We start from the raw sequence: 142,712 nt of genomic DNA on the forward strand, positions 1-142,712 counted from the left end.
CCTGGGCCACTGCTGGCAACCACAGGCTGTTCCTTTTTAATGCTCTCCTGCTTCCTTGGTGCCCACCAAAGTCTCCTTCCTCCAAAACCACCACTTGTGTTGCCTCTTGGAGTCATCCTGACTCCAGGGAAAAGCCTCCCCTCTCCTCCCCCACCAAAGGATATTGTAGAGTTGGAAAAGGTTTAACAAAGGGCAGCCCATATGATCAAGGGGATGAAAAAAGGTTGTGGCGTTTGGAACTTTTGAAAAGGTAAGAGCTGACATGATAGAAGTTTATAAAACGATGCGGGCTATCATTTAGAGAGAGTGGCTAGAGAAAAGTTTCTCTCTAGAGGTGGTGGACATCCAATGAATATGAATATTCAGGACAGATTTAAAAAAAGAGTCCTTATTCACACAACATATAGTTAACCGAGGAACTCTCTCCATGGATGGCTTTAAAATTGGATTTGCACTTTCGTGGAGAGGGCTTTCAGTGGCTACTAGCCACAATGACTGTGGTGGAATCTACACACATTTTTAAAAACACTGTGAAATGTTTTTTTAAAAAACGTTTTGGGAAAAATATATATACTGTACATTGAATTTGCCATAGTTCACTGTTGCCATCTAGTGTCACATTTGTATATTGCACTTTAAAACACACTTAAAATGCTTTATTTGCAGCTGTATAGCTGAGTCCTGTCTCTGTGGTCAGAGGCAGCAATGCTTCTGAATACCAGCTGATGGAAATCACAGGAGGGGAGAGCACTTGCACCTGAATCTTGCTTGGGGTTTTTCCACAGGCATGTGGTTGTCCACTGTGAAAACAGGATGCTGGACTAAATGGGCCACTGGCTTGATCCAGCAGCCGCCTCTTATGTTCTTAAACCTCTCAGATCACCCCTCTGACTCCCTTTGCACTTTGTAGACCACTCTTCCCTAATCCAGTGCCTCCTGAGGCTGATGCCCCCAAGCAGCCAAAGAGCACCAGGTTGGGGAAATCTGCTGTAGGCTGTATTGAGTCTCCTACAACTCCTTGCACTCCTCTCTCCCCCTCCTCTCCCCACAACCCCACTCAATAGCTACCAGATGTAGGTCCCAGGCGTCTTCCTAATTCGTCTGGCAAGAGCCTCCGTGCAGTTCTCGGCTGCCTGCCTGTCTCTGGGAAGGGCTGGGTTCCTTGTGGGAACCGCAGCAGTGCCCAGAGATGTTTAATTTGGCAAGGAGCTAGCGGGGTACTGCAGCTAGAGTAACACTGATGCCTCTCGCAGGCCTTGTTGAGGTGCTCTTGGCAGGCCTGGGCAGTGGGGGAAATTGGGCGGTGGAGGTTGCAGCAAAGGGCCCGTCAAAACATTTGCCGCCAGTCCAGAGAGCCCCTTCCATTTCCCGTTGTGTTGCGATGTGCAGGCACCAGGAGGCGCACAATTGGGATATGCTGGGGTGAGAGCTGCTCAGGGGCAGGATTAGTTCTGTAAACTGTGGGCCCGATCCATTGGGAAGTTTATCCTGTTGCAGTTTGCCTCAATCCTTTTCTGTTACATCACTTCTCCAGGAGTGTTCGATCCTTTGGCTGGAGGGTTTCCTGTAGGATACATGCTTGCTGAAGCAGCACCCACCATCGCCTGGGGAAATGGCCTCAAAGGAATAACTCCAGTCTTTTATTTCTAGTGCAAATCTGAACTCATGGTTTCCTTGTACGGTAGAGAAGAACGGGGCAGGGAGGTGGTGGTGAGACAATTTGACCTACCAAAATGGGAGAAGCATTTTAGAAAATGTGCTTGGTGCTGCGTCCTTATTTTGAATACCAGTTGCTGCAAACCACAAGGGGACTGGGAGAGTGCTCTTGTGCTGCTTGTAGGCTTTCCCCCCTGCAGGGCCAGCGCTCCAGCAACGCGGGACCTCTTTGCTCCTCAAAGGTTGAACGGAGGCTTGTACTAGCATCTTCCCAGGCCCACTCACTCTGCACCTTTCAAATCTCATAAGGGATCGCTCCTCCTGGCTATGCTCTGTCTCCACGACTGGAGGCAGCGATGCTCCCGAATACCTTGCTGGAAGCCACAGGAAGAGAGAGCATTCTTGAGCTTGGGTCTTGCCAGTTTCCCACAGGCATCTGGTTGGCTGCTGTGACTACAGGATTTCGGACTCAATGGGTCATCGGCCTGATCCAGCAGAGCTCTTTTTATGCTCTTCCAGTGGCTGGCTATGTTGCAGGGGCGATGCTCCACCAGGAAGCAAACAGACATTGCTCCCTCACTCTGGGGGCTCCTGCAGAGAACCAGGTTTATACAACATTCACCTCGATTTGCTTGCACAGAGAATGGAAAGGTGTCGCTGCGCTGCTGCGTCCTCCACAGCACATATTTTGGGTAAGGAGGCCAAGGCATCAGCTGAGGCGGCTCATGTGGGACCTAATGGAAGCCAGACCCTGCCATAGTGATGACATTGGGCTGTGATTTGTGCTCTGCACAGACTAAACAGGCAAAAAAAAAGAGGAACTTGGAACAAGCCACATCTCAGCTCCAAATATAAACCAGGAAGCAGCTGACGGCTGCCCAGTCTCCAGCAAGGGGGTCTGTCCATCTTTTTCCAGTTTCAAATACTCATTGCCTCAGCTGGATTTTGATGGCTACAGAAAAGGGTGTGATCATTGCTCCGAATCTTGCTTATAAACCCAGGAAAGGACACGGAGAGCCTATGAAGGAAGATTGCAGCGTTTGGGTTTTTTTTAATTTAAAGAAAAGGCGAGCAAGAGGTGACTGGGTGGAAGTTCATATGCATGGCATAGATAAAGTGCATAGAGAAGAGTTTTTTCTGTTATAGTGCTGGAGCTTGTGGACCTCCAATGAAGCTGAATGTTGGAAGATTCAGGAAAGGCAGAAGAAAGTAGTACTTCATGCAGTGCATAGCTGACCTACGGAACTCCCTTCCACAGGAGGCAGTGATGGCCACCAACTTGGATGGCTTTAAAGAGGTCTGGGCAAATTCATGGGGTAGAAGCCTGCCAAAAGTCACTAGCTAGCTATGATGGCTATGCTCTGCCTCCATAGACAAAGGCAGAAACACTTCTGAATGCTAGTTGCTTGGTGCATTTGAGGAGAGGTTGCTTGGAGTATTATGTAGCATGTCAGGGGTGTGGTGGGAAAGGTCATTTCTTAAGAGTTTGGTGATATACAGTGGTGTAGTGGTTTGGGGAGTTGAAGCCCTGTTACTATTTCTGCAGCAGGGTCCCCTGTCTCCAGCATCTTAGAGCTGCCCAATCAGCATGAAAGGGAAGCCTTTTAGCCACTGAGAGGAAGCCTCCTCACCCTTTTGTGCTGGCTGGAGCCAATCAGAAGGCGAGTCAGCCTCTGAGGATGGGCTCCTAGGGTCACTCCGAGGGAAGACATGCAGGAAGAACACTGAGTTGTTGTTCGCTCCAGAGCGAAGCATCTAGCAACCCTGAAAACACACGGTGCTTCAGTTGCAAGAGTGCAAGTTCTGCTCCACACAGTAGAGTTTCACGTTAAACACAACTTGGGTCTCTCTGAGAGAAGATAATGGAGCACTAAAAATTATTTGCACAGAAAATAGCAAATCTATCTGAAAGGCAACACATGGAGATCGGCAATGCATACCTAATTATTGGAAGAGTAGCAGGTAATATTGCATGGCTGTGGCTATCATGAAGGTACCCTGCACATCTGAACCTGCAGCTACTGGCAATATAGCCCCGCAGGGCTTTTATAGTTCTGTGAAGCTGAGGATGTGTATATTTGGCCACATACCTGCATTTAGGACCATAGGAAGTCAGAGCATGGGTCCATTTAACCCAGTATCGACATCAGGAGTCGCCAATCAGGGGGCCTCCAGGTTTCTGCAGAATACAATTCCCCATCTTCCCTGGCCATTGGGCTATGCTGACTAGGGCTGAGAGGGCTTGTAGCCCAACACTCATGGTGGTTGTCACTGGCTGTGGTTCTTCAGGATTTCAAAAAGGAGCCTAGTCCCAGCATACCTGGAGACACCATTTGGTTGACGACCATATCCTTCTAATAAAGCTCTTTTTCTCGGGAGGTGGCTCTTGGGTCGATAAAAGTGGGAAAAGTGCATTCTTGTGGGCCTGGACATTGCTTATGCACTCATCTCTGCAGCAGTGGTGGGCTGCTGTAAGGCTCCATTTGGAATGGCCAAACCAACATGGTGATTGCCCCAGGGCACTGCGGGAGATTCAGCACAGCGCCACCCCACCTGCCATGGTTCCTTGAGGGTGCTGATTTCTCTTACCAGATTGCAGGGAAGGGCCCAAACAGTTGGCAGGAGAGTAGACAGCTGCCAGGGAAGGCCAAAGCACAGGGACCAAAACCACACATGGATATAGAAATACACTGTTTCTTTTTAATGAAGGAAGCTTTCAATGGAGACGCTAGACTTGTGTACCAAACTGCCCTTGTCGTAGCCGGACAGGTGGCCTCTTATGGCGGCCAGAACCATTGATGCAAAAAAAAAAGGGGGGGAAGAGGGCGTCCATCGAAGCCAGCTCGAGGCAGCACGGCTGCAAGGGAGGACGGTGCCCATATTGGCATCACAGGGTGAAAAAGCTCCAGCAGAAGGCATGCCCAGTCAGGTCTGGGATGCTATCCCAAGACTGGGTGTGCTGAAGCTCCAAGCCAGTGCGAGGCCTGCACACATGGCCAGCTTGAAAGGAAAGTTGCCTCCCGCATCTATGCCCGCAGAGCAGCCTCCTTTGCCAACCTGATGCCCCCTTGCGCACCTCTGGCCTGCAGCTCCCATCAACTGCTAATGCAATTCTAGGTTGCGGCAACAGAAGTCCAGGGTTGAGATCAAGGGAAATCGTAGCACCACACTATTCTGCCTCGGTCAGACCCCACCCGTAGCCCTGTGTCCACCACAGTTTAAGAGGGATAGTGGCAAGCTGGAATGTGTGTAGAGGTGGGCAGCCAAGATGATTGAGGGTCTGGAAACCAAGCCTTATGAGGAATAGTTAAGGGAGTTGGGCATGTTTAGCCTGGAGGAGACTGAGAGGTGATATGAGAGCCATCTTCAAATATCTAAAGAGTTGTCACATGGAAGATGGGAGGAAGCCTGTTATCTTCTGCTCAAGAGGGAAGGATCTGAACCAACGGATTCAAATGACCAGAAAGGAGATTCCGACTCAGCATTAAGAAGGACTTTCAGACGGTGAGATCTGTTTGACAATAGAATGGACTCCCTCAGAAGGTGGTGGGCTCCCCTTCATTGGAGGTTTTTAAAATACAGGTTGGATGCCCATCTGTCAGGGATTCTTTAGCTGTGATTCCCACAGGGCGTTGAACTGGATGACCCCCTTTGGTCCTTTACAGCTCACCAATTCTATGATTCTACAACCAGCTCTGGTCAGCATGGCCCCATCGCAGCCCCAGCATCAGGCGGATATTTAGCTCGGGGCTTTATGTGAGTGTCGGCCCAGGACGTCGGGAAGCAGGGCAGCAGATTGGCAAAGGTCTCTGCCCTGTGGAGCTTATGCCATGGCCCTTTTGCAACCACCATGCTCAGAACCTGAAAGCCAGCGACTCCATTTATGCAGGCTATAGCAACTTGGAAATCCCTAGGGGAGAGAAGCATGGCATATGCAATTATAATACTGGTACAAATAAAAGCCACCCGACCCACCCTGCTAAGCCCTCCCCCACCCCGAGCCCCAGGCGCCCAGCGCTTGGTCCACAAAATCCCTTTCCCGCTCCACAAAGGGGGGAGCAAAATCAGAAGTGCTTTGGATCTGCTGACGGTGGGGGGCGAGGGAGAAGGCCTTGGTTGTCAATAGGGTCCGCGTCTCACTGTGGGGGGGAGCACACTCAAAAGAGTCTTTGCCAGTCTCCTGGCTTCCCCCGAGACAAGTCCTGTGCTTCCCCCGCAACCCCCAATTCTCACTTCCTTTGTTTTTGTGTGTGTGTGCAGTCCTCTCTTAGTAACGTGGCCTCCTTCTACTGCACGGTTTGAGGTGACGTGGCGGCGGCTTTGGGCTGCTGCTCCATGGCGGCTTCTCTGCTCTTCTTCCTGGGAGGCTTTTTGATGGGTGTTTTCTTGACCACCTGGTCCCCGGCCACAGGCGTCGTTGGCTCTTGGCTGCCACCGGAGCAGGGCTTTTCCGCCTTCCTGGGCTCGCCAGCTGGCGCCTCCGCCACGGGGCTGATCAGTTTCTGCAAGTTCGGGGAGGTCGGCAGCACAGGCTTGCTGGACTTCTGGCTGCCGGCGGCCACGGAGCGCTTGGCCTTCTGCGGCGGGGTGGGCTTCTCTCTCTGGGCTGGCAGGGGGCTTACCCCATTCTGCCGGGCGCCCCCATCGCCCCGGTTTAGGCTCTGAGTCTTTTCCTTCAGCTGTGCCGCCAGCAGCGTGGCCGCCTCCGAAGACAGGTGGGGGTGAATGACTTCAGAGCGCAGCTTGCTGTGGCTGGGGCTTTTTGGGGCATCGCTCCCTTTCCGGTCCGGAGGGTAACTGCTCATCTTCTTGATCACGTTCTGGACAGCCCCGTTGATGTTCTCCATCTGCTCTGCACTGGCCTTGTGCCTCTGCTTGAGCTTGGACGGGGACAGCTGCTCCCCAGAGAGGGAGAGGGCCCTGCCTTCGGGGGAGCTCAGCTCCCTCGGGTGCTTCGGGGCTTTCTCTTTGCCCCTGGTGGCAGGCACCTTGCCATGGACCCCGGCCAATGTCTCACTGGGGCTCCTCTTTCTCTTCGCCAAGCCCTGTTTGTGCTCCGTCAAGTCGGTCATCCCGATGGCAGGCAGGGAGTTGGACTGGTTGGAGCTGTACTTGCTGTGGATCCAAGAGACTTTGGGCTTCGTCGAGGGGTCTGGCGGAGGGGGCTTTGCTCTCTCCGGCGACGGGGGCTTGGCGGCACCTGTGTTGTCATCCTCATCTCTGGACTGCTTGGAGAGGCGAGCGATTCGGGCGTAGAGGGCCCCGCTGACTGAGCCAGACCCGGAAGAGGAGCGCTCGCTGTCAGAGGATTTGAGCAAGGGCGTCTCACTGCTGTCTACTGGGATGGAGGGGCTCTCTTTCAAGACGGTGTACTCTCCGGCTTCCTCCTCGCTGATGGGGGGTGCCACCTTCTCCACTGGGTTGCAGGGAGCGGAAACTCTATCCTTGCTGTCGCTCACACTCTCTGCAGAGGGAAAGCAGGCGGGGGTCATTAGGGGTCAGTGTGGAGCCATGTTTTAAAAATCCCACAAGGATGGAGGACTCTTGTGGCCCTCCAGAAGAAGAAAAGTTTGGATTTAATATCCCACTTTATCACTACCTGAGGGGGTCTCAAAGCGGCTAACATTCTCCTTTCCCTTCCTCCCCCACAGCAAACGCTCTGTGAGGTGAGTGGGGCTGAGAGACTTCAGAGAAGTGTGACTAGCCCAAGCTCCAGGTGTTGTTGGGATGTCAGGGACTGACAAGTGTGCACTGATGAAAGGGGGTCTGGAGTCTGTCTCAGGGGGGGGCAGTGATTTGTGGGGGTCTGTATCAGCCAGCGGGCAAGAATCAGAGGCAGGGGAAGATTCAGAGTTAGAGGAAGAGGAGGAAGTTGCGGGGCTGGCAAATGAAGGGCCGGGTGCTTCCCCACCTTCTCCTGCACCCCTATCTCCCAGAACCAGGAGGGGATTGAAGAGGGAAGAGCAGAGGCAGTTTCCATGCAGGCGTAGTCTCCAGCTGCATGCATGCAGTCCATCAGGAGGAGGTAGTTAACTATCTGCTGTGTCTGGGGTGCGCGTGCGCCTGTGACATGGGACTACAGATGGGATTGCTGCAATGTGCTCTAGGTGGGGCTGCCCTCGAAGACGATTTCAGCCGGTTAAAAACGCAGTAGCCGAGTTACTGGCTGGGTAGTATATAACCCCTGTTTCTAAACAGCTGCAGTGGTTGCCAAGTTTGTTTCCAGAACAAACTTAGGTCCCAAATATCTGAAAGGTAAACTCCTTCCTGACAGAGCCTCTTGCGTTAAGTTCAGCAGAGGGGCCCTGTTGGTAGTTCCAGTAACCTGGAAGCTTGCGGCTATCTGCAATTTGGGAGAGGTTTTTCTCTGGGGCAGCCCCTAAGTTGTGAAACTTCCATTCCACAGAGGTGCAGCTGCCACATTCACGGTACAGTTTTTGTTGAGTGCTGAAGATGCACCTCTTTACCCTGACCTTTGGCACTTGAGACGTATATTTTCAGGACTGAACTTATTCTGGTGATTTAAAACTACAGTATTTTTAATCTTTTATTTTAAATAGTTGTGGCTCATCCTGGGCCCTTGGGGTAAGGGCACGTAATAAATGATACATCATACCCCTGACTATGCTGATTGGGGATGATGGGAACTGGAGTTCAACCACATATGGAGGTCACGGGTTTCCCATCCCTGCCATAAATGAAGCTATGCATGAATTATGGAGAGTGCAAGTTCCTCCCCACCTTCTGCTTGAAGGGGGAGCACTTGATCCACCCCACCCCCCCGTTTTGTAAGATGTGTCAAGGCAGCCTCTCTCAAACCTTGAGGTACTTCTGCTGTTTTGGACTACAACTCCCATCAGCCATAGAGCTGCTTTTGGGCTTTCTAGAAGAGGCATCTGGTCGGCCACTGTGAGAACAGGATGCTGGACTAAATATGAGCCTTTGGCCTAACCTAGCAGCCCCATTCTTTGGCTGGGGCTGGTGGGAGTTGGGTGCCTCATTGACTTTTTCTACCTGTGGAAATAAAGGACTGGGATCCCAGGAGTTAATTTCCACTGGTGGGAAACTCTCTGCCTGGCAATTATGGTTTTCTGTTTTCTTTTTTCTCCCTCTCTTTCGGAGTCACGCATGTGTGGCCTTAGAATTCTTTAGTCATTACAGGGCTATTTCATGAAGGCCTGCTATTTGCTGCAGAAGGGTTGCGGTGGAGCTGGGCTCACGCCAAATTCCTTTGCTCTGTAACGATTGCCAAAATTAAAGGAAGAGGGGAAAGAAAAGAGATCAGCGGCTGGTACAGCAATTTAACCTCCTGGCTACGGTTAGGCTGCAAGATGGAAATGTGGGCTTCGAGCATTATAAGCACCCATGCACCCATCCCAGTTCCAGACAACCCCAGCTCTCTTTTTTTAAGGGTTCTAGTCCTCAGTGCCGCAGATGAAAGCTTAGAGATGACATCAGGGTCTGCTGGCGTCATCTTCAGAAAATATTCATTGCAATGAATGGGATAACTCCTTAGGTACATTATGAGAGTCTTAATCTCAGGGTTGTGGGTTCAAGTCCCATTTTGGGCAAAATATTCCTGAATTGCAGGGGGTTGTGCTGGATGGTCCTCGTGGCCCCTTGCAACTCTACAATTTTATGATTCTATGACTTAAGGTAGGAATGTAGGAAGCAGACAACTGGGCCCATTAAGTTCAGTATTGTCTATACTGACTCGCAGCTTCTTTGCAAGATTTCAGGGGGGTTTCCTCCAGCCCTACCTGGAGATGCCATTCGGGATTGAACCAGAAACCCTGTGCAAGCAAAGCAGAAGCTCTACAAGTGAACCACAGCCCTTCCCAATACTGAATCTTATACTGAGCCAGACCATTGTCTCATCTAGTCCAGCATTGTCTACACTGACAGGTGCCCAGGGTTTTACGCAGGGTTCTCTCCCAGCCCTACCATGATAACCACTGAGGACTGAACCTAGGCCATTCTGAATGCAAAGCAGATGCTGTACCACTGAGGTGCATCCCTTCTCCACAAAGCAGTTGTGTTCATTAATTTAACTACCAGTGGGTCAACGCTGAATATGACATTATTAGCTACAGCTCAAAATGTTTTTCTATACAGTGGTACCTCTACTTACGCGCACCTCTGGTTAAGTATCCTTTGGGATTTGCACACAGCAAACCCGGAAGTATTTTTCCGGGTTTCGCCACGTGCACATGTGCAGAAGCGCTCTACCATGCCGCATGCATGCGCAGAACAGGCACCTCCGGTTGCGAAAACCTAGGGATCGGACCAGAGCTCCGGAACGGATCACGTCCGCGACTGGAGGTACCACTGTATTACAAATGTTCAAAGTATCACTTGACTCATATCACCTCAACACACACAAGGAAAATAGCATATATGGTTATGCTCCAGTTATCTCCTGCTTAGACTACTGCAATTCGCTCTACATGGGGTTACCTTTGAAACTACAACTAATCCAGAATGCAGCAGCTAGACTGGTGACCGGGAGTGGCTGCCGAGACCATATAACACTGGTCCTGAAAGACCTACATTGGCTCCCAGTACGTTTCTGAGCACAATTCAAAGTGTTGGTCCTGACCTAAATGGCTTCAGCCCAGTATACCTGAAGGAGTGCCTCCACCCCTATCGTTCAGCCGGGACACCGGGGTCCAGCTCCAAGGGCCTTCTGGCAGTTCCCTCACTGTGATAAGTGAGTTTACAGGGAACCAGAAAGAGGGCCTTCTTGTTAGTAGTGCCCTCCTTGTGGAACACCCTCCCATCAAATATCAAGGAGATAAATAACTTTTTGAAGACATCTGAAGGCAACCCTGTATCAGGAAGTTTTTTCATGTCTAATGTTTTACAATTTTTATGTGTTGTAAGCTGCCCAGAGTGGCTGGGGAAACCCAGCCAGATGGGTGGGGAATAATAATAATAATAATAATAATAATAATAATAATAAGCCTGGCCTAAAGATCTAGGGTGATGTAGTGGTTGGAGTGTCAGACTAGGACCTGGGAGACCAGAGTTCAAATTCCCACTGGGTGCAACTTTGGACCAGTCCCCATCTCTCAGCCTAACCTACCTCACAGGGTTGTTGTGGGGCTTAAATGAGAAGGGGAAGAAGTGCAATGTGTGCCACCTTCAACTCCTTGGAGAAGAAAGGTGGGATATAAAAGCAATAAATTAATTTCAACTAAGGATTTTACTTTGGGAGAAGCCATGGCAGCAGGGGATGGTGTAAGAAGGTGGCAAGGTTTTATGGCAGATGAGCACCTTGAGGCTCAAAAGTCTGCACTGCCGTTGTACTGGGGTTCCCCAGAACCCTGCCTTTCTGCCCCGCTCACCTTCATGTGGCACGCAGTAGACGGGGCCCTCATCCGTAGTGTCGAAGGACGAGAAGGAGCCCCGGGAGGACCACGAAGGCGACGGCTGCTCCACCACTGATGGGGGCTCAATGAAGCTGCAGTTCATGGTGTTCTCCAGGTCATGATGAGCCACTGCAACAAACAGAGAAGGTTGAGAAAGAGGTTCTTGGTCTGCATCTGAAAAAAGGCAGGGCCGGATTTAGGTTTGATGAAGCCCTAAGCTACTTACTGAAGGTAATGGGGCCCTTTCTATGCCCAGCTGTTCCCTTTGTCAACAACAAACTGTTGCTGTTTTTTGTGTTGAACATATGCTATATGGTAATTTATGGACCTAATAGGTATCTAAAGCTATTTGCATATAACAAATAGGAGCCTACACCACACAAAACACTGTTGCTGTATGTAGGTTTTATTTTATTTGTTTTTTTTATCTTATTTTGGAAATGTACATCCAGTTTTTTTTTCTTTGACTTTTTTTGGTGCCCCCAAGAGAGTGGGGCCCTAAGCTATAGCTTGTTTAGCTTATACGTAAATCCAGCACTGGAAAAAAAGCAATGAAAAGAAGAAAAAGAAAGGGGGGGAGGAGTAGTCGTGTTGGCTCAGAAGGAAATGAAATCCAGACCCGAGAGACCAGATTCCCTTGATTATTAGGCCAACTAAAATCTCACCAAAAATTAGTGTGCAAGCTTTTTAGTTTTCCAGAATTCTTCATCAGGCTAGAGCAGGCATAGGTAACCTTGGCTCTCCAGATGTTTTGGAACTACAACTCCCATGATCCCTGACCACTGGCCCTGTTATATATATAGCCCTATATATATGTGTGTGTGTGTGTGTGTGACTGATTTTTTTTGTTCTTTAACTGCTTTGAGATTTTTTCTGTTTTTGTTTTACAATCAAGCAGTGTACACACACACACACACACACACACACACACACACACACACACACACACAATGTATACACCACTTGATTGTAAAAAAAAACCCTCAAAGCAGTTAACAAAGAACAAAAAAAGTAAAAAATATTTAAAGCAGCCAAGTAAATATATATATATATATATATATATATATATATATATATATATATATATAAAATATAAATCAGCAATAAACTAGAAACGGCAAAACATACACCCACATTCCACATGTCTGGTAGGCTTGTTTAAACAACTTTTTTTTTTTTTTTGCTGGTGCCAAAAAGAGTGCAGTCAATAGGCAGGGAGTTCCAGATTGCATGTGCTGCCATGCTAAAAGATTTATGGAACAGGTATTATCTGGCACCTGTGACAGCCACAGTTCCACAGATCGAAACAGTCGAGTGGGCCTATATGGGGGAAAGCGATCTCATAGGTAAACCGGTTCCAAGTTGTTAAGCGCTTTATTTAGTAACACCTTGAACTTGGCCCAGGTAGCAAGTTGGAAACCAATGCAGATCTTTGAGCGCAGGTGTTATATGCTGATGAGGCCTCACTCCCTGACTGCTGGGCAGAGATGATGGGAGCTGTAGACCAAAACATCTGAAGGCCATCAGGTTGAGGGGGAAATGGCCTATGGTGCCTTCAGGCTGATGCTGCCCGCAAACACTGTAGCCTTCAAAGGTGTTTCAACTCTCATTTGATTGCCGCTTTTTGCGCCTCTTCCAACCAGAAGTTTACATTCAGTATTGGCAAAGTAGCCACATTGGACTTTCTTCGTTCCATGAATTCTAAGAACAGCTCTTCAAAACCCCCAGAAAGGGAGGGAACCTTGAATATATCACAAACTCCTGCAAAAGTTACCAGCCCACAACAATTCTTGGGTGGTTCCCCCTCCCTTTTGTACCAGCGTAAGCATTTGGGATGGATGAAGAGCCCCAAAAGGAGGAAATTCATTTGCATCATGCTCACCCAGAGGCAGATTCAGGTAGGTAGCCGTGTTGGTCTCACGCAGTCAAAATAAATAAAAAAATAATTTTTTTAATTTTTTTGTAGGGTTTGGCCTATTTTGCCAAAGGATAAATGGACATAAATCTGACATCAGGAATCACAAGACAGGGGAGCCAGTAGGAGAACACTTCAGTCTCCCAGGACATTCAATACAGGATCTCAAAGCAGAAATAGAATTGAAAGAGAAGTTGCTGAATTGCAACTTATTACTAAACTGAAAACTATGGAGAGACCTGGTCTCAATAGAGATATTGGATTCTTGTCTCATTACATATGCAAAAGCTATTTTTGGTCATCTGCATACTATCCCTTGCTTTTTCCAGTAGGACTAATTGCAGTCGTTAACAGTCGTCAACAGGTTTTTCATACCCATTGAGCCAATCACCCATCTCCTACTACCCTTCTGAGAAAAACCCCCACCCCACCCTCCCAGTCTGGTGACTTCCGTTTCAGTGTATCTGAAGAAGTGTGCATGCACATGAAAGCTTATACCCAGAACAAACTTAGTTGGTCTCTAAGGTGCTACTGGACGATTTTTTATTTTTTATAAAAAATTTCAACCCAGAGGCAGAGGCAAGGATTACAGGCCATAGGCAAGCCTCTATCTGGACCTCGCAGACGCTGGCTTCCAAGAGAGTTGAAAGTGGTTTAAGGGAGTGGTGCAGTTTCTCACGGTGTGGAGACATGCATATACATCTCTTTTGACCCACTGCAACCTGTAGTCAAGGTTTTTGGAATACAGTAATACAAAAACCTGCAGAACTTATTCAGCCAGAAGCAAAAGGGGGGTCAGCGTATGTACCCATAAGTAGCAACCTCTCATTCAAACTGCCTTTGGCTCCCTGGAAGAAGAGGGGGGGGGGAATGGCACTTGTGCTCATGTGCATTGAACATGAAGTAGGAAACTGGGAATTTTCTTTTTCTAAATAAGATATAGCTGATGGGAGTTGCAGTCCTCGGTTGCTAATTCTTAATATTGAACTGCTCGATATTTTATATTAGTATTTTGACAGGAGTTTCATTGACAGCTATTATATTTGTGCTAATTTTTTAGATTGCACTGCTCGGTATTCTTTGAATAATACAGTGGAACCTCGGTTTATGAACACCTTGGTTTACGAATTTTCGGTTTGTGAACGCCGCAGACCCATCTGGAACGGATTAATTCACTTTCCATTACTTTCAATGGGAAAGTTTGCTTCAGTTTATGAACGCTTCAGTTTATGAACAGACTTCCGGAACCAATTACACCCATGCTTCGGGTTAAGTACACTTCAGGTTGAGCACTCCGTGGACCCGTCTGGAACGGATTAATCCACTTCCCATTACTTTCAATGGGAAAGTTTGCTTCAGTTTATGAACGCTTCAGTTTAAGTACTCCGCGGACCGTCTAGAACAGATTAATCCACTTTCCATTACTTTGAATGGGAAAGTTTGCTTCACTTTATGAACGCTTCAGTTTATGAACAGACTTCCGGAACCAATTGTGTTCATAAACTGAGGTACCACTGTAATGATTCTGGATTTTTACCGAGAGCATTTTCATTACTCCCCACAATCAGAATGAATGCTCAGTGAAGACCAGGCACTGCCTAGCAACCAAATCAGGATGAATGCTGAATAAGAAGGCTGGATTCAAGGAGGGTCCGCCGTCCTAAACTGGTTAAGAGAGACCCAGAAGTCCTCAGAAAGAAAATTAAAACTTTTAATTTCTTCTAACAGCAGAGGGTGCCCTCTCACTTTCTGGCTAAGGACTGCCTCAAGAGGGTTATGCCTCCTGCTGAATTTGGTTGTCCTAGGAAATGAGAAGGTGCAGGCAAGGCACTGAAGCTTATCCACAAGAGATAAGAAAATTGGGCTTGGGCTGACAGGGGATGTGAGGTCAGGGGCAGCAATGCTTCTGAATCCCAGTAGCTGGAAACTATAAAGGTAAAGGTAAAGAGACCCTTGACAGTTAAGTCCAATCGCGAACGACTCTGGGGTTGCGGCACTCATCTCGCTTTACAGGCCGAGGGAGCTGGCGTTTGTCCACTCTGCAGGCAGTTTTTCCAGGTCATGTGGCCAGCATGACTGAGCCGCTTCTGGCACAACGGAACACCGACACCAGAGCAGTGCATGGAAACGCCGTTTACTTTCCCGCCGGAGCAGCACCTATTTATCTGCTTGCACTGGCGTGCTTTCGAACTGCTAGGTTGGCAGGAGCTGGGACCGAGTAACAGGAGCTCACCTCGTTGCAGGGATTTGAACCTGCTGACCTTTTGATTGGCAAGCCCAAGGCTCACTGGTATATTGTGCTCCAGTCCTGATTCTGGGTTTCCCATTGAGGCATCTGGTTGGCCACTGTGAGAACAGGATGCTGGGCTAGATAGGCCATTGGCCTGATCCAGCAGGCTCTCCTTGTGTTCTTAACTGATATTCGGGGGGCACACTGCCTGCAACAGTGTAGACAGAGCACAGCCATCGTGGATAGGCTTCTCTGTGAATTTTTCTAGTCCTCTTCTAAAGCCATCCAAGCTGGTGGCCATCCCTGCCTCTTGTGGGAGCAAATGCCATAGTTTAACTCTCTGCTGTGTGTAAAAAACAACACTCTTTTTTCATCTGTCCTGAATCTTCCAGTGTTCAGCTTTATTGGATGGGTCTTGTACGGTTCTGGCATTATAAGAGAGGAAGGAAAACTCTTGGCAGCCGGCATAATGATAGATTATGCCGAAATGGCTAAAATGACCGGAAGAATCAGAAATCAGGAAGATCAAAACTTTAACAAGGAATGGGGAAAATTTATAACTTATCTTAAAGACCATTGTAAACAGTTAAAATTGTTAGTAGGATTGGAATATCACTTGTAGTTTAAGGCTGGATTCTGGACACAACGGCGATGTAAAAGACTTGGATCATCATAAAAGATGCAGGAGGAAATGATTAATAATAGGACCCACAAAGGTGAGGATGGAAGTTCAGGAGGTTCCTTGGAATCTTGCTTTTATGATTTATGTTTGATTATATCTCTGCAGAATTTTAATTTGGAAAAAACCAAATAAATAAATTTAATGGAAAACTCTCGGCAGCCACTTTACAGTGAGAATGAAGATGGCGGGAGAACGAATCGCAGCTCACTTTCACAATAACATGGTCGTTGAGCCTCCCCCATAACACTTTGCAAACGAGACTGGGACCTGCCTGCCTGAACAGCCCCTGGGCCAAAGAGACCCCAAACAGGGCGGCTTCTGTGCAGAGTGAGCCCCCTGAGGGATGCAGAGTTTCCTGTAGCTGCTCAGCACTCAGACATCTGGTTCTGGGTGACTCGTTGCCAAATAAATCATGCCAAGAGTGGCTGCAAAAGTGCCGTGCTGCTTCCTGCAGGCCTCTCGCTTCCAACCAGCGTCCCACCCCCAAGCCACAGCGTTTCTCCCCACAGATCCCCGTTTTCACTGGCCTGCCTCCTGGGCTAGTCAGAGGAGGTCTCAGCCCTTGTTTCCTAAAGTTAGAGAAGAAGGGCAAAGGTGGGCGGCAGGGGGGGGGGAGGATAGCAGCACACCTGCTTTGCAAGCAGAAGGTCCCAGGTTCAAACCCTGGCATCTCCAGGAACCAATGGTCTGACTCAATGTAAGGGAACTTCCTGCCTCCTTATCAACATAGATATCTTGCCATATGGTTAGATTACTGCAGAGCATTATACGTGGGGCTGCGCTTGAAGACAGTTCGGAAACTGGTGCAGAATTCAGCAGCCAGGTTGCTCACTGGGGCAAGATGGTCTGAGCACATCACACCAATTCTGGTCCAACTGCTCTGGTTGCCAATTAGCTTCCAGGACGAATTGAAACTGCCGGTTTTGACTTATAAAACCTTATGTAGCTCAGGACCCCAATACGTCAAGGCTCCTCTTCATCCTGGAGAGAAGTGACTAGTGGGGTGCCACAGGGTTCTGTCTTGGGCCCAGTCTTATTCAATATCTTTATCAATGATTTGGATGATGGGCTTGAGGGCATCCTGAGTAAGTTTGCAGATGACACCAAATTGGGAGGGGTGGCTAATACCCCAGAGGACAGGATCACACTTCAAAATGACCTTAACAGATTAGACAACTGGGCCAAAGCAAACAAGATGAATTTTGACAGGGAGAAATGTAAAGTACTACACTTGGGCAAAAAATAATAATGAAAGGCACAAATACAGGATGGGTGACACCTGGCTTGAGAGCAGTACATGTGAAAAGGATCTAGGAGTCTTGGTAGACCACAAACTTGACACGAGTCAGCAGTATGATGCAGCAGATAAAAAAGCCAATGCAATTCTGGGCTGCATCAATAGGAGTATAGTATCTAGATCAAGGGAAGTAATAGAACCACAGTATTCTGCTCTGGTCAGACCTCACCTGGAATACTGTGTCCAATTCTGGGCACCACAGTTCAAGAAGGATACTGACAAGCTGGAACGTGTCCAGAGGAGGGCAACCAAAATGGTCAAAGGCCTGGAAACGATGCCTTATGAGGAACGGCTTAGGGAGCTGGGTATGTTTAGCCTGGAGAAGAGAAGGTTGAGGGGTGATATGATAGCCATGTTCAAATATATAAAAGGATGTCATATAGAAGAGGGTGAAAGGTTGTTTTCTGCTGCTCCAGAGAAGCGGACACAGAACAATGGATTCAAGCTACAAGAAAGAAGATTCCACCTAAACATTAGGAAGAACTTCCTGACAGTAAGAGCTGTTTGACAGTGGAATTTGCTGCCAAGGAGTGTGCTGGAGTCTCCTTCTTTGGAGGTCTTTAAGCGGAGGCTTGACAGCCATCTGTCAGGAATGCTTTGATGGTGTTTCCTGCTTGGCAGAGGGTTGGACTGGAGGGTCCTTGTGGTCTCTTCCAACTCTATGATTCTATGAATACCTTCCCCCATATGAACTGGCCTGGACATTGTGTTCATCATTTGAGGCCATTCTTTGTCTGTCTCCTCCATGGGAGGTTTGGAGGGCGGCAACACAAGGACGGGCCTTTTGAGGGGTGGCTCCCCACTTGTGGAATGCTCTCCACAAGGAGGCTTGCCTGGTGCCATCATTACAAATCTCCAGGTGCTAGGTTAAAACATTCCCTTTCTGCCAGAGCTTTGGTTTTTAATTTTTCTGCAACCTCCTTCAGTGGGTGGAATGTTTCAATCCTGCCTTTAAAAAAATAAGAGTCTTTTTAGTTTTTCTATGCTTTGTTCTACACCAGTTTTAATGACTATTTTTGTTTGTATGTGTATTGTAAGTTGCTTTTGTCAAAAAAGGGGGCAACTAATTAATTTAATAAATAATCAAAATCTGTAATTTTCAAAATATTCTGTTTTTAATTTTTAAAATATTTCAATTCTGTTTTTAATATTTATACAACAGTAGTCATACACAATACTCATAATGGTTTTGTGCCTTTACTTCCAATGAGGAAAAGTTTAAGCATTTGGGACTTTTAAGTTTTGAGAAAAGCCAAGTACGAGGCGACATGATAGAAGTTTAGAAAAAGATGCTTGGCATGGAGAAAGTAGAGAGAGAACATTTTCCACAATGCTAGAACTGGTAAAAGGTCAAGGACCCCTGGATGGTTAAGTCCAGTCAAAGGTGACTATGGGGTTGCGGCGCTCATTTTGCTTTCACGCCGAAGGAGCCGGCGTTTGTCCAGACAGCTTTCCAGGTCATGTGGCCAGCATGACTAAACCGCTTCTGGCGCAATGGTACACTGTGACAGAAACCAGAGTGCACAGAAATGCCGTTTACCTTCCCGCCACAGGGATACCTATTTATCTACTTGCACTGGTGTGCTTTTGAACTGCTAGGTTGGCAGGAGCAACGGGAGCTCACCCCATCGCAGGGATTCAAACTGCCGACCTTCCGATCGGCAAGCCCAGGAGGCTCAGTGGTTTAGACCACAGCGCCACCCTCTCCTTCCCGCTAGAAGTGGAAGACATCCAATGAAGTTGAATGTTGGAAGATTTAGGACAGACAAGATGGACCAGCTTCTTCACACCTAGCAAAAACTCCCTCCCACTGTAAGCAGTGATGGCTACCAACTTATATGGCTTTAAAAGAGGATTGGATAAATTAATGGAGAATGAGGTTACCAACGCCTACTGGACAGGATGGCTATGGCTCTGTTCTCCACAGCTGGAGGCAGTAATGTTTCTGAAGATCAGTTGCTAGGATCTGCAGGAAGGGAGAGACCTCTTGTGCTTACAGGTTTCCCAAAAGAGCCATCTGGTTGGCCACTGTGTGAACAGGATGCTGGACTAGGTGTGACTAGATGCACTGACTTAAGCCAGCAGCCTCTTCTGATGCTTGCTCATCCTCCATAGTTGCTGCATTCATGTTGCAACCTTGCCGCTGGATATGCTCTTCCAAAGAGAAGGCTGGCACCATCTTCCATTTCCTGCTCGGAGGAGGAGGAGGAGGAGCTGTCGGGCAACCCCCTTCCTCCTTCTCCTCACTTCCCTTCCTCCTCCTGGGGAAACTGAAAGGCTTTCATAGTGAAAGCGCCACCAGATCAAAAGCAGCTTTGAAGGCCACAGGAGAGCTGACCCACTCCGGGCAGAACAAGCAACTTCCTCAGCTACTGCATAAACAGAGACTTCCTTTGCCGTCAAACAGGAAGGTTAGGCCTGTTCAGGAGTCTGCTTCTACGTCACAAAGCCAGGGCAAGTGGGCACAAGAACTGGGAAGGGCACTCCAGGGCAGACCCTGTGTGAGCCTGGAGGTGTTTCTGCATCGAGGGGCTTTTTTTATAGCTCCCAGGTGCTTGCAGCTCGTGCTTCCTACGAGCGATGAGATAATCCCCTCCCCCAAGTGAAACCTCCATGTGCCAGGGCAGTCTATCTTGGAACACCAGGCGCTGGAGACAAACACAGGAGGGCTGTTGCTGCACACAGAGGAGGTCATAGTGTGTGAGAGGGAGGGAGGGAGGGAGAGGCAGGCAAGTTGCTCCCTCTCTGAATAATCTTGCTTGGGCTCTGCTGCTCAGCTCCATCCCAACAAGGGGATTTGGCAGCCCTTTCCGCCATTTTTAAAGAGCACTTTTGGTCAATGTGTTGAGGCTTTAAGAGCGTGCTTTACTGGATGCATCCCATGGCAGGACAAAAGTACAGTAATCTCATTTCAGAAAATGGCCTTGAAGATACCTAATGGTGAAAGACCGGAAACCTAAATCTATTATAAGTGGCTGAATGAACTAATAAAAATAATTCATGTGCTGGTTGCTTGCTCGGAACACTAACACACAGAAAACCCACAACGTGTTGCTCTATCTAGCTTAGTATTGCCTACACTGACTGGCGGCAGGGGTTTCAGGCAGGGAACACTGGAGATGCCACTGGGGGCGGAACCTGGAACCTTCTGCATGCAGAGAGCAGATGCTCAGCTACTGAGCTGCTACGGCCCTTTCTGTAGATCGGGGGCTGGCTTCTTAAAAACTGTGCCAGTTTTGCAGAAAGAAAGGGGCGGGGGAGAAGGGAAGATATGGAAACCTAAAAGGGGTGGGGGGGGGAGAGAGATGGTCCACTTGCCCTGGTCTCCCAGTGGCTCCATCCTGCACCCCCCCCTGCCCTCGACTACAGCTGCGCGGGACCTCAGCCCTCCGCGGTCAGGGATGGATAAAAAGAACATATGGCGAAGCCTGCGTGCCAAGGCAAACAAAGGAGCCTGTGACCAAAGCATTTCATTCCAGTGAAATAACAGCCCCTCTGGCAGTCGAGCGAAGCCGCGGGAAGGAAGGCCAGCCTCCGAGAGGGTGTCCGCAGACAGGAGAGAGCGAGCCGATGCAAATCAACTTCTTCATGTCACAGGGTCTCGGCTGCCAGGGTCGGTTGTCTGGTTTTCAAAGTGGGCGCGTCCCCTGTGGGGTAGTGGGATTCCCTGTGTGTGTGCGTGTGTGTGTGCGCGCGCTAGGAGGCAAGGAGGGGCAAAGGAATGCCGGAGGTGCAAATGACTATCACAGAACCATATAGACTAGAGTGGGAAGGGACCTCCAAGGACCATCAAGTCCAACCCCTTGCCTTTTCCTCTACGCCAGGCATGTCCACTTAAGAAAAGTGATCGCCTGTTTGCTCCTGATCGATCGTGCCATGCCCTGCCCCTGGCTCTATGTCCCACTGCCGCTGCCGCCACTGTGAAAGCTTATCTTCCCAGCGGCGGTGGCATAGTGGGGGAATGAGGGAGGGCGTCGGACTGTTTGGAGATTGATTTAATGCAACCCCCCCCCCAAAAGCTCAACAACAAAAGCTCAACAGCTCTTGTCAATCCTTCCTAAAAGGCTCAACAACTCTGGGCAATGCTCTGCCAAAAAAGCTCTGGTCTGCCCCACCCCCTCTAAAAAAGCTCGGCAACTCTTGGCAATGACAATGGGTAGATCACTGCTAGTTTTATTATAGTTACAGGTAGGTAGCCGTGTTGGTCTGCCGTAGTCGAAACAAAATAAAAAAATTCCTTCCAGTAGCACCTTAGAGACCAGCTAAGTTTGTCATTGGTATGAGCTTTCGTGTGCATGCACACTTCTTCAGATACAGGTATCTTCAGGTATCTGAAGAAGTGTGCATGCACACGAAAGCTCATACCAATGACAAACTTAGCTGGTCTCTAAGGTGCTACTGGAAGGAGTTTTATTATACTGGGAGTAGATCGCAGTCTCTAGAGAGCTGGACGTGCCTGCTCTACGCTAAAAACTCCCAAACTCTGCAACCTTTCCTCACCGGGGAATCGCCCCATCCCCTTGATGGTTTTGGTCGACCTTTCCTGAACCTTTTCCAACTCGACCTCAGCCGTGTAGCCAGGAGGTGAAGTTTCCCACACTTGGTGCTGATGCTGTTTTTACTGCATGCATCTTCATCCTCATCTAGGGGGTCTCATGCTGGGAGGAAGTGTGGCACTGTTCCTATTGCTTTTAGTTTAGTTTAGCAGACAGCAAAAAACAAAGCAGAGAGAGAGAGAGGAAGGGGGAAGGAGCAGAGCTGCTCTGAGCTGGGCTACCCACTTTTGCACAAATGGTCTTTCACCCCCTTTGGGAATAATAATAATAATAATACGGCAATATATTTATAAGCCACTCATCTGACTCATTGCCCCAACCATTCTGGGCAGCTTCCAAGAAATTAAAACACAGTAAGATATCGAAAATAAAAAACTTCCCTATACAGGGCTGCCTTTGGGTGTCTTCTAAACAACCGAATAGTTTTTTAAAAAAATTTCCTTGACATCTGATGGGAGGGCATTCTACAAGGCGGGCTCCATGACGGAGAAGGCCCTCTGCCTGGTTCCCTGTAGCTTTGCTTTCTGCAATGAGGGAACCGCCAGAAGGGCCTTGGAGCTGGACCTCAAGTGTCCAAGATGAACATTGGGGGTGGAGATGCTCCTTCAGGTATACTGGGCCGAGGCCGTTTAGGGCTTTAAAGCTCAGCACCAGCACTTTGAATTGTGCAAGGAAACGTACTGAGAGCCAATGTAGATCCTTTAGGACTGGTGTTATATAGTTCCAGCGGCTGCTCCCAGTTACCGGTCTAGCTGTCACCTTCTGGATTAGTTGTAGTTTCCGAGTTGCTTTCAAAGGTAGCCCCATGTAGAGTGCATTGCAGTAGTCCAAGTGGGAGATAACCAGAGCATGCACCACTCTGGCAAGACTGTGCAGGCACCTAGGGTCTCAGCTGGCATATCAGATGGAGCGGTAGACAGCTGCCCTGGATACAGAATTGATCCAGAAGTGCCTCTGTCCAAACCCGGGGTGCTCTAGGCTGATTCCGGCAGAGGCAGCAGTCAGCAGCTCCAGCCTCCAAAGTCAGTAGAGGCCAGGAGGGGAGCCTCTCACTGCCCCGTTTATACAAAAGCCCCAAGCAGCAGGGAAGTGCCAGGAAATGGGGAAACACAGGCCCATTCAGCCTGGGCCTCTGCTTCACAGAAGGAGCCTCTATTCAGAGAAGAGGGGGGGAAACTCAACCCAGCGGCGCTTCTGTAAACACAGCGCTTGTTATCGTTTCAGTGGGGAAATGGTTGCTGCTGCTCTGAGCCGCAGGCTTTTTAGTGCCAGGGATGTACCACTGTGCTCCCCTGACCGAGATGGGGGGTGGGAGGGAGGCAGCTCTCAGAAAAGCTGAGTGCAGAAGAATCCTGACCAGCTTGAAATTACTTAAAGACAGGACAGGATCATGTTTCTACCAGAGTTGAGCCAAAGGCTTCACAAAGTTTAATCTTTGGAGCAAAGACTGCGGCAGAGAGGTCCATGAGCCCTCCCCTCTCTTTTTTTGCAAATTTCCCATGCCTGTTTGCAAGCCATAGTTTCCCTAGTCTGCTGCTGCTTTGTAGCCATTAAACCTTCCCAATTAAATCTTGAAAGGGCTTCCTCACTGCTAAAATCCCAGCCAATCAGGGATCACATAGTGATCACGTTGAAATCACAGTGCCAAGCCGCCTGTTTGATAGTTGTATTCTCACCCATATTTAAGACACGGCTGCCTCAACTGTGGTTTGTTCAAGCCAACAAACCATGAATTGTCTCGCAGACCAGCCATGGTTTCTTTCTCCAAACCCTTTTGCCTTGCGCCTCTGCAGCTTGATTGAGCATCTTGGTGGAGCAAAAAACAACAACACACAGGCAAGACTGACGATGCGCTGTGACATAACACAAAGCCATAGCTAAGAACAAGCCATGGTTTGTGAGCTAACAGCAAACCATGGCTTCACACTGTGGTTTGCTGCAAGAAAACAAACCCTGATTAATTCTACCAGGCTGGGCTTAGCCATTCAAAGACACAACACAGGGGCACTGACTGAACTGTAAGAATGGATCCTGACACATTTGCAAACCTAGTTTAAGTCTCTGTGCCACCGTGACAAGAATTCTGAATCTCGCACGCCTGTTCATCATTCGTTTGTCTACACTGGGATCGTGATGCCACGCAGTCAGACATGCAAACCGTGGTTAGTTGTGGGGCCCTTAACAGAATGTGGGGAACACATAATGACAGAGCTTGTATGGGAGAGAACAACCGAGGCTGGTCCTTACCGACAACCTTTGGCAGCTTCTGGCGGCGAAGAGGGATGCGTGGAAGTTTCATGCTGATGCGGCTGAATCTCCCACAAAGACGCCTCGGGGATTTCTTGTGGGGTGGGTCTTGGTTTGAGCTGCAAGGGAGGAAGGTGGGCATTTTGGGTTAGACTCCTGGCAGAAGTTAACAGCGTCAATGCAGATGGACTGGGACCAGGGTTGTCCTGGTGGGTAGCATGACGAAGGCCCCCATTACTTCGCTTTACAGTCCTGTTAGGGTTGCCCCCTCTTCCTGCATTACAGAGGGGTGGAGTAGATGCTCCTCCAACTCTGCAATTCTGTGATTCTCCTGGCACTGTGTCGGGTCAACATGGGCAAGCACAATGAGGAAGTAGTAGAGTTTTGAGGTGGCAGAAGGGGCTATACTATTTTCAGCTGCTGGAAAATCCATTATTTGAAGCTCCCACCCCATGTGAAAAAAAGCTCCCTGCAACTAAAAAAGGAGCACAACCTGATGGGGCTGGGACCTCTGCAGTGCTAGTTATTTAGTTGCAGGGATATGGGTTCAAAAAAAAAAAAAACACCTGCACACAAACACCAACAAATAGAGTATTAAAAATGGCCATCCTATTCATTCATTCTCTGCCTATCCGGCTGGGTTTTCCCAGCCACTCTGGGCGGCTCCCAACAGAATATTAAAAATGCGATAAAAATTCAAACATTAAATACTTCCCTAAACAGGGCTGCCTTTAGATGCCTTATAAAAGTCAGCTAGTTGTTTATTTCCTTGACATCTGATTGGGGGGCGTGGGCGTCCCACAGGTTCCACCACTGAGAAGGCCCTCTGCCTGGTTCCCTGTAACCTCACTTCTCGCAGGGAGGGAACCGCCAGAAGACCCTCGGAGCTGGACCTCAGTGTCTGGGCTGAACGATGGGGTGGGGTGGGGACGCTCCTTCAGGTACACTGGGCCGAGACCCTCGGACCTCCCCCCCCCTCATCCATTACACACATTTAAAGCAGCATCATGCCACTATAAATAGGCATGCTTCCTTCAAAGTATCCTGGGGACTGTAGTTTGTAAAGTATGCTGAGAGTTGTTAAGAGAGACCCCTGTCCTCCTTTCACAGAACTACAATTCCCAGAGTCAAATCCTCTTCCCAATCCCAGGGGAAGCCAGGTGTCTTCTTGCACGCAGTCTAGCAAGCTTGGCAGCCTGTCAATGGCCCATCTAGTCCAGCATCCTGTTCTCACAGTGTCCAACCCCTGTTCCGCTCGCTTCCCTCCCTGCTCTCGCGGCGTGGCTGGTGGAGGGAAAAGGGAGGCCGCCGCGAAGCTCCCCCACTTGCTGGGGCACCCCTCAGCGCCCCCTGATCGCCCAGGCGCCGTGGTGCATTGCGCCACTAGAGTCAATGGGCGAGCCGGGCCTGTAGAAACAGACCAGGCCCCCTCAATAACCCTCCCTCCTGCCCACCAAGGAGCTTGGGTAGCTCCCCTGCCAATGGGTTTAGGGTTGATGCTTACTCCCGAGAGTGGTCTTTCTTGCGGCAAACGCAGCAGCAACACAGGAGGGAGAGGAGGAGGAGGAGGAGGAAGGCCAAGAGGGCACCAGCTCCAATGACACCCATCCGCTGGTTAGCCTCTGAAATGGAATCAGGAGAGAAACAAACCCCCCTCTTATTTCATTTTATTCATTTAATGGAAAGTGCACACCACTCCATTGTAAAAAGAACCCCCCAAAAACCCCTCTCAGCAGTTCCCTGAAATAAAACATGCATTTAAATGATTGATCAGTCAGAGTTAGTCAGAGTTAAAAATTAAAGCAAGCAGAAACGACAACCTCGCATTTAAAAAAATATAGACATTATAAAATAAAATTAACCTATTAAAATGCATGTCAACTTTACACATCCGGGTAGGCTTGCTGAAATAAACAAAATAGGTTTTTGGCAGGTGCTGGAAAAAAACACACAGTGGTGGCAGCTACCTGGTTGTAAAGGAGCAGGGAGTTCCAAAGTGTAGGTGCTGCCACACCAAAGGATTATCTCCTTGAAAGTTCAGAACAGACACTGCAGTTCTAACCAGTTCGGCGGGCATATAATTCCAATTGCTTTCGGTTTCTCAATCTTAAATTCAGTTCTCCACATTTCCACATCAGTTTGCATTTTTTTTTAAAATTAAAAAATAAGAAAGTCCTCATGCCAATTCAACAGCATTTTGGCATGTCTTTCTACTTAAACTACATTTTTTGGACGCAAAATGGCCTAATGCGCCTATTTTGTCAAAACAGTTCCCCCTAACATGATGCATTTTCCTACGTCACCTTCACGAACTTATGCATTTGTCCAACTTGGCTGAAGAACTGCATTGCAAAATTTAGAGAAGGGCGAAAATTCGTAGCATAGCTGTGTTTCGACTCGCCTATTTTTAATTTTAAAATAAAGGGTGAATTTAGTTACATTTGCCTTTGGATGCAGATGGAATCAATTGTATCTCTCATCCCTAGTTAGGTAGGAAGGAAACTAGTCCCGAGCTGTTAGCCTGTTAGCTGTTAGCCTTGCCATAGGACTCTGCAGACTCCAAACTTCCCAATGGGAACAGTTTGGAACTAGCAGCCCAGGACTCAACTCAGCCAATAGATGCTGGTGATGTCTGTTCCCCCAAGCCACTTACCCATGTAGCAGGATCCGGTCAGTGGGTCGCAAGAATCTTCGTGGCACTTGCAGGATTCTGAACAGTTCACCCCATAGTGACCAGTTTGGCACGTCACGTTACACCTGTGGGATGTGATACAAAAGCAGCAGTCAAGTACAACATTCCTTGTTTGCCTAGAGTGGACATGCAAAGGGGATGTTTGTTCCAGCCAGTCGAAAACTTCCTGTTTCCTCCTGGGCTAGGACATACTTCCTTTTGCATGTGACTAGAGGTGGGCATGACCTTACCTGTGCAGGTAACAAAAGCACAAGGCACGCAGCACACACTCTCTCTTTGACTTCCTCTCTTCATTGGAGCGGCTTCTTTCAGCCAACAGAGGACAAAGAGACTATCTCCATATGGGATAGACTCACATGTATATGTTGTTGTTGTTTAGTCGTTTAGTCATGTCCGACTCTTCGTGACCCCATGGACCATAGCACGCCAGGCACTCCTGTCTTGCACTGCCTCCCGCAGTTTGGTCAAACTCATGTTCGTAGCTTCGAGAACACTGTCCAACCATCTCGTCCTCTGTCGTCCCCTTCTCCTAGTGCCCTCAATCTTTCCCAACATCAGGGTCTTTTCCAAGGATTCTTCTCTTCTCATGAGGTGGCATGTATATATCTGTAACTAAGTCTGTCTTCAGCAATCCAACTGATAACTGATGATGATGTGAGTAAACTTCTTTTATATACCTTAAATAAGATTGTGGCGTGTTTATTCTTTTAACAGGGAAATAAGGGATCTTACCAGGAATCTATATTGAGAAGCTTAAACAAGCTTACAACCAGCTACCCGCTGCACGTTTAAAGGGGAATGTTGAAACTCTGCTAACTTATAGAACTTGCTAGCATAATAATAATAATAATAATAATAATAATAATATATTTATACCCTGCATATCAGGCTGGGTTCCCCCAGCCACTCTGGGCGGCTTCCAACAAAACATTAAAATACAGAAATCCATCAAACATTAGAAGCTTCCCTAAACAGGGCTGCCTTAAGATGCCTTCTAAAGGTCTGGTAATTGTTGTTCTCTTTGACCTCTGGTGGGAGGGCGTTCCACAGGGTGGGTGCCACTACCGAGAAGGCCCTCTGTCTGGTTCCCTGTAACTTGGCTTCTCGTAGAGAGGGAACCACCAGAAGGCCCTCAGCGCTGGACCTAGCGCAAGTTAGGAATGATATTATTAAACAATATATCCTCTCCTGCCTCCCTGAACATTTACCCACAACAACTGAGGAAGGAATTATCAGGTGAGTGGGGGAAAAGAGAGAGAGGAGGCAGGTAAGTCACCCTTTGCTCTCCCCTCCAGAAGCAGGGGTGGCTATAAAATCACCCAAGAGTGTTCTAATGGAAAGCATATCAGAATGTCGTCGTTTCCAGCTGATGCCAAAAGACAAAATAAGGGTTAGGAGAGACAGAGGGAAATGGAATGATAAGACCATGCCTGGCCATGAGGACTAGAAACATGCTTAATATCAGAAAAGAAAACTGATATACTCAAGGCCACAACTCAGCCTTCAAGGTCTATGATCACCTGTCTAAAGCTGACTGAATCCCCAGAGGTAGCAATTTACGATAGGGTGGAAGGTTCGCAGGCTAGGAAGGACTTGCTCACAAATTTATTGACAGCTGTACGAATTTATGATAGCTAGAAAGTGGAAGGAGCAAGCAGAATATAAAATGGAAGAATGGTATGAAGAGGTGTGGGATATAGCTATTGATGATAAATCAACATGTGCCATTAAGGTAAGATGGGGGGAATAAGCAGAAGAAATTATTTTGAGGAGATATGGAGGGTGTTTGTAGAATTTGTACTGTTAAAAAGGAAAGGGGTCAAACCATTGCAAGAGGTTGGATGGAGTACGACAAGGTTGTATATTGTCTCCCTGCTTATTTAACTTATATGCAGAATTCATCATGCGAAAGGCTGGACTAGATGAATCCCATGCAGGAATTAAGATTGCCGGAAGAAATCAACAACCTCAGATATGCAGATGACACAACCTTGATGGCAGAAAGTGAGGAGGAATTAAAGAACCTTTTAATGAGGGTGAAAGAGGAGAGCGCAAAATATGGTCTGAAGCTCAACATCAAAAAACCCAAGATCATGGCCACTGGTCCCATCACCTCCTGGCAAATAGAAGGGGAAGAAATGGAGGCAGTGAGAGATTTCACCTTCTTGGGCTCCTTGATCACTGCAGATGGTGACAGCAGTCACGAAATTAAAAGACGCCTGCTTCTTGGGAGAAAAGCAATGACAAACCTAGACAGCATCTTAAAAAGCAGAGACATCACCTTGCCTACAAAGGTCCGTATAGTTAAAGCTATGGTTTTCCCAGTAGTGATGTATGGAAGTGAGAGCTGGACCATAAAGAAGGCTGATCGCCGAAGAATTGATGCTTTTGAATTATGGTGCTGGAGGAGACTCTTGAGAGTCCCATGGACTGCAAGAAGATCAAACCTATCCATTCTTAAGGAAATCAGCCCTGAGTGCTCACTGGAAGGACAGATCGTGAAGCTGAGGCTCCAATACTTTGGCCACCTCATGAGAAGAGAAGAATCCTTGGAAAAGACCTTGATGTTGGGAAAGATGGAGGGCACTAGGAGAAGGGGACGACAGAGGACGAGATGGTTGGACAGTGTTCTCGAAGCTACGAACATGAGTCTGACCAAACTGCGGGAGGCAGTGCAAGACAGGAGTGCCTGGCGTGCTATGGTCCATGGGGTCACGAAGAGTCGGACACGACTAAACGACTAAACAACAACAACAAAAAAATAATAGTATACGATCACCTGTCTGTGTGTAGGAATGGGTTACATCCCAATTAATCCCAACTAGGATATGGGTTGCTCCCTTTCTCTACAGCAAAGCTATGCAAAGACAGCTGTCAAAAAATAAAAAAGGCATTCTGGAGAGCTGCTGTCAGTCAGTGCAGACAGTATTGAGCAGGTTGCAGCTGAAGGCCAGCTGCTGGGAATCAGCAGTGGGGAAGGGGCTGCCCTCGTGTTCAGGTCCTGGTTTTGGGTTTCCCATAATGGGCGTCTGGTTGGCCACTGTGAGCAGAGGATGCTGGGCTAGTTGGGCCATCGGTGTGATCCTGCCGGGCTCTACCAATGTTCTCATGGACCGAGCTTCTGACTCAGTATAAAGCAGCTTCCCATCGCTACGATCCCTTTATTGTATTTGGTTGGCACAACACCTCACAAAAAGGTTGGATGGTCACCTGCCAGGGATTCTTCAGTTGCGATTGCTGCATTGTGTGGGGTTGGGCTGTGTGGCCCACGGGTTTCCTTTCAGCTCTACAATTCTGTATTTTCAGCTAAAGGAAGAGCCAGGCTGCAAAGCTGCTGGACGAATGTCAGGCGAAAGCAGCTGCTGCCGTTCCACAGCCTTCAGATTCTCTCCGGGATTTTCATGCCTCTTGAACATCCAAAGCTCTCCTGCTGGCTGGGGTCCCTGCCTCCCTGGTGCCACGTGCCTGTTGGCAAAGAAAAGGGTACGGGGCACTCACTGCCCGCAGAGCAGCTGCAAGCAGGCCTGCTCTAAAGGACTTCGCATAACGTGGAATTTGTTTGCAGAATCTGCTGCCACAAAAGGTGGCGACGGTCAGGAGTCCAGGTGGTTTTCAAAGCAGTATTTGCTGTGGGCTAAAAGGATGCTTTTAGTCCAGGGATGGGAAGAAGGCAAAAAGTCCCTACCAGAGAGGAATGGCAAACTAAATTGCTGGAATATGCAGAAATGACAAAAATGACTGGAAGAATCAGAAATCAAGAGGACGAAAGCTTTAAAAAAAGAATGGGAGGAAATTAACATTTTATCTGAGAGACCACTTGTCACAGTGGCCGGAGTGGACTACTTCAGAGTAACGACGCTACGCAGCTCTGCATTTTTATTCTTTTATTGGTGCTGCGTATTTACAGTGCTGAAGTCATGCTATTTACACGGAGTGATGTGGTCAGTCGGTTTCAGAACCTCCAAGTGACTTTTGGCGCGTCTTTCCCCAGCACAAAAGTCTTGGAAGCCCCATCCTCTTTCCCCTCCTCTTCCGGCGTAATTCTGGAGTTGGGGGGATGGGTCTCCCCCCCTTACTTCCCCCTTCCTGTCCCACCTGGGACCCTGGCTCCGCTACCTTGCCTGAGCCTCGGACCCGACTTCCTGCTTCCCCACTGGAATCGGAGCTCCCTCTGCTTCCCCCTGTGGTCGGTGATGCGCTTGAACTCAGGAGGGGAGGGACTTCGCGATATCCCCTGTCCCTCACATCCACCCCCCTTCCAAGCTCCCCTTCTCCCCTCCCCAGGTCCCCCCCAGGTGTCGGTGACGACTGGAAGCCTAAGAACTCAGTGCTTTCCGAGCCCGTTGGTGTGAACACCTCCCCCCAGTCCTGCGAGGCTCCCCTTTCCGCCTGGGAGGACTGGAATCCCAAAAATTCCGTGGCGTCCGAGCTGGTGGGGGTAAAAATGTGCTGCCAATCTGCTTCTGCCTCTGACTGTGTGGATCTCGGTGACACCCATATCTCGTCTCCCGAGTCCTCAAACTCTGCTTCCCAGCGCCATGGTGAGCTGCTCTCCCGTGCCTCCTCCTCCTCCCCCTCCCTCTCTGGGAAAGATCTGAGGTCGCGCCCGTAATTGGCCTTAAAGGGCGACACCCCTGTGGAGACGTGCACTGCATTGTTGTAGGCAAATTCTGCCAGTGGCAGGCGATCCACCCAGTCCGTTTGCCGCTGGCTGACGTAGCATCTCAGGTACTGCTGCAGAATGGCGTTGACCCTTTCCGCCTGTCCATTGGTCTGCGGGTGTCTAGCCGTCGACAAGCTGACCTCCACCTGCAGGAGGTTCATGAGCCGCCGCCAGAACCTGGAAACAAATTGGCGGCCACGATCCGAAATAACCCTTAAAGGTAATCCATGCAGTCTGAATACGTGATCAACAAACAGTTTGGCTGTCTCTTCTGCAGAGACCGCCCTGGCACACGGTATAAAGTGGCACATTTTGGACATGAGGTCCACCACCACCAACACTGCGGTCTTGCCCCTGGAAGAAGGCAGATCTGTGATGAAGTCCATGGACACCACTTCCCACGGCCTGTGTGGTGTGGCTAAGGGCTCCAGCAATCCTGCTGGCACTGCTCTGACCACCTTTGCCCGCTGGCAGGTGTCACAGCCCCGTACATAGTCTCGAACATCTTCCCTCACCCCTGGCCACCAGAAGTGTCTCATGACTAGGTGAGCGGTTTTGTCCCTTCCAAAATGACCCGCCGTTGGGTTGTCGTGCATCTGCTTGAGGACCGTACGTCTAAGCTGGGTGGTGGGCAGGTACAGTGCACCCTTGTAGAAAAGCAGCCCCCTGCGTTCTGCAAAGTCCTTTGCCTGCTCCCTCCCTCCTCTCAGTTCTCTGAAGATGCGGTTGGCAAATTCATCCGCTGCCGTCAGTGCTGTGAGTTCTGCCTCGCTCACCACTGCTGCTCCGCATGCTGACGGGGGGAAAATGTGCCTTGGTGCTGGTGGCGCCTCCTCCTCCATGTACTCTGGCTTGCGGGAGAGGGCATCCGCCCTGACATTCTGCTCCCCCGGGATGTAGTGTATGGAGAAGTTGAAGTTCGAGAAGAACTCCGCCCACCGTATCTGCCGCTGGTTGAGCACCCTGGCAGTTCTCCAGAACTCCAGGTTCTTGTGGTCTGTGCACACCTGGATGGGGTGCTTGGCGCCCACCAGGAAGTGTCTCCAATGTTTGAACGCAGCGTGGATCGCAAGAAGTTCTTTGTCAAACACCGTGTAGTTGCGCTCGGGCTGTGTCAACTTCCTGGAGAAGAAGGCACAGGGTCTCCACTCCCTGTTGGCGTCCAGTTGCAACAAAATGGCGCCCACAGCTTTCTCAGAAGCATCTGTCTCAATGCGTAGGGGCGCGTCCTGGACCACGTGGAACAGGTTCTGGTCCGAGGCGAACACCCTCTTGAGGCTTTCGAACGCTGCTTGCGCCTCTGGTGTCCACCTGAACTTCTGCTTGCCTCTCAGGCAGTCAGTGATGGGAGCCGTAACGCGAGAGAAGTTCTTGATGAACTTCCTGTAGAAGTTGGCGAAGCCTAGTAGGCGTTGGGCATCTTTGCGCGTCCTGGGGCTGTGCCAGTCCAGGATGGCCTGCACCTTGTCCTTGTCCATCGCCAGCCCCTTGTCTGACAGCTTGTAGCCCAGGAAGTCCACCTCCTTGGTGTGAAACTTGCACTTCTCCAGCTTCACATACAGGTGGTTCTCCTTCAGGCGCTGCAACACTTCCCTGACATCTTTCACATGCTGCACTGGGTCATTGGAATAGATAAGGATGTCATCCAGAAAGACCAGGCAGTTCTTGAAGAGGAGGGACCCCAGGACGTGGTGCATGAAGGCCTGGAAGCAGGCTGAGCCCCCTTGCAACCCGAAGGGCATCACCAGATATTCAAAAGAGCCCAGAGGCGTGAACATCGTGGTCTTCCATTCATCGCCTTCCCGGATCCTGATCAAGTTGTACGCCCCCCTCAGGTCTAGCTTGGTGAAAATCTTGCCCCTGCGTGCCGCTGTCAGGAGATCATCCACTCTGGGCATGGGGAAAGCCACTGGCTCTGTCACCGAATTCAGCCGTCTAAAATCCACCACCAGGCGGCGCTGTTGCGTGTCTTTCTTGTCCACCCAGAAGACCGGGCTGCCCCCTGCTGCCTTGCTTTCTCTGATGAACCCCCGCTTGAGGTTCTTGTCGATGAAAGCGCGCAGATCCTCCAGTTCCTGGTCTGACATGGCGTACAGCTTGGCTGGGGGTATAGTTGCCCCTGGCACCAGGTTGATCTGGCAGTCAAAAGGCCTGTGTGGGGGTAGGTGGTCGGACTCCGCTTCGCTGAAGACCTCCTGCAGGTCCCAGTACGGCTTGGGTATCGCCTCACCCCCTTTGACGTGCATGGTGGCCACCGTGGCTATCGGAGGCCCCTCCCCTGGTTGGTGCTGCATGCAATGTTCCAGGCAAAAGTCCGATCCAAAAGTGATGCATCTCTGGTGCCAACTGATGGAGGGGTCGTGGCGCGCCAGCCAGCTCATGCCCAAGACGATGGGGGGGTCTGAGATGGTGGTGACGTTGAATGCCAGTGTCTCTGAGTGCCTTCCCACCGTCATTCTCATGGGGGGGGTTTGATGAGTGATGGCCCCCCCCAGCAGCTCTCTGCCGTCAATGGTTGCCACGTGAAGGGGAAAATCCAGCTGCAGAAGCTGGATCTGGTGCTCTTCTGCAAAGTTTCTCGAGAAGAAGTTCGCTGAGGCACCACTGTCAATTAAGGCAAGGACTGTCAGGGGATAGCCATTTGGGAGCGTTAGCGTGACTTCTAGAACCACTCCTGCTCTGGGAGGGGTGGGCTGGCTCTGCTCCTCTCTGTGCGGGTGGGTGGGCTGGGGCTTTTGTCTGCTGACTGTGCCTGGCTGCTGCCCCTTGTCTCCTGCAGCCAGGCTTTCCCGTTTCCCTGCTGTGGTGCTGCGTCAGTGGGGGAGGGCACCACCGTTCCCGCCCTTCCTTGCCACTCCCTGCGATGTGGGCAGTCTCTGACGAGATGCTGGGGGGAGTTGCAGAGAAAGCAATTCCCGCCCTTTCCCTCCTTGCGTCTTGGCGCCGCTGGGGTTTGAAAAGCCCGCGCGCGCGCGCTATCAATCTGCATGGGTTCCTGGTCCTGGCTGGCCCCAGGCGTGGCTTGAAAGGGTTGTTGGGGGAGTGGTTTCTCCTGCGACCGTGGGAACCAAGCCCGCTTTGCGCGCGTTGCTTGTTTGTCGCTCCACCGAGATTCCTGTCTCACCCCCACCGCCAGAGCCGCTTTGCTCAGCTGATCCATATCACTGGGCTTTGGACCTCTCGAGAGCTCATCCTTCACGTCCTCATGCAACCCCAAGTAGAACGCCGCTTGCATTGGGGGTGACCCTAATTCCCACCCCAATCTGTGCACCAGCATGGTGAATTTCGCCCAGTACGCGCGAACTGTCATATTTCCTTGGCGTAAATTATGAAGTTCCTCCTTAGTCTGGTCCATATGACTATCGGACGAATACATCGTTCTCAAACCTTCTAGAAATAGTTTGACATCCTTCATGCAAGGATTCTTTGTTGCGATCAACGGTCTTAGCCATTCCCTGGCTGCCCCGGTAAGGTGCTCCACAATAAACGCTACTCTGTGCTCATCATCAGGGAACTCAGCGTGGTGTAGCTCAAGAGCATACACCATCTCAGTCTCAAAGCCCTGATATTCCTTCGGGTCTCCATTGAACTTGCTCACTAGGGTCCCGGCTCTCCTTCCTGGCAGCACTTGGACTTGGGGTGCCCCTCCCGCCTTGTTTTTCTCTGCATCCAGCTTGTTTTGGAGGTCTACCGCCACCGCCCTTAATTCCTGCTCTCTTTCCTGTAGTGCTCTCACCTGTTCCGCCAGTTGTAGCCGGTCGTCCTGGACCTTCTTAGTCTCTTCTTTAGCTGCCTTCAATTCCCCCTGCGCCTGCAGCGACAGCTGCTGCAGTTCTTGCTGGGCTTGCTCCGCGATCTGCCGCCATCTCTCCGCCTCTGACACGCTCATCCCGGCAACTCCAAAGTAGCCCAAAAAAGACTTGGAGGTTGCTGTCACAGTGGCCGGAGTGGACTACTTCAGAGTAACGACGCTACGCAGCTCTGCATTTTTATTCTTTTATTGGTGCTGCGTATTTACAGTGCTGAAGTCATGCTATTTACACGGAGTGATGTGGTCAGTCGGTTTCAGAACCTCCAAGTGACTTTTGGCGCGTCTTTCCCCAGCACAAAAGTCTTGGAAGCCCCATCCTCTTTCCCCTCCTCTTCCGGCGTAATTCTGGAGTTGGGGGGATGGGTCTCCCCCCCTTACTTCCCCCTTCCTGTCCCACCTGGGACCCTGGCTCCGCTACCTTGCCTGAGCCTCGGACCCGACTTCCTGCTTCCCCACTGGAATCGGAGCTCCCTCTGCTTCCCCCTGTGGTCGGTGATGGGCTTGAACTCAGGAGGGGAGGGACTTCGCGATATCCCCTGTCCCTCACACCACTGTAAACAAATGACAACATCAGCAGGTTTTTAACAACACTTGCAACGTTAACAAAATCTTTGGATAATAAATTTAAAATATGGAGGATGAAATAATAAGCAGTTGAAAAGGATAACATAAAGATCCATGGAGGGAATGGGGAGAAGTCTTGAGAGTCAAGAGAATCTTGCATTTTGAGTGTAGTTGTGATATTGTTGGAATTTTGCATTTTAAAAATCAAATAAAATGTTTATACAGTGGTACCTCTGGCTGTGAACAGGATCTGTTCCGGAGGCCCGTTCGCAATGTGAAAAGCCCGCAACCTGAAGCGCCGTATCTGTGCAGGTGCGCGACGCGATTTGGCGCTTGTGCGCATGCGCGAAGTGTGATTTTAGTGCTACTGTGCATGCGCGAGTGGCGAAACCCGGAAGTAACCCTTTCCGGTATTTCCGGGTCGCCGCGGGACGCAACCTGAAAAAACGTAACATGAAGCAAACGTAACATGAGGTATGACTGTATATATAAAAAATAAAGCAATCTTTGCTTACCTGGCGACCACCGCATGTTTTGGACTTTGTCTCCCATCAGCTCCAGCCAGTATGGCTGTATGGTGCTGGGTTGATGGGAACTATGGTACAAAACATGGTGCTGAATGGAGAGCTGCTGCCAGTCAGTGTGGACAAAACTGAGCTGGGTGGACCAATGGTAAGACTTGGCAGATGGCAGGTTCTTATGTTCCCATTTAAACCAGGTTTCTGTTCTGAACCATGAGGACTAGAATCTTGGAGAGGCATCCAGTTAAATAGAGCTACTAGTGCAGTATTTCCCAAACTTGGGTTTCCAGCTGTTTTAGGACTACAACTCCCATCATCCCCAGCTAGCAAGACCGGTGGTCAGGGATGATGGGAATTGTAGTCCGAAAAACAGCTGGAAAACCAAGTTTGGGAAACACTGTACAGTACTAGTGCAAATGTTTTTGCTTGCACAAAAGAAGTTCCTCTCCCTCTCCTCCCTCTTTGCCACCCCAAAACTGCTCCAGAGGGTTGAAGGAACACCCAAAACAAATTTGGAGGGTCATCGGAAGAAGGAAGCTCAGCTAAAATGCAAGCAGGTCTAGATGGATATTGCCTTTGCTTTATTTTAAGAGGAAAGAGCATAAGCCCCAGGGTCTTATGTTATTGTTGTTGTTTGTTCTAGAAAGGGGCAATATAAATATAAATTCTGTTCAATAAATTAAAAAAACATCACTGCCCATTCTCCTTGGTACAAATTCTGTTCAGTGCAATGGCTGCATGGCGGGAGGCAATGAAACCAGCCGCAGGAGGTCTATGAACTATCCTTTAGCTTTTTGTGATGGAAAAACTCAAATTGAAACAAAGATCCCTCTTCAGACAAACGGGACACTTTGCTCTGTGTTCCTTTCCAAGGAAGCTACGCAAAAATCTCTACTTCCAACTTTCATGGTGGAGAGAAAAGAACCGCAAAAGGAAGAGAGGAAGAGCTTTCGCTTGCAAAACAAGCCCGTTTGAACACACAGTCATTCTCGGTAGCCAGCAAGCAAGCTGATGAGTAACTCCTGACCAACTCTTATTTTTAGCATGCTCAGGGCTTTCCATCTGCTGACACAGCTCTGAAGCCACGCAGGTTCCTCCGTTTGCCAGGGCAAGAAGCATCAACATCTAGCCTAGTGGTGTCAGCACTGACTGGCAGCAGCTCTCCAGGCAGGGATTCTCGCCCAACCCTACCCGGAGATGCCAGGGATTGAACCTGGGACCTCCTTTATATAAATCATGTGCTCGGTTGCGACTCTTCCCCTGTCAGTGTATAAGGCAGCCTTATACTCAGTCACATCATTGGTCCTTCTACCTCAGTATTGCCAACTCTGACTGGCAGAGGCTCTCCAGGGTTTCAAGCAGCGGGTGCTCCCAGCCCTCCCTGGAGGTGCCATTGGGGATTGAAGCTGGGACCTCCTACATGCAAAGCGGATGCTCTAACCACTGAGCAATGCTCCTCCTGAACGCTAGAATGCTGGATACGAGGACTCTTAACATCGCACAACAAAAAAATGGAACGGCTCTCATCCGGTGACAGACAGATGACTTTTGGCATATATACTAAGATCTGAGAAAGTGGGAGAGAAGTGCTTGCTGTGCTGAAAATATACCAAGTATTTGTCAAGAAATGGAAAAATGCAAGCAAGGCCCCGCTGCAGATTGGAGCTGACAGAGGAAGTGATGAGTAATGGTCTGAAGGCAAAACTTGCAGAGTGGGCTGTGCTTACAGAGCTAAGGAAGAAGACAGCGAGACGCCCCACTGGAACTACCCCCCCCCCAAAAAAAAACCTGGTATGGTTCACTGAGCCCAAATTGAGCCTTGGAAACAGCCTAAGCAGCCAAATGTAATCAGGCCAGCTCTTGGTAGAACTGCAGCAGCAATAAAAGGCTGGTTTCTCCCTTAATTCCCAGGAGGCAAAATATCCAGATCCGGAGGCAGAGAGGAAGAACATGATGCCGTTTTTGAAAACGTCTTTTAAAAAGACTTATATCATTGGTTTTCCCAGTAGTGATGTATGGAGGTGAGAGCTGGACCATCAAGAAGGCTGATCGTCGAAGAATTGATGCTTTTGAATTATGGTGCTGGAGGAGACTCTTGAGAGTCCCATGGACTGCAAGAAGATCAAACCTATCCATTCTGAAGGAAATCAGCCCTGAGTGCTCACTGGAAGGACAGATCGTGAAGCTGAGGCTCCAATACTTTGGCCACCTCATGAGAAGAGAAGAATCCTTGGAAAAGACCTTGATGTTGGGAAAGATGGAGGGCACAAGGAGAAGGGGATGACAGAGGACGAGATGGTTGGACAGTGTTCTTGAAGCTACGAACATGAGTTTGACCAAACTGCGGGAGGCAGTGCAAGACAGGAGTGCCTGGCGTGCTCTGGTCCATGGGGTCACGAAGAGTTGGACACGACTAAACGACTGAACAACAACATATCATTGGGAAATGACTTGGGATTCAGCGGGGCAACCTTGCAATTTGCTCTTTTTTCCTGCAACTTTGTAATGTTTCCAGCGCATAGTTAAACTGAGGGACTCACTGCTACAGGAGGTAGTGACGCTCATCAACTTGGATGGGTTTCAAAGAGGATTGCAGGATAGGGCTATCAGTGGCTACTAACCATGATGACCATGCTCTGCCTCAGCAGAAATACTTCCAAACTTAAAAAATGTTAAGCGTAATGCTGGTGGTCAGCAAAAGAGGTTCAAAGTCACTTACCAAATTCCTTGGAAGCCTGGCCGGCAGAGGCAGCGCCCCGACTCGAAGTCGCACGTGCCGTTGAAACAGTCGTTGCAGACAAAGGCGCAATTCTCGCCGTAGGTCCCGTTGCGACACTTCGTCTCACACCTGGAGGAAGTTCAAGATGGTGAGCGGGGAGTGGGGGGCAGCAAGAAGGAACAGCTGCTCTCAGAGCAGCTTTCAGCACAGCAGCTCTTGTACGTTTCCAAGCGCAATTCAAAGTGTTGGTGCAAACCTTTAAAGCCCTAAATGGCCTCAGCCCAGTATACCTGAAGGAGCGTCTGCACCCCCATCGTTCTGCCCGGACACTGAGGTCCAGCTCCGAGGGCCTTCTGGCGGTTCCCTCACTGTGAGAAGCGAAGTTACGGGGAACCAGGCAGAGGGTCTTCTCGGTAGTGGCGCCTAGCCTGTGGAATGCCCTCCCATCAGATGTCAAAGAGAAAAACAACTACCAGACTTTTAGAAGACATCTGAAGGCATCTCTGTTTAGGGAAGCTTTTAATGTTCGATGTTTTGTCACATTATTATTATTATTATTATAATCATCATCATCTATAAATAAAAATGTAAGCTGTCCATGTTTGTTATATTCCACTTTTCTCCGAAACTGCTTGACCGATTGCGTTGAAATTTGGACACATCACATACGAATAGGTGCGTGTTTGTATAAACCTAGATTATACAGATGTCACACCTATCACAGGTAAAAACATGGGTTTTTTTTGGGGGGGGGAAACCAGAAAAACAGGAACATGAGAGGTTGCAAAACATCGCTCTCTAGCGGCGACTCCACTGGTACTGCAGCTAGAAAAGCTTCCCTCTCCAAAACAGCTCAGCTCGTGTTTCCAGGGAAGAACGAAACAGCAAACTGGGCTGAATGGAGGTGGGGACTCGCCTGGGTTGGGGGTGGGAGCAGGACGGGTTTGGGATGGGTCATGAGTCACAGGGATGAGCCACAGCAACGCGTGGCTGGGTACAGCTAGTTGTTATTATTATTACTATTATTATTATTAGATTGGGGGCTGCCCAGAGTGGCTGGGGAAACCCAGCCAGATGGGCAGGGTATAAATAAATAATAATTATAATAATTGTTACCTATCCCTCCCCCAACAGCATATAGATCAATATGGCTGACACAACAACTCCCCCCCCCATACAAACAAACAAACAAACCATACTGCAACTAACCAAACACAACCAAGCAAACCCTGGACCCTCCAATCTCTCACAACACCAAAAAGATGACTATATAAATAAAGGACCGACCCACGAGACGCTGACATAAAAACCCTGCACAAACACTATGCTATAGAATGAACAGATAATCATCCCCCAACCCCTCTCTTCTCTTCCCCCCCCCAAAATCTATGACAATAGTGCCCCATTCCAAATGTAAACACTGTAAAAAAGACCCTATGAGCTGAAAGTGGAGGTGCTATATGTACTTTTCCTTGTTTATTTGTTTGTTTTGTATCACAAAAACCTTTAATAAAAACATTTTTTTTAAAGAACAGCTTTCTGCTTCTGCTTCTTAGCTTATTGACACGGCTTTTCACATCACCATCTCCAGCAGTTCATTGCCTTGACCACAAGTGGGTGGAAAACAGATAAGGATCTGCTGTTAGATCTCTGCCTGGTTTGCAGTAGGTTAGTAAGCGTTTCCAACTCTTGATAACAGCAGCAGCAACATTTATACATTTCTAAATCGGGCTGCTGAAATTGAGACCTGGACGCTGGAAGATTCATGATGGATTTCTTAAATTATTATTTTAAAAGCACTTCTCTACGCAGCACGTAGTTAAACTATGGAACTCGCTCCCACAGGAAGCAGTGATGTTGGGTGGCTTTGAAAGAAGAATGGACAGATTCATGGCGAATTTGGATAGCTATTAGCCATGACGGTTATGATCCAACCATGGAGGCAGCAACACTTCTGAAGACCAGTTGCTGGAAACTGCATGCAGAAATAATAATAATAATAATAATAATAATAATAATAATAATAATAATTTATTATTTATACCCCGCCCATCTGTCTGGGTTTCCCCAGCCACTCTGGGTGGCTTCCAACAGAAAAATAAAATAAAATAATCGATTAAACATTAAAAGCCTCCCTAAACAGGGCTGCCTTCAGATGTCTTCAAAAAAATCTGGTAGCTGTTTTTCTCTTTGACATCTGATGGGAGGGCGTTCCACAGGGCGGGCGCCACTACCAAGAAGGCCCTCTACCTGGTTCCCTGCAACTTGGCTTCTCGCAACGAGGGAACTGCCAGAAGGCCCTCGGTACTGGGCCCCAGTGTCCGGGCAGAATGATGGGGGTGGAGACGCTCCTTCAGGTATACTGGACCGAGGCCATTTAGGGCTTTAAAGGTCAGCACCAACACTTTGAATTGTGCTCGGAAACGTACTGGGAGCCAATGTAGATCTTTCAAGACTGGTGTTATGTGGTCTCGGCGGCCGCTCCCAGTCACTAGTCTAGCTGCCGCATTCTGGATTAGTTGTAGATTCCGGGTCACCTTCAAAGATAGCCCCACGTAGAGCGCATTGCAGTAGTCCAAGCGGAAGATAACTAGAGCATGCACCACTCTGGCGAGACAGTCTGCAGGCAGGTAGGGTCTCAGCCTGCGTACCAGATGGAGCTGATAAGACTGCTGCCCTGGACACAAAACTGACCTGCACCTCCATGGATAGCTGTGAGTCCAAAATGACTCCCAGGCTGCACACCTGGTCCTTCAGGGGCACAGTTACCCCATTCAGAACCAGGGAATCCTCCACACCTGCCCGCCTCCTGTCCCCTACAAACATTACTTCTATCTTGTCAGGATTCAACCTCAATCTGTTAGCCGACATCCATCCTCCTACCGCCTGATGGTAAGGAAGGGAGAGTGTTCTTGTGCTCGGGTCCTGCCTGCCTTCTTGGCTACTGTGCAAACAGGATGCTGGACTAGATGGGCCAAGCATCCCCAAACTTCGGCCCTCCAGATGTTTTGGACTACAATCCCCATCTTCCCTGACCACTGGTCCTGTTAGCTAGGGATCATGGGAGTTGTAGGCCAAAACATCTGGAGGGCCGCAGTTTGGGGGTGCCTGTTCTTAACTCTAACTAGGAGTGGACGGTTGTATCTCCACTTCAGGACCCAGTTTTGGTACTGAAAACTAATTGCTGGGCTCAGAATGTGCTCAGAGCCACTCTGCACTTGAATCCTCTCTGTCTTTTAAGGTTATCAGAAGGGCCCTGACCTGATGCTGAATCAGGCCAGCTAGTCCAGTTTCCTGTTCTTACACTGGCCAACCAGATGCTTCAACGGGAAGCCCCAAACCTGCTCTCCCTCCCCGCACCCCAGTTGGCGTTGAGAACCATCCTGCCTCCGACAATATACATTTTGCACCAGGTGTTTCAGAAGTTGGAAATCTAATATAAAACAGAAATCTGACAAGCCTGAAATCTGCCTGCCCTGTAACCATCAGGCAAGCAGGTACAGAGATTATTATTACTGTTGTTATTGCAATAACACTCTACCACTGCACTGTGTAATTAAGATGCAGGTAGGGCAACTAGGGTTGCCAGACTCAATAGAGGATGGGACTTCTGTGCCTTTGATTGCCCTGCTCTCTTTTGAGTCTGGAAACCTTAAAGTGAAACCAGCAGACCCTTTGTTTAATTTCCAGACTCAAAAGAGAGCAGGGCAATTAAAGGCACAGAAGTCCTGTCCACTATTGAGTCTGGCAACCCTAAGGGCAACTCACAGGCTGGTTCTCTCAGGGCCCTTGACAAGCCCAAGCCAAACTCCCTTGCTAAACTCACCTGTCCCCAATCCAGCCAGGATTGCAGTGGGAACACTTGCCGTTGATGTGGTTGCAGGTGTGGCCGTCCTTGCAGGGAGGGCAGGTCTGGTCACAGCCCTCCCCGTAGAAGCCTGCTGAGCAGATCTGGTCGCACTTGGTGCCGTTCCAGCCAGCTTCGCATGCCAGGCAGCGCCCGTCCGCAATGGTGCAGGGCTGAAGCTCCTTGCATTGCCCACACCTGGAAAAGCCACAGAGAGGCAGGTCAGTCAGAAAGGAGATCAACAAAGCCCTGCAAAGCAACTGGTCCTCCCCAAGTGTAGCGGGCTGGGATCACAGGGGGTGGAAGACCTGTTACTATTTCTGCAGCAGGGTCCCACCCTCTAGCATCCTAGAACTGTCCAATGAACATGGAAGGAGAGGGTGTTTTTTTTTAGCCACAGAGAAGAAGCCTCCCCTTTTAGTGCTGATGGGAGCCAATCAGAATTTAAGGCTGTGAGTCAGCCACTGAAGATGGGCTCCTAGGGTGATTCTGGAGAAGATGAACGGGGTGAGCCAAGGAGGACTTGTTCTGGGCACTCCAAAATGCTAAGCATTTAGGAACCTGGCGCTTCAGTTTCCAGAGATTGTTTTGAGATAACAGGAAGCTGGACTAGATAGGCACCTTTTATCATATGTGGTGGTCATGTAAGGTAATAAAAGCATTCTGGGAAATGATATAGAATGAACTGAAAAAAATGTTTAAAATAACTTTTGTACAACAAAACCAAACCCAGAAGCTTTTATATTAGGAATTGTAGATACCAAGATCACAAAAAAAGCAGAAAAGACTTTTTATGTATGCGAAAAAAACAGCACGGATGCTACTAGCCTAGAGGTGGATGTCCCAACCAGGGAGGAATGGCAAATTATGCTGTTGGGGTATGCCGAAATGGCAAAACTGATCGGAAAGCTCAGGAACCAAGAAGACAAAAAGTTTAAGAAAGGATGGGGGAAATTTGCAACTTATTTAGGAGACCACTGTAAGCAGATAAAAACATTAGCAGGATTTTAATAACACTTGTAATGTAACAAATGCTGTGGACAAATATGGAGAGATATTAATATATGGATAGCGAAACAATATGTAGCTGAAGATGGACCCACGGACGGGAAGGGGGGGAAAGTCGGGAGATTCAGAGAAATCTCAATGTATGGTTATCTATTTGGTATTGCTATAACTTTGTGTTTGTAAAATCAAATGGAAATTATTTCAAAAAGAAAAGAGAAAAAAAGATGGGCCCCTTTCGGCTTGAACCAGGTACAGAGCTCTTCTCACATTCTAGTTTACAGGAAAGCTAAAGAAGAAGAAGAAGAAGAAGAAGAAGAAGAAGAAGAAGAAGAAGAAGAAGAAGAAGAAGAAGAAGAAGAAGAAGAAGAAGAAGAAGAAGAAGAAGAAGAAGAAGAGTAGTAGTTGTTGTTTGGACTTGATATCCTGCCTTTCACTCCCCTTAAGGAGTCTCAAAGCGGCTAACATTCTCCTTTCCCTTCCTCTCCCACAACAAGCACTCTGTGAGGTGAGTAAGGCTGAGAGACTTCGGGAGAAGTGTGACTGGCCCAAGGTCACCCAGCAGCTGCATGTGGAGGAGTGGAGACGCGAACCCAGCTCACCAGATTATGAGTCCACCCTCTTAACCACTACACCACGCTTGCTCCCATGGTGGGAAGCTGAGGAGGAGTGACTAAGTGGGAGGAGTCAGGGGCGGGGCTTGGGGATATTATTCTGTGCCCTCCCTCCTCCCCCCCCCAAACCAGAGCACTGATCCCCCTTTCGGAGCGTGAGTTTCCGCTGGGCACAATTTGCAATTCTGCCACACACTTTTCGCAGGGGACTCTTGGCCAAGGGTTGGGAGTCTCCTAAGGTTCTATGATTCTATGACCGCTGCCCCCCCTTCCTTACCTCCTCCGGCAGCCTTGCCCGTAGAATCCAGCCGGGCAGGGCTCCCTGCAGAACTTTCCCCGGTATCCCGGCTCGCAGGCGCAGGTCCCGTCCAGCTGGTTGCATTTGCCCATGTGGCACTGGCAGTAGCGGTCGCAGCGGGGACCGAAGGTGCGCCCCCGGCACTGGCAGCGGCCTGTGAACTGCTCGCAGGGCGAGTTGTTGCAGGAGCACTGGTTGTTGCAGCTGCGGCCCCACCAGCCCGGCTGGCAGATGCAGGTGCCCACCTGCTGGTCGCACTGGGAGTTGAGGCTGCAGTAGCAGGCGCTGGAGCACTGGGGGCCCCACCAGTTGGGCTCGCAGGTGCACTTGCCCGTCTTCTGGTCGCACTTGCCGTGCTTGCACAGGCAGGCATTCTCGCACTTGGGCCCCCAGCGGTTGGCGTTGCAGGTGCACTGGCCCGTCACGTCCTCGCATTGCCCGTTGGGGTGGCAGTGGCACATCTCCTTGCAGTCGGGGCCCCAGAACTGGCGGGGACACTCTGTGGGGGGGAGGAATGGGGGACGATGACGACAGCAAGGTTAGAGCAGGAGCTGGGGGAGTGGGAACCTTTTTTTTAAATAAATAAAAAAATCGAGGCCGAGGGCCGCATTCCCTTCTTCTGAGGGCCGCATGGAGGTGGTGGGCGGAGCCACGGGCCAAAGTAGGCGGAGCAACAGGTGTAAATGTACAGTGCATTGTATATTGGGCATGAGTAAGCAATGCATGTGAATTTCAATGGGTCTACTCTGGGTAAAACGTGGGTGACTACCACCCAGGAGGAGAGTCTTGTTTAAAATATATTTGATGCAGTTGTGCTTTTATGAACAGTATAATAATAATAATAATAATAATAATACCCACCCATCTGGCTGGGTTGCGTAAATCGTCTTATTGAGAAGGCAAATAATAAATCAATGGTAATAATAATAATAATAATAAACATTCAATACAGAGGTTTTAACATAGAGGTTTTGTTGTATATATATATTATGGAATACTGCTTCATATACAGTGGTACCTCTAGTTGTGGACACGATCCGTTCCGAGATGCCGTTCACACCCCAAAAATTCCACAACTAGAGCGCCACTTCTGCGCAAGCGTGGAGTGCGACAGAGCGCTTCTGCGCATGCAGCGAAACCCGGAAGTATACACTTCTGGGTTTGCCGCGTTCGCAACCCGAAAATCCGCAACATGAAGCGAACGCAACAAGAGGTATGACTGACTGTATGTGTCGTTTCAATTTTTTAAATGTTCAATAGATGATATTCAACCTTTAAGAATTGAAACGTCACAGGTCAAATCTGAATAGCCCTTTTATTTCATATTTAACAAAAACGAGACACCATGTACCAGAACAGAAGGCCTCTAAGCTGTTTACAGTGGACCGCTTAGTAAAACCATAAAAGTGCTAAAACTGCTGTCAATGTGTTTAAAAACACACACAAATACAAAAACAAAAATCTGACAGGCGTAAAGCTGTCTGTCAGCTGGGGGGGCAAATTTCAATTATTAAGTTCAAGCCCAATTCAAAAAACAGAGGGTGTGTATGTAAATCTGTCAGTCATGATTTAAAGCACACATTTATTTCGTTATTTGCTGTACAGTGGTGCCTCGCTTAACAAATGCCCTGCTTAACGAAATTTCCGCTTAACGAAAGGTTTTTTCTAGCGGAGGTTGCCTCGCTAGACGAATTCGTTTTACGAAAAATTCATCTAGCGAATTGCGGTTTCCCATAGGAATGCATTGAAATTCAATTAATGCGTTCCTATGGGCAAAAAAAAATTCAAATTTTTTTTCAATGCATTCCTATGGGATTCGCTAGACGAATTTTTCGTTATAAGAAAAGACCCGTGGAACGAATTAAATTTGTCTAGCAAGGCACCACTGTATTTATATACCACCTTTTCTCCCAAGGAGCTCCCCCTCCTCATTTAATCCCCACCAACCCCTCTGTGAGGTAGCTCAGGCTGAGAGGCAGTGTCGGGCCCTCAAGTCTCTCCTGGGTCCTAGTCTGGCGCTGTAACCACTACACGACCCTGTCCTCTGTACTCACTGGTTTCACAGTTGGCACCAAAGTATCCATGGCGGCAGCGGCATTCGTTGGGCCTCACGCAGACCTCGTTGTCCTTGCAGGTGAAGTTTCCCTCGCACGCGGCTACGAGGGGGAAAGAAAGAGAGCGGATAATTGAGAAAACGGGGACATGCGGAACTGACGGTTGGCAGGACACCCATGAAAATATCCCCTACCCTTGCGCACCCAACAGAGGTGTCACTAAGCCAGAGACCCCCTAGCAGGCGTCAGCTGGAGCGTCAGTTCAGAGAGGGGTGCAAGGCGTCTAATTGGAAAAAACACGCCCAACAAACCTGGAAGGAATGCCTACAGAAAAGGATGCCTGTTCGCCAGCTACGACCGTTCCTACACTGGCCTCAGTTGCGCATGCGCTAGTGACCTTCTGCTTGACTACGGCAATGTGTTGAATGTGGGGCTGCCCTTGAAGACGGCCTGCAGGCTGCAGCTAGGGCAGAATGCGGCTGGTAGTGGCGCATGTTCTTGAAGGGAACATGCGTCGCTGATCCTGAAAAGGCTGCACTGGCTGCCGCTGAACTACCAGGCCCGATTCAAGGCCTAGTACGAGCACATCAAGTCCTAACCGAATTGGGGCTCCGAGTCCCTAAACGGGCACTTCCCCCAATATCGACCACCTTGAAACCTACAATTGGTAGGTGAGGACTCAGTGGTAGTGGTGGCGCCACTGGGTGCTACCCAGTTGGCACTGACCCCCCCCTGACAAGACCTTTTCAGTGGTGGCTCCCTGTGTGTGGAACGCCCTCCCTCGTGAGGTACGCCTATCTCCCTCAGGACTGGCATTCAGGAGACGTTTTAAAACATTCCTGCCCACTCAGGCATTGGGTGTCTGCAAGACACTGTTCCTGACAAACCTTGAGAGAATGGCTTTAAACCTTTCGTAATAGCGCTTTAGGTGGCGCTGTGGGCTAAACCACTGAGCCTAGGGCTTGCTGATCAGAAGGTCGGCGGTTCGAATCCCTGCAACGGGGTGAGCTCCCGTTGCTCGGTCCCAGCTCCTGCCAACCTAGCAGTTCGAAAGCACATCAAAATGCAAGTAGATAAATAGGAACCGCTATAGCGGGAAGGTAAACGGCGTTTCCATGTGCTGCTCTGGTTTGCCAGAAGCGGCTTTGTCATGCTGGCCACATGACCTGGAAGCTATACGCCGGCTCCCTCGGCCAATAATGCGAGATGAGCGCGCAACCCCAGAGTCGGTCACGACTGGACCTGATGGTCAGGGGTCCCTTTACCTTTAATAGCGCTTTAAACTGTGTTTAGAATGCTATTAGCAGTGTTTAGGTTTTCAAGAATGTATTAGTGCTGCTGTGTCTGGGTTACTCTGGGCTCCGGAGAGAATTAATAACCAGAAACAGGTTTACTTGGGAGTACAGTGGTACCTCTGGTTACGAACTTAATTAGTTCCGGAGGTCCGTTCTGAACCTGAAACCGTTCTTAACTTGAGGTACCCACTGTATGTCACATTGTGTTAATGGAGGTTTCTCCCAAGTAAGTGTGCACAGGTCTGTCCTCCTGCTGCTGGAGTCTCTGTGGGGAAACTCCAGCAGGTAAAACCATAGTAAAGATGAACTGCAATGAAGAAATGCAGGAGGCCAGACTAACTCTTGGTTAAAAGAAGGTAGCTCACTTTGGGCGGACAATGCAGAGTTTTAAAATGGAAACTAAGAGAGTGACAGGGACAGTTTGGGAGGAAGGTTTTAAATTTGATTCGGTATTCTAACTTGTGTAAGTTTTAAAGTAGGGTTGTAAATTTTTCCTGATGTGACTGTTTTATAAACCGCTTTTGAGGCTTTTTCTTTCTATCTATCAAGCAGCGAATCAATTTCATGAAGCAAGCAAACAAACCAAAAACCCGAACTAAAATAAAATATTTTCCAGGGTGGTAAAATGGCTCCAAATAAAACCAGGCGGGGTGTGTCAGAAGCTAGAGAGTGTTTCGCTTCTCTGGGTTACTTTGAAAACCAAACACAAGACATTTTTATTTTTTGGCCTCAACAGGTTAATAATAGTGGGGTAGGCAAACAAACACCACCCTATTTGTAGAAGTCGGATGGTTTTTTGGGGATGTGTTTCGTTTACAGAACAAAAACCGAAAATGGAAAGTGGTTGAAATTTGGGGGGCGCTCTTTACTATTGCCCAGCCAGGTGACAGGAACCTAAAAAGGTGTTGTTGTAGGGCTAGTTCACTTACAGCATCATCAACCTTCCTTCATGAGGACATGGGTCTTTAGCAGGCTGCACATTGAAGATTTCCAGACTAGGTCACTCGTGGGACAGGGAACCGCAAACAGGGGGGAGGCAACCCTCCCCTGGCCCAATACAAATGGAAAAGGCTGCTGGGTTTCCAGTTCAAGCCTTTGCTTCTTAAGAACCAGACTCATCCCTGAGAAAGGTGCGCCATTCCCCCCCCCCCCCCGGGAACGGACATTGGCAGGTACACTGTCACCACATAGGAAGGAGGCAGGAGGTTCCAGAACGCCCAAAGACAGACACCAGAAAGAAATCTAGAAAAGCACAGAGACATTATTAGGCAGCAGCAGGCTAAGCCGAGAGAAGGAAAGAGTTTTGCATGCAAACAGGAAGATTGTTTTAAAAAAATACCCCCCCCCCCACAGAAACCCAGAGAGCAACCAGTTCCCAACACCTGTGAGATGGCAGGCAAAGCACTTACTTACCCCATGGACGGTGGAGACACTAGTCTGGCCCCAGTGGAAGTGTTTTGGGTAGGATCCGGCCAAGGCGCTACAGACATGCAAAGGAGGAGTTGAGGGAGGGGGGAGTTAGTTAGAAGAACTCTGAGGTATTAGTTGGTTATTCAGCCTTTTAAATACACAGGCAAAATGCAGAGGAGCATCGCTAGTTTTCCCGTGTGGCAACCGTTTCCAGAGGGGGCGGCAAAAAAGAAGAGTCCTGGGGCACATTGAGGACTAAGCAATTTGTGACGGCACAAGCGTTCGGGGACTGCCACTCCTTTTGTCACACAGTTTGTGAAAGCTTAAGCCTTTAAAAAAAAAAAAAAAAACCCAGCCTTCAGCTGTTTTGGACCAGAACTCCCATCTTCCTCATCAGAAGAGCCTCGGGATTGGGCCAATGGCCCACCAAGCCATGGCAGCTGGACTGGTGACTGAGAGTGGCCGCCGAGGCCATATAACACTGGTCCTGAAAGACCTACATTGGCTCCCAGTACATTTCGGAGCACAATTCAAACTGTTGGTGTTGTCCTTTTAAGCCCTAAATGGCCTCGGCCCAGTATACCTGAAGGAGCGTCTCCACCCCCATTGTTCTACCCGGACACTGAGGTCCAGCTCTGAGGGCCTTCTGGCGGTTCCCTCGCTACGAGAAGCCAAGTTACAGGGAACCAGAAAGAGGGCCTTCTCGGTAGTGGCACCCACCCTATGGAACGCCCTCCCACCAGAGGTCAAAGAGAACAACAATTACCAGACCTTTAGAAGGCATCTTAAGGCAGCCCTGTTTAGGGAAGCTTTTAATGTTTGGTGGATTTCTGTATTTTAATGTTTTGTTGGAAGCCGCCCAGAGTGGCTGGGGAACCCAGCTGGATGGGCGGGGTATAAATAATAAATTATTATTATGATTATTATTATTGGTATTCAGAAGCATTGCTGCCTCTAACTGGAGAGGCAGAGCACAGCCATTGTGGCTGGTACCCATCGATAGCCTTTTCCTCCATTAATCGGTCGGATCCTCTTTTAAAGCCATCTAGGTTGGCTTTAAACTTAAGATGCAGGTGGCGCTGTGGGTTAAACCACAGAGCCTAGGGCTTGCCAATCAGAAGGTTGGCGGTTCGAATCCCCGCGACGGGGTGAGCTCCCGTTGCTCGGTCCCTGCTCCTGCCAACCTAGCAGTTCAAAAGCACATCAAAGTGCAAGTAGATAAATAGGTGGTACCGCTACAGCGGGAAGGTAAACGCCGTTTCCGTGTGCTGCTCTGGTTTGCCAGAAGCGGCTTTGTCATGCTGGCCACATGACCTGGAAGCTGTACGCCGGCTCCCTCGGCCAATAACGTGAGATAAGTGCCGCAACCCCAGAGTCGGTCACGACTGGACCTAATGGTCAGGGATCCCTTTACCTTTACCTAGGTTGGTGCCCATCACTGCCTCCTGCGGGAGGGCGTTCCATAGTTTTGCTATGCCCTGAATGAAGGACTTTCTTTTTTCTGCCCCGAAGGAACCATCACCAGAGGAGGCAGAAGCCCCTCGGCTCACAGCAGGTCTGCTGCCGGCCTGGAGATGTGAACACTGATCTGGACAATTGTGTGTGTGCACACACACACACACATCACACACATACACACACACACACACAGAGGCTGGCTGCTCCCGAGGCAAGGAGGCGGCCGCTGTTGATCAGCACCGAGAAATATTACTCCACAGGAAAGGAAGGGGGGGCCCTCAGCCAACTGGAACGGCGGCGGATTTAATAGGCCTCCAAAAATAGCTCCTCCAAGTTTCCCAGCAGCGCCTTGGGACTCCAAGTCCCGAGAACTTGTGCAGCCTCCCTCTCCCCGCTCGGCCGAGTTCTACAAAGGATTCCAGCCGGAACCTCAGGATGCCAAGTTCCAGCGCCGAGGGGGGACCTTCTGGCTACGGACAACAGAGAACAGTGAAGGAACGGTGGAGAAACTGCTGCTTCCTTTCTTCCAGCTTTTTGCCTGGGCAAGCAATAATTCTGCTAAGAGCAAACGGGGGGGGGGAACCCTGCTCCCCGCACCCAGGCTGTTCAGGGGGCGTTTGTTTATTTACTGTACTTCCACCGACCCCTTTTGTCCAAGTAGCTCAAAGTGTTCTGCTCCCCCTTCCTCATTTAATCCCCAAAATGACCCTGAGAGGCAGCAACTAGACCCCAAGATCACAGCCGGTGAGCTTCATAGCCAAGTGGGAGGATTCAAATCCTGGTCTCCCAGGTCTTAGTCCAACACTCAAACCCCTACGCCCACCACTGGCCTTGCCTCGGAGGAGCCTGATTTAAAATAAGCTGTGTTGGGGCATTTGTTTGCTGCATAAATAAATTGCATACAGTATGTGGAATTGTATCTCACCTTCTTTTACTCCCAGGAGCTCAAGGTGGTATACCTGGCTTCCCCCCCCTCATTTAGCCCCCACAATAACCCTGTGAGGTAGGCTAGACCGAGAGGCAGAGTCTGGCACAAAGTTGCCCAGTGAGCTTCATGGCCAAGTGGGGATATGAACTCTGGTGTCGCCCAGGTTCTGGTCTGACACTCTAACCACTACACCACCGCTGCCTCTCACATATGGTGCATCCTCGCTTGTTCCCTCAGGTGGCCAACAGCCAGGGCTGCACGCCACGCACTGGCAAATTCAAATTCTGCCGCATGAAAAGCTAATTCTGCAAACTGCACCAAATCATGTGAAATCCATCCAGTTTCTACCAGCAATCAGGGTAAGAGCAAGGAGCTAGAGAATACAGGGTGGTGAAGCTTCCCCCACCTCACTGTAAACCACTGAAAAGCTTCCTCTGCAACTATCTGTCTCCTGAGACTTCTCCCAGGTCATGCCCTCAAATTTCCAGGCGACTCTGGGCAGTCATGAGGACTAGTAACTTGATTAAACATGGCATGGAGAAAGCAGATAGAGCAGTTTTGTGTGTTCAGTGGACCTGAAGGACTAGGCTATTCCCCTAAATGTCTCCAGTAAGTATTAAAGCATAGCGCCTCCTTTCCAAAAGCCCGGGGAGCTTCTGCCCACATAGGGTGGGAAGTGCGATGCTCATGCGAGCGACATCCCACCGCCATCCCCTCACAAGCTGGTGCCTCTGGCCCTCACTGTTCCTCTGCAAAAAAATTCACTGCATACCACTGAGATAGAGAATAGTTTTCCTCTCTGTCTTGTAACACTGGAACTTATAGGCACCTAGTGAAGCTGGGCGTTCTACCAAAAAGCATATCAGAACGTTGTCATTTTTAGATGGTGGCAAAAAGCAGAACGTGGGTTAGGAGAGAAAGAGGGAAATGGAGCAATAAAGCCATGTCTGGCCATGAGGACTGCAAACATGCTGAGTTTTAGAAATGAAAGCTGACACACCCAGGGTTTTAAGTCAAGTTGCTGGAGTCTGCATTTCAAAGCCCAACCCCAGGGGTCAGCAAGCTTTTTCAGCCGTGGGCCGGTCCACCGTCCCTCAGACCATGTGGTGGGCCGGACTATATTTTGTATATTATGACAATCCAACACAAGGCTACAGGCTGCTCCCCTTATCTATAGCAAAGCTGTGCAAAGACAGAGCCATTGGAAAATTAACAAAGGCATTCTGCAACCCAGGAGAGCTGCTGCCAGCCCGTGCAGACGACACTGAGCAGTAGTACCGGTAAGAGTTGACATGAGAGAAGAGCCTTAAATTTTGCACGGCATGGAGAAAGCCACCAGAGAAAAGCATTTCTCCTTCTCGCATGACTCCAGAAATCATGGGGCAGCCAGTGAAGTTGAGTGTTGGGAGATTCAGGACAGACAAAAGCAAGAAGTTCCTCACACAGGCTCTTCTAAACTCCATAGTTGCCATCAGCCCTGGCAAGCACAATCCAGTAGCCAAGGATGATGGGAGTTGTAGTCCTATCTGGAGGAGCAAAAGTTCCCCACACTTGATATGAACTACATGAAGATGAAACAGGCAAAGTAGATGAATCGAGAGAGAGAGAGAGAGAGAGAGAGAGAGAGAGAGAGAGAGAGAGAGACAAACGGCATGAGGTGGCTTCCAGTAGAGGCCTGGCGAGGACCCTCGAGAAGGAGGGCATTAAACTTCGCATGCCAAGGACCATCACCCTAGGATCTTGGGAGATGGAAGGGAAGGGATTCCCCTCCTCAAGCCGAAAAGGGAAGGGGTTATTCATTTGGGCAGCCTTGAACCTGCGTAGAGACGGAGGAGGAAAGCGGGGGAAGGCTTGCTCTTACCTATCAAACATTCCTCGCCCTGTTGCCTCCATCCTGAGCAGCAGACGAATCCAGAAGAGCTGTAGGCAGAGAAAGAGAGTGGGTTAGAAAAGGCTCGGCATTGGGGGGGGGGAACCACCGCAAGCTTTTTTTTCCCAGTCCAAGGGCCGCACTCCCCCAAGGGTGACTTTATGGGGGCCGCATGCCAGCGGATGAGAAGGGTCAAAGGCCCATGAGCCAGGGGCAGTGTAGTGCTTAAGAGTGTCAAACTAGGACCTGGGAGAAGCCAAGGGTTCAGATCCTCCCACCTGGAGATATAAATGCAGCAAGCAATTAAATATCTTGATTTTAATTTTTAATGATGGGATTCAAGATCTGAGTTGAAGTTCTAATTTATAATTCAGTTTGTTTATTATCTTTATGGTGATATATTATTATTATTATTACTATTTCCTTTTGTATTATTAGTCCTTTTTGTATTTTTGTACTTTTTGTATATTGTATTTTTTCTTTTTATTTCTGTTTTTTTCTTTGTTGTTGTTGTTTTTTGTTTGTCTTTTTTGTCTTTTTGTATTTTTGTATATTTTTGTATTTCTGCTTTTGTATTTCAATCTTAATAAAGTTTTTAAAAAAAATAGCAGGGGCAGAGGAGCAGATGTGGTTCATTTGGTGGTTATTTAGGCTGCATTTGCGGGTTGGAACCCTGGTCTCCCGGGCTGTAGTCCTCGTTTAATCTCCATAACCACCCCGTTCCTTGAATGGGAATAAGAGAAATTCACCTTTAATTGGGAAAGGGATTGAATTTCTGCTGCATCCCGAGTCAGTCACAGGGGCTGTTTCCAGATTTTTTAAAAAAGGTAGTGTGAAACCCCTTTCCCAGATTCTGTCTGGGTGCACACCCCAATAAAGCTCTTACAATGCTGATCTAAAGCACCGTTCCTTTCACATGGCAGCAGAGGAACTGGAATCAAACTGGTTAAGCGACAAGATTCCCACCAGCTAATGCCCACAGTGATGTCACTGGCTCCCTCTTGAATTACGCAGGCTGCATTCCCCCCCCCCCAACCCCCAACATCGAACATATATATTAAAATCACATGGTGAGCCCCACAGCCTGGCCCCATGATGTTTTGCCATCCCAGAAAAAAATATTCTTAGGGGAGCCAGAATAGAAGTGGACGAGCAAGCGATGTGGGCAATTTTTTTTGGGGGGGGGGGAATCCCATGCAAATTAAGATAAGAGTAATTTTCGAATCTGCATTGGAAGATTTCCCGATAGCCTAGAAAAAGATCTCATGCAGCATGCTGAGTTTAGTAAACAGCTGAAAGGTTGCCTAATATGCCATTATTTTAAACCCTTGGTGTTCACAGCTCTCTCTTACGCCAAAAACAGAGGGGGAGGTGAAGGCTTTTGGGGATTAAAAAATAATAATTAAATGAAATGAGGCTGGTACTGTGTTTGTAACTGCCATTTGTTCTGATCAGAAGGTCGGCAGTTCGAATCCCTGCGACGGGGTGAGCTCCCGTTGCTCGGTCCCAGCTCCTGCCAACCTAGCAGTTCGAAAGCACATCAAAATGCAAGTAGATAAATAGGAACCGCTCCAGCGGGAAGGTAAATGGTGTTTCCATGTGCTGCTCTGGTTTGCCAGAAGCAGTTTTGTCATGCTGGCCACATGACCTGGAAGCTGTACACTGGCTCCCTCGGCCAAAAACGCAAGATGAGCGCCGCAACCCAAGAGTCGGTCACGACTGGACCTAATGGTCAGGTAAAGTTACCTTTACTAATGAACTTAAGAAATGGATTTCCCCCACATTTTGGAAAATGATTTTCCCATCCAAAAGGAGCACCCCTGGCCTTCCAGAATTCCCGAGGGGCACATCTGGGAGGATATAGAACCGCAAGATTGACTCCACAACACAGACTGGCAGCAAGCACATCAATGGCGGCTTGGTGTGTACAGTATTAAATACTGTACAAGCAAAACGCAACTTATTTATCTGTTGTATTTATAGCCCACCTCTGTCCCCACTGACCTCAAGGTGGCGTACATGGTTCTTTCCCTCTGCAAAATCCCCAAGTAATAGCTTAGTTAGTTACAGCATGGTGTTGATAATGCCAAGGTTGCAGGTTCGATCCCCCGCATGGGACAGCCGCATACTCCTGCATGGCAGGGGGTTGGACTAGATGATCCTCAGGGTCCCTTCTAATTTACACCCCGCAACAACCCTGTGAGGTAGGCTAGGCTGAGAGGCAGTGGCTGGCTCCCAAGGTCACACCCAGTGAGCTTGGTGGCTGAGTGGGAATTTGAACCCTGGTCTCCCAGGTCCTGGGCAGACACTCTCTAACCACTACAACACACAAAAATAACTTGTCTAGGAAAGAGATCGCGGTGCGCTCCCAAATGACCCGTTTATTAAGCATTCATCCTGATTTTCTTGTACAACATTTGCAAGGAGTTTTGGTGCCTTCAGCTCTTTACCGAGCGTTTGCAGGTACGTTAGATGATGTTGCATCAATTCAAAAGTGTTATACAGTATCACCCTTTTCAGTCCCCATCACTTTCCTATCTGCAAAGAAGTCTGATCTTTTTCAGGGGTGGGTCTGTTGCACAAGGCCTCCTACCCAGTTGCCACTGTACTGCACAACCTGAATGTTCTGCAACACCATTGGATTGTGACGGGTATAGGGCTCCGTTGAGTTGTTTGTGACTCAATTAGGAGCCTCTGATTATCGCCCGGCGCGCTTCCTCTCCGCTTCTCTGCTTCCATAGAACCGGGCTGGCAGTAAAACACACACACAGCAGAGATCTTCTTCTCACACAGCGAAAGCTTGTATAGCCGTTGGATAAAAAACCTCTTAAGAACACACAGAGTCCAAAGTGTTCTAATAACTACTTAAGTTTATTCTAGAGAGAAAATAACAAACAACCTGGTGAGAGCGCAGACATCTTGCGACCGTCTCCCAGGCAGAAACGAAACCAACTGCAACACACAGAAACACTTCTGGTACATTCTGTAACATGATCTTCCTCAGTGGTCAGGTGCTACAGTACACAGTTAACTCTTTAGTTACTTGTTACTCATCACACCCCCTCTCACCTGAACACTGGGGATAGCGGGTATCCAAACTTACCCCAAAACCAACCCTTCACAGAATTCCCCATGCCGTTGGAAACTCAAGGGTTTTGTGAACCCATCTGCTAGGTTCTCTTGGCTTGGACAATACCTCAACTTTACCAAGCCTACCTGTATGCTCTGACATACGTTTCGGAAGCGGATGTCTAAGTGTTTGGTTCTGGCCTTGAACTGTCCAGACTCCGCCAGTCTCAAAGATGGTTGATTGTCGCCCCAAACAGTGATGGGCTGGCTACAATCACCCCAGATTTCCTGGACCAAACATCTGTAGTACTCCAATTCAGTGCATGTCGCAGACAACGCACAGAATTCGGCTTCCGTGGAAGACATTGCTATTAGGCTTTGCCTGCGCGACCGCCAACCAATCAGGGCATTTCCAAACTTGACTACCAAACCAGTCACTGACTTCCTGTCCTCCTGATTGGCCCAATCAGCATCTGCAAAACAAGTGAGTTGTGGCTCACCTTGCGCTGACATCTCCAAACAATACTCTTTGGTCTCCTGCAAATACCTAAGCACTCTCTTAATGCCATTCCAAGCATGCACGCTAGGGTTCGATGCTTCTCTACTGAGCAAATTGACTGCAAAAGCAATATCTGGTCTGCTCCATTGTGACAAATACAACAGACTCCCTAGCGCTGACTGAAACACTTCAGGACTCTCAAACGCTACTTTGTCCTTCACTTGTGACTCTTTCACAAAGTTTGTCTCCATGGGTGTTCTGACCCCTTTACAATCAGACATTCTGAACTTCTCAAGCAAATGTTCAATCTTGCCTTTCTGACTGAGCAAGAAACTTCCATCCTCAGTTCTGTCTATCTGCACACCCAGATAAACATTCACTGCACCTAGATTCTTGAGTTTGAACCTCTTGCCTAGCTCTTTTGCAAACTTCTGCACTTGCATCTGGCTCTTTGCTAAGCAGATCAAGTCATCAACATAGACAAGCAACAGTTCTTGCTGTTCTCCTTCACCTCTGAGATACAGACAACTGTCAGCTAGACTCTTCCTGAAACCTAGGCTCTTCAAAACAGAATCAAGACATGAATTCCAATTTTTAGCGGATTGCTTCAGACCGTAGATCGACTTGTGCAGCTTCCACACCTGACCTGGCACGTCACTCTCAAACCCTGGAGGAGGTAACATGTACAACTCCTCCTGGAGGTCAGAGTTCAAATAAGCGGTGTCCACATCAAAGTGGTTGACCACTAGGCCTCTCTGCTCTGCAGTCGCTAAAAGCATCCTGAAAGATTCCGCTCTCGAAGTCGGACTAAATACATCTGTGTAGTGGATTCCTTTCTTCTGAGTAAAACCTCTAGCCACTAATCTAGCCTTGTACTGAGGCTCTCCAGTCACTGTGGGTTTCAGCCTGTAGACCCACCTACAACTGACTGCTTTCTTACCTTCTGGCAACTGTGTTAGGCTATACACACCAAGAGATTGCATGGAGTTCAACTCTTTCTCCATTGCAACTTTCCACTTACTAGCTTCCTCCACTGACAACTGTTGCACCTCTTCAAAGCTTTCAGGCTCACACACTGCTAGGTTCGCCCATACACTGACAGCTGAAAACCTTTCAGGTGGTTTACCTTTCGTGGTGCGTTTTGAACGCCTTGGTCCCACATCTTCCCCCTCTAAATCCGAACTGCTTGTCTCTGACTGTGGCTCTCTCGGACTAGCAGCACTGTCAAGAGACTTACTACGCTTTGCAGCCCCCTCTGGGCTTGCTTTGGGTGAAGTGGGTGACCTACCACGTTTGCTGTACTTCCCAGGCTTGACCTGGGGTGAAGTTGGTGCGCTTCTGACTACTTGCTTCACTTCCTTAGGAGCTACACCTCTTGGACCAGCTGCCTGACCTGGATCTGGTCCTGCAGCACCTGGAACTCCAGCATCAGCTACCTGAGTTTCCTCTTCCTGGTCAAAACCTGAAGACCAGTCAAGAAGAACTTCGGGGTTAGCATGAATGCGTCTCCAGCCCTCTTGTTCACAGAACGTAGCACTCCTGCTAATGTGAACGCGGGTTTGGTCCCCCTCTGCTGGTACAAACCTCCAAGCCTTTGAGTTTGGTTCGTAACCACAGAAGATCATTTTTCTGGATCTTGATCCTCCCTTTCTGCGCTTCTGCTTTGGAATTAAAACCCAAGCCTCACACCCAAAAGTTCTGAAATAGTGCACCTTCGGAACTTTGCCATACAACATGTAGTAGGGTGTGTTGTCCACAACTGAATTAAAAGCGCGGTTTGAACAATAATTCACAAATTTATAGCATTCCCCCCAAAACTTCTGGGGTAGTCCTGCATCAAACAACGTTGCCTCCACCAGTTCAGACAGCGTTCTAAATTTCCTTTCAGCTAAACCATTCTCCTGTGGACTAAAAGGAGCGGTTTTCCTGTGCCTAATTCCCTTGCTTCGGAAAAACCCTTGTAGTTCTGCACTCAAAAACTCTCCCGCCCTGTCACTCTGAAAACACTGGACAGTGACGGAGAACTGTAGTTCTACCTCGGCTACCCACTCCTGTATCACTCTGGCAGCCTCCCCCTTCTCTTTCAGTGTTATGACCCAGGAAAAATGGCTGAAATCATCCAGAAGACACAAAACATATTTTGAACCACCTAAACTTAACGTTGACATAGGCCCAGAAATATCCAAGTGCACCAACTGAAATGGCTTTGTGCTCTTCCTCTCAGACCTAGGATAAGAGCATCTCTTCGTCTTCGCTTTCGCACATGCGCGGCATTGCAGGTGTTTTTGACATGGCTTGAACCTGCAACCTTTGACAAAATCAGGGGCTTTTTTCACATAAGGAAAAGACATGTGACAATATTTTCTGTGCCAAGCATGAATACAATCCTTATGGATAGCGCCCTCTGTGCCCTTTGGGGTATTGGCACTTTTAGCCTGAGCATCACCAGTGTTACTTCCACCTGCTTGCCCCCTCCCATCTAGGACAAACAGACCATCAGACCCAACAGTAACGCTTACCAGCTCAGCCCCATCTCTGGCAATTTAGCAAACACCATTGGCAAAACCTATTTCAAAGCCCTCACGCAATAAGCAAGACACACTTAAAAGACCATTCTCCATGCCTGGTACAACATAAACATCAAGGTTAGTGTCTAAGCATTGCATATAAAAAACACCCTTGCTTTTAATTGTTCCAGAGGAACCATCAGCAAGATGCAGGCTTTTTTCATCTTCAAGTGGCCTGCAGTTCAGGATCTGTCCTGAAGGCGGTACAAGATGATGGCTGCTGCCTGAGTCGATAATAAAAGCGAAACTGTCCTGTCCTTTGTTTCGAATCGTTGCTAAGGCAGCAGAAAGACGGCTGACAGGCTTATCTGGAGTTTTCCCACGTCCTCTGCCTTGGCGCTGCTGGCTGGTCCCACGACCACGTCCGCTGGGTTGCCTGGCACCTGGCTGAGTGACCTTGGCTGCTTCCGGAGCTGGGCAGAATCTCGCTACGTGCCCAGGCTGCTGGCACCGATAGCAAAGCCTTGTTGCGCACGCACTCACAGTGGATTCCTCAGTGCTTTTTACTGCACCCCCACTGGCTTCTCTGCGCCCACGGCCCCCCTTCTCAGCCAATTCTTTCTGGCGTCTCAGTTCCTCATCCGCCAAACGCCCAGAAACGTAAGCAATCGTGAGTTCAGATTCAGGCATTGACTCAAATGTTAAACACAAATGTTCATAGACGTTTCCCAAACTAGACAGCAAAATATAAACTTTTTCCTTCTCTTTGAACACAAGCTCATGCCGCTGCAGCTTATGGAATGCATCAATCACATTGGCAATGTGCTCCTTAATGGGTTGCCCTGGTCTCAGTCTCAACTCAAAGAGATGCCTCATAGCATGCAGCTTAGCTCCAGCTGTTTTTCTCTGATGGACCCTTTCCAAACTGTCCCAGGCTTCCTTGGCATTTTCAGCATTTTGCACATAGGGCAGTTGTGTAGCATCGCAGCTCATGGCAATGGCACATAGAGCCTTATTGTCTTTCCTGGTTTCTGCTGCAAACCTCTGTGCTTCAGCTGCTGAATTATCAGCGACATGGGTTGGAGGATTTAACACACAAGTCCACAAATCCTTTCCTAGCAACCACATTCTGGCCCTTTCTCTCCACTCTGCATAGTTGTCGCCATTCAACCTCTGGAACGGCACGACAAATGACTCCTGTAGCTGCTCCGCCATCTTGTCCACCCCCGGGCTCCGTGTCTGTGTACTCACTCAGAATAGCTCACGTTGCTCCTCCGGGTAGACTGCGGATCCCAGCCTTCTGGTACAGGGTCTTTCTGCTAGCGAGTGCATCTATTGATTGCCGACTGCAAAACAACAGGTTTCTCCCAGCTAGCTCTTTACACCGGCTTTCTCCAAGGCTTTTACAGCTGCAATCACCTTTTATTGCTTTGGTGATTGATTAGGTTCTATGACCCATAACCTGTGACGGGTATAGGGCTCCGTTGAGTTGTTTATGACTCAATTAGGAGCCTCTGATTATCGCCCGGCGCGCTTCCTCTCCGCTTCTCTGCTTCCATAGAACCGGGCTGGCAGTAAAACACACACACAGCAGAGATCTTCTTCTCACACAGCGAAAGCTTGTATAGCCATTGGATAAAAAACCTCTTAAGAACACACAGAGTCCAAAGTGTTCTAATAACTACTTAAGTTTATTCTAGAGAGAAAATAACAAACAACCTGGTGAGAGCGCAGACATCTTGCGACCGTCTCCCAGGCAGAAACGAAACCAACTGCAACACACAGAAACACTTCTGGTACATTCTGTAACATGATCTTCCTCAGTGGTCAGGTGCTACAGTACACAGTTAACTCTTTAGTTACTTGTTACTCATCACATGGATTCCATTACAAAAGTTAGTGATGGTCAGGAAGCGCCTTTGGTATAGACTCGCAGCTGAGGACAAAGGCAGATCCCACGCCAGAGGGTTAGACAAGCAAGACTGCCGGTATCTGAAATAGTGCATAGTTAAACCGTGGAACTCACTGCCACAGGAGGCAGTGATGGCGGCCAACTTGGATGGCTTTAAAAAGAGGATGTGTTTCTTTACTTTTATTAAAACGTGTAGAGTGCCCATTTCATCAGAAAAAATATCAAAACAGTTTACAAATGGACAGATGCATGGAGGAGAAGACCATCCACGACTACTAGCCATGACGGATGGCTCTGCTTGGCCTCCACGGTGAGAGGAAGCAATGCTTCTAAATACCAATTGCCGGATACTGCAGGAGGGGAGAGAGGCTGTTGTGCTCTGGTCATGCCCAAGGGCTTCCTTTTGGAACACCTACTTGGCCACTGTGAGAACAGGATGCTGGGCTAGGTAGGTCACTGGCCTGATCCTGCAGGTGCTTGCTATGTTCTTATGAATACTCTTATTTAAATATATGACACAGACACACTCCTGCCAGCAATCGTGCGCCAGCATTTTCACTCTAAACACTCATGGCCTCCCCCCAAGAATTGTGGGAAGCGTAGTTTGTTAAGCATGCTGAGACCCTTATTCTGCTCTCGGAGCTACAATTCCTGGGGTTGTTTAACCTTCAGTCGCTCTTCCATGGGATTCCAGGGATTTGACGTTCTTCATGCAGAGCGGATGCTCTGCCGTAGATGACTACGGTGTCCAAAACTTTTCTCGCAGCCTAACCTGCCTCATGGTGTCATTGTAAGGATAAAATTGAGGGGAGAGGATAGAGAAGAGATGCAAGGGCAGTGCCTCGAGGTGCTAGTAGCCAGTGTGGTGTAGTGGTTAAGAGTGGTAGACTCGTAATCTGGGGAACCGGGTTTGCGTCTCCGCTCCTCCACATGCAGCTGCTGGGTGACCTTGGGCTAGTCACACTTCTCTGAAGTCTCTCAGCCCCACTCACCTCACAGGCTGTCTGTTGTGGGGAGGAGGGGAAAGGAGATTGTTAGCCGCTTTGAGACTCCTTCGGGTAGTGATAAAGTGGGATATCAAATCCAAACTCTTCTTCTTCATCATCATCTGTGGAATGCTCTCCCCAGGGAAGTTCACTATACACTTTTAGGCACCAGGCAAAAATGTTCATTTCTAACCAGGCCTTTGCCTGACATGGGTGGCGCTGTGGGTTAAACCACAGAGCCTAGGGCTTGCCGATCAGAAGGTCGGCGGTTCGAATCCCCACAACGGGGTGAGCTCCCGTTGCTCGGTCCCAGCTCCTGCCAACCTATCAGTTCAAAAGCACGTCAAAGTGCAAGTAGATAAATAGGTACCGCTACAGCGGGAAGGTAAACGGCGTTTCCGTGCGCTGCTCTGGTTCGCCAGAAAGTGGCTTAGTCATGCTGGCCACATGACCCAGAAGCTGTACGCTGGCTCCCTTGGCCAGTAAAGCAAGATGAGCGCTGCAACCCCAGAGTCAGTCACGACTGGACCTAATGGTCAAGGGTCCATTTACCTTTTTTAAAATGCCTCTTTTAAGGGTTTTTTTAATTGGGTTGCTGTTTGTATTTTGAATTTATGTATGTGATCTTTTATGTCAGGCATGTCTAACATGCTCGATTTCAGGGTGTCCCTGGTCAATCCTGGTCGATCCCAAAAAAAGCAACACACACACACAGAGAAACAAAAATAAAAAGTTCAACAATTTTTGGTCCCTAAAAAAAGCTCAACAACTCTGGTCAATTCTCCAATGACAATGGCTAGATCACTGCCAGTTTGTTTGTTTTTTACTGTGAATAGATTGCAGTCTCTAAGAAGTTGGATGTGCTTGCTTTTTGTGAAGTGGCCTGAGACCTTCAGGTATAGGGCGGGATAGAAATAATAATAATAATTAATAATAATAATAATAATAATAATAATAATAATAATCTATAACACTCTCTTCCAGGAAGGTTACTGAAAACTGAGAGGAAATTGGAGGGGAGTATGTGGGACCAGCTTCCACAAGACCTCCCTGCCTGCATAGTGCCCCCTCCTCAAACATGTGCTGTAACATGGGGAGGGGGTGTAGCCCAGAGCTCTTTCTCTGAATGGAGCTATTATCCAAAGACCTGCGTGCACACGCACACACACACACACACACACACACACAGAGGGATGGATGACTTGTCAATTTCTGTTCTTTTCTCTTTCTCAAATCTTAACTTCAGCTCTCCATATTTCTTCAGCCATTTATTTGCAATTAAAAATATATATATATCGTGGAAAGCCACCAACTTTTCAGTCCAAATTTCCCCCCTAATAATACGCGTTGACTGCCAACCGTTTCTCCCCTAACATAATGCATTTTTGGAAGTGAACTTCACAAACACGGGCATACTTTAACCAGGATGTAACACATTTTGGGCTGTAGAACTGTACTGCAAAGGGTGACTTTTCAAAGGGTGGTTAGTGTAGGCTTTTGGAGAGTTCAGGAAGATTGCCTTTAAATGGGACCCAAACTGGCACTGTTACAGGCACCAAATAATACCCATGCCACATCTTTTAGTGCTTTAGCACCCAATACATTGGAATTCTGCCTCTTGACAGCAGGCAAGGAGACTTTGCTGTCCTTTTTTTCCCACCGCCAGTTTAAAGCATCTTCATTCAGGAAAGCCTATCCAGGCTCCCCCCCCCCGATGTTCTGGACTACAATTCCCATCAGCCCCAAAATCGCACCGCCATGCTGGCTGGGGCTGATGGGAGTTGTAGTCTTTAAAACATCTGGATGGCTACTCTAAGCACATGAATTTGTCTGGAGGACCGGAATGGAAAGCTTCCAGTTTTCCATACAAAAACCCACTCCCCAAATATTCTGCATTTCGACAGCCTAACCAGGGGGAGAGCTCAGTTGCTGTTACTGCTGAACAACTGGAAGTCCGAACGTTTGGTCACTCTAAAGAAACACGGAAATCTACTAACAGGTTTCAAGCTGAGGCAGTGTGGTGCAGCAGTTAGAGCGTCAGACCTGGGAAAGCAGGGTTCAAATCCTCACCCAGCCACCAAACTCACTGGGTGGGAAGCCAGTCACTGCCTCTCAGCCTATCCTACCTCGCAGGGTTGTTATGGGGATTGAATGAGGGGCAGGGAGAGCCATGTACGCCGCCTTGAGCTCCTTGAAGGAAAAGGCAAGAATTAAACATGATCCAATACTTTGGCCGCCTCATGAGAAGAGAAGAATCCTTGGAAAAGACCCTGATGTTGGGAAAGATGGAGGGCACATGGAGAAGGGGACGACAGAGGACGAGATGGTTGGACAGTGTTCTCGAAGCTACAAACATGAGTTTGACCAAACTGCAGGAGGCAGTGCAAGACAGGAGTGCCTGGCATGCTATGGTCCATGGGGTCACGAAGAGTCGGACACGACTAAATGACTAAACAACAACAAAATGAAATAAGCTCCTTTCTGATCGCCCCTAGAGTTGGAGGCCAATTTTGATACTGGGTTTTGAGGTCTCGGCTGCCATACATTTAAAACAGCCATCTCGCAAGAATCCCAGGAACCGTAGTTTGTTAAATGCGCTGGGAACTGTAGCTCTGTGAGGGGTAAACGATTATTTTGGGTCTGTGTGCTTTAACTGTACGGAAAATCTTTATGTGCCCTTCAGCCTGTGAGCAACTACAGTTAATCCAAGTCTGCACTTGAGCAGTTGGCTTTGTGGATCCCACTGCTTGATGAAGCCCCTTTCGGAGGGCGCCCACCCAAATACCCTAAAAAAGAAGAAGCTACCATAAACCACATTTCTGCCCCTCTCCCCTCCAATTTTGACCAGCTTTTTCCTTCATCACAAAACAGACTTTGTCTCGGTCAGGAAAAACGAGGACCAGAGAGCGCTTCTGGTGTGTGTGTTTGTCTGTGTTGGGGGGGGCGGTTATGGTAAAAGCGCGAGAGAGAAACCTCATCCAGAAATTCCACAGCAGAGCCTGCAAAGCCCTCTCGCCTAAGCGAGCTTGTTTGCAAGAGTTTAAATCGAAAACAGATGTACCGTCTCTTTCCATCGGGTTTTAAGTTACACTTGGAAGGGGGATGGCGGGTGGGTTTCTTTTCCTTTTTTTTTTGGCGTGCGTTTTGTTCTTTGATGGAAAAAAATGGGGGGGGGGGGTTTACCTGTCAAGAAGGGGAGGGGATCCCCTGAAATGTCAAAAATGGTTTTTTGCTCTTATTGCCATACAGTATTTTTTTTGGGGGGGGGGGAGCAGCTCTGGCACGATATGGCTCTCAGTGGGCAATGTGCCCTGTGGAGGAAGGAAGATGGGGGAGGAAGGGGGAACCGAAACCCCACATCTTGAGACCGTTAGGTATAGGATGGGGTTAATCCTCTGGAAAGCGGTTTTTGCTGGAGGGTTAGGGGAAAGCAGAGGCTTCCAATGGAGAGCCTGTTGCTGCTGTTGCTGCTGCTGTTGGCATCATCCACAGCTTAAATACAGGGTTCCAATAGACTGTCTCAATTAACACCCCCCACCCCTAGGGCCCCCTTTAATCCCATGGAGGTGGGGGTGGGCTTTAGGTTAACCTCCCCCCCCCCCGCCCATCCTTGCAAGCAAGCCTAAAAGTGACCATCGTGCATACCTAAAAGAGGGGATTCTCTCAACTCTCGAGGGATGCCCCCTCCCGAGAGGAAATTGGTTCAAGCAGGCATGGGAGGTCTCCAAGCGAGGAGGGAAGGGGTTGGGGAGGAAGCTGTCGAAAACGCCTGAAGGAAATCCACGCGGGGCGACAGAGGGGGGAGCCTGTCCAGCCAGGATGAGGGAGGGAAGGGATAGGGACCCCTTGTTTGCACCCACCCTTTGGAAAGGAGCACACAACCTAGCTGACATGATAGGGAAGGGGGGGGTGTCACCCACCTGTCCCAAAAGCCACTAGCACTGCCCAGCAAGGAGAACCCACCAAACTTTTTTTTTAAAGGGGGACATAATGGTAGTCGGGAGGCCCTCCATCAATCTCCACATCTGGTTCAAGAAGGGACATCTTCTCTGCCCCGTCTCTCCTCCTACACACGTCCCATGCCAAGAGAGACTGGTTGCGGCGGTGGGAGGGGGGAGAAGCTTGCGGGACGGGTGGAAGGAAGAGACCTCTTCTAGGAAGTTTGGGGGGGGGGGCAGGCATCATGTACGGAAGGGATTAGAAGGCATATTCTATCTCCTTAGAAAGGCCGGGGGCCAGATGTGGTGCAGCATCACACTGGTGGACCAGGATTCTATCCATCCAGCCCCAGTAATAAAGGAAAAAGCAATAACCCCGAGCCGTACTGTAGACACCCGCGCCCCAAATGAATGTCTAACACAACACAATAGCGCCCCTGCGCCTCTTCCAAGGGCGCGGGTGCACGAGACGAAACGAAATCCAAGCCTTTGGCTGCTTCAAACGAGCCGGGTTGGGGGAAAGTGGCTTCCCAGAAGCGCCCCAGCGCACCCCATGGAGCGGAGCCCTCTCCGCGCGTCCGCATTCCCCGCGCGTAAAAAACTTGGCGAGGGGGTCTCCTTGGCGCGCCCCGGACCTCTCTCCCCGCGACGGCTCGCTCTTGCTTACCCCGGCGCCGGACACACGTTCCTCCCGCGGGGATTCAGCTCCTGGGCGGCCGCTGCCGCCGCCCCGCAACCCAGCAGGAGAAGGAGAAGCAGCAGTAGCGAGAGGAGGAGCGCGCTGCAGCCGACGGCAGCGTCTCCATCTCCGGCGCGCCGGGCCCTCCGCGGCGGCTTCTCCATGCGCTCTGGGGCCCTCCTCGGGCAGCCTGGCTCCCCAGCGGCGGCTCCGGCTCCTCCTGGCTGCTGCCTGCTGCAAGAGCCCGGCCGGAAGCTGCAGTGCGAGCGCCGCCGCTGCCTCCTGCTCGCCCCTCGCGGCGGCGGCAGGAGGGGCGGCCGGCCAGCCAGGAAATGCCGCATTGGTCAGGCGCTCCGGCGGCGGGGAGAGAGGGAAGGAGATCCAGGGACTGAGGCGGCTGCTGCTGGTCCTGGCTGGAGAGCTGCAGCTCCGAAGGAGTTGGCGGCGGTGGGGGTCCTTATTTGGGGGCCTTCAGCGGGGTGCATAGGAGCCAACTCCTAGCCCCCCCCCAAAAAACTGATAGGCCTTGCCATTCAAATTGTGCGCGCGTGCCACGTCTTGTGATCGATTATACAGGGTGGGGCTAACTCCGTGGTTTAGGATCGCACGGTTTGATTCTCCGCCAGTGGCTCCCAAACACCTTTTCTGGCCACCTCCCAACTCGATTCCATAAACTCATCCCGCTGCCCTATAAAAAGCATTATTCAGTGCCCGCTGCTCTATAAAAAGCATTATTCAGGATAGTAGTTTACACGAAGGAAGAAAATAACGCAATAAAATTCCAAACAGTAGAAATTGGTTAGGTTGAATGAAAATAAAATTATTGTAAAACTGTTCACTTTAACTCATTCAACAAAACTGATGAACTTGATACAGTAATACCAGCTTTTCATAATCATTTACACCTGTGGCATCCTCTTGCATGGAAGAAGTGGTAGGGTGCCTCTGTTCAGAGAGCAGGATTCTTTTTTTAAAAAACCTTAATTTCGTTTAATTATTAAAACATGGAATATATGTTCTAAGCCTTATAGAGTTTAAATTATGACATTGATAAAATTCCCATTCTGTATCTATCTTACTCTATTATTGTGACTTCCCTCCACCACAGCACGACATCCTTTAATATATTTTGAACTTGTCATTATATTATACTGTATATATCAGTTACTTTGGCCCCCAGAACAATCTTACAATAATTTTACCACTCCTTTACGAACTTAGTCAGTGCATATCAATAAATTTGTTTTGGAACGATGTCTTGTCATATATTCTTCTAAGCAGTTCCATTCCTTCTTAAGTTTTTGATTTGACTGAAGTCTAATAGCTGCTGAGAGAGCAGGATTCTTCAGGCACTAAATGCAGCTGGGTAGAGATGAATGCTTTCAGACTCCTCCTAGAATTGTAGAGCTGGAATGGATGCTGAGGGTCATCTAGTCCAGCCCGCTGCAATGCCGGCATCACAGCTAAATAACCCCTGACAGATTGTGCAAATGAAGTGCAAATGAAGTGTCGTGGAGCATTGTGGGGCAGCACTTTCTGTGCTGTGCTCGCTGTGACTTGAAAGAGTGTGGGCTGAAGTTAGCCCAGGTCCAGGTTTCCTTCAATGGAGGCTGCTGCCTCGTTTTAGTCACCGCTGCCATTAAAGGAGCGGGCGAGGCAGGAGTGCAAGCGCGGGTGGCTCTGTGTGCTGCCTTGCAAATGGCCCCCTTTTCTCTGGGGGGTGTGCACGTTGACCATGCCTCCTGGGGGGATCCTGGCCACATCATTGCCAGCTAGCCAATCGGGTGGCTGGGGGCGTGGCTTGGGGCGTGGCTGGTGTGCCCCCCTAGCTTTGTCCTGGGTACACCCATGGTTCTAGGTTGTCAATATCCTCCTTAAATGAGGGTGACAGGACACCGAAAAGTGAATCGGGATGGAGACAGGCGCAGCTCACTAGGGAGGGCATTCCACAACCAGGGAACCACCACCAAAACGACCCTGCCACAAGGCAGTGCCCACTGGGGAGACCACCAACTAAGCCTTGTGTGCCAGTCGTAGGGTGAGCCTTGAACTGGCTCACTGTTGAGTATTGTCTGGTTCCTCTTTCAACACCAGCCAGCTTGCATGCTTCTTTCAGCTCTTTAGATGCCAATGGACTCAAGCTTCCATCAGCCCCAGCCAGCATGACCAGTGGTTAGGGTCAGGTGGCAGTGGATCCAACTTACATGGTAGGTCACCAGGAACGGATAAGGCAAGCAATAGTTCCTACCAACTGCTTTTTATTCAATATTCACAGAGAGGGGCTTGGAAATGCAGCCTCTTGGGGATAATGGCATTGCCCTGAGTGAGTCTCCACTCCCTCCCTCTCTCCATGCGTCATCACTATGGGTGCTGAGAAGTGCCCTTTGTCTCTGCTCTACTTTCAATGCTCACCGGGTTCTGTGGGGGGGGGGTCTGGAATGCTTTCTAAAGACACTGTCCACTGTTCCCCCTCCTCTCCCATTATTTCCCAGCTCCCCCCCCCCCATCTGCCTCTGAGAGCTGTGATCTCCCTCAAACCCCTGTTGTAATTCCAAACTGTCTTCTTCTTCTCTGGAAGGGTCAGGCTGGAGAGGCGGTCTCCACCATTCCTCTGCCCAGTCCCTGACAATTAGGGATGCTGGGGAGCAGCACGTATAGAGCCACAGATTCCCCACTGCTCATGTGATGGGAGAAGAATGTGTGTGTGTATGTATAACAATCAACCTCTGTTACAGGGAGTTGTGCTATGTTGCATAGAGCTCGGTGGTACGTCATCTGGTCCTAGGTTCAATCCCTGGCATCTCTGGGAGAGACCACCTGAAAACCTGGAGAGCTGCTGCCAATCAGTGTAGGCAATACTGAGTGAAATGGACCAAGGGTCTGCAGCAGCATAAGGGAGCTTCCTATGTTCCTAGGACCACTGGTCTAAGGTTACCAGATTTTTCTCAATGAATCTGGGGACACATTTCAGTTTCAATGGATTTTGTATGGGGACTGATTTGTAAATCCGGGGACTGTCCTTGGGAAACAGGGACGCCTGGTAACCTTACACTGGTCCCTATAGCTAAGTACAGTACTGTCTTTGTGATAGATAGCCAACATAGCATCTTCCAGATGTTGTGGAATGCAACGCTCACCAGCCAATAACCAGGTATGATGGGAGTTGTAGTCCCAAACATCTGGAAGGCTCTACATTGGCTGTCCCTGGTCTACACACAGGACTCTTGGTGGCACTGTGAACGGTGCAGGGCTTTTCCAAGTCTTGCTTATGTTGTCAAGCAAACCATTTACCGCATGATCGCTGTACAAGAAAATTGGAAGACGCTTGATCTCCTCTGCCCTCTAGCGGACAAGATTTGTAACTTTGCTTTGAGAGATTTCGTTTTCCCATTAAGCTAAAGGTAAAGGGACCCCTGACCATTAGGTCCAGTTGTGATCGACTCTGGGGTTGCGGCGCTCATCTCGTGTTATTGGCCAAGGGAGCCGGCGTACAGCTTCCAGGTCATGTGGCCAGCATGAAAAAGCCGCTTCTGGCGAACCAGAGCAGCACATGGAAACGTCGTTTACCTTCCCGCTTGTAGCGGTACCTATTTATCTACTTGCATTTTGGCGTGCTTTCGAACTGCTAGGTTGGCAGGAGCTGGGAACGAGCAACAGGAGCTCAGCCCGTCGCAGGGATTTGAACCACTGACCTTCTGATCGGCAAGCCCTAGGCTCTGTGGTTTAGACCACAGCGCCACCCACATCCTATTAAGTTACGCTGCTTTAAATAGGGATCTTCGTTGCATGACACTTTCAATTGTCATGTTTCAATTCCAATACTTTGCAATACTCTGGCTGATGTTTTAAGACCGTGGTACGGTGGAGAGGCCACACCAGCCCCCACCCAACAACCAGACAAACTTAGTTGGTAAGGTGCTACTGAACAATTTTTAAAAATTTTTTATTTATTTATTCAGAGGAGCAGTTTCTGCTTCCAACACTCAATTTCCTCTTCCCTTCACCTCCCCCTTTCCTCTTGCATTACGGTATGTCTCTTTCCATAGTGAGCTTTCAGGCGGGGACTGCCTTCTACGTGCACAAAGCTGTAGAAAATTTTAGACACTTTATATTGAAAATGTTAAAATGAGAACGCTGAGCCATAGCCAACACTCTCTGTCCACTAGTGCAAGAGTTCTTGTATTAAGGAATGGCAGGGTTTAATAGCTGCAGAAGAAAGGAATCCAACACAACAGCTGCAAGAGCGGAAGCTTCTTTTGCATCCATCTTTGGTTATGCCTTTTGGTTTCCCCTTGTGCGACGGCATTCCATCGGCACAACACATATACCATTGAGGGCTGGATCAAATGCAATCCCAAATCCCCGTGCTCCTGTCCCCCCCCCTTCCATCCTACCCTCCCTCTCCCCGATCTGTTCCCCCACCTCTCAAGTCAGCCGTCATCCCATGCTGTTGAGATCTTAGGGAGCTCTTAGCACGGGTCCCCCCATTTTTCTGTACGTTTTTGGTACTTTACATTGTGTATAACGCCGCCACCGCTGCCAGTACCTCTCTAGTGGTTGGTTACTTTTGGTTGCATAAACGGAAGTTCACATTAATATGCAAACAGGCATAGCTTGAAACAAAAGGGTTGCAGCATGGAGTAGTTTCCAGTCACACTGTTCCATCCCATCTTCCCATTCATTCATTCATTCCATTCATATCCTACCTTTTCCTGGAAGGAACTCAAGCTGGTTTAGATAGGCTTCCACCTCCCCATTTTATATGGGACGCGGGTGGCACTGTGGTCTAAACCACTGAGCCTCTTGGGGCTTGCCGATCAGCTCCTGGCAACCTAGCAGTTTGAAAGCACACCAGTGCAAGTAGATAAATAGGTGCCGCTGCGGCAGGAAGGTAAATGTGCTCTGGAACTCGTCACGGTGTCCCATTGTGCCAGAAGCGATTTAATCCTGCTGGCAAACATGACCCGGAAAGCTGTCTGTCTACAAATGGCTGGTTCCCTTGGACTGAAAGCGAGATGAGTGTCGCAATCCCTTTGACTGGACTTAACTGTCAAAGGGGTCCTTTACCTTTACCTTTAACCCCATTTTATGCTCACATCAACCCTGTGTGGTGGGTTTAGGCTGAGAGTGAGCAATCAGCCCAAAGTCACCCATTGAGTTTCATGACCAAGTAGGATTCAAACTCTGGTACCCCAGCTTCTAGCCTGACAATTAACCACTCTGGCTCCTCAATTTCTCAGTAATCTGCTTGTCCTTTGAGTACAGTACTTCTCTCTCCCTATCAGGTGTTGGCTTTGCGTGTACAAATGTTGGCAAATTCCAGCACATTAGACCACTGGATACCAAGGAGAATTCAAGGAAGCTCAACAGTGGAACAGGCAAAACAAAGTACTTCTTCACACACACCACCTAGTGAAACTATGGAACTCACACCCGCAAGATGCAGCCAAGGCACATATACTGGATACAAGGCACAAAAGTTTTTATTTTGCAGCTCCCCCACAATGGCAGTAAAGTGCAAACTGATATTTCAGCATCCCCCCCCCCAAATTCACATTTATCCAGTTTCTGTTGGGCGAAACCCCAACTGTTGCCAATGACTTGTTTGCAATGTTAAGCCCATCTCACCCCCCCTGCAAATCTGGAATCCCTCAGTGTGCCAGAGGCAATGGGTGGGAGAGAGACCTGCCGGAAGGAGGAAGAGGCTCATGCTGCGCCCACCCCCATAAGCGCATCAGAAAAAGCCTTGCTGGATTAGAGCAAAGGAGGTCTGTTCAGTTCAGCATCCTGATCTCAGAGCAGCCAGCCAGAAGCCTATTATTATAGAACTCCTGCAAGCAAAACAGCTGCGAGGCAGCAATGCTTCTGTATATGCCAGTTGCTGGAAACTGCAGGGGGGGGGGAAGAGACGCAGTTGTGCTCCAGCCTTGCTTGTGGGTTTCCCACCGGGATCTGCTTGGCCACCGTGAGAACAGGATGCTGGACTAGATGAGCCATTGGCCTGATCCAGCAGCCTCTTATGATGTTGATAAGTTACAACAGTGCTTTCTTCCACTTGAGATTCCCAGCCAGCCTTTACTGCCCCCGACAGTGCAGGCAGAATATAGTCACACTGACTAGTAGCCACCGATTGCCGTAGCCCTCCTGGGATAAACTTGTCGAGGTTTGTGAGTTTTAGGGATGCAAAACTTTCTCAAAAAATGCTTGCAGCTATTGTTTATCTGCTTAGTCTGTGAGACTCAAGGTCAATGCTCAGAGGCAAGGTAATCAATCTACCACTGAGCAGTTCTGTATTCTTTTCTATGTCTATCGTGTGTTTTCTATGTCTATCATGAGGGTTTGTACCTTACTGGGGAGATCCAGTAAGACCTTTTACACTTTCAAACCCCAGCAAACTATTACTATAGGGATGCAGTGACGCTGTGGTCGAAACCACTGAGCATCTTGGGCTTGCCGATCAGGAGGTCGGTGGTTTGAATCCCCGCGATGGTGTGAGCTCCCGTTGCTCCGTCCCAGCTCCTGCCGACCTAGCAGTTCGAAAGCACACCAGTGCAAGTAGATAAATTGGCACAGCTGCGGCGAAAAGGTAAACTTGTGTTTCCGTGCGCTTTGGTTTCCGTCACGGTGTTCCGTTGCACCAGAAGTGGTTTAGTCCTGCTGGCCACATGACCCAGAAAGCTGTCTGTCAACAAACGCTGGCTCCCTCGGCCTGAAAGCGAGATGAGCGCTGCAACCCCATAGTCACCTTTGAGTGGACTTAACCACCCAGGGGTCCTTTACCTTTTGTACCTAAACCATTACTGATGAATTCTGCCGCTTCCATGTATGTCTCTTTGAACTCAGCACAGGAATTGCAGCCCACACATCCAGCTATTCTGCTGCTTTCTGCCCATGCTCTGGAACTGCTATACAGAGACAGGGGTGTGTGTGTGAGACTGGATTTGCACACCGGCCCTGTCAAAGCCTGGGCTCACAATTCAGGAGGGCTGGGAGTCCTTTCCCCACCAACGCCCATAATGTTAACATTGCAACAGACCAAAGGAACTTTTAGCAGAGTTTATTTTATTGACAGCCATCTCCATCTTGGGTGCTACGGAGCCTACGGTTAACCCAGAAGTGGCAAGTGGGGCTCAGAGGGGATCCTTCCTACCTCCTTACATTCCCACATACATGTAAACACTCGCAATCCATCAAATGGCAAAAGGCCATTGGTGCCGGAACAGAAACTTCAATTCCTGCATGGCAAGGGAGGCAGTGGGGTCTCTTCCCACTCAACAAAGTTCACCCGCTCCTCTCTTATGTACAATCCCAGCATGCAATGCACCAGGACTGCTGTAATGTCCACTGCCAACGGGGGCAGCACAGTCACTTTGTTTTGTTTTTTTAAAGAACGGCAAAATGGCATTGGATGCTTTCAAGCCTTCTTTGCCCCGCCGGGGCACCTTTGCTCCAACAGTTCCACCCTAACCCACCTGCCCAAGGAAGTGGGTCCCGGAAGGCAAGTCTACGACAAAGCCGGGGTGGAGAGAAGGGTTCCCGCAAACAACCGCCTCTTCAGCTCCATCCAGAGCAGGTCCTGCTCCTCCTTGGCTCTTGCCATGAAGCCTTGATTCTCCTGGGCTCTCCGGGAAAGGTAAGGGAGGACTTCGTTGACGGGCCCGTAAGGAACGTACTTGTACACGGGGTACCCTGCCTGACCTGAAGAACAAAAGAGGAGAGTTGGTGCAGGCACGAGTCCTCCATACAGAACCATCTGCAGTGCCAGGTGAACAGATTCAAGGGCAAACAGAGCTTCAGGAACACTGCATTCCATGCTTAAGGCAGGGGTGTGGAACTGGCGTTCTGTGAGCCTCATCAGGCCTGCCAGACCTTTGCCCCACAAGCTGGGTGCCAGGGGTTTGGAAAGTTATGTGCGTAGCTATGTAAACCCCCCCCCCTTTTAAAAGTTGGTATTTTACTCTTTCCCCGCCATTTCTTGGAGTAAAAAAAAGTTTTCACAGTTCAATTCAAAGAAGCAGCTGATCTACCAGATATAACAATCTACAAGTAATACAGTTGCACCTTGGGCTCCCGAACGCCTTGGGAGTCAAACTTTTTTGGGGGCTTCCGATTGGCTGCAAGAGCTTTCTGCAGCCAATCAGAGGCTGTGCTTTGGGGTGTGTGTGTGTGTGTGTGTGTGTGTGTGTGTGTGTGTGTATATATACACACACACAATTTTTACATATATTTTCATTAAACATTTATCATTCATTCAATCTTATACAATATTTTTGGACTTCCATCAACCACATCTCAAGATTCCCAAACTTTTCACTTCTTATATTTCTTCTCTCACAATAATAATAATAATAATAATAATAATAATAATAATAATAATAATAATATATTATTTATACCCCACCCATCTGGCTAGGTTTCCCCAGCCACTCTGGGCAGCTTCCAAAAGATTAAAATACAATAATATATTAAACATTAAAAGCTTCCCTAAACAGGGCTGCCTTTAGATGTCTTCTAAAAGTCTGGTAGTTGTTATTCTCTTTGACATCTGGTGGGAGGGCGTTCCACAGGGCAGGCGCCAATACTGAGAAGGCCCTCTGCCTGGTTCCCTGTAGCTTTGCTTCTCGCAGTGTGGGAACCGCCAGAAGGCCCTCGGCGCTGGACCTCAGTGTCCGGGCAGAACGATGGGGGTGGAGACGCTCCTTCAGGTATACTGGACCGAGGCCGTTTAGGGCTTTAAAGGTCAGCACCAACACTTTGAGTTGTGCTTGGAAACGTACTGGGAGCCAATGTAGGTCTTTCAGGACCGGTGTTATGTTGTCTCGGCGGCCGCTCCCAGTCTAGCTGCCGCATTCTGGATCAGTTGTAGTTTCCGGGTCACCTTCAAAGGTAGCCCCACGTAGAGCGCATTGCACAATTACTTTTAATGATCACTAATCCATTTCCATCTCCTTAAATTTATCTCTGTAATATTTCCTCTACTTCTCCTTAACTGTGCTTTGCTTTTCGAACATCTTGGAAGTCGAACGGACCTCTGGAACGGATTCTGTTTGACTTCCGAGGTATGACTAATTTAGAAATAATGGCAGTGGCCCCCACCTGAAAGGTGCCGGAACTCAGTTCCGGCTGGAAAAAAAGCCTCTGGTTTTGGGGAACCCCTGGTTCACAGCGACAGTTCTCTAACTTGGGGGTGGGGTGGGGGTCCGTGAATACACCCATTGCTCACTTACCAAGAGGGAAGGTGATTTGGTCGCACATGCCCAGGAGCTGGCCAAAGCAGATCTTGTTCTCTGAAGGATGGATGCCAAGATCTGCCATCCTGCACAAGGGAAGGGAAGAGGGGTAATTAAGGTCTATGCAGCAGCCTTTGTATTTCCCCTCCCCAAAATGCTGCCCCTTCAAGAGGCTTTGCTGGCCTGGAGGCTCCCAGCTGCCAAGAGACACAGGGTCTACAATGTGTCCCCCCACCCACCCCCAATCCCCAGTACCTGCGAAGGGTGAACTTCACCGTGTCTTTGTTGTGGGAAGCCACCATCACATTGGCCTTACGGCTGTGCCGGATCTCCTCGAGGATGTAATCCAGGCACCTGCGGGGAATCACAGTATTGTGGAGTTGGAAGGGAACCCCAAGGGTCATCTAGTCCAACACCCCTGCATGAGGGGGATTGGTAATCATGCCATTGCTACTGAGCCTGCCTTTTCCCTCCTGTGGCTCTCAAAAATCTGAAGATGCACGTCAGAGGAACATTATAAGATGCATTTTCACTGATTCAGACCGTCGGGGTACATCTAGTTCAGTACTGCCTGCACTGGCTGGCAGTGGCTCTCCAGAGCTACAGGGAGGAGACATTCCCAGCCCGACCTGGAAGTGCCATTTGAGATTGAACCTAGGGCTGCCTGCATGCAAAGTTGCTGCTCTACCACTGAGCCTCAGCCCTTTCCCTAAAAATAAGATTCTAGTCCGTATGGTTCAAGAAAGAGCTGGATCAAATAGGAAACTGCCTTATACTGACTCAGATCCATCTAGCCCCATACTGTCTACACTGACTGGGCAGCAGCTCTCTGGGGTTTCAGGCAGATGATATGCCCAGCTTCAGCTGGAGATGCCATTGGGGAATGAACCTGGGAATAACAAGCAAAGCATAAAAGGAAAAAGGAATGTGGAGGGAAGAGGAAAGTGAGCGTTGGGACGGCAAATCCTCTGGCACTGAGCAACAGGCCCACCTGTGGTACATCTCGCTGGTCGCTTGGTAAGTCGGGTTGATGGGATCCTCGTAGCCCACTTCGGCCGCCCGGCTGCGCTCCTGCTCCATGTAGGCACCTCTCACCAGCTTGGCACCAAAGTGCCAGGCTTCCCGGCGTGAGAGCTCCACGTCCACCGTCACCGTGTCGTAAGCATCCTGCTCACAGGGAGGCAACACAGAGATGTTGAGTCAGACCAACCACTTTGCCTATGCAGTACACTCAGTATTGCCCACACTGAATGGCAGCACCTCTCCCAAGGTTTCAGGCTGGGGATTGAACCCGGGATCATCTGCATGCAAAGCAGGGGCTCAACCACTGAGCTAAGATTCTGGTCCTCATGGTTCCCAATCAAAGAACAAAGCTCCTTTAAATTGAGTCAGGCCATTGGGCCCCTCTACCCTAGTGTCCCCTACACAGACCGCCAGCGGCTCTCCAGAGTTTCAGGGTCTGCTGCACAGAATCTCTTGCACCAGCAGCAACCTTGCACGGATCCTGAGGATGCCCCCCCCCCCATGTGCAAGAGCAAGCCCTCTTGAACCAGTACTCCCGGCCTGGCGCCTCACCTTCAAGTAGCACTGGTAGGTGTTGAAGACGGCGGCTCTCTCCTGGTTGAACTTCCGCTGCATCTCCAGGGTGAGGCGGCTGATGGCTGGCTGGAAGTAGGTCTGCTCGGCATCTATCATCAGCCTCACGCCCCTCTCTACGGCTTTCTGGAAGCAAACAAGGCGGTGGAGTCAGTCACAGCAGCACAGAGGACATCGCCAGAGGTCGGTTCTGCTATCTAACCTAAGCTACTATCTAGAGGAAACTCTTGAGAGGCCCATGGACTGAAAGAAGATCAAACCTATCCATTCTGAAGGAAATAAGCCCCGAGTGCTCACTGGAAGGACAGGTCCTGAAGCTGAGGCTACAATACTTTGGCCACCTCATGTGAAGAGAAGACTCCCTGGAAAAGACCCTGATGCTGGGAAAGATGGAGGGCACAAGGAGAAGGGAACGACAGAGGATGAGATGGTTGGACAGTGTTCTCGAAGCTACGAACATGAGTTTGACCAAACTGCGGGAGGCAGTGGAAGAAAGGAGTGCCTGGCGTGAGTCGGACACGACTAAACGACTAAACAACAACAACTATCTAGAGCAGAGATGGAGGATTGATAATAATAAATAAATAATAATAATAATAGGCTTCTCACAGCGAGGGAACCACCAGAAGGCCCTTGGCACTGGACCTCAGTGTCCGGGCAGAACAATGAGGGTGGAGACACTCCTTCAGGTATACTGGACTGAGGCAGTTTAGGGCTTTAAAGGTCAGCACCAACACTTTAAACTGTGCTCAGAAACGTACTGGGAGCCAATGCAGATCTTTCAAGACAGGTGTTATGTGGTCTCGGTGGCCGCTCCCAGTCACTAGTCTAGCTGCCGCATTCTGGATTAGTTGTAGTTTCCGGGTCCCCTTCAAAGGTAGCCCCACATAGAGCGCATTGCAGTAGTCCAAGTGGGAGATAACTAGAGCATGCACCACTTTGATAGATGTGTGTGTCGTTGTTGTTTAGTCTTGTCCGACTCTTCGTGACCCCATGGACCATAGCACGCCAGGCACTCCTGTCTTCCACTGCCTCCTGCAGTTTGGTCAAACTCATGTTCGTAGCTTCGAGAACACTGTCCAACCATCTCGTCCTCTGTTGTCCCCTTCTCCTTGTGCCCTCAATCTTTCCCAACATCAGGGTCTTTTACAGGGAGTCTTCTCTTCTCATGAGGTGGCCAAAGTAGTGGAGCCTCAGCTTCAGGATCATTCACATAGGCATTCCAATATATAATATTTTTTTCTTTCCTTTCCTTTCATCGGCTTCCCAACCCATTTTCCATGGTATTTTTTTTATATTCCTCCTGCTTACTGCACCCTATCTTTCCTCTTTTATATCATAACAATAACACAAAAATCTCTCGTTCCTTCTGTCGCTCCTAGTTCAAATCCTGCTCGTAAATTCATCACCCTGTAATATTTAAACAGTCCAAAAAAAGCTTCCATTCTTCCATAAAGCAATCACCGTTAAGTTCTCTTATAATAAATAATAAATAATAATAATAATAATAATAATAATAATAATAATACCTTTATTGTCATTGTACAACCTGTGTACAATGAAATGATTTTATTTTAGCTAGTTACAGGTAGGTAGCTGTGTTGGTCTGATGCAGTCAAAACAAAATAAAAAAATCCTTCCAGTAGCACCTTAGAGACCAACTAAGTTTGTCATAGGTATGAGCTTTCATGTGCATGCACACTTCTTCAGATTTTAGCTGTTAACTTGGCTGATTTCAGCATAGTCCTTTACTTTACCTATCCATTCTTCTTTGGCGGGAACTTCTTCATCTTCCCATTTTTGTGGGCCGCATGCTATTTTTAATGGGCGCATGCTTCTCCACCTCACCCAAACAGCTCACCTTTCTCTCTCTCAAGGGCAGACCCAAGAAGAGAAGAAAAAGATAAGGGGACCCCCCCCCCCAATTATTACCTTGGCGAGAACGTCCATCCTCTGCAACATTCGCTTCATCTGGCGCTCTTCCTCCTCAGTGAAGCGAGAGAGAAGTGGCTCTAACTGCCCTGTCTGGATGAAAGGGAGACACTGAGGATGCGGGGCAGATTTTTTTTTTTTGGGGGGGAGGGCAGGGAACACCCACTGTACCCACATAAAGAGGATTGAGCGTGGCAGCGTCTATGCGCAAAGCAAACCGCTCTTAAGATCCTCAACATTCAGAATAAAGGGATTTTTTTTTAAAAAAAGGTATCAGGATTCAGAATTGTAGCGCTAGAAGGGAAAACACGTATACTCAAAACGTTGGAAAACCCAGCACAAAAGGAGCTTTTAAGCGCTCCCCCTTGTGTGCGATTAATCTGTGCAATTTCAACCGTGCAAGGCTGAAATTGTGCAGGTTAAATGAGTGCAAGATGCAATCATATAGCACAATTTTTTGGATCCAGGGTACCTTACGGAACCCTTGTATATCCCCAGTGCTTTTTTCTGGAGGTACGCAGACCCCTAAACATTTTTCAAATCTTTGTACTACAGTGGTCCCTCGACTTATGAATTACTTGACATCTGAAGTTTTCGACTTACGAACAGGACAAATGGCCGCACGCTTACGAATTTTACTACATCCGAACGGAAACCGTTGGCGGTTTTATTTTTATTTTTTTTATAAATACTTTTTATTAAATTTTCCAATTAAAAAAAAACAATTCAATTATTTCAATTATATCCAATTATACATATACATCAATTAAGCCAAATATTATGCCAAATCCTTGACTGGATAAAATATTATGCCAAATCCTTGACTGGATAAAAAACCCACACAGGAAAAATGGACAGTGTTAAATCTTGTTTGATGCTTATCTCAGAAGCTGCGACGAAAGATAAAAGAGAGAGGAAAACATCTAGAAGGATTATTGAAAAGATTGGGACTATGATGGATAACAGCAAGATTTTGACAATAGGATTAGGATGGCAATGTTAACAGCTGCTTAAAATCCCAGGACTTTGGAGCATGGGGAGTCGAAAAAAAAATTGTTTTAAGGAACCGTTGGCGGTTTTAAATGCGGTTTCCTCGACTTAAGAATTTTTCCGAATATTTTTTTCCCTATGGGAAAACTGCCAGAAGGCCCTCAGCGCTGGACCTCAGTGTCCGGGCTGAACGATGGGGTGGAGATGCTCCTTCAGGTATACTGGTATACCATAGGTAATTGAATACCTATCTGCACTTTTCAGAAGCATTGAATCATAGAATCAAGAGTCCACAAGGGCCATCCAGTCCAACCCCCTGCCAAGCAGGAAACACCATCAAAGCATTCCTGACAGATGGCTGTCAAGCCTCCGCTTAAAGACCTCCAAAGGAGGAGACTCCACCACACTCCTTGGCAGCAAATTCCACTGCCGAACAGCTCTTACTGTCAGGAAGTTCTTCCTAATGTTTAGGTGGAATCTTTTTTCTTGTAGTTTGAATCCATTGCTCCGTGTCCGCTTCTCTGGACAAAAAACAACCTTTCACCCCCTTCTATATGACATCCTTTAATATATTTGAACATGGCTATCATATCACCTCTTAACCTTCTCTTCTCCAGGCTAAACATGCCCATCTCCCTAAGCCATTCCTCATAAGGCATCGTTTCCAGGCCTTTGAGCATTTTGGTTGCCCACCTATGGACACGTTCCAGCAACTGAAGACTTGTTCCAACAGAATTTCCCAGCTGAATAAATGGGTCTACATTAGCATTCAGCTTGTTAGGGTTTTAGTCTTGCTTTCAAATTATTTGCTGTTTTTGTCTTTTAAAAATTGGCTTATGCGTAGATTGCTTTGAGATGGTGGTTCAGAAGGCGATTAATACACCAAAGAAAATAGCAATAATAAAGAGCAAATAAGGGACTGATTATGGGACCCAGGTGGCGCTGTGGGTTAAACCACTGAGCCTAGGGCTTGCTGATCAGAAGGTCGGCGGTTCGAATCCCTGCGACAGGGTGAGCTCCCATTGCTTGGTCCCAGCTCCTGCCAACCTAGCAGTTTGAAAGCACGTCAAAATGCAAATAGATAAATAGGAACCGCTATAGCGGGAAGGTAAACGACGTTTCCGTGCGCTGCTCTGGTTTGCCAGAAGCGGCTTTGTCATGCTGGCCAAATGACCTGGAAGCTGTACGCTGGCTCCCTCGGCCAATAACGCGAGATGAGCGCCGCAACCCCAGAGTCGGTCACGACTGGACCTAATGGTCAGGGGTCCCTTTACCTTTTTAAGGGATTGATTAATGTGTGCTTGCTTTGCAGCCAAAAGAGGGCGCCAGCCACGCACTAGCTCTGGGATCAGCCCTGCTGCAGATACCTGCTACCTCCCAACCTGGTTACTCCCTTGGCTGGAGAGGAGAGATTAAGGCACAGTTGGCGATATAGAAACTGGGTGACTGTTAACATGCATAGGCAGATCTAGTGCAGCCTTGGCCAACCAACTGGTCCTCAGCTGCTTTGGGTTAAGCCTCAGCCACTTATGGCCATATGATGAGGACTGACCGAATCCGGAGACCAAAACAATGATAATTTATATACCGCCCATCTGATTGGGTTACCCCAGCCACTCTGGGCGGCTTCCAACAAATTAAAACAGAGAAAAACCTTTTCTCTATCCAGTTTGTGCCATGCATCATTATATGTTGCCCTCTATCATGTTGCCTCTTCCTTGCCTTTTCTCTAAACCAGCTATTCCCAAACTTGGGTCTCCAGCTGTTTTTGGACTACAACTCCCATCATCCCTAGCTAGCAGGACCAGCTGTCAGGGATGATGGGAACTGTCCAAAAACAGCTGGAGACCCAAGTTTAGGGAAATTCCCAAACACTGCAACCTTTCCTCGGGGCGGGAGATGATCCAACTCTGTCAATCATTTCAGGTGCCCCAAGGATCTCACCGCTTCACTTTTGATAGTGGAAAAGATGACAGGAAGGGTTACTTTTTTCCAGCACCCTCTAAGGCAGGGTTTCCCAACCAGTGTGCCTCCAGATGTTTTGGGACTACAACTCCCATCATCCCTAGCTAGCAAGACCAGTGGTCAGGAATGATGGGAGTTGTAGTCCCAAAACATCTGGAGGCACACTGGTTGGGAAACACTGCTCTAAGGTACCTATGTATGCCTCCCCTGCCCCTCCTTGCAAGCCATTTACCTTAATGTTTGGAGTAAGCAAGAGTTTGGAGATCTCCGTCCGGGAATCAATCAGGCTGTTCCAGTCGAGCAGGTCCACTGTTCTGGGGGTGAAGGGAAGAAAGAGAAGGGAATTGTTGCAGGACCAGGCTTTGGCAAGCAAGCAATTTAATAGTAACAATAATAATTATTATTTATATGCCTCCTATCTGACTGGGTTGCCCCAGTCACTCTGGGAGGCTTCCAACAAATAAAAACACAGCAAGATATCAAACATTAAAACTTCCCTAAACAGGGCTGCCTTCAGATGTCTTCTAAAAGTCAGATAGTTGTTTATTTCCTTGACATTTGATAGGAGGGCATTCCACAGGGAGGGCACCACTACCGAGAAGGCCCTCTGCCTAGTTCCCTGTAACTTCACTTTTCGCAGTGAGGGAGCCACCAGAAGGCCCTCAGAGCCAGACTATTGGTCCTTCTAGCTCAGTGTCGCCCGCACTGACTGGCAGCAGCTCTCCAGATTTCCACACAGGGAGTCTTTGCTAGACCTTCTGCACACAAAACCGATGCTCTACCTCCAAATTATGGTCCTTCTCTGAAGACATAGGAAGCAGGCCCACTGGGGCCACCTAGTTCAGTACTGTCCACTCTGACAGGCAGCAGTGGCTGTGCAAGAGAGATTTCGAGGTGGGAGCCTCTTCCGTCCCTACATGGGGATTGAACCCGGGGTCTTCTGCATGCAAGGCGGCAGCTCTGCTCCTGAGCTACAGCCCACCCCTGCCAGAATGGGGAACAGCAGCCTCACCCAACCTCAAAAAGTTCATGCAGGGATGTGCCTTCTCAAGACACCAAGATGCCTAAATCCACCTTCAGGGGAGGAGGGCTCTGGATTTTTGCAGCTGGAATTCATCATACGTGACATGGCTTTATTTTCATTAGAAAAGCAACGCCTAAAATTCCAGGGTAGGGAATTATAGGGACCCTGAGATGTTGATGGAGTTCAGTTCCTATCAGCACTGCTAGCACACAGATGGGAGTTCGTGTCCAATAGCACCTGTTAGTCCACATGGTGACCATGGCTCTGTGGCAGAGCTTTGCATGCAGAAGGTCCCAGGTTCAATTCCTGGAATCTCCTGGTAGGGCTGGGCGAGACTCCCTGCCTGAAACCCCGGAGAACTGCTGCCTGCCAGTGTCGACAATATTGAGCTGGATGGCCCGCACAATAGAAACTCTGCATGTTCAACATTAGTTCCCTATCCTTGTGCTGACCTTAAGATTCGTTCTAACCCTTTTGTGTTAATGTTCCCAAATGTGCCAGCCATTCCCCACTGCCCCAGAAACAGCCCAGCAGATTCTACAAAGCCAACCCCCACCATAGTATCGTTCCTTGGACTCAGAAGAGAGGGGGCTTACCCTGACACGCCCAGCTTCTCGCCTGTGAACCAGTGCTGACTCTCTGCCTTAGTGGCAACCCCCAGCTTGGCCAGTGCCTCCTGCCAAGAAACCAAAACGAACCCATTTTAATGGTTAATTATGCATATTTAAGACGTTGCTATGGTGTTTATCGCTCCCCCAAAGGGATTCCAGAATAGCTTGACAAGACCCATGATCAGGCTTGCAATGGTTTAAAAAAAGAGGAACATTGGGGGGGGGGGAGACACAACACACAAAAGGAAAAAGGATTGAGAAGGGAGGAGAAAAAACGAAAACCAGGCACCACTTCTGAAACTTACAAGGTTCCGGTTTGCAAACGGTTTTTGGAAGCCGAACGTCCGACACAGCTTCCGCTTGAGTGCAGGAAGCTCCTGCAGCCAATCAGAAGCCACGCCTTGGTTTTCAAATGGTTTCGGGAATCGAACAGACTCCCGGAATGGATTAAGTTCGAGAACCAAGGTACCACTGTACTTACATTTTCCTGCCCACCTCATGCTGCATATGACAGGTGTATGTTGTTTTAGACCAGGCATCCCCAAACTTCGGCCCTCCAGATGTTTTGGACTACAATCCCCATCCTCCCTGACCACTGGTCCTGTTAGCTAGGGATCATGGGAGTTGTAGGCCAAAACATCTGGAGGGCCGCAGTTTGGGGATGCCTGTTCTATCTGATGTCAGCCTTACTCAGAGGATACCCACTGAAGATAATTTCAGTGGGTTGACTGAGCAACCAGCTTTGGTGGAAATAATCCAAGCACCTCCCAAGCCCTGCGTCATAAATTTATCTCCCCGCAAACCTTCTCCCTCGCACATGGTGCTAACAGCGGCCTTGTAGGTGTGGACTTTCGAGCAGGGAACAGACACAGCTTCTCAAAACCAAGTTGGCTTTGAATAGAGAAGAGAGCTGGAAAGGGGGTCTTGCTGCAGCTCTCCTGACCCCCAGAAGAGCTCCCTCCAAGCTCCCTCTTTAATCGGAGACTCACCACAGCTCTGCGTGCCAAGACAGGAATGTGAAACCCAGCGGTGAATTCCAGAAATAGTCTCTCCTGCCTCCCCCCCCCCCGGCTCCTTTTACAGAAGAGGAATGAACCCCCTTCCAAATCACACCCAAGGGTTTACTATAGTTCAGGCTCTTGTTTCTATCTAACAGGCGCCTCCAGGAAAATACTACAGATGGTGCATGACGGCAAGAAACTCCTCACACCCTCCCATAATCAAGTTTTCAGAGATACGCAGGGAGGTATGATTTTGCTACCGGAACTAATAAGGCATCAATAATCCATCTACTCTAGGTAAAGGGACTTCAGCTTGTTTCAGGTTCAGATTTGCTCTTTGTCTGAAGCCAGAGAGCGTGCTTCATCACAGCAAAGGAAGAATGGATACAAAAACTTATGGACTATGCAGAAATGGCAAAGCTTACTGGAAGAATAAGAAGTCAAGGTAACAAACTTTTTTTTTTTATAAAACAATGGAAATGGTTTATTGAATATTTACAGATTAATTGTAAACAGATAAGAACATTGGCAGGATTATGGTAATAACCTGCAGTTTCTTAAGAGTATATATTTAAAGATGAATAAATGAGCAAATTAAGTTAATTTAGATATGCAATTTGGATATAAAAAATAAATATAAGGAGCCTCAGAAAGAGGGGGAAGGAAGTCAAGTTCTGAAATGTCTAAATGATTGTAAAATCAGTGAAATGTATAAACCTGGAGAGAGAGAGAGAGAGAGAGAGAGAGAGAGAGAGAGAGAGAGAGAGAACACACACACACACACACACACACACACACATGCTGGCCCGGCCACGCGTTGCTGTGGCTCATCCCTGTGATGAGCCACAGCCTGTCCTGGCCCATGACCTTTCCCGCCTCCCCCCCACCCCCGGTTCATCCCTGTGATTCCCCCCACCTTGTCCCGACCCATGACCTATTCCGTCCCCTCCTCCCCCCAACACCCACCCATGCAAGTCCCCATCTCCCCATCTCTATTCGGCCTAGTTCAGCCTAGTCTGTAAAGGCGAGCCGAGGTGCTGTGGAGAGGGAAGGTTTTCTAGCTGCAGTACCAGTGTAGCCGCTGCTAGAGGGTGCTGTTTTGCAACCTCTTCTGGCTTCTTTTTCCCAGCATGCACTTTTGGGTGAGCTGTGTTCTGAAACACGGGGTTTTGAGGGTTTAACCTTGCGCAGGTGTGACAACTGTCTACGCAAACAGTTTATGCTTCCTCTCACAGTAGCATGGGACGTTGTGTGCAAATTTGAACGCTATCGGTCAAGCGGTTTCGGAGAAAAGTGGAAACACACCCACATGCCCTTTTATACATATGTAAAAAGGGCAGATATGGCATGCTTTTTCTTAGCGATTTTAACATTTTGGTTTTTAATGCTTTGGCTTTTTTAAAAAATGAATGTTTGTTGTATTTTGCTTGGTGCCCAGTTATTTGCCATGTGGCACTTGCACGCCTCGCCCTGGGATCCTTCCAGTGACTGATCAACCCGGCCAATAGAATCACAGAATTGTAGAGATGGAGGGGACCCTGAGGATAATCTCTGGTCCAACACTCTGCAAGCAGGAATATGCGGCCATCCCATATGGGGATCGAACCTGAAACCTTGGCGTTATCAGCACCGCACTCTAACCAATGGAGCTAAGAAATGAACAAATCAGAGGTTCAAGCGTGAACAAGCCTTTTCTGCAACCTGAGGCCCTCTGGATGTCTTGGACTACAACTCCCAGCTTCACATGGCTGCTGATGGAATAAGCACAGTACCAGCTGGGGGCTGATGGGAGCTGTAGTCCAACAACATCTGCAGGGCCCTAGGGCTGGGGGAAGCCTGGCCTAGCACCTTTGCGGAGGGGCAGTGAAGCCTGGATTACGGAGCCCAATGCTGCCCCTGATCTCAGCCCCCTTTTTAACCACAGAGAAATGAGGCAGGGTCCTCTGGAAGAAACTCCATCAGCCCCTGCTGCCCCCCCCAACCATCCCACCAGGGACCAGAGCATCAAGACTCACCTGCAGCTTCTCAACCTCCAGCTTGGTCTCCAGAGCAGCCAGACCCACCTTGCCCTGCTCGGCGGCCAGCTGGTGGAAAAATCGCCTCCATTTCACCAGCACTTCTGAGAATTGCAGCTGGAAAAAGCAGCAGAAGAGGGAGGGAGGGAGAGAGAGGAGCATGTCAATTATGTGCAGGCATCAGCAATGTGGCCTTTCCAGAAAAAAAAAAAAGAACTGCAAAATTTCACATGCACATTTTTTCGGTTCTGCTTACCAGGAAGTGAGGCCTCCCCAGTGCTGTCAACTTAATGGCAGAAAAGCCATCTTCCGAACTGCCACCTGCCAAAGAAAGGCAAAGCATGTTCACCCTCTCTGCCCCTTCCTCCATGGAGACGGAGGCAGCACCCTGTGGGGGAAGCTTGCATTTCGTCCTCACAACAACCCTAAGAGGTAGGCCAGGCAGAGATTAAAATCCAGAGTCCTGTAGTCCATATCTGTAAGGGTGTTGTTGCGGCTACTCTTGTGTAAAGACGCCCAAGTCTGCTCTGTCTTTAAGAGTTTTATTGTGCATAGTATTTACAGTGCGGAGATAGCAGAAAACATGACCTCTCGGTCACTCGCAGAACCCGGGAGTGGACGTTTCCGGCTACGGGACCAGCATAAGAGTTTGGGCACCCCGAAATGCCTCCTCCTGACCTTACGTTTGGTGGCGCGCCTTAATTCGGGCGCCGGAAGGGGCTGCCTGCTCCCCTCGACCTCTTGGTTCTGGCGGCACAAGGGCTCTCCAACATCGCTGAGCCCTGACACCTCCGTCCCGCTCACTTCCTGATTCCCCTCACCCGACCCACTGCTGCTGCTCTCACTGGGCAAAGTGCTGGTCAGCAAGAGGGGAGGAGGCTCCCTGTAGGAAGGCCCCCTGACAATATCAGCCGCTTTTAGCCACATCACATTGGGCTGCTTTGTGTACCACCATTATGAAGACGCTGGGTTCACTGCAGAGGCGGCTAGCCGTTTTGTGGACAGCGAGCCACATTCAACGTTAGCCAGCCCTCCGGGGGCTCCAAGGCAGCAGCAGCTGGAGCAGCCACAGGCACCCACTCTCAGCTGCTGGGTTTTTGCACGCCTCCTAAACCAGGGCTTGTTTGGCGCTCCTGGTGCAAGGTAGGTGTGATTCAGCTGTGTGTGCTTATACACTGCTCGTTCACTGGGAAGAGCAAACCACGGTTTACTGTGACGTGAAAAAAATCAACCCCCTGCCTCTCATACGGGTACCCAGGCATGGCCTATATGAAGTGGAGTTGACACCACAATATAGCAAGTTTGAGTTCTTTAAAAGGTAAAAGGCGAAAGATTTATACGATCTGAAGAGAAACCAGAGTTTGATTTCTGGCTCATCTCCCCAAGCAACCCGCTGGCTGTCCAACTAGGCTACTGCAAGAGTTGGTGCAGGATTTATTGTGCTATTGTTTCCCAGAGGGCTTATCCCACCTACCAGAGGCCTCAATACACCCCAGGAAGGTTTCCATGTGCCGGTCGCATTTGGCTTCATCCGCGTAGAAGTATGTGCGGGCGCTGATGACCCCGTCCCGCCGGTCGCCAAACTTGCGGTGCACGCTGTAGCGCTTCTCTCTTTGCTCTGGGGTGGGGTGGGGGAAGAGAGAGAGACGAGACAGGAAGTGACTACTGCAATGCACTCTGCGTGGGGCTGCCCTGGAAGACAAACTTGGAAACTTCAGCTGGTCCAAAATGCAGCAGCTGGATTATAGGCTGGGGTTCCATTTGGATCTCATAACTCCCTGTTTGAAAACAGCTGCAGCAGTTCCTTTCTAGGCCTCTTTGACACTTGAGGTATACGTTCCTAACACCCCCCCCCTTAGTCTTAGGGTCGTAAGTTGTTTTAAATAGATGTGGTGATGTGTTTTCTGCAGCAACCTACCCTAGGACCTTAGGGCAAATTCTGGAATGAAGCAGAAATCACTTTGATACTGTTGAACTATGCTGAAATGGCAAAACTGACCAGAAAGGCTCAGGAACCAAGAAGACAAAAATTTCAAGAAAAAAATGGGGGAAAATTTATAATCTTTCAAGGAGACCACTGTAGGCAGATGAAAACATTAGCAGCATTGCAATAACACTTGTAATGTAGCAGGCACTATACAGTTAATAGAGTTATATAAAACATGGACTATTGAAAAAGATGCAGTAGAACAACAACAATAACAACAAAACAATAACAACAACATTTATTATTTATACCCTGAAAAGGTTTACTAATAGGACCCATGGAGGGGAAGGTTGGAAGTCCAAAGAATCAGAGGAATCTTTTAATTGTTGATGTGTATATGGTGGTATTGCTATAATTTTATATTTGTAAAATCAAATAAAAACTATTTCAAAAAAAAGGAGAGGGGGGGGGGGAAGAGAAAACACTTTGATCAGCCCAGCAGCTCGCGTTGGATCACAAAACAAGGGTGTAAGAGACTCGGCACTGGTCAAGGTCCTCAGACCAGGGCTTGCTCTGCTTATCCTAGGGGCACCCGGCATGCAGCCCTCCAGCTTTTTTGGACTACAGCTCTCTCCACCCCCAGCCAGCATGGCCAATGGCAGAGGATGCTGGGAGTTGTAGTCCAAATGGTCAGAAAGGCGCCACACTGGCTTGTGCCTAAGATTGAACCTTGCTGCAAGAGGGGAAATAAATCAGCTGAGAGCTTGTGGGGGGGGGCACTTATGCATCGTAATAGACTGACAGCAGCTCTCCAGTGTTTCAGGGAGGGGGCATTCCTAGCCCTACTTGGAGAAGGGGAAATTGAATCTGGGACTTTGCTCTGCCACTGAACCACGGCTTTTCACTAGACTCAGTCAAGCCACTGGTCCACCTGTGGCCCTTCCCCAAGATTCTAGTCCTCATGTTACTGACTCATTATCAGGCAGCCTCCTAGGACAGGAGATGGGGCTGTGACTCAGTGGTAGGGCATTTATTTAGGACGTATAACATTCCCAGGTTCAATCCCCGACCTCTGCAAGGAGGCCTGGGAAGAAACTCCCTGCTTGAACCCTGGACTGATGCTACCAGTCAGAGGAGACGATGCAGAGCTCCAGAGACCAAAGGCCTTCGTTTGGTGGCGGCATAGCTGCTCCACACGCCAAAAAGTCCAGGAACTGCCCCTGCCAACCAGTGCAGGTACTACCTAGCTAGATGGACCTTTAGTCAATAAAATGGCTGTGTGGTTTTCGTTGGCCTTTGGGTCACCCAATTAAAAGGAGATTCCTCTACCCCAGGTATAGGCAAACTCGGCCCTCCAGGTGTTTTGAGACTACAACTCCCATCATCCCTGACCACTGGTCATGTTAGCTAGGGATGATGGGAGTTGTAGTCCCAAAACATCTGGAGGACCAAGTTTGCCTATGCCTGCTCTACCCCCAAAGGAAATACAAAAACGAGGTTGCTCCATTTCTCTGCCCTGGGAAAATTTCACATTAATGAAGACCCCGGGGGGTGGGTGCGTGGGTGGGGGGGGGAGTGATTTGGAGAATCAAGACCCTTGGCAGGGGGAGGAAGAGAAGGCAAACACTAAGGACTAGAAACATGAAAGCCTCTTTACTTACTGCCAGTCTCCTTCTCAAATGCAGAGGTACAGGAGCTGAAACGAAAAGATGAGCACAAGCCTTATTTCAGCAACCAGAGGCAGGCAAATGGTAGGTCTGTGTGTGGCTTGCAGCCGATTTCTGACACCCAGTTGTTTAAATGCAGCCTCCCTTCTCCCGGCTGATCTGCTGCCTCTTCCAGATGTTGGACTCCAGTTCCCATCAGCCCCAGCCAGCACGGCTGATGGTCAGGGATGATGGGAACTGTAGTCCGACAACACCCAGAGGGAGCTAGGCTGGCGAAAGCCTATTGAACATTAGCAAGAAGGTAGCTTCCTTCACCCCTCCTTTTCTAAGTTAGCCTGCTGAGATTAATCAAGCTTGGTGGGAAATCCAGGAGTGGATTATTGCACGGTGGGATTGAGTGTGGCACAGCTCTGGTGTGGAACACTTCTCCTCCACTTGTGCTTGGAGGACCTTGTGGTTCTAATGAAACAATGACATAACAAATCCTGCAAGCCTGAAGTGTGCTCGCCCCCGTTCTTTGCAGACTCGCCCCAGGCGACTGATGAGTCACTGCAAACAACAAGTCCAGCCAAGCCACAGTATGGGAGGGTGCAGGCAGGCTTTTACACACTCCAGGCTTGCTGTGGGAGCAGCCAGCATGCTGCTGTCAGTGATGAAGCCACAAGTGCCTGGCCGGGGTCATCAGCAACATGCAAATCTATTGTGATCGTATAGCCCAGGTTTCTAAACTTATGTGCAGTTTCTAAACTCTGCTGCCCCACAGTGCAATTTGTGGACAGAGAATGCTGCATACAGCCCGCTAAAATCAAGCACAGGGATGCACTCATCCAGGCTTTGCAAACAAAACCACAACTCTTTGCCATCCCCATTTAACTTTTCTCCTGCTTGCCTAAGCACAAAAGTTCCCAAGCGGCCGGGATTCTATGTGCTCGCAGCCAGCTTTTCCGCTCCGCGGAACGAATTCCAGAAAGGCAGGAAGTGTGGGAGGGGGGGGGCTGCAGTTATGAAACAGCAGGGAAGGGTTAAAAGGAACCATGCGGACAGGGCTAACTCAAGTTCACTGGACGGGAGCCCGCCTTACAGGGAGCTCGCAACCCAAGCACTGGGCAGAAACCTGACCTGTTCCGTTATTGTAAGGCAATAACAAGGATTAGTGAGGCTGGCTGAGCTCATAAAGCTTGTACCTAAGCAGAAGGGAATTTTGGAGGGTGGGAGAAGAGGAAGGGAGGCAGATTTTTAGAGCGAACTTTAGTAAGGCAACATGCAGCAGTTCAGCTGATGCTAAGCAGCCTTATACTGCGAGTTGGTGACAAATCACTGGCCCACCTTAGTATTGCTTATACCAGTGTTTCCCTAACTTGGGCCCACAGCTGGTTTTGGACTACAATTCCCATTATCCCTGACCACTGGTCCTGCTAGCTAGGGATGATGGGAGTTGTAGTCCAAAACAACTGGAGCTCAAAGTTTGGGGAACACTGGTCTATACTGACCAGCAGGAAGGATTTTAGGTGGAGATGAACGGGAAGGGCAGAGGGAGAAAAACTTATCCCTATGCGTTCTCCATGCCATACCCCATAACTGTGCAGCAGCACACAGTAGCCATCAACTGCCTCAGCCTCCCTGAATCTGTCCAATCCTCTTAAAGCCACCAAGCTGGTGGCCGTCACTGCCTCCTGTGGCAGGGAGTTCCACAGTTCAACTATGCAGCGCATTAAGAATTCCTTACTTTTATTTGTCCTGAATCTGGGATAGCTCAGCTGGTAGAGCATGACACTCTTAATCTTAGGGTTGTGGGTTCGAGGCCCAAATTGGGTGAAAGATTCCTGCACTGCAGGGGGTTGGACTAGATGTCCCTCAGGGTCCCTTCCAACTCTACAATTCCAGGATTCACCTTCATTACATGTGTCCAGGTTCTAGAGAGGGAGAAAAAGCTTTTCTCCATCCACTTCCTCCATGGCATGCATGATTTTATAAACGCCTCTCCTGTCGCCTCTTATTTGCCTTTCCTATAAACCAAAATGTCCCAAAAGCTGCAGCCTTTCCCCTCCCCAGCGGGGGCTCTCACACAGCCTCTGCACATGTTACAGCCAGCTGCTCTGTTTGCATAAGGGACCTGCCTTCCCATCAGCAGACCTAACGAAAGGGGAGGCTCGCCCCATCCAATCACGCTGCCCGAGTGTTTGGATTTCCTCCCCTACTTTGGCAAGCCCCAAGTTGCACATTGCGTACCAAGCAGAGAGAGAGAACAATCCACCTTGTGACGCAAAGGCAGCTTCGGTTTCACCACGGCTTCCTGCCAAACAGCTATGGCCACTGGGTTCATAGCCTCATAGAGCTGGTAGTCCCCCAAGCCCAAGCCCTTGCAAGGCAGGAACAGCAGCTAAAGAATCCCTAACAGGTGGTCGTCCGACCTCTCTGTTTATAGGAGAGTCCGAGGTAGTCCTCCAAGTGCCAGAAAGTTATTCCAAATGATAGCTTCCTATCCTGCCGTTTGAATCTACTGGTTTATGTCCTCCCCTCTGGGAGCATCAGAAAACAGGCTTACTCCATCTTCTGTGTGACAGCTCAGAGCTTTCCAAACTGTGCGTCGGCTGCAGCGTGTAGCCGTGTCATGCAAATGCTCCCTGCGCTCCTCCCGGGGCTGGAAAGGGGTTAGTTTAACCTCCGGTTTGCTAGGAAAACTGAATTGCTGTGTTGCAAATGATTCACGCTGAAAAGTACGGAAAGCTCTGCTCTAGAGTTTCAGGCACTGAGTAAACATACCTGAGAATGCCAAGGGTTGAACTTGCACGCTAAGCAAGTGCTCTACCCCCCGCCGCCCCCCACTATACAGTGGTATCTTGGTTCTCGAACGGCTTAGTTGTCGAACAAATCAGCTCTCAAACGCCGCAAACCCAGAAGTGTTCCGGTTTGGTCTTTTGGAAGCTGTGCCTTGGTTTTCGAATGGTTTCAGGAGTCGAACGGACTCGCAGAACGGATTAAGTTTGAGAACCAAGGTACCACTGTACATACTATTCATCCATTGAGCTCTGCACTGCCTACACTGACCGGCAGCCCCTCTCTCAAGGTTTCAGGCAGGAGACATTTCTAGCCTTGTAACCTGGAGGTGCTGGGGAGTGAACCAGAGACTTTTTTTGCGCAGAGCAGATGTCCTACCGCCGAGTTACGGCACACCCGTTTTAAGCTCTCCTGTCAATCATCCCTTTGGCATGGCTTGCGTTACCAAAAACAATCCACGCAAGGCGTAGTCGTTTCCCTCTCCGCCCTGCTTGAAGGCTCGAGATACGCTCGCAAGGAAGATAAGTTTGCCGAGAGAGACAACGCACAGGAAAAGAAGGAGGAGGAAGGAAGGGGTAGACATGAACTTGGCCGTTGCACATTGATGAAATAGTTGACTTGTGGGTCTGCCTTCCTGCACTGTCCCCTGGGCAGCCCCAAACATGCACACCGTCTAGATTCCTTCATCACTCAGCTTGTCTTCGGCTAAACATCCCCCCAAACCGGTCCTCCTTCTTGCTGTGGGGCAGTTTCAACCCGTTGCAGCTGCCTCCAGTTGGGGAAACCACCGGCGAAGACCACTCCTATCTTTCAGCAAAGGTGACGGAGCAAAGCAGCTGACCTATTCCTTGCAAGCAAGTCAACACTTGGAAATTACATAAGCCACATCCTCCCCCCCCCCAACCAAGGGCACACACACCTCTCTCATGCAAAGCCAAGACCTCTCCGCCTGCCTGCCCTCTGCCTCCTTCCTCTCACATTTCCTTCTGATGCAATGCGACACGCCCAAGGAGGAAGCTCCCCTTGCAACATAGCAGTTGGCTTGAGCCCAGCCACACAAAAACACCCTCCGGCTGAGCCGCCACAAAGCACCCTCTCACTCACTCCAGTTCCTTCTTCTCGGCCTCCTCGGTGGTCAGGTCCTCTTCCACGCTGTAGTCCAGCACGGAGCCCACGCCGCAGGCGCTGTGGCGCCGGATGAGAGGCTTGATGGCCTCCTGGTCCTCGCCGGCCACAAACTGCCCGTAGAAGGTCAGTTTCATCAGCTTCTCAAAGAGCCACTGGCCCAACAGCTTCCGGCTAAAGCTCATCACCTGTAGGAAGGAGAGTCAGAGGGGTTAAAATGGAGGAGGAAGCACAAAGGCAACTTTGCTCTAAAAAGGACCCGCTAAACTTCGGCAGGTGTACTAGGAGCCATTGGGGCTGCAGTCACAGCAGGGCTGGCTTCTTCCACGAGCATTTACTTTCACAAAAACAGACATGCAAGCCACCTATGGTAGCTTTTTCACATGCCCATAGGTCAGGAGAAGAGCAGATAGGATTACTTCACAACTGCTCAGGAAGAAAAAATACATTTTCAGGACTTTGTTTTTTTTTTTAAAAATAACATTGTGAAATCAAGTAACTGGCTGGCCCTGTCTGCGTGTGCTCCTCTGTCCTCCTCATCCACTTTTCTTTTTGTGCCATGCCTTTTTAGATCATAAATCCAAGGGAAAGGGATTGCACAGCTTTTATGCATTTGTAAGCCACTCACTGGGGTTTGGTGGGGGCAGTGACTGAAAGGCAGGGTGCAAATGCTTTGAACAAATACATGTATTTTAATATAAACCTGCAACATTCAGGGTTTTTATTGTTCCCCATTCTAACAAGGCAGCTTGGGATATCTCTTATTCATTGCATTTTTCTCCAAGGAGCTCAAGGTGGCAAACATGGTTCTCCCCCGCCTCATTTTATCCTCACAACAACCCTGTGAGGTAGGTTATGCCGACAGGGGCAGGCTGGTTACCGTAAGCTTCATGGCCAAGTGGGGATTTGAACCCTGGTCTCCCACTATAGGCTGCTCTGGTGGGGCAAATGGGGGTGCTGTCCCACCAATCTCAGCTGCCACCACCCCACCTTCCTTTTGACTTACAAGGAGCCCGAGGGGGGCTCTCACCTGCCATTGGCTCTGGCGCCACCTACTGTCGGTCTCCCCACCCTCTGCCCTACCATTCCTGATGGAGCATCAAAGGGCAAGCAGGTTCTCATGGCAACAGCCTTTGTGTGAGCGGCACCAGAGTGCCCAGCAATGGGAAGGAGCGAAAGGAAAGATAGAGAAGGAAGCAGGGGTGACAACTTGAATAAAATATGGGGGGGAGGGGCAAGCAAGGCCCGCCCCTTATAATCGATCACAGGATGCGGCACATGCATACTAGCTACAGGTAAAACTCGGAAAATTAGAATAACGTCGAAAAGTGCATTTATTTCAGTAATGCAACTTATTATTTTTTTTTTTTCTTTTAACTTTTTACAAATGCTTTCTTTTGGAAATTCCACAGTAATAAAACAAATAGTTACAATAATACAAAAATAAACACTGCTATTACATTTCATTAATTACATTCCATTTATAATTGACGCGCCTAACGACAAATACAACAAATATGAAGGCTTGACATATCTTGCTTTGCATGTCATGCATCTATCTCATATATTGGTTTCACCTTTTAAGTTGTGTTACTGAAATAAATGCACTTTTCGACGATACAGTATTCTAATTTTCCGAGTTTCACCTGTAAATGGCAATGCCCACCAACTTTGGGGTTGCCCAGCCCCTTCAGATATTTTATTGGGGTGGGGTGGGGCTGAAGGGATCTCGGCCCCTAGGAGTTGGCACCTATGGAAGGAAAGAAGGAAGGAAAGACAACAAAGGGGAAACAGAAATGGGTGGGAGGAAAAAAGAGATATTAAAAGAAAGGAATTGACGAAAAGAGAGCGGTGAAAGGAATGAATAATAAAGAGATGAAAGGAAAGCGAAAGCAACGCAGCGCGTATCCTGCGCGGCGTCCCCTGCTCGGCCCCCTCCTCACCTTGTCGCCGTGCTCCACCAGCGGCTCGATCGAGCAGAGGCCGAGCACCAGGAGCCCCCGGGCCAGCTCGCCGCTGCTCTTGCTCCGGAAAGCCTCTTGCGCGTCCGCGAAGTCCACCGCGGGGGGCGGAGGCAGCGGCTGTTGGAGGCGCGCACCGGCGGATGAGGCTGGGGGCGGCTGGGCAGGGTCAGCCAAAGGCTGCTCCGGAGGTGCCGGCGCCGGAGCAGCGGCCGTGGCAGAACGCGGACAGCTCCGCAAGGCGAAGGACTGGGCTGCGCGCAGCGCCAACAACGCGCCTTTGGAGTTGCGGCAACGCCCGGCCATAGCTGCTGTAAAAGACGGCGGGTTAAACCCCGGCGAGTTTAAATAGGCTCCGTTGTCCTCTAGCCACGCCCACCGCGCCTCTCCATTGGCTGGAGCGCACGCTTGGGGGGGACACACCGCCCTCCGGTGCCGCGCCCACTCGCTTCTGGTTGCCCAGCGGGCAGCTTCCTTATTGGTCAAAGGAGACTCGCCCCCCCCCGCGAGACCACGCCCACCGCGAGCCTTCTGTAGCGCAACAGACCCGCTTGACGTTTGCAGCGATTCACGTGAATCTGGATTAGAATGCGTAGCTTTAGGACCGGAACTCAAGCAGGCATCTTCCAGGGCGTCGTCACCCACCTGGGAAACTGCACCCCTGCCTCATAGGGAAGGATTGGCAACACTTGCCCTAACTATGGGGCAGGGCAGGAGCTGCTGCTCTGATGTTTACTTTCCTCTTCCCTCCGCAGACCCCTTTCCTTTTGTAACATGTCTACTGAATCGAGAGCCTGCGGGTAGGGACTGTTTTGTCTTCTAATAATAAATGTACTCTGTGTGTGTGTGTAAGTGTAAGCCACCTTTTTTCTTCAATGAGCTCAAGGTGGCCTACATTCCTCTCCCCCTCCACAGCCTCTCTAGTCTAGCCTCCTATTCTCACAGTGGCCAATGAAATTCCTGTGGGAAACCTGGAAGTGGGATTCACAAGAGCACTCTCCCCTCCTGTGTCTTCCAGCACCTGTTATGAAGAAGCACTTCTGCCTCCAGCTGTGGAGACCGAGCATAGCCATGGTGGCTGGTAGCCATCGATAGCCCTCCCCTACATCAATTTGTCTAATCCTCTTTTAAAGCTATCCAGGTTTTTGGCCATCACTGCCTCCTGTGGGAGGGAGTTCCGTAGGTTCTCTCTCCTCTTAGCTCCCCCCCCCCACTGCCATTGCCACCTTCCGCGCCTGCCCCACCGTGTGAGAGCAGCGAAAGGAGTATTTCAGCGGGAGGTTATCTGTGCTCCTGGCTCTGGTATCGCAACACCCTTGGGAGGTGGAGAGGAGATAAGGGGGGAAATCTCTTTGCATTGGCGTAATCTGAAGGTCATTTTGTGAAGCAACGCGGTTAGGTCATCTCAACGGAGAATCAATATGGACCATTTTGAAGTCTGGTCTGGAAAAAAGTGTCATGTCCAGCCTTGACCCTATTAAGCAGACCCTATTAACCACTTCAGACTGGTTGGTTCCAGAGAATGGCGTATATACCGGTAATCATGCCAGATGGGAGATAAGAAAGGTGTTAGTGAACTCTGGTTCATGAGGGCAAATAGAAGCACTGCCCCACCAACTTCAGCCTTGATTCTGCCAAGCCCACCTGCTGCATAGTGGCACATTCATAAGTGTCTTCTTCTTCCTCTTCTTCTTCTTCTTCTTCTTCTTCTTCTTCTTCTTCTTCTTCTTCTTCTTCTTCTTCTTCTTTAAATTTATATACAGCCCTTCATCAAAATATCTCAGGGCAGTTCACAAGATAGAAACACAAGATGAAAGCACAAACAAATAAATAGTCAAAACAGAAGCAACAAAACACTAACCCCTCCCCTCCACAACCCATTTAAAAGACTGTAGAATATTAATCTTTTGAATTATGGTGCTGGAGGAGACTCTTGAGAGTCCCATGGACTGCAAGAAGATCAAACCTATCCATTCTTAAGGAAATCAGCCCTGAGTGCTCCCTGGAAGGACAGATCGTGAAGCTGAGGCTCCAATACTTTGGCCACCTCATGAGAAGAGAAGAATCCTTGGAAAAGACCCTGATGTTGGGAAAGATTGAGGGCACTAGGAGAAGGGGACGTCAGAGGACAAGATGGTTGGACAGTGTTCTCGAAGCTACCAACATGAGTTTGACCAAACTGCGGGAGGCAGTGGAAGACAGGAGTGCCTGGCGTGCTATGGTCCATGGGGTCACGAAGAGTCGGACATGACTAAACGACTAAACAACAAAAGAATATTAATCAGCCAAAGGCCTGGTTGAAGAAGAATGTTTTTCCCTGGGGCCTAAAGATACGTAACGAAGGTGCCCAGTGAGCCTCCCTGGGGAGAGCATGGCACAAACAGGGAGCCACCCCAGAAAAGGCCCGTTCTCATGTTGCCACCCTCTGGACCTCTCATGGAGGAGGTACGTGAAGAAGGGCCTCAGAGGATGATCTCAGCCAGGGTCAGGTAGGTTCATATGGGGAGGGGCGGCCCTTGAGGTATTGCAGTCCTGAGCTGTTTAAGGCTTTATAGGTCAAAATCTATATAATTATAACCAGTGCTTTTTTCTGCGGGTATGCAAGTGTACGCATACCCCTAAACCAGGCATCCCCAAACTTTGGCCCTCCAGATTTTTGGCCTACAACTCCCATGATCCCTAGCTAACAGGACTAGTGGTCGGGGAAGGTGGGAATTGTAGTCCAAAACATCAGGAGGGCCAAAGTTTGGGGATGCTTGCCCTAAACATTTTGTGAATCTAAGTCTGGCCTCATTGAGGGGCAGTATTTCAATATGAGTAGGAAAATGAGAATACCCCTAAACATGTTATTTAGAAAATAAGCATTGATTATAATTAGGGGTGCACTTCAAGGCTCTATGTAACTTTTACATGGGTTTCCATCACCATCACCATCATTAATTTATTAAATTTGTATACCACCCTTCATCCATCGATCTCATGGTGGTTCACAACATAAAAATACAATATAAAACGCCCAAGATGACCAGGAGTACACTTGGAGGCTCCTGATTGTTGATTTGCAAGGCATGATTTCGAACAGCTTGGCTCCCAAACAAATCAGCTCCCGAACACCACAAACCTGGAAGTAAGTATTCCGGTTTGCAAACGGTTTTCGGAAGCCGAACGTCTGACACAGCTTCCGCTTGAGTGCAGGAAGCTCCTGCAGCCAATTGGAAGCCGTGCCTTGGTTTTCGAATGGTTTCGGGAATCGAACAGACTCCCGGAATGGATTAAGTTCGAGAACCAAGGTACCACTGTACCTTACGAATTTAATGCGTTCCGAACACACATTTGTAAGTCGAAAAAATTTGTAAGTCGAATCCCATAGGAATGCATTGGGAGAAAAAATTCGTAAGTTGAAGCAACCCTATCTAAAAATTCGTAAGTAGAAAAAATCCTATCTAAACCGCATCCAAGATGGCGGACGGAACTCCATTTGTAAGTAGAAAAATTCGTAAGTAGAGTTATTTGTAAGTAGAGGTACCACTGTACTTGCATTTTCCTGCCCACCTCAAGCTGCATATGACAGGTGTATATTGTTTTAGACTGTGACCTAAACAGAGTGTGTTTTGCTAGGGAGGAGGTTCAGCCTGGAGAGAGTGTTGGAAGCCAGAAAGAGGGGTCTGGACCATTTTGACTCCCAAGCCTGAGGTTTCCCCACCCCAGTATAAAGGGCTGTGGAGATAATGTGATGCAAAGCACATTGAACTTTCAACAAAACACCGTGATTCATTAACCCACCCTGGGCACTTCAGAAATGTAGTGCTAAATTTCTAAATGTGCATTCCTGTGCTGAGAAGCATGACCTCTCCATCTGCTAGGCTGGCTTCCCGAATCCCCTTGACCCTTACCCTCGCATTTCTAACCTCCTCACCTTTGCTGTGATAAACGCCACGGGCTAAGCTCCTTAATGCCTGCTGTGGAACCCGGAACATACTTGCACATGACCTGATAAGAACATGAGAAGAGTCTGCTGGATCAGGCCAATGGCCCACCTAGTCCAGCATCCTGTTTTCACAGTGGCCAGCCAGATGTCTGTGGGAAAGCCCTCAAGCAAGACTCTGAGGGCATGAGCACAGTCTCCTCCTGCGATTTCCATAGCTGCCAAGTTATCCCTTTTTTAAAGGGATTTTCTTTTATGCTGAATAGGCTTCCTCGCGAGAAAAGGGAAAACTTGGCAGCTATGGATTTCTAGCAAGTGGTACTCAGAAGCATTGCTGCCTCCAACTGTGGAAGTAGAGCATGACCATCAAGGCTTTTAGCCATTGATAGACCCTCTCCTCCATGAATTTGTCCAATCCTCTTTCATAGCCATCCAAGTTGCTTCCTGTGGGAGGGAGTTCCACAGTTCAAGTATGTGCTGCCTGAGTAAATACTTCCTTTTATCTGTCCTGAATCTTCTAACATTCAGCCTCATTGGCTACCAGCCCCCAAGCTTCTTGGAGTCAAAGGGCCCCTTTTTATAAATTGTTTTTATTTATTTTTATCTATGTCATTTTAAATTGTTAATGACATTAATGTTGTATTTTTAGTTTTAGATTTTATGATTTATTTGGAATTTGTTTTCCATTTGGTTGTATACCTTTGGATGTGTTTTAAATATTGTTTATGGCTATTGTTATGTTTGTACCCTCCAGCTACAAACTCCAGGTAGAAAGCCCCCACCCCCGCAACTCCCAAGCCGAGCCTCCAGCCTCCCGGTAAAAAGTCTGCTCGGTGCAGACTCGGTGCTCGGAACCCAGGGTGGGCTGCCCCCATTGCCCCCCCATTGCGACGCCCCTGATCATCCCTCCACCGCTGCCGCCGCCGCCGCCACTACCACTGCTGCCGCCAGCCCCTGCCGCTTGCAAGACACAGGTAAGCAGCCCCTGGGGCTCGTGGGGCTCTTGCATCATTCCCCCCCACAAAGAAATAGTCCGGCCCCCCACAAGGTCTGAGGGACAGTGGACCGGCCCCCTGCTGAAAAAGTTTGCTGACCCCTGCAACTAATGTGTCAGGACGCACAGATTGGAAAGCTCTGCTCTAGTGTCAAGAATCAGCCAAGGTAAGATTAATTTGATTTGGGCGACTTCTAGTGGTCAGAATGTGAACATCAGTAAAGGGGGGGGAAAACCAATTTTCACAAATGAGAGTAGAGAGGGAGTGATATCTTCGCAACACTTTCCACCTGAGAGAGGAAGAACAGGAAGACCTGTCTCCAGCTGAGATATTCACTCTTGATCTGATAAAAGGCTGTTAAGACCAGGGGTACATGGGACTGCCCTTGAAGATGACGCGTATAACAACAACAACAACAACAACAACAACAACAACAACAACAACAACAACAACAACTTATTATTTATACTTGGGCAGCTTACAGCACATAAAGAATGGTAAGACATCAGACATTGAAAACTTCCTGATACAGGGCTGCCTTCAGATGTCTTCTAAAAGTCAGATAGTTGTTTATTTCCTTGACATCTGACGGGCATAGCTGCCAAGTTATCCCTTTTTTACAGGGATTTTCCATTATGCTGAATAGGCTTCCTCGCGAGAAAAGGGAAAACTTGGCAGCTATGCTGACGGGATGGTGTTCCACAGGGCGGGCGCCACTACTGAGAAGGCCCTCTGCCTAGTTCCCTGCAACCTCACTTCTCGCAGTAGGGAACGGCCAGAAGGCCCTTAGAGCTGGACCTCAGTGTCCAATGGGGGTAGAGACGCTCCTCCAGGTATACTGGGCCGAGGCGGAAACGTCATTTGGTCCAAAATGCACCAGCCAGATTACTGGATGGGGTTCCGTTTAGACCTCCTGTTTTAAAACTGCTGGTCTGGTTGGCAGTTTGTTTATGGGCCCAATTCAAGGTGCTCACATTGGTGTTTGAAGCCCGAAACGACTCAACTCCCAAATATCTGAAAGGCCACCAGCTTTCCTACAGACCCCCTTGGGTGCTGAGAATCCTCTTGGTAGTTCCTCCACCCTCAGAGACTCAGGGTGGATGAGGGTAGCAGTCTGAGAGAGGACCTTCTCTGTGGTGGCCCCTAAGCTGTGGAATCCCCCTCCCCACAGAGCTGAATCTAATACCTTCTGGTGAATACCTTTTACCCTGCATTTTGACACTTGAGGCATATATTGTCGGGATCCACCTTTTTATGATTGTAAGCTGTTTAAAATTGTTTTTTAATATTGTGTTGTGTTTTATTGTTGCAAACCACCCTGGTACCTTAGGGGGAAGGAAGGGAAATAAATTAAATAAGAATAAGAGTAATATTCGGGGGGTGGGGGGGTGGATTTCATAGTCTAACTATGTCCTGCATGAATCTTTTCTGAATCTTCCAACATTCAGTCTCATTGGCTGACCCTGAGTTCTGGTGAGAAAAGTTCCCCCCCCCCCCTGTATTTGATTTATCCATGACCATTCTTTGCCATTTTTGCTTACTTACAGCAGCATTTCCTCCTCCCTGGTGTGGAGACCAAGTTGAGGAAGGGATTCTGCAATATTGGGTGGGGTTTCTTTTTGGCAACATTTAGCCATCTGAAGCAGGGACCCAGGTGGCTCTGTGGGTTAAACCACTGAGCCTAGGGCTTGCTGATCAGAAGGTCGGCGGTTCGAATCCCTGCGGCGGGGTGAGCTCCCGTTGCTTGGTCCCAGCTCCTGCCAACCTAGCAGTTCGAAAGCACATCAAAGTGCAAGTAGATAAATAGGAACCGCTACAGCGGGAAGGTAAACGGCATTTCCATGTGCTGCTCTGGTTTGCCAGAAGCGGCTTTGTCATGCTGGCCACATGACCTGGAAGCTGTACGCCAGCTCCCCTGGCCAATAATGCGAGATGAGTGCGCAACCCCAGAGTCGGTCACGACTGGACCTAATGGTCAGGGGTCCCTTTACCTTTAGCCATCTTAAGCAGGGCTGGATTTAGCTTGGATGAGGCCCTAAGCTACTGAAGGTAATGGGGCCCTTTATATGTCCAGCTGCCCTTTGTCAACAACAAATACGGTAGTCATTTTTTGTGTGTGTGTTGAATGTATGCTATATGGTAATTTATGGACCAAAAAGGCATCTAAAGCCCTTTGCACATGTTGCCACCCAACCTGTCCATGCAGAATGTAGGCACCCTATATATAGAAATGAGCCAACCAGTGATATTTTAGGGAGCAGGCTAGCAGGCGGGGCCCATGACTTACATCATAGGAGCCTACACAACACAAAACACTGTTGCTGTATGTAGGTTTTATTTTGTTTGTTTTTTATCTTATATTTTGGAAATGTACATCCAGGTTTTTTTCCTTTAATTTTTTTGGGGGCCCCCCAAGAGAGTGGGGCCCTAAGCTATAGCTTGTTTAGCTTATATGTAAATCCTGCACTGATCTTAAACCAGGGTTGCTTGGGCAGAAGGAGGGTGATTTTGTGCTCCAAGAACTGCGGGCACCAGCTGTGACATCAGCAAGGCATCTGCCAAGCAAAAACCCGATTCCTCTTTCTGCATCCATAGCACCTTCCCCAGAAAACCCCCAGCTAAGTTTCAGACAACAATATTATTGATATCTTTGGAATCAATCACAGTTTCTCCTTCTCCTAAAAAAAGAGAGAAAAGAATAATTTTAATTCTAGACTGATCTGCTGCCGCAAGAGGCTATAAGACTTGAGTAGGAGAAGGTTTGGGAAGGGAGGAGAGGCATCCTTACCATACATATTTCATAGGCTGTTTGCTCTTAGCCTGACGCGGCAGAAACCTGACCCCCCCCCCCAAAAAACAAGCAATGTCTGGCAGATGGTGCGAAGTTCCAGGAATCTCACCTGGGAGAAGATGGATGAGGCAGAAATGCCTCCCTTTGCATTTCAGCAGAAATGTCAAGCATGCCTGGAAAGTACAGTGGTACCTTGGTTCTCAAACGCCTTGGTACTCAATCACCTTTGTCAGGGGTTCTTGCGACTACTCTAGAGTAACGACGTTCCGCATGCCGGTTTTTAAAACAGTTTTTATTAGTGCAGTCTATTTACAGTGAGACAGGTGTGTAAAAGCATGTCTGCTCATTCTGATGCAGAATACGGCACTGAACCGCCCCGTGACTTCCTCCAACATAAGAGTCTTGGGACAGCAAACCTCCTTCCCCTCCTTCTCCTGCGTAATTCCGGAACCGGAGGAAAGGGTCTACGCTCCATGTTTTCCTTCTCCCCCCTTTTCCCCCTCTCTCTTCCTCCCTCCTGTGTAGCAGGGGCTCTCCCGTGCTGCCAGAGCCCTGGCCCTCTCTCCCCACTTCCTGACTGGTCTCCTCAGCGTCCTCACTGCCATCGCTGCTTGGGGAGGAGCTGCTTCTGATGAGAGGGGGAGGTTCTCTATACTCTCTTCCCCTTACATCCTTAGTTCCCAAACCCCAAAAACCTGGAAGTAAGTGTTCTGGTTTCTGAACGTTTTTTAGAAGCCGAACGTCCGATGCGGCTGTCGGCTATTGTTTCCAGGGTGCCTGCACCAATCAGAAGCTGCGCCTTCTGAGGTCAAACGGTCTTCTGGAACGGATTAAGTTTGGTGCTTTTGTTTTTGCTATTTATTTTGTGTGGAACCCAGTTCAGCTACTGATGGATTGATTGTGTGACTGCAGAGATGGATAAAAGCCCCCCATCCAAACAATGACTATCATCAGTGCAGGTAAGAAACATTTTTAATGTTAATTTTTATCATCTACAATACTGTCTTATTTATTTTATAGTACAGTACATTGATTGTTGCTTTTATTTTATGGGTCAACAGCCTCGTTAGATAGTAAAATTCACATTAAATTGCTGTTTTAGGGGTTGCTTTTAAAAGTCTGAAACGGGTTGATCCGTTTTGCATTGCTTTCTATGGGCAAACACGCCTTAGTTTTGGAACGCTTTGGTTTTGGAATGGACCTCCGGAAGGGATTATGTTTGAGAACCAAGGTACCAATGTATGTGTATGCTCCCCCCCCCTATCTTACACACACACACACACACAGACAGTGTGACCGCATGTGGAATGATGTGTGCAGTTCTGGTTGCCTCCCCTCCAAAAGGAGATTGAAGAGTTGGAAAAGGTTGAGAAAAGGGTAACCAGGGCAGAGGTGACAAATCCACTGTCCCACAGTTCAGATCAGGCCTGCAGAGACATTCCTAGCAGCCGATCAGCTCCCATCTTTGAAGCTACTTGCACGCTGCAGCATCACGCCACTTTAAACAGTCGCAGCTTCCCCCAAAGGATCCTGGGAGCTGTAGTTTGTTAAGTGTGCTGAAAGTTGTTAGCGGTACCATTCCCCGGGATCCCTGGGAAGAGGGGTCGATTGTTTTAAACAACTGTGGGAGCGAGACAAATGTCATTTGAGAACGATGCTAAGGATTGGTCATGTCATTCAGGAATATCACCAGCAGGTGGCAGCGTTGGAACAACTATAAAAATTCCATTTTATTTTTAAAAATGGTGAGTGGTGGTGGGCCATCGTATGGTGCGTTTTTTCCCTTAGAAAAAGATCCTATCTTTGTACTTCTCTCTCTCCCTGCCTCTCATGCCTCCGCTTCCAGCTTTACACTGGTCTCTCTGTACGTTGCATATACAGCACGGGTCTGCCCTTGCGGCTCTATGGAAGTAGAAACTGCCTCACATGTGCTTTTACATTGTTGTTTGTATGAAGACATACGTTTGACTTTTATTACACCTGTCTTGCAAAAGTCCATGAAAGAATCCGAACATCATAGTTTAAAACTACTGCTAGAGGACAAGAATCCCAAGACTACATTAAATGTAGCCAAATTTTGTGTGTCTGCAATCAATCGCAGGAAGCAAGTGGTATCCTGTAATGATCCAACCCCTAAATGTTAACTACAGGGGGCTCGTTAATAAGTAATTTTAATTTCATATTTAAATCCTTGTTATATTCACACTGCCCTTTGTATTTTTGTTATGTTTTATGATCTGTGATATTGTGCGTGTTGATGCTGGTCTGCGACCGTATTAATAAATTCATTCATTCATTCATACATTGCATATAGCATGTTCTCTTCTGATGTCCCCAATTTCTAACCACCTTCCCCACCTGCTGCTACTTGTTAGGATACCCGCTAGTCCCCTCCAAGAGCTACAATTCTCATAGTTACCTGTGAAGAGGGATTGACTGTTAAACCACTCTGAAAAGCCTAGCTCCCCTTAACTACACCCAGTTCCCTTAACAAACTACAGCTCCCAGTATTCTTTGAATCATACTCCTTTAAATATATATATATATATATAGTATATAATGTTCATAAATGTACAAGGCAAACACATAAACCACGTGTCTGAAATAGTAAAGGTAAAGGGACCCCGTGACCGACTGGGGTTGCAGCGCTCATCTTGCTTTATTGGTCGAGGGAGCCGGCTTCTGGCTTCCGGCTTCCGGGTCACGTAGCCAGCATGACAAAGCCGCTTCTGGCGAACCAGAGCAGCACACGGAAACGCCGTTTACCTTCCCGCTTGGAGCGGTACCTATTTATCTACTTGCACTTTGATGTGCTTTCAAACTGCTAGGTTGGCAAGAGCTGGGACGGGAGCTCACTCTGTGACGGGGATTCGAACCGCCAACCTTCTGATCGGCAAGCCCTAGGCTCTGTGGTTTAACCCACAGCGCCACCCGCGTCCCTGTCTGAAAGACGGTAGTACAGGAGAGCAATCCTGAAGCCATTTTGACTCTCCCAAATTGACCTCAAATATTTCTCTGCAAGGAGGAAGGAAATGGGAAAAGCTTTCCGATTGTCTTTGGACTGTAGGGGCTTATACCTCCTTGCAAATACAGTCTGGCAAGTATCTGTTAAACTATCAATATGTGTAAGAGATTCAGGAACTAAAGTGTTTATCATCTCAAAGGAATGGCCAGGCAACCCAGAAAATGCAATCAAGTAAGGCATTATCGAGGGACCCAGGTGGCGCTGTGTGTTAAACCACAGAGTAAGGGCTTGCTGATCAGAAGGTTGGCAGTTCGAATCCCTGCAACGGGGTGAGCTCCCGTTGCTCGGTCCCAGCTCCTGCCCACCTAGCAGTTTGAAAGCACATCAAAGTGCAAGTAGATAAATAGGTACTGCTCCAGCGGGAAGGTAAACGGCGTTTCCGTGTGCTGCTCTGGTTCGCCAGAAGCAGCTTTGTCATACTGGCCACATGAGCCAGAAGCTGTCTGTGGACACACGCCGGCTCCCTCAGCCTATAGAGCTAGATGAGCGCTGCAACCCCAGAGTCAGACACAACTGGACTTGATGGTCAGGGGCCCCTTTACCTTTAAGGCATTATCAGGTATCCTGGCAGACGGGGAGAGAAGCAACACACTCAAATTTCTGCTGGGGACCACCTCTTTCTGTGATGTATGTATGATGTTTTGGGGAGTGGTCTTGAGCTACAGGCAATTTCAAATGTCTATATAAAAGCTTGGACACCATTGTTCTGGGTTCCTCTCCTCCCTCCTGCGTGGGGTGAGCGAGGACCCTGTTGCAACAGCTTTAATAAAGATCAGGCTTGCTAGCTGCTTTGCTTCTCAATATTCTCTGGTTGGCCTCTGTTATTTTCTCCTACTGATAGAAAACCTACATAAGGACTCTTGGGTACCCCATAAGGGATAAAGGAGCTGTTTTTTCTTATAAGAGCCTCAGTCTGATATTTCAAGATTACCACAACAGGCAAACCTTTACCAGGGAGAATGGCCAATCGCTGCACTCACTCCCATCCCTCGTAATTGTAGAATTGTAGAACTGGGAGGGTACCCCAAGGGTCATCTAGTCCAACCCTGTGGAGTCACAGCAAAAGAATCCCGGACAGGTGTCCCCCCCCCCAACCTCTGCTTTAAAACTTCCAAGGAAGGAAAAGCCATTAACTTCATAACATGGAACAAGCTCCCTTGGAGGCTCTTCTTCCTTTGGAGGGCTTCCAACAGAGGTCAGATGGCCACCTGTCAGAGATTCTTTAGCTGTGATTCCTTCATTTGGAGGGGTTGGACTAGATGACCCCCGGGGTCCCTTCCAATTTGATGATTCTGTGATTACCAGGGATCTGTGTGCAGACCGCAGGCCTCAAACAACACTGACATTCTCTTTCCATGCCTCCCCTCGTGTAGCAGCATAGCTGCCAAGTTATCCCTTTTTTTAAAGGGAAATTCCCTTATGCTGAATAGGCTTCCTCGTGAGAAAAGGGAAAACTTGGCAGCTATGTGTAGCAGGCGGGCCTGGAGGCTGGTCAGACAACCTGCCCTGCTGCAGCCCAGCAGGAGAGGCTTCCCTGCCTGCCAAAGGAAATGCCTGCAAATCTATAAATAAGCAATTAGCGCTTCTTCTCCCATCAAGAGGGGCATGCGGTGGGGATGCGGGCGCTCTCCCCCCCCCCGCTAAAGATCCTCGCTGGCGGAACAGACAGCTGCATCTGTGCAGCGTTTCGCAGTCGCTTAGTATTCCCCAACAAAACGTCCTTCCACAGCGAAAACTTTAATTGCATTAATCTTCCAATGACTGCACATTTCCAACCCCCTCCCACCCAAATCCACATCTCTGCTTCCCTTCCCCTGACAACCCGTTAAACTGAATCTCCCCGCTAATCACAGCTGCAAAACCACAATAACGATCTCATGCTGGACGTGCGTTTGCTAATTAGACAAGCGTGGAAAAATAGCTGCTGCACCCCCCCCCCAGCCGATGAGAGTGAGGGCCTTTCATCTTGGAAGAGGGCCAGCTGCCAACCTGCGACTGGGTGACGTTGTCCTGCTTCAGGAAGAAACTGCCTTATATGCAGTCAGATCAATGGTTTATCTCGGCTCAGGGCTAATCCACACTTAGCTTCCGGCAATTTCTTGGCACAGATCCACACTTTAAAGCTCTGCATCTGAGCGCTTCCCCTTTCTGCATGAAAACCTGCTCTTTAATGCTGAATTGGAACCAATGGCTGTTTGGGTTTTCTGCAGATTGCTGTTTGCTCCGATTCAGCGGCAAAGAGCGGGATTTGCAGAAAGCAGCAGGGGGAAAGCCCTTGGACACAGTGCTTAAAAAGGGCAAACCTGTGCCTAGAAATGTGGCACAAGGTGGTGGACATGTACACTAGTAAAAGCTTTATGGGAAACGATCTACAATGAAAGAAAGAAAATGTTTAAAAATACATTTGTTAAAAAACCAGAAGTGTTTTTGTTAGGTATACTAGGTGAAGAGATACCAAGAGAAGATAAAAGACTTATTATGTCTGCAATGACGGCAGCGAGAATGCTATTAGCCCAGAGATGGAAGGAAGGAGAAGTACCAACAAAAGAAGAATAGCAGACGAAACTGATGGAGAATGCAGAGATGGCGAAACTGACGGGGAAGATCAGAAACCAGGAAGATCAAGTATTGTTAAAAGACTGGAGTCAATTTTTAATTTATTTAAAAGACCACTGTAAACAGTTAACAGTGGTCTTTTAAATACATTAAAAAGTTAAGGGGCACGGGTGACGCTGTGGGTTAAACCACAGAGCCTAGGGCTTGCCGATCAGAAGGCTGGTGGTTTGAATCCCCGCAACGGGGTGAGCTCCCATTGCTTGGTCCCAGCTCCTGCCCACCTAGCAGTTCGAAAGCACGTCAAAGTGCAAGTAGATAAATAGGCACCGCTACAGTGGAAAGGTAAATGGTGTTTCCGTGTGCTGCTCTGGTTCACCAGAAGCGGCTTTGTCAGGCTGGCCACATGACCCGGAAGCTGTACGCTGGCTCCCTCGGCCAATAATGCGAGATGAGCGCCGCAACCCCAGAGTCGGTCACGACTGGACCTAATGGTCAGGGGTCCCTTTACCTTTTTTAAACAGTTTAAATCATTGGCGGGGATGTAATGACACTTGTAATGTGGAATAACTATGGTAATTACGGATATATAACAGATGGATAATGGTAAAAGATGCAGGAAATGTACAGTAATTATAAATATGGAACCCATTTGGGGGGGGGGGAGGTCCGAAGGTTCAAAAGAACCTTTTATTTTACTGTTTGAAATGGTTAAAGTTAAAATGTATGCATTTCTTTTCTTTTCTTTTCAATAGAAACGTGGCACAAAGAGGAAGTCTGGATGGGCCCTCAGTATTGCCTACAATGACTGGCAGTGGCTCACATGAGAACAGAAGAGGAGCCTGCAGGATCAGGCCAATGGCCCATCTAGTCCAGCATTCTGTTCTCACATGGGCCAAGCAGATGCCCTGGTGGGAAACTTGCAAGCAGGGCCTGAGCCTAAGAGCCTTTTCTCCTCCTGAAGCTTTCAGCAACTGGGATTTGAAAGCATGGCTGCCTCTGATGGTCCTTACCAATCAGTGATGGCGAACCTATGACACGCGTGTCAGACATGACACGCAGAGCCCTCACTGCTGGCACGCGCCCCATCGACCCATTCGTGCTGTTGTTGTTGGTTCCCCCCATTTGTTCTCCCGCTCCTCCTACAGCTTGTCTCCGCCACAGCTTGTCTCCGCTGTTAAACCCCGGATCCTTTTCTGTTGCTGCTGTTGTTGCTGGTAGCCAGAGATTGGTTTTTAACGCATTCTGTGCTGTTTTTCTGTGCTTTGGCAGACTATGTCAGTGCTGCGTGTTAGTTCCAGCGAAGGTATTATTCATCATTTATTTCTGTTCTCTTCCCCCCCCCAAAAGCAAAGCAACTTTTGCACCCCCCCAAAAAAAACCTCCGAAACTTTGGTCAGCAGCTCCCCCCAAAAAGCTCAACAACTCTGGGCACTTTGTGATAAATAAGGGGTTTTTGGTTTGGTTTGGTTAAATAATTAGTTTTTGGTTTATTAAATACAGTTATATATTACAATTATACATTTTTGTTATTTAAACTATAAATATCGCAAAATTATGGGTTTTTTTCTCAAAGTGAAACACCATCCGAGTTATGCTCAGTTTTTTTGCGAATTTTGACACACCAAGCTCAAAAGGTTGCCCAACACTGTTACAAATCCTTTGAATCTGCTCCAAGTCACCACACTTCCACGTTCTCGGCCGGAGAATCAGCTAACAGAATAACCAGCCAACCCCCCCCAGCTGCCACCACACCATTCATTCTTTGCGATATGCATTTACAATGGGAATGCAATACAAATACTAACAGCGTCCGTCCACCAACCTGGACAGCTTCCAAGGAAGATTAGAGAAATTCACGGAGGAGAAAGCGAACAACACAACGGCTCTGCCCTGCCTTCGCAGCCGGAGGCAGCAATGCTTCTGAATACCAGTTGCTGGAAACCACAGGAGGGGGAGAGTTGCTCTCGCACTCAGGACCTGTTTTCCTTTTGCTGCACTAGATGGGTCATTGGCCTGATCCTGCAGGCGCTTGTGATGCTCTTATGTTCTTCGTTGGCAGGCACTGTGTGTACGTTTCAGGAAATGGCTGCAGGGTAAACGGGCGAGGATTAAATTTGTACGATACGTTGTGAGAGGCGTAATTATTAACTTCATTCAAAGGGTGCAATTATGCTGATAAATCTCACCGGGCCACACTGATCAGGAAAACAGATGAGCATATTTGCGTGTCTCCCTCCCTCCCTCCTTCCTTCCCATCCGAAATGGGTTGAAACAGTTAAGTCTTGGGAAGAAAATGATTTGCCTCCTCCCTTAATGGTAATAAATTTTGTCTCTCTCTAATATAATCGCTGTTGTGTTGTTACTGCCTGTGAGAAACCATTTATCGCTTGCAGTTTTCTCCCCTGAAAGAGACAGGTTGTGACCTTCGTGAAGGTTAAAACTAATTAGAGAAGCAATTCAGGTCTGGTCCTGGAAATAAATTCTAACAGGTTGCTGGGTGGTTGTTACAGCAATGATTCAATGGCGGGCTCTGTTTCATTGCATCAGAAGCATTTTTTAAGCGGGGGGGGGGGGGAGTTGGAGGGAGTGGGGCAGGGGGTCTTATATAATAATAATAATAATAATAATAATAATAATAATAATTTATTATTATTTATACCCCGCCCATCTGACTGGGTTCCCCCAGCCACTCTGGGCGGCTTCCAACAAAACATTAAAATACAGAAATCCACCAAACATTAAAAGCTTCCCTAAACAGGGCTGCCTTGAGATGCCTTCTAAAGGTCTGGTAATTGTTGTTCTCTTTGACCTCTAGTGGGAGGGCATTACACAGGCTGGGTGCCACTACCGAGAAGGCCCTCTGCCTGGTTCCCTGTAACTTGGCTTCTCGTAGCGAGGGAACCGCCAGAAGACCCTCAGCGCTGGATCTCAGTGTCCGGGCAGAACGATGGGGGTGGAGACGCTCCTTCAGGTATACAGGACCGAGGCCGTTTAGGGCTCTAAAGGTCAACACCAACACTTTGAATTGTGCTTGGAAACGTACTGGGAGCCAATGTAGGTCTTTCAGGACCGGTGTTATGTGGTCTCGGCGGCATTGGGGGGGGGCACTGGAAGAAAAGGGCTCAACTCCACCTCTGATCTGAGGCAGGGGTGACCGGATCTGTCAATTTTACTTTCTCACAACTTCTCATTTTCCCAGTCTTAATTTTGTGATTCTTCTTTAAAAGCACGTAATGAATATTTGTCAGATTTTTATTATTGCTATTATTATTATTATTATTATTATTATTATTATTATTATTATTATTGGTGTTCATTTATTACCTGCCCTTCGTCCTAAGGTCTCAGGGTGTGCTGTTGTGTGTTCAAATGTTTCCCAAACTCAATTCCTGCTCCCCGACCACCAACATTAACCCCGTGATCTCGGTAGACAACAGAAGAGTGTGCCTTCACAGATAAAGTCAAACCATTGGAGAGTCACAGTGCTCGCTGTGGCTGCTGTAGAGACTGATAGTGGGGGGAAAGACATGTTTTGTTGCAGCTGGGGCAGATGAAGACATCCGGTTTTGCTGCTGCAGGTGCACTCCGGGGTTTCTTCTCTCTGCACTCCTCCCAGTGATCATTCCTCCTCTGGTCACTGCTGTCTCCAGGCACTGCGGTCGTCTGCAAGGGATTGCCAACCTTCATGCCATGTTTGCAGATGTCTTTGTAACACAGAGTTGGTCTGCCAATTGGCCTAGTTGGTGCCAGAAGCCAGAAGCTCCCCGAAGAGCAGGGATCCTGCCACCTTCCATTCTGTGGACATGACCAAACCAGTGTTCACTTCGCTGAGACAACAGTGTGATCATGCTGGGAATGTACTAATCCAGAATGCGGCAGCTAGACTGGTAACTGAGAGTGGCTGCGAAGATCATATAACATCGGTTCTGAAAGACCTACATTGGCTCCCAGTACGTTTTGGAGCACAATTCAAAGTGTTGGTGATGACCTTTAAAGCCCTAAATGGCCTCGGTCCAGTATACCTGAAGGAGCGTCTCTACCGCCATCGTTCAGCTCCATCGTTCACTGAGGTCCAGCTCCAAGGGCCTTCTGGCAGTTCCCTCACTGAGGTTACAGGGAACCAGGCAGAGGGCCTTCTTGGTAATGGCGCCTGCCCTGTGGAATGCCCTCCCATCAGAGAGGGTTACAACATCAGCACATTTACTACACGTTCCTCTGAATGCACACCTTTTAACAAGCAATTTTCTCTAATACAGTTTATTTTTGTATGTTTTTAGCATTGATAGATGCATTCTTATACACATTTCTACCTACACACACACATTCTGTGTGCCCTTCGCCTTAATATAGTGTATATTTTTTGCATGTAACGCCAATTGCTGGGAGTTGCAGGAGGGGAGAGTGCTGCTGCTGTTATCAGGTTCTGCTTTTGGGCTTCCTAGAAGAGGCATCTCGGTAGTCACAATGAGAACAAGGTGCTGGACTAGATCATAGAATCACGGAGTTGGAAGGGACCCTGAGAATCATCTAGTCCAAACCCCCAAAATGCAGGAATATGCAGCTGCCCTATATGGGGATCGAACTTGCAACCTTGGTTCAGCAGCACCACGCTCTAACCAAGTGACATGGCCCTCTTTTGGTCTGATCCAGCTGCAGGGGTGTTTTCCAGTAATTTGCCAAACTTTAGTTTGTTTGAGACTGTTTTTCATATCGCCTTTTGAAATTGCAACGGCCCTACCTGGGACCTTATGGGGAAGGGCAAGTCATGCACCAACCAACCAGCCAGCCAACCAACCAGCCAACCAACCAACCAGCCAACCAGCCAACCAACCAGTCAACCAGCCAACCAACCAGCCAACCAACCAGCCAACCAACCAGCCAACCAACCAGCCAACCAACCAGCCAGCCAACCACCACCACAAGAGGAAACTTCCATTGTAAGAGCATGAAAAGAGCTCTGCTCATCTAGTCCAGCATTCAGAACTAACCTGGGCATGCAGCTGTTACGGAAAATTCTGGGTGCGAGGCTGCTCAGCCACCCAGCTCATCAGGCAAGAGCCCGCGGTCCACTGTGGAATAAAGGAAGGAGTTCAGCCACAGACTGGAGCAAAATAGCAAGGTTTATTGCGTAATAGGTTCAAGCCAAGACTGAACACTGAGAACAGGGTTACAAGAACTTTTAAAGCTTCCCACCTGGATCCCATAATGCATTTCAGAAGTGTCATTCCTACATCATAGTTACATAGCTTTTGTTGTTGTTGTTTAGTCATTTAGTTGTGTCCGACTCTTCGTGACCCCATGGACCATAGCATGCCAGGCACTCCTGTCTTCCACTGCCTCCCGCAGTTTGGTCAAACTCATGTTAGTAGCTTCAAGAACACGGTCCAACCATCTCGTCCTCTGTCGTCCCCTTCTCCTAGTGCCCTCCATCTTTCCCAACATCAGGGTCTTTTCCAAGGATTCTTCTCTTCTCATGAGGTGGCCAAAGTATTGGAGCCTCAGCTTCACGATCTGTCCTTCCAGTGAGCACTCAGGGCTGATTTCCTTAAGAATGGATAGGTTTGATCTTCAGAAAAGGGGAGGTACATACAAAATTAACATACTGGTAAACAAAATTAACATAAGGGTAATGGTTCAGGGCAAAAGTAAATGTGTGATAAGTACCGGGAGGAACTTCTTGAGTATTCACAGGAAAAGAACAATAAGGTCCTGGTTTTACATCACCTGCCACCTGGGTGGGTCTGGTGATGGGATTAGGCTTGGCCAACAAAGTGCCTCTGGGCACTTCCTGGAGTCCCTTTTCAAGGGCAAAATAGTGTTGGAATGGAGGAAACTGGAGTTGATTTTATATGATTTTTAAAACGGTAACTTCCCTGAGCTGTCAAGTCGAAAGGATACATTTATGCATAATATTTATAACATTTAACAACTTTAAAGATGTGCCCCCCCTGATTTCCATAACACAGCCCTTTCATAAAAAATTCCACACCTGGTCCTCCTTCTTCATTTTAGCAGTTGGATTTCGGTGGGGAAAGTCCTTTGCTTGCTTCTGCTACGAGAATGTAGGGAAGTGATGCCAATCACCCTGAGATCTACCAGTACATCCTGACTGACTTTCTGCCTACCCATAGCCTAAAGTATGGAAGTCTTTGCAAACCTTTTGTAGTCCAAAACTGCTAGAGGACTGCAACTCCCAGCATCCCCAGCCAGCACAGCTGGATGATGCAGGTTTTTCTGACCACAAATAGGGTTGCCATATGTCCTCTTTTTCCAAGACATGTCCTCTTTTTCAGGTTTGGTTGCCATATGTCCTCTTTTCCCTGGGCACGCTCTCTTTTTCAGGATTAAAAATTCTGCCCAGGCATATTTTAAAAATTTGTTTGTTTGGACTTTTTGTTTTGTTTAAGGTAAAGGGACACCTGACCATTAGGTCCAGTCATGACTATCACCCCTCCCAGGTGTGAATTCCTAAACACAAAGAGAAATTAACATTTTCGTAAGAGTTGATCACTGTCTTTTGTTCAGAGGAGTCTTCCATTGTGAATGAGGTACCATTGACAGGGAATTATGGCTCCCAAGTTGCTAGTCATGTGGAAATGTGTGCATATGCTGATCCTTAAGCCTTCCTTAAGGCAGGGTTGAGTCCAAGCGGGAGGGGTGAGGGTCTTTGAAGCGGAGCGGAGACGGGGAAGATGGCGTTAAACAGGATTCTGGGTATTGCAGCTGTCAAATTCGGTCACCCCTCTCTGTTCATTAATAATGGTGTCCTGATTCCCCCCCCCCTATAATATTCTATAACACGGCACTCATCTCGCATTATTGGCTGAGGGAGCTGGCGTACAGCTTCCAAGTCATGTGGCCAGCATGACAAAGCTGCTTCTGGCGAACCAGAGCAGCACATGGAAACGCCGTTTACCTTCCCGCTGTAGCGATACCTATTTATCTACTTGCACTTTGACGTGCTTTCGAACTGCTAGGTTGGCAGGAGCAGTGACAGAGCAATGGGAGCTTACCCCGTCGCGGGGATTCAAACCACTGACCTTCTGATCGGCAAGCCCTAGGCTCTGTGGTTTAACCCACAGCGCCACCCGCGTCCCTTTGTTTTGTTTACAGTTACCCCACAAATTTTTTCTAGTGCATTAGACTCAGATCTAAGGCACCCAGCTAAGCTAGTCTGCAGCAAAGAATCACAACAGAGCAGCATCTTAAACTAGCTGTATACTGTATAAATCCCTTCTCTTGTGGCTGAACTAGAAGGACGCTGGCTCAGCTACAAGTTCTTGGAGAAGGTGTCTGGGAGGGCAAGAGTCAACCCCCCCGCCATCTGTACATGTTATACAGTTTGCTAAATTGTTCTGTGCACACTTAGGTTCACAAAGATGTGAACATGAGCCCAAATACTTTCATGTGGCAAGTGAAGGAGCAATATGCATTATTATTTTGCTGAAAGTTAAGAACACTGCTACCAGCAATATATCGCAGCTTCTGTAGCCTACATGTTTAAAATGAGAGTTGTCATAGCGATCCATAGTTAGAAGTCGGCAAATGTGTCCTCTTTTTTGCTCTTCAAAATATGGCAACTCTACTGTTATAAGAAAAAACTGCTCCTTTTCCCTTATGGGGGTACCCAAGAGCCCATATAGAGTCCTCAAGTGGGTTCCTATTGGTAGGAGAAAATAACAGAGGCCAATCAGAGAATATTGAGACGCAAATAAAATATAATAATAATAATAATAATAATAATAATAATAATAATAATAATAATAATATATTTATACCCCGCCCATCTGGCTGGGTTTCCCCATCCACTCTGGGTGGCTTCCAACAGAAAAATAAAATAATTGATTAAACTTTAAAAGCCTCCCTAAACAGAAGCAAAACAGCTAGTAAGCATGATCTTTATTAAACTGTTGCGACAGGGTGCTCAACCCCGCCTCCCCACAGGGAGGGAGGAGAAGAACCCCGAACAATGGTGTGCAAGCTCTTATATAGACTTTTGACATTGCCACCCTGTAGCTCAAGACCACCCCCCAATACATCATACATACATCACAGAAGGGAAGGGGCGGTCTACATCAAAATCCTGTCTGGCAGGAAACCTGGTGATCGGTTTACCTGGACAGCCAGGCCATTCTTTTGTGATGATAAATACTTAATTCCTGAGTCCAGGTCACAGGCTCACCCTATTCATACACAAATATGCCCTTAAGGCAGGATTTGTGAGCACAGAGAGAATGGGGAGGCTTTTCCCATTTCCATCCAAACTGCAGAGGAATATCTGAGGTCACTGAAAGAGTCAAAATGGTTTTAGGACTGTTTTCCTGTACTGTTTCAGACATGTGGTTTATATGTTTATGTATGTGTTTGCCTGGTATATTTATGAACATTTATTTTATGTCTTAGACCTTATAATTCTCATAACACCCACCATAAGTAGCGCCTGCCAGATCGGGCCAATGGCATCTTCCGCTCTTAGATTCAAACACTCAAGAACTGGAAGGCACTCATACGGTAATAACAATATAATAATAATAATTTATTATTTATACCCCGCCCATCTGGCTGGGCTTCCCTTGCCACTCTGGGCGGCTTCCAACAAACATTAAAATACATCAAATATCACAGATTAAAAACTTCCCTAAACAGGGCTGCCTTTAAGTATTTTCTAAATGTCAGGTAGTTGTTTATCTCTCTGACCTCTGATGGGAGGGTGTTCCACAGGGCCGGTGCCACTACTGAGAAGGCCCTCTGCCTGGTTCCCTGTAGCTTTGCTTCTCACAGTGAGGGAACCGCCAGAAGGCCCTTGAAGCTGAACCTAAGTGTTCGGGCTAAACGATGGGGGTGGAGACGCTCCTTCAGGTATACTGGACCAAGGCTGTTTAGGGCTTTAAAGGTCAGCACCAACACTTTGAATTGTGCTCAGAAACGTACTGGGAGCCAATGTAGGTCTTTCAAGACCGGTGTTATGTGGTCTCTATGGCCGCTCCCAGTCACCAGTCTGGTTGCCGCATTCTGGATTAGTTGTAGTTTCCGGGTCACCTGCAAAGGTAGCCCCACATAGAGCGCATTGCAGTAATCCAAGCAGGAGATAACCAGAGCATGCACCACTCTGGCGAGGCAGTCCACAGGCAGATAGGGTCTCAGCCTGCCTGCGTACCAGATGGAGCTGATAGACAGCTGCCCTGTACACAGAATTGACCTGCGCCTCCATGGACAGCTGTGAGTCCAAAATGGCTCCCAGGCTGCGCACCTGGCCTTTCAGGGGCACAGTTACCCCGTTGAGGACCAGGGAGTCCTCCACTCAAGGCATCATCCACCCGAACTCACCTCAAGGTGTTCAATAAACAGTGGTGTTAACTGACTGACGATTGGATGGACTGTCCCCAATCCTCTTGGCAGAAGCACCCCTAGGCATCCCATGTGCCGCACCACACTCCTGCCCACCTGGGGGAGGAGCCACCTGCTGTTTCCTGGCATGGCGCACATGGTTCTCCAGACCGGATCAGCTCCTCCAAGTGGATGTTTAAGCAGGCCTGTCTGTTTGCTCGAGGGATTGGAGCCTGACATGATAGGAAGTGATTTAATAATAGCAATATTTTCTTCAAATATTTGCACTGTGCTTTATTTCTCCCTGAGCAGAGCAGGCAAGGAAAAGAAGTTGTCCTTCAGATCGCGGGGACTTTCCATTGTGGGTTGCGTTGAGGCGTGGTCAGCCAGAGTTGGCTTGGCTGCACAGTTCGCCTCCATGTCTGCCCCCCCATCAGACCCTCTCACTTACCTGGAGTGGGACATCACAGAATGTAGCGTAGTGGGGAATGGGGCAGTTCCTGCTTTCAGGCTTCCTTAGGCGGCATCTGAGTGGCCGTTGTGAGGACAGACTGCAGGAATAGATGGCATACCCTCCCACATTTCTCCAATGAAAACAGGAATGACGCAGGTGGTGCTGTGGTCTAAACCACTGAGCCTCTTGGGCTTGCCGATCAGAAGGTCGGCGGTTTGAATCCCCACGACGGGGTGAGTTCCCATTGCTCTGTCCCAGCTTCTGCCAACCTAGCAGTTCGAAAGCATGCCAGTGCAAACAGATAAATAGGTACCACTGCAGCAGGAAAGTAAATGGTGTTTCCATGTGCTCTGGCTTCCATCACAGTGTCCCCTTGCACCAGAAGCGGTTTAGTCCTGCTGGCCACATGACCCAGAAAGCTGTCTGTGGACAAATGCCTGCTCCCTTGGCCTGAAAGCAAGAAAAGTTCCGCAACCCCATAGTCGCCTTTGATGGGATGTAACTGTCTTGGGGTCCATTACCTTTTGTTATCTTTTACTTATAATTATAGGGAACCAAAGGCCAACTCTACCTGACGAGATCTTGTTGGGCTCTACTTCTTCCCCCACCCCCAGAAAATTGTGGTTGTAGTCGGAGTTCATCCTCCTATCGGTTGATAAATCCGGGGTTGGAATTCTGAACATGAAGTCAGCTCCATGTCATTCTCGCTTTGCTTCAGCGGCCAAGTAATTGTTGGCAGCACTTTTAAAAAATCCACCAGGGAGCTCTTTGGAAACCACATGCAAAAGGAAATCAAGTTTCCACTCTGGAGTAGGATATTGAAAAGGCGGCGGTGGGGGGTGGGGGATATGTTCATGGAACATTTTCTCCAGCTCTCCTTGGATGGGGCAGAAGTGTGGCTGTCACTCACAAACTATTAATTTTAACTTCTCTCTCTCTCTCTCTCTCTCTCTCTCTCTCTCTCTCTCTCTCTCTCTCTCTCTCTCTCTCTCTCTCTCTCTCTCTCTGCATTTCCTCTGCTTGCAAACACCAGAAGACAAGGGAGGGTTGTCTGCTAACAGCAGTGAGTGCTGCTTCATCCAAAGCATGGGTCACCCAATGAAGGAAGATTCAGGACAGACTTTTTAAAAACCCTTCTTTATGCAGCACAGGGGACCCAGGTGGCGCTGTGGGCTAAACCACTGAGCCTAGGGCTTGCTGATGAGAAGGTCGGCGGTTCGAATCCCCGCGACAGGCTGAGCTCCCGTTGCTTGGTCCCAGCTCCTGCCAACCTAGCAGTTCGAAAGCACATCAAAAAAATGCAAGTAGATAAATAGGAACCGCTATAGCGGGAAGGTAAACGGCGTTTCCATGTGCTGCTCTGGTTTGCCAGAAGCGGCTTTGTCATGCTGGCCACATGACCTGGAAGCTATACGCTGGATCCCTTGGCCAATAATGCGAGATGAGCGCGCAACCCCAGAGTCGGTCATGACTGGACCTAATGGTCAGGGGTCCCTTTACCTTTACCTTTATGCAGCACATAGACAAACCACGGAACTCATTCCCACAGGACGCAGTGATGGCCACAGAATAAGGGGATCCATGGCTACTACGGTAGCAGCAGTGGCTATGCTCTGCCTCCATATTCAGAGACAGTGTTGCTTCTGAATGCCAGTTGCTGGAAACCGCTGGAGGGGAGAATGTTCTTGTGCTCAGGTCCTGCTCAGAGGCTTCCCTTTGAGGTATCTGGTTGGCCACTGTGTGAACAGGATGCTGGTGTCAGGCTTCAGGAAATCCGATCCCTCTCCCGGGGGCAGCCAAAAAGCAGAGGAACAAGAAGAGTCCTTACCATGTAATTTATTCAGTGTTCACAGAGAGAGATGAAGGAATGCAGCCTCTGTCAAACAATGGCATTGCTCCGAGTTAAGTCCCACCCGCTCCATCTCTCCTATTATACGTCATCCCTGTCTGACCTGTGCTTTCTGCATCTGAACTTTCTGTTCTACTACCCTCAATGCTTGCCTGGTCCTAGGAGAGAGGGGCTCAGGAATGCTTTCCAAAGACACTGAGTCTGTCAGCTGTCTCTCCCCTGGTTCTTCTTCTTCTTCTTCCTGCTGTTCCTCTTCCAATATTCCCCAGCTTCTCCCCTCTGTAGCCTCTGAACTGTGACCTTCTGCAAACCACTGTTCTAAATCTATACTGTCCTCCTGTCCTCGGGAAGGTTCAGGGGGAAGGGGGGTGGCCCCACCATTCCTCCTCAGTCCAGCCCCTGACAGCTGGACTAGATGTTCCCCTTTGGCCTGATTCAGCCAGGTCCTTAATTCAGCCCAGGGGCTGAACACAGTTCACAACCCTTGAAGAGTTTGGATTTGATATCCCGCTTTATCACTACCTGAAGGAATCTCAAAGTGGCTAACAATCTCCTTTCCCTTCCTCCCCCACAACACACACCCTGTAAGGTGGGTGGGGCTGAGAGACTTCAGAGAAGTGTGACTAGCCCAAGGTCACCCAGCAGCTGCATGTGGAGGAGTGGAGACGCGAACCTGGTTCCCCAGATTACGAGTCTCTTAACCACTGCACCACACTGGCTCTCCTTGCTTCACAGCCTAGGGTATTTATTCATTTATTCCCATCTACACCCCACCTTTTTCTCCAAGGAGCTCAAGGGGGTGCACATTGTTCTCCTCATTTAGCCTCCGCGACAACCCTGCCGGGTAGGTGAGGCTGAGAGGCAGTGACTGGCTCTCCAGGACACACTCAGTAAGCTCCATGGCCAAGTTTGGATTAGAACCCTTTCTTAGTCACACTCTAACCACTACACCACACTGTCTCCGGGCTTTCCAGGCTGTTCACCATTGCTGCGATATTGTCACACAGACACTAGGTGTCCCGCTTGCCATTTCCTTGCGCAAACAGACATGGCCGAAACCAGCGGTGGAATGTTAAGAAGGGTTTGTTCCAGAGAAAAGAAGAAATGGACACTGAAAAATGGGTGTCAGGTGTTCAGGACATAGAGAAATATTGTCTCCTGATAGGGAACAACCCCCTTACAATCCGAGAACCCATCCATCACCAAATAAATAAAACTTATAATCAAAGAACAGAGTGACTCGGAAACCTGGAAGGCAGGTGATAAACTCACTTTCCGCGAGAGGCGATAAATCAGTGAGCTAAACTTTTTTTATTCAGTGTTAATGCCCAGGAACTGGGGCCCCAGGTAAGCAGAATAGACAAAACTGCGTTGCAAGAATGGGGTGCCAAATGGTTTTTCCCGCCTCCTTCCTATAATTGGAGGCGGCATCCCTGAACAGGCAGCGTCGCTCAATGGACACCATCCAAGCGCTGGAAGGTTTGTGTGGTGTCACCGCTGAGCCTAATGGGGAATTGCAGGGAGGGGGTTGGGGTGGGGGTGGTTGTAAAGTAATAGCATTGTTGAAAGCAGTTAGGATCAAGGGCGGCTTGTCAGTGGTGTGGATTTCAAGGCAGGCTGCAGAGCGCAGAGGTTTCCTTCTCCAGACTGGATGCTGTTCATCGGCTCAGGCGCTGCTCTCTCAGGAAACAGAATTTAAAACTTAGCAAAAGAGGAAACAGAGAACCAGGCTTTCTGGGAGATTGATTTAACAGGCTGACTTAAAAAGTTGGGATATAAATGCAATAAACAAACATATAAGCATATAAAATTCAGCAACTGGTGGTCTATTTTCCTTCAGACCAGACCCTGAGAATGACACTGAAATCTAGCATTGAGGGCCTTCTGGCGGTTCCCTCATTGCGAGAAGCGACTGTTATAGAAAATTATAAGGGGGGGGGATCAGGACACCATTATTAATGAACAGAGAGGGGTGACCGAATTTGACAGCTGCAATACCCAGAATCCTGTTCAACGCCATCTTCCCCGTCTCCGCTCCGCTTCAGAGACCCTCACCCCTCCCGCTTGGACTCAACCCTGCCTTAAGGAAGGCTTAAGGATCAGCATATGCACACATTTCCACATGACTAGCAACTTGGGAGCCATAATTCCCTGTCAATGGTATCTCATTCACAATGGAAGACTCCTCTGAACAAAACAGTGATCAACTCTTACGAAAATGTTAATTTCTCTTTGTGTGTAGGAATTCACACCTGGGAGGGTGGTAGGAGGACTAGGAGAGGTGTCAAAAGTGCTCAGATTTCTACCTTGAACCCTCCTTTTTTGTGAGGTATTGATTACGTAGCTGTGATGTAGGAATGATGTATTGGGGGCGTTTCTTGGTGATGGGAAAACTGATAAAAGTGGAGGTTCTCTTTTGTTCTGGGTTCCTTCCTTGTTCTCCTGCGTGAGGGGAAGGACCCTGTTGCAACAGCAAATAAAGGCTTTGCTTCTCAAACTTCTCTGGTTGGCCTCTGTTATATATTCTCCGACCGATGTTACAGGGAACCAGGCACAGGGCCTCCTTGGTAGTGGCGCCTGCCCTGTGGAATGCCCTCCCATTAGATGTCAAGGAAATAAACAACTCTCTGACTTTTAGAAGACAAGAAGAAGAAGAAGAAGAAGAAGAAGAAGAAGAAGAAGAAGAAGAAGAAGAAGAAGAAGAAGAAGAAGAAGAAGAAGAAGAGTTTGGATTTGATATCCCGCTTTATCACTACCCGAAGGAGTCTCAAAGCGGCTAACAATCTCCTTTCCCTTCCTCCCCCACAACAGACACCCTGTGAGGTGGGTGGGGCTGAGAGACTTCAGAAAAGTGTAACTAACCCAAGGTCACCCAGCAGCTGCATGTGGAGGAGCGGAGACGCGAACCCGGTTCCCCAGACTACGAGTCTACCGCTCTTAACCACTGCACCACACTATACAGGCAGCCCTGTATAGGAAAGTTTTTAATGCTTGATGTCTTACTGTGTTTTAATGTGTTGGAAGCCACCCAGTCAGACGGGCGGCATATATGACGATGACGACGACGACGACGACGACAACAACAACAACAACAGCCACAACCAGAAAAGGGGGTTAATTTGTCCACGTTGTAAGCAAGAAGACCAAGGAAGAGGGGAGATGGAGAGAAGGTGGAACTTCTCAACTCATATTTCTGCCTTGGTCTTCTCCAATGAGGGGAATTGTGGCTGGGGAAACCCAGCCAGATGGGTGGGGTATAAATAATAAATTATTATGGTCTGGAGAAAGTACAGTAACAATCATATCCCCTGATTCATCGATTAGTGTTCACAATCTGGGAAAGCATGGTGGTAATGTAGACTTTTGCCCCCTACGACAAAAATTGAAGATGGAGCAGGCTTTTTCTCTGCCACTGTGCACACACAGAACTAGAACCCTGCGTGGACATTGTGGGGAAGGAGTTTTCCGTTTGTTGGCAGGAGAATCTTCCTAGCAGTTAGAGCTTTTCTGACAGTGGAGCAGTCTACCTCAGCAGGCAACGACCTCTTCTTCCCTGGCAGTATCTAAGCAGAGGCTGAATAGCTACCTTGCCACATGTTCTGTCAATGCATCCTACATGTGAGCCGGGGGTTGCTATAGATGTCCTCCGGGGTCCCACCCAGCCCGATAATCCTGCAGTCCCTTCTCTGCAGCTGGCAGTGCATCCGATGGAGACAGAAACTCTTTTTTCTCTGTGTTGCACATTATTAATAGGAGGAGGAAGCAGCCGATCCTTTGACCTCAGATTCTCCACCTACTGGCTAATTGAGGCTCCGGCAGCAGTCCGTGGCCCTGGGGCATTGCCACGAAGGGAGTAAATGATGGAGAAGAAGCTGCAATTTCCAGGGATTTGGGAAGTGTTCTTTGCCTCCTATTATAATGTGCGAAGAATGGTCAAGTGCCAGAGTCCCCCGTCAGCAGACGCAGCTCCGCTCCTCACCCTCCAGAATGAAACGGATTACAAGTGTATCATTAATACACTGGGCCCCTGACAGTGCTCGACAGATTTAATTTTGGTGCCGAGATGAGTGGCACCGGGATTCTCCCTCACCTCCACGCTGGAAATGAAAAACAGATTCTGCTCGCAACCAGTAAATATTGGGGGCTTAAGCAAATAGAAAGTCAAGAAGGAAAAAAGCAATTTTCCTCCAGCTTCAGTCTCAATATGTCTAATGTGAAAGGTTGTGTGTTGCCTGATGGATTCATCTTCAATTATATCATGCCTTTGAATTTATGTGGCCTTGGCTCTTTAAAAGCAGATAGAGAGAGAGAGAAGCAGAGTGCTGAGATCGAGCAAGGCTTTCAGGTAACCTAGGGATAGAGCTGCCCTCGAATGACTCAGAAACTTCCCTTGGCCCGAAATGCAGCCTGGCTTCTGTTTAGATCTCATCTAATTGCTATTGTGCTCAAGACCTGCTCCCATTGGAGCATGTGGCTGGCCACTATGAGGCAGGATGCTGGACTGATCCATCAGCTAGACTTGTCTGAAGTTCTCCTCTATACTTTTTTGTTGTTGTTGTTGTTGTTTAGTCGTTTAGTCGTGTCCGACTCTTCGTGACCCATTAACCAGAGCACGCCAGGCACTCCTGTCTTCCACTGCCTCCCGCAGTTTGGTCAGACTCATGTTCGTAGCTTCGAGAACACTGTCCAACCATCTCATCCTCTGTCGTCCCCTTCTCCTAGTGCCCTCCATCTTTTCCAACATCAGGGTCTTTTCCAGGGAGTCTTCTCTTCTCATGAGGTGGCCAAAGTATTGGAGCCTCAGCTTCACAATCTGTCCTTCCAGTGAGCACTCAGGGCTGATTTCCTTCAGAATGGAAGGAAATCTTTTTTCCTGGGTGTAATTTTTGAAGTGTGGCGTATTATTTGCTGCAAGGAAAACGTCAGCAAAACAATTACACGGGAGGGATGAACAGGTTGGGATAAAGGAAAAATCCCCCCACCCTTTGCTGCATATCTCCTATCTCTATATCTCTGCCTCCTTCATTGGGGGGGGGATCTGCCCCCCCCCAAAGGGAAGACACGCTATGAAAAAGGGAGGATGACTAGGGGCAGGGCGGGTGGGTTTTTTTTTTTTTAGAGGTGAGCCTTGAAGGCTCGACATCACTCCCGGTTACAGGAAATGATAATGATAAAACTTAGTCTGATTCTTTCACGAAGAAAGGTTGATAGGGCCATAAACAACTCAATCCTATTAGTTAGGAGAGCTTTACAGCTCTGCCTGGTCAAAACTTCAGGAGAGAGAGAGCCACGGTTCAGAGACCCAATGGCTGACCTCAATATGCGCAACCATGTCTTGGTTTTATGGGTTGGGATTACAGCTTGCGGACAGCTGAATTGGAAAGCCTGAAAAAACCCCGAGTGCTCAGCAGAGAGGAGGAGGAGGAAGAAGAGGAGGAGGATGTGCCAGGTGAGGCAGGGGTGGCATCCCAGAGCCCTATGAACACTGGGTGGTGGTGGTGGTGGGATGACCTCTGCTGTCCCCCACTGCCTATGACTACTGGAATGGAGGAACAGTGGCTGAGTCAAGAGGTTTATCTTCATTCTCAGCTTCAGCTTCACCTCCACCCCTCAACCATATGGTGGTCATAATGCTCGTCTAGTCAAAGGGGGAGGGGAGGCTGTTGAGTCAAGAGGCCACCCCTCTCCTCTATCCGGTGCGATTGTGCGGGGGAGGGGGAGGAGGCCACCCCTCTACATCTCTCTGGCCACAGGGCAGGGGGAGATTGCCTGGTCAAGAGGGTGACCCAACACCACTAGGGCAGGGGGAGGCATCTGGGACAAGAGGCTGCCGCTGCATCATCTGGCTCTGGTCTGCCTCCACAGTGGCTTCTGAATACCAGTTGCTGGGGAGCTTGAATCCTGCCTGCAGGTTTCTTTTGGGGTCATCTATTTGCCCACCACAAGAACAGGATGAAGGACTAGATGGGCCACTGGTCTGATCCATCATGGCTCTTCTTGGTGCTATAGGGGGTTGATAGCTCCCACATCTGTCTTGTTGTTTAGTCGTTTAGTCGTGCCTGACTCTTCGTGACCCCATGGACCAGAGCACGCCAGGCACTCCTGTCTTGCACTGCCTCCCGCAGCTTGGTCAGACTCATGTTCATAGCTTTGAGAACACTGTCCAACCATCTCGTCCTCTGTCGCCCCCTTCTCCTAGTGCCCTCCATCTTTCCCAACATCAGGGTCTTTTCCAAGGATTCTTCTCTTCTCATGAGGTGGCCAAAGTATTGGAGCCTCAGCTTCAGGATCTGTCCTTCCAGGGAGCACTCAGGGCTGGCTTCCTTCAGAATGGATAGGTTTGATCTTCTTGCAGTCCATGGGCCTCTCAAGAGTCTCCCCCAGCACCATAATTCAAAAGCATCAATTCTTCAGCGATCGGCCTTCTTTATGGTCCAGCTGTCACTTCCATACATCACTACTTGGAAAACCATAGCTTTAACTATATGGACCTTTGTCAGCAAGGTGATGTCTCTGCTTTTTAAGATGCTGTCTAGGTTTGCTGTCTACTTTGCCTTAATACCCCACTGCATTTGCCAGACACATTCAAAAGTGCTTTTAAAGAGAGGAGAGGGGAAAGGAGCTGTGCTATGGAAGATTTAGGGCGGCCGAGACTTGCATGGGTGTACCCAGGATCAAAACTAGGGGGGGCAAGGGGAGGGGCCAAGGCACGGAAGGGGAGGGGCCACAAAGTGGGCGGGAACGGCGAACTCGCGCTCCGCCGGGCTGTGCCCCTCCCTAGAAGCAGGGCTGGTGGGCGGAGGCGGAGCCCAGCCCAGCGGAGCGCGAGTTCAGCGTTCCCGCCCGCCGCGCCGCGCTCCCTGGTTCCCCGCCGCGCTTGGCCTTGCCTGAGGGCGCGGCGGGGAGCTGGAGGGAGGGTGCGGCGCGGCGTGGTGGGAATGGCGAACTCACGCTCCGCCGGGCTGTGCTCCGCCTCTGCCCACCAGCCCTGCTTCTAGAGTAGGGCAGCTGCCCTAACTTGCCCCGTGGTGGGTACGCCCTTGGAGACTTGGCTATGTCCTTTTTTAATCGTGTGTTCATGATGATTAGTGCTGATAGTGGCAATAGGCCAGTTATACGTAGTTCTGCTTTCACTTTTGGGGCTGGCTGGGGCTGATGGGAGTTGTAGTCCGAAGCGTCAGGAGGGCACCAGGTGGCAGAAAGTTGTGCTAGCATCCTGACTCTTCCTAGCCACATTATTTCGCCGATCCAAATTCCTTTCCTTGGACCCTCCCCCTCAACCCTCCCTTAATAATCAAACTCTCCCAAGCCTTAAATCATTGTTAAAACCACCTGGTTAGAACTCTCCCCCCCTCCCTTCCCAGCCTGAAATTTCGAATAAAGAATCCCTGTTATAAATAATTGGGCACAAGCATGAATACTAAGTGGCTTGGCATATTTCACAGGAAAGGGATAATGGGGGATCTGTCTGCTCCTTGTCTTGCTTACCGTAAAGCACAGAGAAATCCCGGGCCTCGTAGATCAGTTAGGTCCAACAATTCCCTCTTGTGCTCTTCTGTTTCACAGCATGGGGAAGGGGAAGGAAGGAAACTTCTCAAGCGTTTCTCACAGCCATCTGGTTGGTGCCTGTAAGAAGGCGATGCTGGACGAGGGGGCCATTGGTCTGATCCAGCAGGCTCTTCTTAGTTCTTATGTGTTGTGGTCAGTGCTCCCCCCCCCAAATAGGTGCCCTAACTCACCACAAAGTTGTTACAGTAAATTGCTGGGCGACTCAGGGCAGCCCTGAACAGATGCTGGTTTGACAACAGCCATGTTCACTGCCTGCGGAGGTGCTAAAAACTATGGCAAACTGTCTCCCTAGCTGGTTTGGGAGTCAACCTTGGTTCTGGCACAGGTCAAAAAACTGCGCCCCTGCCTCCCTTATTCTCTTGAATTCAGGCGGATGGCTAGGATAGCTAAGAAGGGTCCTGGCGCAAACGCACGTGCGGGCCATGGTAGAGGCCTGGCTGGAAGGCTTAAAGCCCCCTGCACAGGAGAAGGGGTTGAAGGAAAAGAAATACAAATTTGGCCCTACCCTGTAGCTTGACCAATTGTGGCTAGGAGCTAGATCTAAAGGCACAAAGTGGGTTGGGGGGGGGACCACTGGCCTGAGTGGTGCCAGACCTATGCTCCAGCTGGAAAAAAAAAACACTGGTTGTGGTTTTATGGTTTGCTATTCTACATTTTGTGATTGCGTTTTAGTTTACATAACCCACCGTTTGACCTTAGAGAGTAGGGCTACTTACCCTCCTGCCCAGCCGCAGGAGGGTGGTACCAAGAGCTCGCTGAGTCCACCGTAGCAGAGCCTTTATTGTTGTGGCCCCTTTGGCATGCAATTTGTAATAGCCAGAGATAGGGCATGCTCAATTGTCTCAGGCTGAAGAAGGCCTCAGCGTCTGCTACCTAGTACTTAAACAAAATGGAGAAGTTGAGTATTGGTGAAGGTGTGCCCTGTGCACTAAAGGAAACTTAAATTCTGTGCTAAGCTCATCTGAATTCTGTACTTAAAAAAGAAGAGCGAGTTCAGTTCTGCAATTCATTTGGCCATGGGGAGAGACAAGGCGCTATGCAAGCTTCTGAAAGCACTCCTCCCATGCATTTTCTGTTAAATACATAAACTCCACCGACATCTGAGGACCACCTCCCCTCCAAACGTCGTTTGCATACTTTCAAACATAGCTTCACAACATTAAGGACTAGAAACTTGCTCTATTATTATTTTTTTATTTTATTTAAGGGAGAAGATTCCCATGAAGCTGTATTCCCAGCTGTGAGCTTTCTGTGCTGCTGGAGAACACAACCTTGCTGCCGGGTATTTAAATGCAGGAGGCTTTCAAGCGGATTTCCATATGAATGAAGCATTACCACAGCTAGGAGGGCACTGCGGAAATGATTGCCCGGATGGCAGTGCTGGCGCGATAAAACGCTGCTCATGCATTTTCATCCTAAGGCCACCTGCCACCAAAGACAGGCTTTCCATTGCTTCCCACCACATGCCTGATATCCATCTCTGGAATATATTGCCACCTCGATAATGCACCGGTCGGGAGGTGTGGGTCCGTGTCTCGAAGCTGCAGAGATAGTGCCTCTTATGCCCCAATTAGGCAGTGTCAGACGAGGGGTTATTTATACCCTGGAGTGCAGGGCGTAAATCTCCTCTACCATTGCTTCTCTCTGGGCTACTTTGCAGTGCCACAGAACACACAGGACTGGATGCCATTCCTTCCAATCTGTCTCCCCTTCCCCTCCTCATTAATGTTCTCCGCTCTGACTGTTTGCACTGGCCAGACACCCCAACCCCACCTGCAAACACTGCTAATTTTTCCACAAACTTCATTTCCAAGTTTTGACATTATTAAAATTATTTTAAGCTATTGATTGCATTTATATCCCAACCTGTTTTTAGTTCAAGGTGGTGTACGTGTTTCATTAAGTCGCTGGCCGTGGTCCTGAAACGCGCACCTAGATCCTTGTCCAAGGTGCTGATCCCACATCGCCTTCCTTGATTTCTGCTGCTCGGGTAGAGCCCGAACCAATGGATTCAAATGGCAAGAAAGGAGATTCTGACTAAACGTTATAAAGGACTTTCCAGTGGTAAGAGCTGTTCGATGGTGGAACAAACTGCCTCGGAAGGTGGTGGATTCTCCTTTGCCGGAGGTTTTTAAACAGAGGTTGGATGTCCGTCTGTCAGGGATCCTTCAGCTCTGATTCCTACGTTGGCTGGGGGGTGTACTAGATGACGCTTGGGGTCCATTCCAACTCTACAATTACATTATTCTATGACTCCTCTCTGCCTGGGACTACTGACTTTCCCCTTGCTTAGGCCATTATTTGTGCTGGCTGGTGGTCATCCCCAATGATCAGGACACACACACACACACCCGGTCAGATACACGGCTCCTATTTATTTTGTTTATTACTTACTGATTGTATATCCACCCCAACTCATTCTCCAGGAGCTGAAGGTGGTGTACATGGTTCTCGCCTCTCTGCATTCAGTCTCCACAACACTCCTGCGGGGAAGGTTAGGCTGAGAGGCAGTGAGTGACCCAAGGTCACCACCCAGCGAGTGCCACATGGCTGAGTGGGGATTTGAACCTTTGTCTCCCAGGTTCTGGTCCAGTGTTCTGATTCAGTGGGGAGTACTACCCCCTGAGGGGACAGCAAGGCTACCTAGGGGATGCAAGGGGGGCAGCAGCGGCTGCTGGAGGTGTAAATGACTACCAGACTTTCAAAAGCTGGTATCAAGTTCTGCTGGTCATGAGGAATGCCTGTTCTTTGTGTATGTTTGCTTGATGTCAGACCAAAACTGACTCCGCCCTCTGTCCTGCTAGAACCCTCCTCCATGTTAGCCAGGCCCCACCTACTACCCCAATACAATTCCACCCACTGATGCCCAGACCTGCACTGGCTCCACCTACTATATCTAAAATCACAAGATAGGGTAGTTAGTCCAGGTTTGTATCCCTTGGAACTCTTAGACAATTCAACCACTGTAGTGTATCATGATAGCTCAGTTGGTAGAGCATGGGACTCTTAATCTCAGGGTCATGGGTTTGAGCCCCACTTTGGGTGAAAGATTCCTGCATGGTAGGGGGTTGGGCTAAATCATGGGTAGGCAAACTAAGGCCCAGGGGCCGGATCAGGCCCAATCGCCTTCTAAATCTGGACCGCATATGGTCCGGTCCGGGAATCAGTGTGTTTTTACATGAGTAGAATGTGTCCTTTTATTTAAAATGCATTCCTGGGTTATTTGTGGGGCCTGCCTGGTGGTGTTACATGAGTTGAATGTGTACTTTTAATTAAAATGCACCTCTGGGTTATTTGGGCATAGGAATTCATTCATTCCCCCCCTAAAAACAATAGTCTGCCCCCCCCACAAGGTCTGAAGGATAGTGGACCGGCCCCCTGCTGAAAAAGTTTGCTGACCCCTGGGCTAAATGATCCTCATGACCCCCTCCAACTCTACAGTTTTATGATTCTATGATCCTGTATGAGGTGAGACGATAGAAGGATGGCTCGGAGAAAGTGGGTAGAGGAAAAAGGTTTTCTCCCTCTCTCATAACACTAGAATCCAATGGGCACCCAATGAAGTTGAATGAAGCTGGAAGATTCAGGACAGACAAAACTCTTTCATGCCATACACTGTTAAACTCTGGAACTCACTTCCACAGGAGGCAGTGATGGCTACCAGAAGTGCTCTTGTGCTTGTGTCCTGCTTGTGAGCTTCTTATTGGGGCATCTGGGTGGCCACTGTGAGAATGGGAGATGGGCCACTGGCCTGATCCAGCTGCCTCTTCTGATGCTCTCAATAGGCAGAGCGATCAGTACCCTGCTGCTCACTGTATCCCTTTAAGTCCCCCAATTCCCCATATCGCTCATCTGTAACAAGAAGCAGATATTTATCGACACGTCTTCCAAGGATCCTCTGGATTTATTGAGCTGAGAGGCAAATATTGACAGCTCTGTGCCCCATTGAGACATGGAGTCGATTTGCATATTATTTCTCCCCTCATTTGTTTTCGTTCGAGATCAGTGAAAACCAATCTCGCCCCGAGCTTTTCAGCAGAGCCGTCTCCCACCCCCCTCGAAGCTGAGAGAGAAGAAGAGGCCAATTTTATGACCTTTGCAGATTTAGGAAAAGGAACTTGTGCCAAGCGGGTTTATTTAGAGATGTTTGTCAGGCTCAGCAGGGCCCATTGTTATTGCTGTCCTCATTATTTTACTAATCTGCCCCAATTTGCAATGAAAAGTGTTTTATTCTTCATATCTCCAAAAAGCTCTCTGTAGGAGTTACGATTCTGTCCGAGGGGCACACAATCACCTACTGAGGACTGAGTCTATTCAAAACACACACACAATCACAAATGGAAATTATGAACCTTCGTTTTTTGCTTTTAAGTGGATGTATTTTAATATAAGATGCTTAGAGAATGTAGTTATTAGGAGACATCATATAAATACCACTTAGAAATGCATGATAAATAAACCTGTGTCATCCAATGTCTTTGTTATTTTGCATTATTTAGGGAGGTTTTGCAACGCACAGGAGGTCCAGAACAGCAAAGGCCCCTCCCCAAATAATGGAAATGTAATTCCATCATCTCTCGACTGGCCATGCCTGCACTTTTCCATGCAGATCTCTGCAACCTTAAGGACTGGAAACTTGATTCTTTTTGAATAAAAAATGAAATATGAGTTTCCCTGAAAGCTGAATTCCGCATCTATTGCATTTTCACAGCACCGCTCTGGAATTATTAGGACAACTTCCATAGGCCTGAATATATTGAGCATTTGTTCTGAGCTATTCTCCTGCTAGTACACAATTGATGAAAGGGTAGATTTGATCGCACATAAAGATCCCTCCAAACTAAAAAAAAAAGCACTAAGGTATTAACAGAAAAAAGTACTCAAACAAGATTCAGTCTTACCTACTAGCTTGTGGGCTGGCGTGGAAATGCCTTTTCATTAACCACTATAACCACTATAGGGACTCAGGTGGCGCTGTGGGTTAAACCACAGAGCCTAGGGCTTGCTGATCAGAAGGTCGGTGGTTCGAATCCCTGTGACGGGGTGAGCTCCCGTTGCTTGGTCCCAGCTCCTGCCAACCTAGCAGTTCAAAAGCACGTCAAAGTGCAAGTAAATAAATAGGTACCACTAGAGCGGGAAGGTAAACGGTGTTGCCGTGTGCTGCTCTGGTTCGCCAGAAGCGGCTTTGTCATGCTGGCCACATGACCTGGAAGCTGTACACCGGTTCCCTCGGCCAATACCACGAGATGAGCACCACAACCCCAGAGTCGGTCACGATTGGACCTAATGGTCAGGGGTCCCTTTACCCTTTACCTTTTATAACCACTATACCATACCGACTCTCAAATAATAATATAAGTAGATTTGCCTTGAGAAGCTGGGTTGAAAAGCAGGTTATGATTTTTAACACTAAACAAAGAGGGGAATGTGTGTGTGTGTACAGTGGTACCTCGAGTTAAGAACTTAATTCGTTCTGGAGGTCTGTTCTTAACCTGAAACTCTTCTTAACCTGAGGTACCACTTTAGCTAATGGGGCCTCCCGCCGCGGCTGTGCTACCGCCGTGCGATTTCTGTTCTCATCCTGAAGCAAAGTTCTTAACCTGAGGTACTATTTCTGGGTTAGCGGAGTCTGTAACCTGAAGCGTCTGTAACCCGAGGTACCACTGTGTGTGTGTGTGTGTGTGTGTGTGTGTGTGTGTGTGTGTACACACACACTACTAAAGGTGGGAGGCAAAGGGTCAAGTGCGCACCATGGGCATAGCCAGGGGCAGCAAAAGTTGTTGAGCTTATTTTGGGAAATCATGGCTAAGAAGGGAGCATTATGGGAGGCAGGCTTCTCCTGGGGGGGGGCGCAGAACCTCCCCTGCCCCCCCTATCTATGCCCATGGCGACCACTCCTTCCCCTTAGCAGCATCTCTGCTTGAAACTGCACCCTCTCCCATGCTCCTTTGCAGTTGCTCAGCAGAGACCCGGATTCCCAGCTCCGGGTCCCTGCCCGGATCCTGCCCAGAGAGTGTAATTGGAAATGTCATAGAAAAGAAGCGAGTCTGGCAAAGGAGTCTCTGTGTAATGCAGATGCACTTCCTTCAAAGAACGCCTCTTTAATGAGATTGAATTCTAAGGAGAGAGATAGGCATGCATGAGAGAGAGGACAGTTACTATAGCAGATATTTCAGCACAAATGCCAGAGAAGAAAGAGAAAAGGAGCATTGTGAGAAGCCTTTGTGTTATTGCCAGGCTCTCCAGTTTCACTGAACTGAAAGTGAGGCTGCATTGAAAGAGATGAGAGAGATGGCGGAGGTGGTGGTGGGAGTGGGGGCGGTGGGAGAATTGACAGCCTCTCATCCCCCACCCCCATTTTATTTTATTTTATTATTATTTTGCCCACTAAAATATCAAACTGTTTTTCTTTAAACTTGGTAAGCGAAGTGGGGATGTGGAAACACAGGAGGCATTCTGCACAACAGCCCTTTCCTACCATAGTACAACATCAGGGGAAGAGTTCAGTGGCAGAGCACCTGCTTGGCATGCAGAAGGGCCCAGGTTCAATCCCAGTGGCATCTCCAGGACTGGGAGAGACCCCATCTGAAATCCTGGAGAGGTACTGCCGGTCAGTGGAGACAATACTGAGCGCAGAAGGACCAACACCTTGACTGAGTATGGTGAATTGTTGTGGATCAATGGAAGAGCATTTGCTTGTAAGGCAGGAGCCAGGTTCAACCCCCAGTGGTATCTCCAGGTAGGACGGGGGGAGACAAGGTCTGAAATCCTGGACAGCTGCTGTCCATCAGTGTAGAATTTAAACAGGGGTATTTCTGGGGCCTAAGTGGGGAAAGTGCTGTTGGGCTCAAGTCTAACTTTCAGGCTTCCCATAGTCTAGTCAGCTGCTGTGAGAACAGGATGCGGAACTAGATGGGCCATTGGCCTGATCCAGCTCTGGGCACCATACATACCCGTCAACTCCCGGATTGAAAAATATGGGATCAGCAGTGGCGCGGCATCGGAAGCCGCTTCTACACATGTCCAGACATGCGTAGAAACGACTTCCGGTGCCGCTCTGCCCGATTTCCGGTGCCCAGACATGGACAGAGTGGCACCTGAAATCGGTGCCAGACATGCGCAGAAGGAGTCTCCCTGGCCGGCAGTTAGCTGCTTTGAAAATCCGGGGGAATTATGGGATATTTCGCCATTCGGGATAACAGCGGCTTTAAAAACGGGGGTTTCCCGCGAAAAACAGGAGACTTGGCAGCTATGGCACCATAGTTTGAGGCGATATTGACAAGCTGGAACGTGTGCAGAGGTGATCAAGGGTCTGGAATCCAAGCCATATGAGGAACGGTTGCAGGAACTGAGTATGTTTAGCCTGGAGAAGAGAAGACTGAGAGGTGATATGATCCGAAGGGCTTGATGGAGCAAGCTGGTTTTCTCCTGCTCCGGAGGGTAGGACCCTAACCAATGGCTTCAAGTTGCAAGAAAGGAGATTCCAGCTCAACATTAGGAATAGCTTTCTGGCTGGAAGAGCTGTTTGACAATGGAATGGACTACCTCCAAACAGGCGCGGTGCTAGGCTTTTTGAGCCCTAAGCAAAACACTTTCTGGCGCCCCCCGGGCGCATGCGTCATGCATGCACGCCGCTGATGCCCCTGCGTCCTCAGCGGCGGCGCTCTGCTCTGAACAGCTGAAAGGCAGGCGAGGCGGCCCCAGGCTCACGCTCCCCCTGCGCGCCTCCGGAGCTTCGCGCCCGGAGCGCGAGCTTGGGGCCACCTCGCTGCGCCTCTCAGCTGTTCAGTTGAGGCGGCCCCAGGCCCATGCTCCCTGCGCGCCTCTGGATAGCGGCCTAAGGCAGCAGCGGTGGGCGGCGGCGGGTGGCGCACGGCCTGGTCAGCGCCCCCTCCATTTTGGCGCCCTAGGCCATGGCCTAGTTCGCCTTAATGGAAACGCCGGGGCTGCCTCCGAAGGTGGTGGACTCTCCTTCCTTGGAGGCTTTTAAACAGAGTCCGGGGGCGGGAGGAGGTTTGCACCTGCCAGAGATTCTTTAGCTGTGATTCCTGCATTGTAGGGGGTTGGACTAAATGGCTCTTCCAACTCTACAATTCTATGACTCCTGACATCAAATTTGCAGGCGTTCTGGGGGGTGAGGTGGGAAAAGGCGTCTAGGTTCTGTGTCACCAATTGTGCTGTAGGGAATGTATCCGAGGGAAAACACAAGGCATTAGCTTGCTGGTTTTCTCATTTGGAGGAAATGTACCCAGTGGGCCAGTCAAGGGAGAGGCTTGGAGGATGGAGGCTCCATTTACTGGTTGGACTAGCAAGCAGCGCATGAATATTCATGTCCGAGGTTCTCGCCTGAATAATGATGGCATCCTTAGTCCGATTAAGTGGGGCATGCAGATACATTTGTTAGCCACTTTTGAGATAACACCAACCTCTGCACAGGGCACATTACGTATTCCAGGGATCACGGAAGGAAGGTGGTAATTAAGGCATGATATGCAACTGGATCTGTTGGAGAGCAAACACAGGGGAAAGGCAATTCTGGGCTTCCGAGCAAGAATTTCTCATTTTGCTGCTCTTTGCTCAGTGCTCTAAGTTTGGGAGACATCTCTTTCATATATAAAAGGATATAGGGGCAGGCAAGGGGAAAGTGATGATATATGGGCAGACATGGACTGGGGCAGAGGACAGCAAGCCAAGTTTGATGGGGGCTTTTCAGGAGATGAAGGTGCCCATTACTAGACAGGATAGATAGATAGATAGACAGACAGACAGATAGATGAGACATGTCTGGACATGCGTAGAAGCAACTTCTGGTGCTGCTCTGCCCGATTTCCGGTGCCCAGACATGGGCAGAGCGGCACCCAAAATGGAGCCTCCCTGGCAGGTAGGAAATCCGGGGGATTTCCGGGATTTTTTTCTATTCGGGATAACAGCGGGAAACGGATTAAAATCCGGGGGTTTCCCGCGAAAAACGGGAGACTTGGCAGCTATGCCACAATCACTTTGATCAGTGGAACTACCATTGTTACAGGTGCCACAGGATACCAGTTCTGCATCTGCAAGAAATCAATCTCTTAGTGTGGCAGCACATGAACTTTGGAACTCCCTGCCTATTGACATCGGGCAGGAGCCTTCATGGTACTCTTTTCTGCAAAAAAGCATTTCCATTCAGGCAAGCCCAGATGTTTAGAAAGCTGATACAAGCTTCAGGTGAGATGGCTCAGCTGGTAGAGCATGAGACTCATAATCTCAGGGTCATGGGTTTGAATCCCACACTGGGCAAATGATTCCTGCATTGGAGGGGGTGGGAGTAGATGACCCTTGTGATCCCTTCCAACTCTATGGTTCTGTGAAGTTTTAGTCTGTTGTTATTTTAACTTTCTGAAAGTTTTAAATCATTGTTGTTAATCTTTCTTATTCATAATTTTATTGCTTCATCTTTTTTTTTTTTTTGCAAACTGCTTTGCCTGCAAGACAGAGCTGTTCCGCCTGGCCTTTGGGTTAGACTCAGCCTGACCCCTGTGTTTTCCTCCCTCATGGCTTGGATTTATGGCCTACTTGAAATGAGGCTGCACTTTAAATTTTAACACTGTATTTTAACCTGTATTTTAATTAATTGTTTTTATGTTTTATTGTAATTCTGTTGGTGTCAGCCGCCCTGAGCCCGGTTTTTGACTGGGGAGGGCGGGGTATAAATAAAAAATTATTATTATTATTATTATTATTATTATTATTAGGGGGTTCCTTTTTTAAACCCCCCCCAAACAAGTGGCATACGAATCTTATGGAATAAATAAATGATAAATAATTGGATGACTGCCCTTTGCGTGGTGCCCTTATGACCCTCCTCTTGCTGGTTCATGATGGTATCGGCAGGCAAGGTGTCTCGGGCAACATGGTGCAGCTGTCTCGCCTTAGCGTTTGGGCCCAGCCTGATCTGATCTGACAGAAGCCGAGCCCAGATTACATTCCGGACTGGAGGTTAGTGTGATTTATTATCCCCCAAGCCCCTTTAACATGACAGAGCTTGCAAGCCGGTCCCGCAGAAAATGGCCTGCGTTTCCACCGCTCGTATAAATCATTTTACTGCGGGAGGAATGCAGGAATGGAAAACGTTAGCACAGAATAAAGAATCCCCCAGGTTTCTCGCTAGTAAGCAGCAAGACAAGATAATCAATTTCTATAAGACAAAGCACCGGAGTAAAAAAAAAAGAAAAAGGGAGGGGCAGAAATAGGGGGAAGGAGAAAGGGCAGAAATAAAAATGAAGCAGCAAAACAAATCAAGATACACGGCTCTCTCTCTCTCTACCCCCCCCCACCCCACACCTCAAATTTGCTGTAAAAATGCCTTATCTTTGCATTGGCTGTCAGAAATGAGAAGCAGTTAAGAGACAAAGGGGAAGAAAGAGCTCAGGAGGGAACGAAAGAGAGATCCATTGGGGCTGGCAGGCAAAAGTGCTGTCTGTTTTGCCCAAACACGGTTTGAAGCCTGCCAACATTTTTTTTTTCACCAGCAGGGATGGAGCAGGAATCAGTTTAATCCAGTTTCCACCATCAGCGGAAGTCAGAACTTCTACTGAGTCATCAGCAGTCGTTAACAGCCATCAACAGGTTTACCACTCCTATCAGCCCATCACCCATTCCCACCCAACCCCACCACCCTCTGAATATACATAAGGGTCTGGCTCTTCTGTTTCAGTGTATCTGAAGAAGTGTGCATGCACACGAAAGCTCATACCAAAATAAAAACTTAGTTGGTCTTGAAGGTGCTACTGAAGGAATTTTTTAATTTTGATTCAGACAACGTTCGCCCATCAAGCCCTGCATCGTCTGCACTGGCTGGAAGGGTTTCTCCAGGGTTTCATGGGATCGGAGAACCGTAGAGCTGGAAGGGACCCAAAGGGTCACCTAGTTCAATTTGCCGCGCTGCAGGAATCAGAGCTAATTTCAGGCAGGGGGCGTCCTTAACCCTCCCTGGAGATGCCATTGGGTATTGAACCCATTGTGGGAATGTTGTGGGTAACAGGAGAGGCTATAATGATTAATATTATCCTTCCTAACTCGCGCTAGCAATTTTCTTTATACAGCAGAGTGCATTCCCCTATTACACAGCAGAAAGCTGGTTGCAGACTCGTGTGAGTCTCAGTCTGGCTTGCCCAGATTGAGATGTTCCTGTAAAGACCCCTGAATCCCTCCTAAAACAATGAAGACACCCCACAGTCTTATTTGTAAGTAAAACAAAGTAGTTTTTACTCATGATCAGGCAGAGCACAGTGCGATCCCTGAAGGCAGGCTTTAGGCTAATAATAATAATAATAATAATAATAATAATAATAATAATAATTTATTTATACACCGCCAATCTGGCTGGGTCCCCCCTGCCACTCTGGGCGGCTTCCAACACACATTAAAATACATTAAAATATCACAGATTAAAAACTTCCCTAAACAGGGCTGCCTTTAGGTATTTTCTAAATGTCAGGTAGTTGTTTATCTCTCTGACCTCTGATGGGAGGGCGTTCCACAGGGCGGGTGCCACTACCGAGAAGGCCCTCTGCCTGGTTCCCTGTAGCTTGGCTTCTCGCAGTGAGGGAACTGACAGAAGGCCCTCTGCGCTGGATCTCAGTGTTCAGGCTGAACAATGGGGGTGGAGACGCTCCTTCAGGTATGTACAAACAGGTTTAAATATTAAATATGTACAAACAGGTTTGCCCCATATGGGAGATGGGCTGGTGCTAGGGTTTTCTGCGCCCTAGGCGAGATCACCTTCTGGTGCCCCCCCTGGGTGTCTGCCTCCTCCCTGCGGGCCTGGCCCAGCCTTCACCCCTTTCCCTTCCCAGCGCCCCTCCCGCTTACCTGCGACGTCGACGGCTGGGTTGCTCTGGCTGCCCTCAGGCTTCAGCCACGGACCTCCGGGCGCAACAGCAGCTGCTCCCACCTGCCCGAGAAGTAGAGTGCGGTGACGGCGCCTGGAGCTGAAGGCCCGGCTCTGGCGCGCGTGCACCGCGGGAAGGGGCTGCTCTCGCCCCACGTGTCCTCCACATGCTGCTGCCCTCGGCGCTCCGGGCACGCCTGGGCTACACTGGCGCCGCTGCTGCCGCCTGTCCTGGACACGGGTAGGTGGCGTTGGGGTGCAGCGGCTGCGTGGCAGAGCGAGTCCTGCAAAGCCAGCAGCACTCCCCTTCGTGCCAGCGCCCCCTCCATTTTGGCGCCCTAGGCAACTGCCTAGTTCGCCTTAATGGCCCTGTATGGGAGATAACCCAGTCCAGGTGAAGCAGGAAGCAGGCAGGACGAAAAAGAAGAAGGGAAGTGGCTATGTGACTTGGCCTTTTACCAGGTCTGGAAAGGTCACGCCCACCTACTGTAAGTTTGACTGGCTGGACCAACATCCCCTGCATGTCCACTCTAGGCAAACAGGAAATGTTGTACTTGACTGCTCCAGTGGATTACATCCCACACCTGTGACCTTTTGCATGCAATGCAGATACACTGACACTGTGCTGCAGCCCTTCGTTTACAAACCAAGCAGAGGTGTGTGGTGACATTTTTCGCAGCCTACTTGCAAGGGTGATGGCCTGAGAATCACACCTCTCTCCCTAAGCTGGGCAGAAGCTTCCCAGGCTTTGGGAAGGAGGTGGCAGGCCTCTGACAGGATGCTTTGACATGGGCTTTGGGAAGGTGGTAGGAGGGCTCTTGGATCCTTTAGGGGACTAGCTTAGTCCCCCTAGTCCTCTGACTGTATGCCACTGAAACCAAGAATTATTATTATTACAGTGGTACCTCTGGTTGCAAACGGGATCCGTTCCGGAGGCCCGTTCGCAACGTGAAAAGCCCGCAACATGAAGTGCTGTATCTGCGCAGGTGCGCGGCGTGATTTGGCACTTGTGTGCATGTGCGAAGCGCGATTAAGCGCTACTGCGCATGCGCAAGCGGCGAAACCCGGAAGTAACCCTTTCTGGTACTTCTGGGTCGCCACAGGATGCAACCTGAAAAAATGCAACCTGAAGCAAACATAACATGAGGTATGACTATATTATTATTATTATTATTATTATTATTTATTAGAATTTATATACCACCCTATACCTGGGGGTCTCAGGGCGGTTCAC

General features: G+C 48.9%; 2 protein-coding genes and 1 non-coding gene across 4 annotated transcripts; 1 reads left to right on the plus strand and 2 right to left on the minus strand.

Moving 5' to 3' along the window:
• Positions 1–4,336: 4,336 nt before the first annotated feature.
• Positions 4,337–67,634, minus strand: SCARF2 (scavenger receptor class F member 2). 2 transcript variants are annotated; one of them, XM_088659267.1, is made up of 12 exons: positions 67,282–67,360; positions 53,695–53,753; positions 49,451–49,517; positions 46,743–46,844; positions 44,668–45,187; positions 42,751–42,969; positions 38,925–39,053; positions 26,608–26,711; positions 25,459–25,576; positions 23,955–24,073; positions 11,004–11,156; positions 4,337–7,120 (listed from the first exon to the last, which is right to left on the minus strand). In XM_088659267.1, the coding sequence occupies exons 5-12, from the start codon at positions 45,147–45,149 to the stop codon at positions 5,943–5,945; spliced, it is 2,502 nt and encodes an 833-aa protein (XP_088515393.1). In that variant the 5' UTR covers positions 45,150–45,187; positions 46,743–46,844; positions 49,451–49,517; positions 53,695–53,753; positions 67,282–67,360; the 3' UTR covers positions 4,337–5,942. The 2 variants fall into 2 exon arrangements, with proteins under 2 accessions (XP_088515393.1, XP_034954686.3); XM_035098795.3 differs by lacking the exon at positions 49,451–49,517 and having other exon boundaries at positions 67,282–67,634.
• A 6,704-nt stretch (positions 67,635–74,338) lies between these two features.
• Positions 74,339–97,437, minus strand: PRODH (proline dehydrogenase 1). Its single transcript, XM_035098323.3, has 14 exons — positions 97,098–97,437; positions 95,134–95,342; positions 91,246–91,280; positions 89,132–89,275; positions 87,914–87,978; positions 87,658–87,774; positions 84,627–84,706; positions 83,239–83,320; positions 80,052–80,144; positions 78,099–78,245; positions 77,515–77,690; positions 76,779–76,877; positions 76,521–76,609; positions 74,339–74,991 (listed from the first exon to the last, which is right to left on the minus strand). Exons 1-14 carry the CDS (start codon positions 97,419–97,421, stop codon positions 74,798–74,800), a joined length of 1,854 nt encoding a protein of 617 aa, XP_034954214.2. The 5' UTR covers positions 97,422–97,437; the 3' UTR covers positions 74,339–74,797.
• A 41,369-nt stretch (positions 97,438–138,806) lies between these two features.
• TRNAM-CAU (transfer RNA methionine (anticodon CAU)) lies at positions 138,807–138,885 on the plus strand. The gene has a single exon. It is a non-coding gene; the product is annotated as a tRNA-Met (tRNA).
• The last annotated feature ends 3,827 nt before the right edge of the window (positions 138,886–142,712 follow it).

This window comes from Zootoca vivipara, chromosome 16 (assembly GCF_965207765.1).
Source record: "Zootoca vivipara chromosome 16, rZooViv2.hap1.1, whole genome shotgun sequence".
NCBI lineage: Eukaryota > Metazoa > Chordata > Lepidosauria > Squamata > Lacertidae > Zootoca > Zootoca vivipara.

Coding starts and splice junctions, on each gene's coding strand:
- SCARF2 (XM_035098795.3), bottom strand. CDS start 67,634: ATGCGGCATTTCCTGGCTGGCCGGCCGCCCCTCCTGCCGCCGCCGCGA. Junction 42,970..44,667: donor GGGCAAGGCTGCCGGAGGAG/GTAAGGAAGGGG, acceptor TGGCTTTTCCAG/GTGTGGGCAATGCAAGGAGC. Junction 26,712..38,924: donor CCAGGCTTCCAAGGAATTTG/GTAAGTGACTTT, acceptor CACATCCCACAG/GTGTAACGTGACGTGCCAAA.
- PRODH (XM_035098323.3), bottom strand. CDS start 97,421: ATGGCCGGGCGTTGCCGCAACTCCAAAGGCGCGTTGTTGGCGCTGCGC. Junction 95,343..97,097: donor TGGTGGAGCACGGCGACAAG/GTGAGGAGGGGG, acceptor TCCTTCCTACAG/GTGATGAGCTTTAGCCGGAA. Junction 78,246..80,051: donor GGATGGACGTTCTCGCCAAG/GTAATAATTGGG, acceptor GTTTGCTTCCAG/AAAGCCGTAGAGAGGGGCGT.